Source organism: Toxotes jaculatrix, chromosome 2, assembly GCF_017976425.1.
Source record: "Toxotes jaculatrix isolate fToxJac2 chromosome 2, fToxJac2.pri, whole genome shotgun sequence".
Classification (NCBI taxonomy): Eukaryota; Metazoa; Chordata; class Actinopteri; family Toxotidae; genus Toxotes; species Toxotes jaculatrix.
The window spans coordinates 15,453,116-15,575,011 of NC_054395.1; the positions used below are offsets into that span (position 1 = coordinate 15,453,116).

Sequence of the window (121,896 nt, forward strand, 5' to 3'; positions counted from 1 at the left end):
CTCTGTGAGCTGTTGATGTCTTTCAGTTCAGTTACAGTAAACAGCATTTATGAGTTGAGTGCTGTGTGTCTTGCTCTTCCAGAAACTCTCAGACCTGAAGGTGAACCTTTTCAAACACTAGAGGGCAACATAAGATCATGTAAGAATCTGAACTGGAACAGCTGTGTAAGCTGTGTAATAAATTATTTACAATAATTTATTTTTCTCAGAGAATTGTAGTAAAGACCCAAATAATTAGTTCAGCATAATACATGATAATAATATACTTATTCACCGTCATTGCCATGTATTGCGAGGAGATCCTTCTTCAAGAATCATGTATATTTTTCTCCAGCAGATGGCAAAGTTGAGCTATAAAATGTAAAGTGTCCAGCTGTTGAGCACTGCTCAAGAAGTTGTTACAGTGGGCTTGCAGCACAAACACTCAGCTGATTGGATTTTTATGCAGTTTGGGAAAATAGTGCATCTCAGGCTGGGTCGTGAATTTCAAAATATCAGTGATTCACCCTTCGTGATGCATACATGTGCACCATTGGTGAGGGATAACGTGTTTGCTGTTGTCTGTCTCGTGAGTTTTTCATGACCAAATATAATCTTTATATTTCTTTGATTTATTACCGACATGTCTCACTACTTTGCTTAAAAACAACAGATGAGAGAGCATCATTAGACTAAACAGAAAAAAAGTGTTGATATTGCTACTTTTATTTCCAAATATAAATAAACACCACAAACAAAAATGGAAAAAAAGTGAAGCCACACAGACATCATTACTCTGCTGTAATGATAGTAACATTAGCACCTTGGAGGCAGTCAATTAAATCCACATCTATTTGCCTTGACCATGTAGCACAATAAAATTATACATGTACAACATTTACAAAAATATACATCCTTTACTATAACAAGCCCTGATGGAATGCTTTTTATAGCTTTAACTAGAAACAAAAAGAAAAGTATAACAATAATTAAACTGGACACCATGTTAGAAAATAGTTTATATATTAAAAAAACTGGAGGTTCTTGCACTACTTGTGAAACATTTTGTGCAATTATGAAATACATATAAAATAAAAAATAATGTTAAAGCTACACAGTATGTACACTGTGCTGATCTCTCTCTCTCTCTCTCTCTCTCGAATGCTACATATCAGACACTTATCACTTTCATAATGTTTGGATTTAGCCCACTGCTCTTCATACTTGGACTTATCATGCTGCAGCTTGACTAACCAGCATCTAACAATGCAGTTCGTGGGATCTGTTTGTTCACACTGTACGCAGCAGCAGTAACACAGGCTGTGCTAGTTAGCTTTTAGTATCCCTCTGATAGAGATCTGTTGTTTGCACACGTCCAGACGAGCGGCCGGGCTATTGTTTTGTTTTATGACCATCTCTGCTGGGTTGCCATGGCACCAAGGCCTCTGGCCCCAAAGTCTAATCCTGTCCAGTGTGTCGAAATTCCAGACGTTGGCTGAATCATTCCAGTGTCACAGTCATACTCCCAAATGTTGTCATAGTCCATTTCCTGGTCATCTGGTTCTGTGGGTTCGAGGTACGAGTGGTGATCTATAGGAGCGAGAGAAGATTCCCAGGCTTTTAGGTCTGAACAATGAAAGACAAAACTTCGCCCTGACTCAATAAACGTGGACATAGTCCAAAAGTATTTCTGGTGCGATTGGTTTTGTCCCAACATGTAATCTTACCAGTAATCAAACCAGTAGCGTAACATGCCACTACTACACCACTTTCATGTCTTCATTCTTTCTAATAGTGCAGAAACATTCGTTCTGTCAGATAAAATCACTTGGTCATAGCACGTTAAAGAATTAATCTATAATCACCAGGTAGATTCTACTTTTGTTTTCATATGTGATAAAAAAGACTGTGGATATGTTATAGCCCAGTTGTGTGCTGTCAATCACAGTGCAGGAGTAAATCCTGTCTGTGGAACAGTGTTCTCTTACACCGGGCTTCCCCCACATGGGACATGTGCACACATGGCATTTAGAGCTGCACTAAGCTCCATTTCATTGGCACATTTGTGCATTTCCTGCGCTTTCAACTCTGTAGCCTTTAACCTTCTGTCTACCTGCTGACAGAACCTAAGAGTTCAATCAATCCAAAGCGCCCGCAGTGTTTAATTTAAGGTATAATGGAGTGTGAGCAATGCTCTGTGTCCTTGGTGGCACTTAGGAAGGCAGCAGACAGTGTTGACTTTCATAACTCGCACTTGTAAGGAAATATGATGCTACAGTGTTTGCTGTGATTTGAATGAGCGCCCATTGTTTCTCAATACAAGTGTACATTTTATTAAGCCATGCTTCTATATATATTTTTTTCATCAGGGATGGAAGCATATAGTGATTTATTATAGACACTTGACCATGCTTGACCTCTGAGACCAGTCAACACGCTCGCACACTAAACACATACATAAACCGCAGTATGTTTCATCAGGTTTATGACTGCATGCCTTCAGTGCTTACCTGGTGAGTAACCGTAAGGCATCTGAGATGTGCTGCTCGCAGAGCTCAGTGGGAGAAGTATCTGTCAAAAGATGTGAAAACAAAAGAAAGTTACTTCCCGTGATCAACTATAACAAACATTCTCATGTTTCCCATTATATCAAAGACTGACTAAAGACATCTGTGGCACCTGCTCAAATATCACCTGCAGAACAAGTATGTACACAGGCTTTGCTACCATACAGCGCACCATCTTTGCACTTTGTACCACAGCATTCCAGAAACAGGAGTGTCCTGGGAGATGAGTATCTCTTTTTTCTCACCTGCTCTTGCACTTGGCCGGGCGCAGGCAGCAGCTTTAGCCTAGAAACAGCCTCGGCTCTCTGCTCTGCTTGGCTTTGAGGACTTTCCATCTCCAGGCCAAAAGCCTGTCCCTGGGAGTTGGTCCGAACCAGGCTTCTCCTGCAGCGCCTGCCCATGGGAGGGGTACGGAGCTGGAAGGAGGAGGGTAGGAGCTGGGGGGCCTGCTCGTGGTGGTGGTGGTGGTGGTGCTGGTGCTGAATTGGCTCTTGCCAGTTCTGCTGCTTTACACAAGAATAGTGAAACAAGTCATTTTCACTTTCTTATTTTTTCACTGAGCATGTGCGTACGTGTGTAAGTGTGCGTGTGTGTTAGCACAGCTTGATATCAGACAGGCTGTGCAGGTGTAAATTGAACCTATGGATCCAGTATCATTGACCCACTTACCAGCGACCCGGCCTCATCGAGGGAGTAGATTTCGGGGCTGCAGGGCTCATCGTACAGGGGTGACAAGGGTTGTCGTGTGGTGCACATGTCTGAGTGGCGTTGGGGGGCGTTCAGGGAGTAGTTCAGGGATGTCTGAGGTGTGCTCCAGCTGTTAGACTGATCACAAAAGATTGAGATCCAGGAGTTAGTTTAAAACACCAGAGGGTGAGAGGAAAATGAATCACCAGTTTTCCCTTTGCCTCTCTGTCTTTATCGCTCCATCTTACTTATTTTCTCACGCTCTTAAGATTGACACAAGGCAATCACATAAGCCACACTTGGTTTTTCGGATTTAGGATCAGATTACCAAGCAGAGATTTTGGACTAATGCCAGTCATGATCTGTAGTCATGACCTCAGTGCTGGTGTGACAACAATCTGTTGTCTCACAAATCAGCACTCAGCTGTCAGCGGTGTGTTTAAAACTGCAACTTTAAATGCCATAGTAATGTAGTGATGCCCCTTAAGTATAGTAAATGTTTCCTGATTGGAGGCTGTAGTTTTCTTTATGAATGGTAATAGAGATTTCATTCTGCTTACCATCATGTAGATTGATCTTTCAACCACAGTTCTGCACAAATGCCACTGTTACCCTATTTGTTAACAGCAAATACATCATGACCCCTCTCAGCCTACTGCTCGGTGTGTCTATTTTAGTTACTGCGCACATGACATGTAAAATAAGTCAACAGTCTCGAAGGGAATATTTGGTTATCGAGTTAGACGCCAGACTGAATTACCTTGACAAGCGGGGCTTTCTCCAGCCACTGTGGGCTGGCGCGATGCAGGGCAGAGTAGGGGGTGCTGTAGACCTGAGACAGCGCCGAGCTCTCGGCTGGCTGGAGGTAGGAGCTGCGCTGGGGTGAGGAGTAGCGCAGCGACAAAGGTCGTAGGTCGCGCTCTGGCCTGGTGTGGGAAGACACGCTATTGGTCCTGCTGCCCAGGCGGGCAGTCTCAATAGAGGAGGGACGGCTTGAGCTGTACTGTAGGGACAATAAACACACAGAGTTGCAGTTGGCATCAGATTTTAACCACTGAGGCCTAGTAGAGCAAATTTTATAAACAGTTTCTCCTCTCTACAGCACTAGGTTTCAGCATCATTTTGTGTTTTTTTTCTTCATCAATTTAATTGGGAGAGTGGTGTTTCAGGTCAGAGGCTGAACAACAGCATGTCTTCTGGGCACTGAGCCTTCTCCACTTTAAGCTAATTGGATGGGCATTCAGCCTACGTAGCCCCTCTCCTGGGGGAGTTTGGTCAAAAGTCCTGATAATGCAGAGTGGTGGAGTACTTTTTAAACAGTATGAAGTTAACAAGCCAACTTTTTTTCTGCTGAATCAGCCTATATGGGTCTCTTATTTCCCAAAAAGTTGTTTTGGTAAAAATGACTGACTTTATTATGATTTTTTTTTTCTTTACTGGAAGGCCTGAGGATTATTGCTGAAGTCTTTGTGGCTGTAACAGGAGCGTTTTGGTCTCTAAACCTTACTTAATAATTAACTTTGTAAAAGAAAGGTGCTGCGCAGCTCCACCAAAACAAACCCAAGCAGTTTTTTTAGCTATGTACAACTAACTCCTACCACATTTGTGTCTGTGCAAATATTGTACTGTTCGTGTGTTTGGCTCAGTTTATTAGTCCAAGAATATTTGAACTTGAGAAGCAGCACAAAGCCGACTTACACAGAGGGGCTCAGAGTATCCTGGGGAGAGAGGGTTGTCTTCGTGAATGGGTAACTGAAGGTTGTAGGACCCACGTCCACTCTGTGACTGGCTGAACTTTAGGGACTCACTTCGTCCTTGGCTGTGTCCACTCCACCTGTCAAACTGTGGAGCCTAGAGATTACAGAACACAAAAATTATGATATAAATGAAAATATCTGACCAAGAACAAATGAGCAAAACTGCCACACTTTTGTCTTTTTTAGATTTCTGTTGGACTGATTTAGTAGTAGTAGTAGTAGTAGATGTAGTAATTGTAAATCATTTCATAGTAGTGCTGAATGTTCATTGACAAAAGAGGCAGGGCCATTCTGTTTGTGACCTTTATCTTTTACTCCAACTGGAATTCACCCCACCCACAGGTTTGCAAGCCAAGTGGAGATAGCTTACTCGATAGTTACGGATCATCGGCAGTTGTGAACAGTGTAATTGTTTTTGGCCTGTAAAAGGAAGGAGGGCGGGCCTCACCTCTCTTTGCGTCGGGGTGTAGATGATGTCATATACAGGGGGCGGGGGGCTGAGAACGGGCACGTCAGCAGCTTTGAAATGCTGGATCCAGTCGCAGAACGCGGTCCTATCCAGACACGACACCACTATGGGGTTGATCAGCTTCCCTGGGAAGAGAGGAGAGGGAGGACAAAGCCTGTCATTCGGTCCAGTCGCTCACTGGAATGTGCTATAGTCAGATTGTCATTCACTGGGGATAAAACCAGCTCATTCATGGAGGGTTACACTCTGTGACGCTGGTGGATTCATGGAAAAGGCCACTTAACATAAAGCATGCATAAAAATGTACACTCATTAAAATCCTTTTAACGTGTCTGTTTGAATGCCAGCGTGTGGCGGAGCAGCTCCAGTGTATTTACCTTCAATCATAAAGGTGTTTGGCTTGACGTCTTGGCAGGGTGTGGTCACAGTAATCATGTTGAGTGGCAGCTTCCCCTGTAATCACAATGACTCTTAAACCCAACTCTCTGGCAGAAACAGTGGAAACAGTGCATGTACACAGTTCAGGGTATGAGTAAGTAAGTAAGAGTAAAAGGTCAGTGGTACCTTATAGAAGAGCCCGTCGTTCTCCTCTGACAGGATGATCAGTGTCGCTGGGTACATCACCAGTAGTCTGTCATTCTGTTCCTGTGGACACAAGATTATAGTTGCTAGTGAGCTTTGTGTGTGTATACTAGTTACTAGAATACTTGTTTCCCTATCCTAAATACAAAGGCAGTGATACATCATAACATTTCTAAATCATCTTGAGGGATTATTCCGTAGTGGAGATGTCTGTTCCTACCTTCAACTGCAAGGTGAAAGGAAAATTTTTGAGTGTGGCACGTTAAAGTGAAATAGAAATTTGGAGCAAATCTAATTAAAGCTTAATTTTCAACTGTCATGTATGCATCTCTGGAAACTTTTCAAGTTTTAATATTGCACAGGAAAGAATGGCACCAAATACTTTTCTTTTCTGTAGGTAAGAAAATAAGCCCCTGGTTACTCCAGTGAATCTGCCTGTGTGAAGATGAGACTATGAATAATACAAAGCACAGAGGCAACCGTGAGACCTGGTTCAAACGTTACCAAAAAAAAAAAAAAAACACCACTGTTATCCTTTAATACTCTGTTGAGAGGCATGGTTTAAATCCCAGGGAGACCTTAAGTCAAACCAGTTAAGGGGCATTTAAAGGTGCGGCAGACTGAGAGTTTATGTTTCCTCTCCCTCTCGGAGGGTGTGTCTGGGTAGACAGCTGACATTCCAGCTGTGAGGTGAGTTGAGTCACTGCGTGAGCCGGGCAAATGCCTCTCACACACCCTGGTCCTAAATCTCACACACTTCAATTGGACTGCCGCTATTTCCCACAGAGAAATAACTACAGATATCCGTGCAAGCTGTGTCATGCCTACTGTTTTCATTGGCTGCTACGTGAAGCTGTATCAGCATTATTTATTTGTGCTCATGTCTGATCTGGTTAGCAAGGAGTCATATATTCTTCATCAGTTGGTTGCAGGTGTCTGCCACTGTGTTACACCATGACAGGAAAATAAAGATAATAGAGTTATATCTGCAGGAGAGGTACTATTCCCCAAAATATAGACTCCACCCATCTCACTCCTTACATTGTGTTGAGGTAATGTGTGTATTGCGCAGTTTAAGAACTATGTGAGTCACCTGGATTTAGAGCTGATGTTATGCAGCTTTTATTCATCATGTGAAAAATTCCCACAGTTTGAAAACATGTATGTATCACGAGTTACAGTCTGCTGAACTGTACATTTCCTTAAATAGGAAAGAGCACAGACTATGTGCTTTCCCACAGAGTGACCAGAAACAGTGATTCACTCTTGATAAGCAGCAGTGATGACGTACCTGACAGGGCAGGTGCTGCAGTCGGACTTTAGTGACATAGGTGATGGGGCCCAGGCTGTCTCGCTGAGAGCCCTCCCACTCATAGATGGGCTCTCTGTTGATGGAGTTCCTCAGCTCCTCTCTGCCCTCGGGAGCCTCATCCTGGTTTAGCTACAGGAGGTACACAGGGAATAACAGAAGTCAGACAGAATCATCAGCCATGTAAATATGAACAGGGCTCTGCTCTTAAACAAATACAAACATGTTGGTTTTGGCTTTTTTTTCCTGGGAATGTCATTCATGTTTGTTCACAGAAAAGGCCTCTAAGCTGAGGCTTATCAAAGCATCATCTATTAAGTTATTTTGTTCTGTTATGACACATTTAGGTTCATATGTTTCATCAGCCGTTTCCCCCACCTGTGGGCGTGGAGTCAGCACTTTAACCCTGTGCAGATGTGAGGGTTAGTTTGATACTGGCTGTGATGTGGTCAACGCCACTCCCTAGTATCCAGGCCTCAGGGAGAGCCAGCGGTGACCTACTTGACTCACTCAAATCTACACGCTCACACACATCCTGTTTTATCAGAAGCGGTTGAAGCCAAAGCCTTTTCTTGGCTAATCCACCATGTGGATTAAAAGATGACCACACTCAAGTGCTTGTTTGAATTTGGAAAAAAAAAGAATGTTGCTGTATTCTTGTTACAGCACAAGAGCCAGTTTTTATGCAGCCTAATATAATGTAACATGAACTATGTGTGGTAGCTAAGGTGGTATCAAAAAAGTGTAATTGAACTTACTTTCACTCTGGTGTAGTTTTCGGGTGCAGTTGCGGTGCCTCCATTTGCTTCAATGTTTTCTTTGAGCAGGCCAAACCACAGGTCCATCTCTTCTTGGTTGGCACAGTAGACGATGATGGGGTTAAGGCTGACACCTGCAGGGTGCAAAGGTCACAAGGTCAAAAAAGGAAAGCTCTCTGCCATGGTGGTGAATCATTAATGGAGCTGACACTCTGCTTCCTGTTAAGACCAAGTTATGCAATACGTACAATAAATGTTAACATATGTTCGAGGCAGTAAACCACATGTAAGTCCTACTGCGGAAGATCCCCCCCTTGACCTGCTTCGTCTGGCATTTCAAAATCATAGCAGACTCTCCCTCCCTCACATTGTTTACCCAGAAGGAATGAACAGGGCCTGGGATGAAAAGAGCTGGAATCTCCCTCTATCTATCAGTCCCACACATACCACAGATAACCAGCACAGATAGTCTATTTCATTCCAGCCCCATGGCTTTGTACTGTAATTGTCTGGAACCATGCCCCACTGACTGCTCCTTAAGCAGTTACTCTGGACTCATCTATTCAACTTTCTCTTCATTCCAGCTCTTAATTGTAGACCTTTACCACAGCACTCCTTTGAAAAGTGATGTTTTTCCACATTTCAGGCAAGACGAGTGAAGGCCTCTTGGGCCTGGAAGCACATTGCCTCATTCTAACTTTCATTCAGTTTACAGAGGTCATTAAATGTTGTTAAAAGTAATTAACTGTCATTATCTATCTTTCATGGCAACATTAATTGTAACCATGAAAAAGTTTTAAGGGTTTTTTGGTTACAGAAACTCGTGATGCGTTTGCTTCGTCACCCACTGAAGTTAGTGGGTTACTGTACATTAAAGCTGATTCATACTTCCAGCTCAGCGAGAGCAGGACGTGGGTCTCACGGAGGAAATAACTACTCGTGATCTCCCACTTGACTCAGAATTTCGTCATGCTTCCTCCGCATGTTTTCTGGCAGTGATGCATCCCAGAAAGTAAATAAAAGTCCACACTGAACAATGAAAGCAACTGAAATACAAGACCACAAAATAACAAGCTTGATCCAGGAAATTGCAAAGTCAGATTTGAGAAAGCATCACCAAAGAGTGTCAATATTGTGACAGCAGAGATGTTTCAGATTTCAGTAAGATAGTTGTGATAAAGAAATATAAACACAGAGGCCTCACACTTTTCGTGACTTTTTAAGAAAGTCTACATTAATCCCTGACTTGAGTGATTTTATTCTTTCCCAGTCAAGGACTAAAGCCCTCTAGTCCCTACAGTGTCTTATTTTTACTTAATGAAAGGATTCAGATCGTTTTGTTCATTCAGAGTTCAAAAACTAAGTGGCATTTCTACCAGACATTAACCTGAGCAGTTTTTGGAATGAACCATAGATTATATGCAGTGACAAGGCTAAGAGCGGTAGCTGGGCTTTTCTGCACGACAGCTGGGCCGACTGAAGTGCACCTGTTGTCTAACAAGCAGGGTCTTTAGGACCGGTTTGGCCCCCTGACCAAGGGTGAAGGGGGCCCAGCTCTAGTTAGTCTTGGGGTTGAGTGGAGGTGAAGAGGGTCGCAGCACCTCTGAATCACTGGAATGTGACAACATAGGAAATGCTGCAGCTTGAAAATAGCGTGCGGTTTCTTGCTGTTTTTTAACTGAGGAGAATTTTCACTTTGATCCATATCTGACAACATAGCTGACCACCAGCAGAAAAAAAACTGTGCCAGATTATGACCATTAAACTGAGATAAATAATGAGCCAGAGACTAAGACTCTCGGTCCAGCTCTAGTTCATCCACTTTCTTTCTTTTTTGAGGCTTGAAGTCAGTCGCTGACTTATAAACATCCTGCTGGATTAGCCGGTTCCAGTCTGAGTGATTGATTAGCTAAATACAGCTCGTCCAATAAAACACAAAACAGACGATTATGACATTCCAAGGCTCGGTGCCAACAACCACTTGCGTCCTTTCTACTGAAGTCGAACTTACCGTTTATTTGAAAGGCGAATTCCTGGGGTTGACTGTGGTTGCAGTTCTGTTGCAGGTTACAGATGGTGAGTTCTTTCAAAGGCAGAGTTCCCTGAACACAACACCACAAAAAGTTCAATCATGCTTCTTTAGACAAAGACATTCTTTCATTTGCATACTAAAAGCTTTCTCCGCAACACTCCTCTTGCTGTTATGCTCTATTTGAGCCAACTGTTCAGCTCTGAATTATAACCCCCCCCCCAAAAAAAAATTAATCACCATCACACTGAGGTAAGCCTTTGACCCGATGATGTATCGACGTCTGCCTTGCATTTGGCATCATCTATATTCAAACTAATACAGTATACAAGTGCCTTGCTGCCTCTGAGGTAAGATGATGATTAATGGCTGCTCCCAATTTATGAGTGGTGAAGTAACAAAATCATACTTTCTGTTTACCAACACACAGCTGGTTGACAGGGTACGCGTGTCAAAAGGTATGATAAAACTCTGCCCCCCAGGGATATCAGAACTATAAAAATAAATCCTGAGAATAGCTAATACTAAGGACCCATGGATTTGAAGGAAAAGATGTACCTGTGTTTAATGTTGAGTTAAAAAAAAAAACTTACCTGGTATGTCAGTCCAGTTGTGTTGTTGGAGACAAAATGAAGGTGTGTCTGGAAGAGATCCAGGTAGCAATCATGTACGTCCTGCAGAGATAATAAGTGAAATGATAAAATGCTAAAAGTGCTATCAAAATTCACATACGCTGTTTGCAGGTTTTAGAACAGAAACAGCAGCTGATTTCACAGATTGTCACTCAAATTAGAAAACTAACAGATAAAATCAGCTGGTTTAGTGTTGATGAAATGAAGCCTTGCACATAGGCACATGTCTGGAGGCGCATGCTGTACTTTGATGTTTTCTCTGATGTTGGTTTCAGATGAGTAAAGAGTCACATTTCACAGCCTATTAGGCCTTGTCACCACAATCTCAAGATTAATTGTTCTTTAAGGTTGATGTCTGATTCTTTATTTCATATTGAAACATCTTGTTCTTGTGTTACGTGATGATTCATAGACCACCTACAGGAAATGTTCAGATTTATTAGGCCGGACAAGGATTCTCTGAAAGGAATTTCCGCAGTAACCACAAAATGTGATTTTAAAGTCACTTCTTTTTGCAATCCTCTCTTTCTGCAATGATTCATATATAGTTTTCTTTGTCAACACTTAGGCAATACATGTTTCCTTTACAGTAATGTTTTATGTTCTATACAGTATGTTCTTTTGGCGTTGTGACATCAGTCCTTCAGTCTGTCTTTTCTGTCCACAGTTTGACAGAACTAATGTGTCACAGCTTTGATAAATTGCTGTTCCCACAGTGAGGAGCCGGCATGTCCTCTATCAGTCCCTGGGATCAGAGGAACTCTCTCTACCCTGAGGTTTTCTCTCAGAGATGTTTCACAACCGCAGCAGAAGTGAGCATGTCCAAACACAAGCTGCGGTCCGCTTTGTGGAAAACTGATTGGATTATTCACAGCCAGCCACCACGTCAATGCCAGCAGCGAGTTTCAATGTGTCTGGTGGCCGCAGAGCAACATCCTGTTTCTCTCCACCTGTTTGTTTTTTTCTTTCGGTTTTTGACACTCATGGGGCTCACACAGATGACTGGCATGATGTGTCATTGTAGGCTTGGTCATTGTTTGAGACCTCGTGAACCACAACGAGGATTGTGCAGCATTGGTTTTGTTTTCTTTTATAGTGGCTTTCCTGATGTTTCGACATAGAGTCATTAAAAAGTTATTTTGCACCACTCACCTGGCAGTGGAGGAAGCGAAAACGAACTTTGGAGCTGTGAATCATCCGTCCGTAATTCTTCACATTGATGCTGCTTTTCTTCCAGCCACTGGCCGGGTCATAAGGAAACGGAGGATCCCATTTTATGTTCTCTATTGTCTGCAGATCTTTAGGAGACATTTCCTGTAACCAGTCATAATGTTAGTGAAGACATACATGAACCAGTTAGACGTCTTGTCAGAGATGGCAATAAAAATCAAATCACACACAAGTTGACATTTATAGCAGAGCAGTTTTGTTTGGTATGCAGATGATTGAGTTTCAAGTTATTGCCCTCTCTTATGAGCTGATGGAGGTTCTTACCTTCCTGGGGGTGACAGTGCACAGGATATTGATGATGCTGTTGGACTTCTCCTGTCCCTCCTGGGGATTTTTTTTGCGAAACAGGCGGCTGCTGCATGAGAGAAAGGATAACCATGTGTTACTACTCACTCGCAAGTGTTTACCATCTATTCCATGTTTGCTGTTCAGTTAACTTCCCAACTGCAGTGTAAACAAGGAACATTTCCTGTTTATGGGAGTTCACTGTCATCCTCTGTTGTCAGATGGACAGTTGACCTAAATACATTAGTGTTTGCTCTACTGTTTTGCATTTCAAATTTATGTTCAGTGACTTATTTCTCTTGTTTTTCCCACGTTTCCATAGTAATCAGGTCGCACTGACTCCTGAACTTCTGATAGAGTAGTTCAACAGCAGATTAATGACTTTAAATTATGGGTTTTGTCTCGTGTCATATAAATTAACAAGAGATCCTTTTCTTTGTCTTGAGTCCATCAGTGCCAGCCATTTAAATGATAGGAACAATCAGGGCTTGTGTTTCTGATAGCGAGGATATGCATAGGAAAATCAGTATTCAATGTCCTTCTTTGTTTTGCATGACCCTCATCTGTTACCATTAGTGTCACATCTTTATGAGGAAGCTCCCTCACTGCAATGATAAGACCTGGGGACTGCTTTTACAATCTCAGCTTGTAGTTTATCTGCTCATCTGCATGTATGTGTGCCAGTGTCCTCAGTGCAACAACGCAGGCTTTTGTTTTCATGGTGGGAATCAAGGTCTGTCTAATCAGGAAGTCCGTGTCCAGCATCAATCATTGATTAGTGTCAAGTGAATGAAACTATTCCACTACATCCCTGTTTATTTTACTAGAAATATTAGAAATGTATGTACAACTATCATACTGATGCAGTCTGCAGTTGCAAAGTGAAAGAGGAATGTAGATAATAGACAGGTAGTAGATTTGCACACCCAACATTCTCTAAGTCACTGCTGTGGTATTCAATGCCACTCACTCCTCTTCTCTGAGGGGAATACCTGAGCCTGGCCTTATTCACCAGCACAAAGAGTTAGGAGGGTGCACAGGAAACAAGAACACTGAATGTATTGTTCATGCTGAACCATCGATCTAACTTGGAAGGTATATTGTTGTTCAAGCCTGAGCCACTGGATTTCAAAAATCTGTCTTTTTTTTTCTTTTCTTTTTTTTTGGGGGGGGGGGGGGGGGGGGGGGCTTGCTGTAGCTTTTTTTTTTTTTTTTTTTAAATCAAAAGCTACATGGCACAGTTGACAAGACCAGACCCTGAATCATCACACAGCACAGGGCAGAAGACTGGAGCAGAGGCTAATTAGAATCAGATGTGGTGGGCCAGCAGAGCAGGCTGTACCAAGTGTGACATGCCCAGGCAAATAATCCTAAAGGATTAAATAAAACCAGAATTAAAACCCAGTATATCCCATAATGTCACAGTCATTTCCTGCATTCATGTTCAGTGCCTTTAGGTCTGATCACTATAAGCGCTTAATTTATATATCAGGTGTCATAAACCAGATCTTATGATTTAATAGCTATAATTGCCCACATGCGATTGTGATAATGAATGGGGGTCAGGTCCTGATTTTGGAGGGAAACCAGAATCACTGACAGCTGGCAGATCATCTTCAGAGAGATGCAAAGAGGAGGCAAATGGTAACTGGATCATTGACACCGTTGGCCAGACGGGCACCACTCAGGCACGACTCTTGGACTATCCTGCATTACCATATGATCCTGACCCTGGCCTCACAAAATTCACAACCTCTGTTTAACCCCACTACTCAAACCCTGAGAAATACCAAGAATTCCTTCCAGCTGAAACACATAGTCTGAAATAACAAATGGCAGTCAAGGGCAGGACATGTGCTCTGTGTAGAGTGAACACACTGACACAAGTACAGTAAGAATACCTGGATAAGTTTGATTGTTCTTACCTGTTTCTGCGTATGAAACTTTTGCTGGAGAACCTGAAGTTGTGCTGGGGGACACATGACATGCTGCTCCCCATGCTGCTGTGGTCTGTGGGGCTTTGCGCCGCTCTGTAGACAAATTATTCCTTCTGTGATGGATGAGGGTAATCCAATAGTGCAGTGCGATCCCTGCTGAAGTCAGACTTGTACTGAGGGAAAAGTGGGCAGGGTGAGGGCTGTATAGTCTGAGTGTATCTGCGTAAAAGGGGTGGAGTTTGGGGCTGTGTCAAAGGCTGTGTCTGTGTGTGTGTGTTGTGAATAACCAGTAGGACTCACACCTTCTGTGAGTTGCCTCTGTCTGTTAAATCAATCCCAACAACAAAGACAGGGGGGTTCAGGGAGAAGTGTGCCATTTCACACCTTCCAGGAGCCAAATGGGGCTCATTGTTGGGTCACCACTGCACTGAGTGGTCACTAAACACACTGGATGGTGTGTGTCAATCAAGGGGGAAGATGGGAGCTTCCACTGGCATGCCCAGACATGAAAAATGCCTGCAGACCTTCAGTAGTATTTATTATTGGCTCACACACTTTAAACTGAAGTATCGAGGAAGTTTTTCTATTGCATACATATGTTTGTAAGTCATTTTTTGCTCTGGTAATTTGAAAGGAAAATACAGTGCAGATGTTTAAAATAGGCAAAACATCACTTTGATATTTAAACTGAGGAAGTTAATGTGTCATGTATCACACTGATCAGACTGTGAATATGAGATTTTCTGGGTCTTGGTCTATCTTTGCTTTATGGAATATTTTTTCTTTAGCCTTTCATCACTTTTTGTGCAGTTTTCTGTCACTGGGATGGGAAGGGAGGTTTAAAGGAAGGGAGATAGTTTAAACAGAACACTTGCGTATTCATAAGCTCTAATTTTCATAAGGCAAGAGGTGTATGCAAACATGTCTTGTTTGCATATAAGGAGTTTTCCCGTAAATGGTAACAGAGTAGTTGGGGAACGAGCCTAGTTGGTAAATTCAGCTTTTCTTCCTGCCTGTGTAAAGTTAATTGTGAGGTTAATTCTACTCAGTAAAATAATTAGCCTTTTTGTTTGTTTCCCATTTAGAGCTTTTAGGAATTAAGTAAAAAAAAAAAATACGTTTTTAGGTTACAGCAATCATGACTCACAGTGGAGGTGTGGTTGGTCTCTTTAAATGGACAGTGACAAGTGGTGTTATCAATCAGACAGAGGAGTAAAACACTCATGATCGTCCTGTGTTTGCTCATTAATTAGGTCATTGTCTGTGGTGTGCTGCTGTACCCTTAGTCATAAAATGAGACGTGTGCTGCTCGCTGTCAGGTAATCCTAACCTGTTCAACCAGATTGTTAAAACGGATGCACCTGAGGCAGCAACAGACATTCACCTCTTGAAAATCAACTGTTGTCACTTCAAGCCTCCGAGACAGATTATTACTGTTCTTTAAAATCCTGTTTGATTAATCTCAGAGCTCATTACAAGGTCCAGTAATTTAATCAATGAGGAGTACTGATTGAACTGCATGTGGTGCAACTGAATATAAAACAACTTGTTAAGCTCATCAGAGAAATTGCTTTAAATCACATCAGTGGATGAAGTAAACACAGATGAAACACCTGTACTATTGGGGATTAATTTTGATTAATTGATAATCGAAAAATAACATGTAAAAAAAAAAAAAAAAAAAAGGCATAGTAGGGTTAGTAGGGAGGTCAGTGTAAGGTCATCTCAGTCAGAACAGACAGCACTCAAAACATGGTAGCTGCAGTGAGACTCACATGTTACAGACAACCATCACTGTTTGCCTTGCCAACAGCGGATGGTGGCTGAAGTGTCGGCAGATAGTGGGGCATTTTAAACACAGCCCTGCCAATATGGAGGAATTACACCAGCAGCAAACAGAATTGGGGCAACAGAGAGAACTTCTGTAGCTTCTGTGCCTCTATAAAGCAGAGCCCAGCACCAAGATTGTGATAGTCAACTCATGCAGGGGCCCACATACAGCCGTTTGCCCTGGCTCGCAAATATCTGGCCACCCCTGCTACTTCTATCCCTTGTGGGAGACTCGTCTGCCTTGAAGGCAACATAGTTGTAAAGAAGAGGGCAATGTCAGGGACTGGCAGAAGGAGAAGGAAGTAAGCGGTATCTTAAGGATGTTAGGCTCTTGTTTGAGACCTTAAATGTTTGAGGACTATGTTTGTATTGTATTCGATTTGGATCTATAAAAAGCAATCTGATTATTTTGCTGAGTAACCCAACTGATAACACTGTGATCCCTGTAATTCAGCCAATGATATCATCATTTGAAAGTACCTTTCTAGTCTGGTTGTGGATCATCATGGAAAAGCAGTAAAATAAACATGATAAAACATGCAGCCAGAATGGTGACTCATCTCTCTGTGACAGTATTCCTTCAGTATAAGGAAGGCAGCCAGCACCAAAAAAAAAGAAAAAAAAAAAAAGGGATTTTTCACTGTGAGGTAAATCCAGTTTCAGTGAGATGTTTCAGGTGAAGCGCATCATCCAGTCTTGGCCAAGAATAATTATCTTGGTTCAAACTATTTCCCAGGAATTTCACCATTCATTGCACAAGGAAGCTACAGTGTAGCAATTGCAAAACCCAGAGTGGGTAAATTTGTCCCAAAAATACAATAAAATATTAGGTACTAGCTTAAACCTCATGATATAATTTTCTAGATTTCTAAACAGTGAAAGGCAGAAATCACAAAATCCAAACAGTTTTTAAAAACTGGAATATGTAAATGTCCACTTTCATTGTCACTTATATTATTCTCACAACATAAAGAAATTTGGCACCAAGCTTATTGTGTACTTGATTACCCAGGTTGAAGATGCAGCCACATACATGAAGTCCTAGACTTTTTGCCCCACTAGTGGTAAAGCCAGTTTGTATCTCCATTTTTCAACCATCCATCAGTTTTAGTTCTGGTTCTGTTTTTGTGTGTAAAATGTGTGTAAAATCTTTAAAGGCCTTTAAACACTTGTTAGATGTGCTTTGACAACCTTGGTTCGCTTGTTAGCCATGTACATTGCTAAACTAGCTTGCTTCAAGCAACCTTTACAGGACACCAGTGTGTCCGTAGACTTTGGTTTTGATAGTAGGCGCTTTGCCTGTTGTTGTTTGACTTTGTGGGTAAGTTTAGATTACTACAGTAGACCTCACTCCTACGGCCCCATTCTTTGTTTCCCACACCATTTCATATGGCTGGGCTCACAGTTCCTGAATGAGCATGAGCAGTTTCCTAACAGCAATCCACATAGTTAAAAATAATGACTTTATTTTTTGGTATATTTCAGTGATTCAGTCTGTGCTCACCTAAATAACATACATCTCACTGATCCCCTTTCTGCTTACATCAGACCACATGCAACTCTACCAATGTGAATTATACTTAATCTGTGTTTTCCTTAAAGCTTAAACATATTATATCTGAATATCAAAGAAGAAACCTATGTTCCATTTTCATAATGTCATTCCCTCCTTGTGTGGTGGGTTGAACTTTGGCTCTTCTCGAGAAATCATTGACTTGTGTTTATCCAGACTCAGTGGGTGTTAGCAGCGGTGCTAAAGTCGCACCTCAGGCCACTAAAACGGAGTCTGGATATGAGGCCCCCAACATCAGGTGTCCAACAGAGAATCTGACGTGCCAAAGTTCTCACACAAGACGACCATAAAGAATTCTTAATTGGACCCTGGCCCTCCTTTGAAGACAAGATCAGTCAAAGTCAGATTAACTATTTCAGTTTACAAATTCTGTAGATGCCTGTTTTTGTCACAGACTACAAGTTTATGTTCTTATAGCAAACTAGTGAAATGACCAGAAATACTCTTGAAATACACTTGATCAGAATACAATTGATCTTCTTCTTTGTTTATCATTTACATTTTTCCCCCTAAAGACATAGTTCTTACATAGAAAACAACAGACGTTGGACAGGGTTTATCTGGAACAGCACTCCCTTAAAAAAAAAAAAAAGCTGCATTATCAGTGTAGAATAGGTCCATATAAAAACACCAAACATCTTCTGCAGATATTGAGCTGACCTCTTTATATACTTTTCATTTTTTTATGTTAATTGTTTTAATCATTATAATACTGATAGTAACACTGTTTAATTGACAGCTTTCCTGTGACTCCAGTGGGCAATTACTGACTTATGAAACTGACAAAACGTAGTAAAAGATTTATGCTTTTCCTTTACCATCTATCAGCAGACTAACTGAATTGAAATGAATTCATTTTACTGTTCTTTCTTTTATTTTTCTGCTCCTTAGTTTTCCTGTCTAATCATTTATCTGTGTTACTCTCTGGCATCTTTATCCTTCCATAACTTGCCAAATATTACTTTGAAAATCTTGGATTTGCAAGGAATGTGAAAGTTAATCTGCTGTGATTAATATGACTCACTTGTGTGGCTGCTATTGAACGTGCGTCTTCTCTTGCACTTGGTTGAGACTTCCATGTTATTTCCACTATGAACACATTGCCATGATCTGTACAGTCATAAATAGTTTCGATTTGGATGGCAGATTTTCCATCACAGGCCTGCTCTTATCTAAAATAGCAGTCAAAAAGTGTATGGCCTCTCGCAGTAGGTGCAGTCGGCCTGTTGACACTTCAGTCCCTCCCGAGACAGTGACAGCATCTCTATGGCCTGATAAGGGGCTGTGTAGTGGCTGACACCAGGGGACAGAGGAGAGGCTCTAGTGGCAGGAATGCTGGGAAGACGGAGGGAAGGAACTGACCGTCCCCCTTCCTGGATCAGCTGCAGCAGCTCTTCCACAGTAGGCACATTCGTACAGACAGGTTGTAAACTCATTAGCATCTTCATAGCAGCAGAGGTGACTCACAACAAACACCGAAGTCCAGGCTGCGATTAAATTCCTAACACGCGTACTTGTGCACACATTTAAGCGATACTCCAGCCAAAATCATTTTAGTTTCAAATACTCAGTTCTTCGGGCGTGAAATGTGTTCCACCAACATATGGTTAAATGGCTAAACACACTGCTTCCTTGTTGTGTTATCAGACATCCTGGAAATGCCATAACTCTGCATGAAGTTGGACATTTAGCTGCCAAAAAACATGTGAGAACAGCTTGTCAATGGTAACCAACATGAAGGATTTGATAGTCAAAAGATTTTCACTGGAACACTAAAAGTGTTCCATGCTGAATCACGAAAACTAAAAACATCATATTCTTGTTACTCAGAGACACGTGCACAGATGTGTCTCCATGTTGTTGTCCTCAGAGTATACTGTTAAGCAGTGCGTGCACTTGTAGCTGTATATTTTTCCTCATTCAAAGCTGTAGGTATTTTGCTTTGAGTGTATATGGCCTGTGTTTGTATGTGCTTTTCGAGAGAGTGGGGACTTCATAGGTTTGAGTGTGTGCAGAGGCAGCCACAGGTGTGAATGCCATGTGACTGAGGTCAAGAAGGGTAAAGTGAGAGTGTTCAGCTGTCTGCTTAGATCACTGTGAAAGAGGAGTATGTTGGGAAGGTACTAAGCAACAGTGCATAGTGAGCCTAGCAACAAACACTGTTAGCAACACAACCTTTAGGGTGTTTGTATGTATGTGTTTTCATGGGTTATTTAGTGACATATAGTGAGTACAGTGAGACGCTGATGCTTTTCAGTTAAAGGACATGTTTTCAAATGTTGTACCGACCAGTATGTACATGTTGGTGTGTGTGTTCATAGTCGTCAGAACGGTTATCACATCTGAAAACAACTTTATTTCTGTTTTTTCGTTTTTTTCTTTTACAATGTCTTGTATTGCTCCATTTCACAATAGTGCAAAATTCAATATTTTAAAGTTTCTCATAAATAACAGACATAAATAAACAGTTATCACCACATTAAACACAAACTAAAAAAAAGTTACAGTCACATTGAAATTGCACAAATGGATTTAAGATACTTTAGAACTTCATCTTTCTATTTACAGTTCGATCAGCAGAATGGAGGCCAAAGTCTTATGTGGTTATGTGCGCCTTTCTCTTTAAGTCGGTCCCTGACTGGCATCGGCTTTACAGATTAACAGCATCTCCATAAGACCATCACAGCCCCTATTCTACTGTGTCCGCTAACTCAGAAATGAAAAGTAAGGTAGTTTTTGATAAACAGAACCAGATAAACAAAATCCTTCAAAATAAGGAGAAAAAAAAAGGCAACTTCTCAGAAGTCTGGAATGGTTTCACTGCGCTACACATGAACTGAACTGAACCCAGGTAGTGACTGTTAGCTGACTCGAGACTCAAAGTGATCCGTTTATTTTGAATGATGCAAGTTCAGTGGTGACTTTCCCAAATCACCCACCACAGGTTCTAAAGCCAGTATATTTGTGGTTAACTGTACAGCTGCTCCTAGTTAAACTTTGTTGCACCAGAGTTGGATTCATTTCAATAATGAGGTAATATAACAAGACACTATACTTTCGTGTAGAAGGAAATATGACAGCACCAAGTGTCAACCACATTACTTATTAGTGTCAAGTGTTGGTATACTGAAGGTAGAATAGTACTTGCGGCTTTAATGCCATTTTAAGCTTTCACATGTCTAAGGATTATATCCACCTCCATGTCTTTTTAAAAACAATTGAGAAGTGGGATTAAACAAAATATGAAGGCCTTTCACTGACTGGTCAGTAGGTTTGCAAGCAACTGAAGCCTTTTGCACAAATGTAGCAGACGTAAGGTACAGTGTCAGGTGAGATCGTGTTTGTGGCAGTGAAGAAACCTTAAGAAATGTAAATGAAAGGCTGCATATCGAAATACGATATCAACAATCAGTCCTCTCTCTCACACATTGACATTCTCCATTGATGATATGCATGTCACACACCTCAATAAATATATTTTGAAAACTCTTAAATAGGCATAGGTCTGATCTGTTTCCTTCTCTAAGCATCTTTAAAACAGAATATATTAGAATTTATACATTTTTATAAATACATATAGTTCAACTTAGTTATCTGCTTTTGTAAAAAAAAAAAAAAGATCCAAAATCATTTACAGATCTGAGGGCCTAGCCTTGCTTTCCTATGTATGTCCATGCTCTCTTGCAGTGTGGAAAGGGTTTATAACATTGCTTGTTACTGCCACCTAGTGTGGCATAGCAGCACTACAACATTTTATCCTCCTGTTGGGAGTCATTGCAAGTACAAAAGCATGCATGGTATAACCAGTCAAACGCTACATTCCAAAAGTAACTTCATTCAGTTTCTCTTTTATACATTATTGCAAAAAAAAAAAAAAAAAAATCAAATCCTGACGTCAAAATAAAAACCTTGCAGAAGACCAAAAACATTTACTTCACACATGACAGAGTTAAGTGTCCACCACATTTCACGATAAGTGTGTCAAACACTGGAGTGGTGGGGAAAAAAAGAGTGGGGGCTTGAGGAAAGGCCGGTCAGTGTTCAAACATCTTTACCCAGGAACATCATTGTTCTCTTGAAGAGAGTGGGAGCTGGTATCTGTACAGTGGAGTTTCAGGCATCCAGATAGTGCAGTCCAGAATTATTGGCAAAATTGGTAAAAAGCAGCCAGGTTGGGTTGACCATTAAATTATATTTTAAAAAATTAAATAAAAAAAAATCAAATCAAAATCAAAAGTCATCTGGTTTCCCTTAACTATCCATTAAAAATGAATTGTTACTTACTATGTAAAACCAAAACTAATAGTTTTAGATTATGACCTAAATTTTAAATTAAAATTCATGATTTATGTTGCACATTTTTTTTAAACCATGGCTGGCAAATCTTTACCAAGAGTGCCACTAATTATTGAGGATACTGTACATTAACCAAACCAGGAGTCTCATTCCCACCATTCCTCTTTCTCTTCTCCCACTTCCATTCATTTACCTGTCCTCTTCTGCCGTCTTCCTCTTCCCCGTCTCAAACAGAGCAGTTGCGTCTCTTCCCAGAGCCAGTCTGGGCTGTAGCAGCAGAGGCTGAGCTCAGCCAAGCGGTGACCCCGTGTCAAAGGCTAGTGGAGGAAACTGAGAGGGTGGGCGAGGAGGGCGGTGGGAAGTTCAGCAGCTCAAGCACAGCCACGCCCACACTGCTGCGCCGCGTGAACATGCAAGAGGCCGCCACCCATTTGTTGCTCCTCGGGTTGTACTTTTCGATGGAGTTGAGACTGGAACTGCCATCATTGCCTCCCACTGCGTATAACCAGCCGTCCATAGACACCAGGTCATGGGTGCTCCTGGGAAGAGAGTAAAAAAAATCTGATTAAAAATATCTAAATTCTACATGTATTGTACAGTCACATGTTTTTTATGTGCCAGATTATTACCACATTTTTTGTGGCTATTATCTGGAATGAAAAATAATCAATGTATTCTGTTTCTATTTCAGTAACTAATACTTCCTGTGCTCCCGTAGTGCTCCCGTAGTGTTTGAGGACACCAGGAACTATCAATAGTGCTTTGCTTAATTATTGATCATAGCAGAAGAGCAGTGGAGAAGTTAATGGTTTGTTGGGAGAGACAACAGATTTTTTCAACATCAACAAGGCTTTAGTCAAAAAAATGTTTTAATGTTGATTTTCAAAGGTCTAAGTCATTATCAAGATATGCAGTAGCAAGATTATTTTGACCCGGACAGTCTTTCCAGAATATTTTCACATCAGCGGTTTTAGAGGAGTGACAGATGAGTGGTCAACACAGTGTGATGTTTTGGACTGTGTAAATGGAGCCTCTCAGCAACTGGATAAGAAAAGCACTCAAGGCCACACAGCTGATTAACGCATGAGTTATTCATGAGCCTACACAATCAGCTGCTGTCAGCACACAGTAGGAGCAGGGAAACCTGACTCACAGACATTAGCCTCTTTTTTTAAAGCCAGTTCAAGGCGGGAATGTTGCGCCTTTATTCTGCCTCGCCAATCTGTCTGAAAGGTATGAACATGGAATGGGAGGGGATTGTTGTCGTCCAGCATTAAGCCCGTGGCGAAGGTTGTCATAGAGCCGGATCAATGTCTGGGCAAAAGGGAGAGTCAACATGGCGGGACAGACTAAGATAGCATGCTATCTAAAAATCACACACTGAGGCAGCATTGTACCGACTTTTGTTTGGTTCAGAGTTAACAAGCAAATCCGGCACAATGAGGGGTCTTCTTAAGGGCACTACGGCGGGATCTCTGTTTAAAAGGGGCCATCGTGTGTTTGAGTGTGTGCCTGAGGTCTGTGTACGTCTGGGGCCAGGGGAATAAGTGAAACTGCTGATGTGTCTACAAATCATAGACTGCTACATCTCTAAATCTCCCTCCCTGGTGCTGATCTCGTATCAGTACAAGGCTGTGAGGGTGTGAATGCAGGCCTGCTTTGATAATCACCCACGGGACAGGTTTCATGTTGTAAAAAAATAAAAGAGAGAGAGATGACTTGTGGAAAATATGTCCTTTGATGATTATGATATAGGATGGTTTAAGCAGTAAGGAAGACATGCAAATGCCCCAAATCCCAAACCTTGAAGAGCAAAGATTTTCCACAGAGCAAAAATAATACCAGCAGGGGTTTCCCTTTGACAAGCTCCATACAGAAAGCACTTCAGTGCTCTTTCAAAAGGAGATTTTATCCTCTACCTAAGGATAATAGGGTTTGGAAACATCCACCTTTCCTCATCAAGGTGCCAAATGTTTGTTACGAAGGACAAAAGAGGGATGAAAAGCTGGACAGGCAGGGCAGACAAAACCGTTGAGTGCATGGCCAAAGCATCTCAGTATATCATTACTATGAGCTGAATCTGTGCACTGGGAACAGTATAACCGGGTTGTCCTGATCGCTCAGTTGGCTAAGGTGTGTCTTATTTAATTAAATTCCCTGGACCCATCCCAGGTCCTTTGTCGTATGTGATCTCTGCTGGCATTTTTTTCCTCTGTCCAAAAAAAAAAACAACCAAAAAAACCTTTTTTTTCCTTAAAAATATACTTTGCCCTCTAAGTCTTTTTAGAAGGAAAGTATTTTTTCTAAGTCTTTTTACTGGCAAAAAGAAAAGCAAAGGCTTGAAATGAGTAATGTAACTGTGTAACTTTGTCATAAATGGGACTGATGGGACTGAAATGGGGCCTGCTCAGTTTCTTAAGCTGTTAAACTTAGTAAATGGCATCTCTACCTTTGTAATATAACAAGGACGAATATATTTGGTTGCCAGCCTCTTTCTCACCCGCTGTGGTGGGGGCCAGTCTTCCAGGCCATACATTTATCTCTGCAGAGCTCATCTCTCTTGTGCAGTTTTACTCTCCCATATTTAAAGAGTTGTAGCAGTTACAAATTTTGTATTTGCTGCATTGTTCACAGTAGGCAGAGTTAATTTCACTTGGTTTCTTATGTTTTTAACAGCTTTGAAATACATAAATATTTTTTTTCATTATAACGGAAACTTGCCTGTTCTGTTTGTATTAAAATGAATTCTGGCTCCAGACCAACCTGCGTATGTTCATGGGGGCCACTCCCTCCCAGGTGTTAGTCTTGGGGTTGAACCGCTCCACTGAGTTCAGGCAGCTGGTGCCGTCATTGCCTCCTGCGACGTACAGCATGCCGTCCAGCACAGCCACCCCGGCGCTGCTGCGCCGACTGAGCATGTTGGCGATGGCTGTCCACGTGTTGCTCTGTTCATCAAATCAAGAGACGGCGCATCGGTCGCATGTTCATAGATTCATCCATTACGTTGTGGGTTTTTTTCCTTCCACATTAAGCTGATATAAACCTGGCAATGGGCAACTTACTTTGATGATATATTTAACAGCATACAATTTACCTGGGGGTCATATTTCTCCACTGTTGCGAGATGTGAGGAGCTGTCATAACCTCCCACTGCATACAAGCTGCCATCTGGAGGGGGGAAAGGGAGTAAACACTCAGAATGTAAATATTAGCAGTGGAATACCGCAGTGGCAACTCCCTCGAGTTCAGATATTAAAATGTAGACAGTGAATCATAAACACGCAGCAGAACAGTATGTTCGTGGTATTAGTTCCTACCCAGAGTTGCTACTCGGACGTATCTTCTACGGGTGCTCATGGCAGCAATTGAGGTCCATGTACTGGTCAAAGGGTCATAACGCTCTGCACTGTTAGAGGAGAAAAACACTTACTTGTATTAAATATAATGACACTGTAAGGCTGTCCTATCTAGATGAACTGTCAGCAACAAGAAAAAAAAGCTACAACAGGCTGTAACGCTGTACTAAATCAAGGCGTAACAGTAAGAAGGTGTTTAGCAGTCATCAGCAAAATGTCAGTCTGTGTGTACCTGTTGAGACAGGAAGCTCCATCGTAACCTCCAGCAGCGTACAACAGGCCATGCAGGACAGCGACACCCAAACAGCTCCGCCGTGTTCCCATGGAAACCTCGGGTTGCCAGGAGTTAGTGATGGGGTCGTAGGACTCCACGGTTGCGAGGTCTGAGGTGCCATCATACCTGAGGAGTTGTGGATGTAAGTGAATCAGAAAAGGCTTTTCGATGATTTGATAATGTTTGAGTAAGAGATGAGATGGCGTGTTGACTAGTTTTGGGTCCAATGTCAATATCATGGTTTTTGTCACTCACCCGCCGACAGCATAGAGTCTGTTTCCAATGGCTGCCACGCCCACCCGTGCCCGCCGAGTGGACATGGATGCCACCATGTGCCAGCGGTCTGTCCTGGTGTCGTACGCCTCACAGTCTCCATGGATGGCAAACAGGCTGCCACCACCTGGGACACACAACGTGGTGAAAAAAATGCTTTAACATCAAGAAGAAAGGTAAACACGAAAATATAATATTGTAAGCATAGCGATTTTGGCCAATGTGTGCCATCATTTCAGAGGAGTTGTTCCAGTTTGTGGGGTGATTTTGGCTGTGGCCCACGTGGAATCCTGGCTCAGAGCAGGATCAAGTTCCCATCTTATTTGTTGTTAGGGAATGGCTTTACTTGGATATTGACATTTTGATCTACTGTATAAACAGGTATGTTGTAATTGTAAATGAAGGTTTTTAGGCTTAAGACCAAATGATGAACTTTAATCGAATTTAAATGTTTTAATTGTGAGTGAATTGTGAAGCTATGCAAGGCTACTGCAACAAAGCACCACTCACTAAATTAGACCGACTGATCTTTTCTCATACAACTTGAACAAAAAAAGACGAATGATATGATCTCTGAGTAAAAAGAAAGAAAGTCACTACTCATCTAGATATGATTGTAAAGCAGGAAGTGACATTCAATGTTTCATTCAGTCACATTGGTTCAAACAAATGTTTCACTTTACTACAATGCAAACATTAAAAACAATCATTTCAACTATGTGACAATACAACAAAACTCCCTGACAATATGTCATCTTGTACAATTATATCACTATTTTTATCTGCCATCTGTAAACAGTACTAATGCCTGTACAGTTTATGAGTGACATGAGGTGTGTGGCCTAAGTGTACCCTGATGGGTACCTTCAAGGGCACACTGACCAACGGCGAAGAGCACAGGGCTGGCACCCTCACAGCGTCGTGGGCGTGTTCGGCTGTTGCTGAGGACTCCCCTCTGCTCAGGCATCAGGTGGTACTTCAGAGCCTCGATCAGCAGGTCCTTGCACTCCGAGTGATGACGCACCAGCAGCTCCGTATCCACATTGCTCATCAGAAAGTCTCGCCTCAGCAGTGGCAGCCGTACACACTTCATCAGCTGACAGGGGACAGAGGATAGTGAGCAGTGAGTTAGGATCAGAATGGGGAAATTGAGCTAACGTGATGGGGGGGCTTTTATGTATATTATAGTCAAATTCCCAAAAAAAAAAAAAAAAATTCTGTGCTGAGAATGTCCAGTGAAATGGGGCAAGTCTTACCCAAGGTACATGTTGCCTGCGTCCATCTATATCATGTTTGACCCAGCTCAACACAGCCCGGTACACTTCCTCTTCAGATGGCACGTTCAGATTGTCACTGGAGATCAGGTCAAGGACCTGGATGGAGAGGACAAAGCAGATGGAGACAGTCTTTATAATGATTTACAAGAACAACTTTCTCAGAGCCTTTAATTCATCTAACAGTGACAGGGCAAAGCTTCCTGATATAATGTGTTACCACACAGGAAGTAAGTTGCATTCGCCACAGACAGTGTTAGTTCCTGCATGTTGTACCTGATTTTGTCTGCTGAGCTGTTGTCTTAGGCACATAAATGCTTCTGTGTCATATTATGGCCTCTATATGTATGTGGTGGTACTGTGACTATATTTAAGTTACCACGATGTGAGTGTGTGTCTGTGGCACAACGAGTGCTGCAGTCTGAGTGTCTGTCTGGCACTGTTCCCAGATCAACCCAAAGCTGGCACAGCTGGGTGGGGCCAGAGCAGCCAGCTTTTGCTGCTGCTGCTGCTGTCTTCACTGGCCAGATCAGGGCAACAGTTAACAGCCTCCCAGGAAAGGCCTCCACTAATCCACAGTCATACAGAGAAATATTGCCACTGCTGCTGCCGCACCCTGCAGTCCCGCTTACCTCTGCATACACATACTGCATCATGTTAACCCAAACGAAAGTGTGTGTGTGTGTGTGTGTGTGTGTGTGTATAAGGAGGAGATGTAAAGAAAATTGCCTTGGTGTACGAGTCTATTAACTGTCCTTATAATGGCGGCAGGAATGAGGGATGTGTGAATGAAAAAGGGTTTCGGTTACGTCGAGATGCTTGAGATGTCTTTATGTACACAGTAATTAGGACGCATCCATCCTCCGTTGTCTTCACGACGACACACGAGCAACGCTACATCGGTGAAGCATTACCAAAGCAGGCTAGTCAAAATCCAGGCATTGCTTGCCACTTCCTTCACAGAACAACGAAAGAAATGTGGGGCACATTTCACAGCTCCGTGAGCTCAGAGTCCTTTAGAGCAGCGAGTACATAAATCCAGATCTGGTGCAGATTTATGACAGACACAGAACAGCTGCAGACAGAATGGGCGGCATGCCAAAGGAAAGAGTGAGACAGAAGAACAGAGATGAAGAAAAGAAAATGGTCCGTTTTTAATCTGCCTTTATGTCGCTTAACTTATACTGTTTTAATGGACTGTGCCCACATATTCACATTGCAGATCCAGTCTCAAGGCTTTGAAAGCCGCAGACAGAGAGACTGAGGCTTTGTGTTTTACCCTCATGGAGCACAGTCTCTTCAGTGTGGTGAGGATCGTTCCTTTGAGAGATGAGAAGATAATGGGAAAGCGATGCTGGCAGCCGTTTGTTACTTCTTTTCATCGCCACTTTAATTTTATTGTCACCTGACATGGCTCAACAGGCATTTGTTTGAAACAGATGTCATTTCATATTTCTATAAGAGGAGATCCAGTTTCCTCCTTAGCATGCTGGGCTTTTAGATTCAATATGACATTTTGAAGCGACTTTTAATAAAAGCAAAACATGTAAATGACAAAAGATTAAAAATGAAAAACGTTGAAAGAGTACCTCATATTTTATGACCATTCAGGAATACTCTCATAATTTAAGATTTAAAGGTATAGTTGAAAAAAATAGTGCAGTGATGTTATGATGCTCGTGTTTGAAATCATATGCCTGTTTAACTCCTGCAACGACTCCCTTAACATTAGACAGCAGGTCCCAAACCGGGGTGTTGGTTTTGGGTGGTGGGGCTATTCTTTTGTTTATATTTCGATCACAGACCTTCATTGTTTCTTTAACCTTTATTTAACCGGGGCAGTTTCTCTGAAAACAATGCTTTCTTTTTTTAGGAATGCCCTACACAGTATATACTCGCACTAAGAGCCGGCTGGAGCCTGATGTGCAGGCAGCTGAGAAGCTCCGGTGAGTAGCTGTTGTTATGTGTCTTGCTCAAGGCCATTTCAGCGGTTTATCCCACTAGTCTGGGAATCCAGCTGCTCCACTTGATAGCTAATACTGAATTAGCTTGCCTAAGTCTAAGCTAAATTTTCATCAAAACCTTAGCGGAATAAATAACAGTAAATTAGTGGAACCAAAAGAAAAACCCCTTATTGAGAAGTAAGCAATGCTGTTAGCTCAGTAAACAGTACAGCAGCTGTGAAAATGTCACTGGCTTTGCCTAATTACCACTTCCAGGACAGGAACCACAGCGTTGCCACTGCTGAGCCCAGCTGATGAATAAAAGAGATAGTTTGGCCAAGTTGATGGGCCAGATAAAGCAGTCCATGGCTGCACAGTGGGATGAAAAAAACCACAAGAGACAGTGATTGATGCAGCAGGCTGAGGAAGAAGAGAGGCTTTCTAATGGCCACATCCCTTAAGGGAGTCTGTGTGGTGGTGAAAAACTGCTTTGGATAAAGGCAACTGTATAAATATTATTAAGAATATGCAGGAACAAAATGAAATGGTTCTTAGTGTTACTTTATGTTCATCGTTATGTTTCATTTGGCATATTTATAAGCAACTAGGTGGATTAATCGAGCTGAACCACTGAAGTGTAGTAAGCAGCAAGTTGTTAACCCCAAAAGTCAATTACTGTCTGTCGTGAATTCATGATGAATTATAGTAATAGTAAACTGCCACCAGCTGTCCCAAAGTAAAATGAGACTAGGCCATATCAGGAAATGTTTTGTCTACTAGGCAGTAGTTTTCTTGTGTTGACAGAATACAACAACACTGCTAAATGTCACGGTGAGCAACTCATCAGTATGACAGACAAATAGAGGAAGCAATTTTCCAGAAGACAGATTTACCAACAGTTTATTTCCCATCATGAATATTCCACAGTTAAAACTGCTTTCTTTTTAAGTCCAAGTTTGCAGAAGACACAGCGAGAGACAGAAAAAGCTTCACCCCTACCTGTTTCAGCGGCAGCAGCATGAACTCTTCTGTCTTGGACACCTCCACAAAGTGCTGCAGGACATACTTGTGTGCCGACTTGAGCAGGTCACTGCAGGAGTGTGTGTCAGCGAAGCCTCGGATGCCCAGGCAGTTGGAGGGGTCAAGCTGGCTGAGGAGGAACTTACAGCAGGCGTCCCGCACCCCGTTGAGCTGCAGCAGGCTCGCTGCCGGGAGCAACGTCTAGCAATTACAGGTGGAGGTACACTGTGAGTCTGTTTTGTCTTGTTGCGCTTTATAATGAATAAGGGATCAAATCAAAAGTCTAATTTAACACTTTTTGTCTAATCTTCTACGTTACCTGCACATTTCCTTCCCCGACCACAATCTCGGCTGTGTAGGCATACTGGACTAGCTGCTCCAAAGCCTGAGGGTCAATGTCATGAAGGGTCACATGGGTCTGCCGACTTTCCGACATCTCGTCTGCATGAGAACAGAATGAGAGTTGTTAAATTTATACTTAAAGTTAAAACCAGTAAAAGTATGGCTGATATAACTGTTTGATCACACTGATTCATGGCGGCTCCTAGTGTATACAGCAGAGCTGCCAAATATCAGCGCAGCCCAATTTTTTCTGTCCATTTAATCCGTTGTTTTAACTGTAGAGGTTTTTGGGGTTCCTGAATCTATACACTCTTTTGCAACGTGGGTGTTCCAGCAGAACACAGTGTCAGGAGGTTTCACATCAGTAGTCGAATGTTTCATGTCCCATAGTCTGAAGAAATGGCAAAACACAGTGTCTGCAGGGGAGCTGCGATTTTTCTGTTTAGATGATCATGAAAGATCAGCAGATTCCGTTTAAAAGGGCCAATTAGTGACTGGGCCAGGCGGGAAGAAGCCTAACAGCTGAGTCTCAAAGCCAGACAACCAGACAACTAAGTGTCTGGAGACATTGTTCTTTGTCTAGTATTGGGAGGAAATCTGAGACAAACACACACCTCATCTGACCACCTGTGCCCCAGACAGGATGAGGGGGAAGGAAGCAGTGATGCTGAAAGGATGAGGTGGCATTCACTGCACAGATCTGGGTTGTTGTGTCATCAAACTATGAGCAACAGAGCAAAATGATGCGCAGTTTGATGTCAGGAGCTTAAAATGTCTGAGGCATGCAGCATGCTGGGCTTCATGGATTTCAGAGATGAAGTGGAAACAGGCGACGTTTACAGGAGTAAATCAGACAAGTTGGACATTATGGACTGAACTTACTGGTAAACATAGCGTGGAAGTAGGGGCTGCAAGATGCCAGCACCACTTTGTGCGCCTTGATTTCTTTGTTGGAGACATGGAGCACAATGTCACACAGCAGGCCGCGCTGTCGCATCCTGTTCATGGACACGAAGGAGTCGTGGTAGTGGCGCTTTGAGTTGTGCGAGATGCTGTGGCCATCGCGATTGAGCAGCTGCATGCCCCCCTCCATCATGGTGCCTGATGTGGCGGTCGCTGGCTCTTGCGTGGGCCGCACTCTGGGCAACTGAAACCCCCAGAAAACCGATTTAATGCCAGCTAATACCAACATCATTAACCTATATAAAACGTCTTCTGTCATCAGAAAAGTCTTTCACCTGCAAGAGCTTAGTTTATCTGCAGGAATACCGGTGTTATGACAGGTGTCCCGAGAAATCAGTGTACCCACTGTTATTGCTGTAGCACCCATCTTGACAGCTAAGACAGGAATCCTACCACCATGACAGAAATATCACTACCATGACATGAAGTGTAGTAGGTTGGCTGACCTGATTATCTGACATCCAGTGTCAAGACTGATTAAATCTCATTATGACAATAGAGAAATAGAAAGTGTCAAAAGATTGGCATTATTACTTAAAGTGGAATCAAATCAATGCAGGCGTCTTCTCCACTGGACTGCCTTGGTTTATTTAATTGTAAAGAACTCGTGACTAGCAAGTTTAATTGCACCAGAATTAGCTGCGACCCTCCACCCCCCTCCACCCCCTCCACCTCCACCTCACTCCAGCTGCAGCCTCGGGTAGGCAGGGTGGGAGGAGAGAAGGATGTAGCCTGAGTTAGCCTTTTCCTTTGTACTCTCAGCTACCCTGTTCTAGGATGGAGAACACACTTCAGAACATTGCATAACCATCATCACGCGGCATCTTTTAAGTTGTTGTCTGACGAATATTTAGGATGCCCTACGGCAAACCCACCTATAACTAAATTAAAAACATCACTGGCCTGATACAGAATTCAGGAAGAAAATGTTTCTACTCAAATACACTGAATTTGATGCAGTCACACCTTACAAGGGTAGAAAAATAGGCATATGAGAAGAAGCTGACTGGTTTGAAGCGAAAGCAAGGTACTCCAAACTCCTGGGATGGAGAGCTTCCACAAGATAATGTGTTTTTCTAAATATCCTTACCTGTGTAAATAAATGTAATTACTCTTTCATACCACATAGCCTGACATTTGAGTGAGTGTATCTCACAGTGGGATGTGGATAAATCTTTCCCTTTAGTGGTGCTTTATTTTCATTTCAAATCCATTTTAAATATTGATCAGTCTAAAGTCCAAGAAATGTTCAAGGTTGAAACACAGCAACATATTATTGATTCTGATAAAGTTATGTTTCACGTCTCTCTGGTCAAATACACAATTCACTGAGGATCAGTGCATCACAATAATGTTGTCATCTGTTCAGATCTTTCAACTACATACTCTCCACTGTCTCACTGACAACCATCTCAAATGTCACCACAGCTGCCTGGCGACTAGCTCTGGGTCCCATTTTCCAAAACACAATAGACAACAAAAAACACACCACCCGTGTTCCTCTATGAGGGAACAATCTGCTCTCATACCCAAGGAAATAACACGGGACAATGGTGCAAATTGAGACACGGATACACAGGATGTTGGGGAAGACGTGACAACACAATTGCCACAGTTAAAACTAGGAGTGTAAAGCAACTGTCCTGTTCATCCCAGCCTCGTCTCTCAAAACCTTGGCTGACATCCACACAAAGCTGGAGTGGCTCCTTGACAAACATGCACAGTCTTGCTGAATACATAATACATGTTGCACTGTTATCTCTTTCGGACAGAAGGATGTTTTCTATTCGTATATCAGCCTCCTTATGTGATCTGAAGAAACCCCAACCCCCACTCCATCTATTTTGAATAACAGCAGCTATCAGCTGCAGTAGCAGCGACAGAGAGAATGAATGTGTCATTTCTTTACCGGTGGTTGTGTTGCGGTTATCCTTGAACACAGTGTCTTCCTCGAAGTGATAGCTGATAAATCAGCAGGTGTCGCAGTCAGATTGGTTTAAAATTGGTACCAGTCTCTGCCTATCTGTCCATATTCTGACTCAAGCATACGAAATATGAAGAAAGCCTCTGTTTTGTGCTGTATGCGGTTGACGTCAATGCAAAAAAACTGCATGAAAGCTGACATCGGTTTGTTAAGGTGGAGCTCCAACTGCCGGAGGTGAAAGTAGCACCGCCGCTCAATGCTGTTGAAAAACGATAGCGTGGGAAGGCAGAGGCACACGTAAAATACGCAGGAAGTTATTTCTTTAACACAAACGCCAGCTGTTTACAAAGGATGTATGTTTGTTACTTGACGGGACAGAAGCGACCTTAAACGCCCCTTTGTGTCTGGTCAGAATCCGGAAGTGCGTTCGATGAATACACCTCTACTACCTCGAAAGGCGGGGTTTTTGCTTAGAAGCGTCATGATTGGTCAGAACCTGAACCATCTCCCTCTTCGGTTAGCCCGGACACAAAATCAAACATACATAAACCAACTCATAAACTCAGTGTTCAATAACATATCGATTCTAATATTATTTTTCAATTTTGAAGGCTCTCTTTAAGTGGAAACTATGTATTTAGCATTTTTCTATTTAAATAAAATAAAAACCGTGGCTGTTTAAGTCACAATTTATTGTTTTTTTGTCTTTTTATGAGCTAACCAGATTAGCTAACGTTAGCTAAAGCTCTGCCCGACGGATTAAAAGCAGTGCTCACCACCAGCCGTCGTCGGTGTCGATGTGACAGCAGTGATTTCTTCCTGTTTGTAAGCTTGCCCAGCTTTGTAGTTGTGCAACGTAACCAACATAAACACAAAAGGGAAAAGTTCTCCTCTGCGGGTCTCCGCCGTAGCTGATCATTTAATTTAAACCTCACGTGTAGCATCAAAACACTGTTTGTTCTTGTACACACAGCTTTAACAGTGAAAATTTGAGGTTGGTGTGCTCGCCGACTTTTTTTTTTTTTTAAGTGTGATTTGATTACTTGTTAATTAATTCGGTGCTTTCACTGATTATCAAAGGCCAAAAGATGCATGCAGTGCAGCATAAAAAGAATTAGGAGTCTTTTATTAAGTTTGTAAACGCAAGTGGTTTACAGCGACCACGACCTATGAACCATAAAACCAATTTCTTCGTTTTGCACCGGGGCATTGTGGGTATTGGTGTTTGGTGGTGTCACGTTTTGGATCCAGCATGGCAGGGAAACAGAAAAGGTGTGTGGACATTTTCTTTACTAAATGCTCTATATTACGAGTTTAACAGCAAATTCGTGTTATTTTGTAAGTGTAACCATTGTCAATCCAGCGGGCGAATTTGTTTGGTTAGATAGCCTCGTTTTAGTTAGCTAACATGGTGCAGTACCACAGTGTCGTAACTAACCATGCTGTAAACGCTAGCATAGTATAGGGGGTTCTTGTAAGCAGTTAGCTCGAATCAGTGTTCAGTTTGTTGTATCTTCGCTGAAAATGGACCATGCTCGAATAAAACCTGGACATATTTAGCCGGTTAATTGATGGCTAAAGCGTTAATGTTAACACTGGAAACAGTATAAACCATGCACCACATTAAGTTTCCCCCACATGTAGGCTAGCTTATTACAGTTGTTGAACTTTTGTCTTTCTCATAGAAAACTAGAAGACCTCAGTGTGGATGAGTTCCTACTGTCAGGTTTTGACTCGGCGGGTGAAAATGAATCAGAAGAAGAGACCCCCAAACAGAATGGACTCAAGAAAAAGAACAAGAAGAAAGATCTTAGCTCCGTGGCTCCCAAGACGTAAGTCACATGTATTGTGTCACTGTTGTGATTGTCCTAACAACACCATATTCTCTCAAGGACAGACCAGCATCTCGTGTTTGTTGTGGTTATTTTTCTCTGTAGAGATGAAAAGAAGAAAGAGAAAGGTAAAGCCTCTGAGCACAAGGAGCAGCTGTCCAGGTTAAAGAATAAAGATCCAGAGTTCTACAAGTTTCTCCAAGAGAACGATCAAACGCTCCTAAACTTTGAGGACACAGACAGCTCTGATGATGAGGATGAGCAAAAGTACCACAGATTGCCATCCACACTGGAGGTAGGCCAGCTACCTGTGTGTGTGTGTGAATGTTTATTTTGAGCTCTGTTGGACAAGATCTTCATACTTAAATGTTTCACATGTAGGAGGCCAGCTCTGGTGAGGACGATGGAGATGATGAAGAGGGTCAGAAAGGCTCGAAGAAATCCAAGAAATCAGTGGAAACCATCAAAGTCACAGACAAAATGATTGAAGACTGGAAAGCTGCTATAAAGAAGGAACCTACACCTCGTCTCTTCAGGGAAGTCACCCAGGCCTTTAAGGCTGCTGTAGCCACAACTAAGGGTGAAGGAGGGGGTCAGTGTCGATACAAAGTGGCTGACAGTTCAGGTAGGACTCCACGTTTTCCTGTAAGCGCTGACATTCGTATTCAGGCTGTACCATTTTGATGACAGCATTACATTACTCTTGCGGAGTGCTGCGGTCAAAAATTTAAATTGAATTATATTTAAGCACAGTTTGTCAGTGTTTTTCGATGTGTTCTTGTAATGTGGCCAGTAGCATTTCAGAAAGCAGCTAGGGTACAAAGTTACCATAATCTTAATTATAATTCTTTTCATTTATGGTGGTGTTCGATAACATTGACGTTTATACACATATCTAGTTATCAGCAAAGTTGATATTACACATATGTTCTGATAACAGATTTCAAGCACAGTGGATTGTTTATGTCATGTTACTGAATCACAAGCCTTGTTATGTAGTATGTGACATATTTAGTAAGATAGAATGTAAATATGAATAAATAATCCCTTTTTCTGTTTGGTCTGCAGTGTTCAATGCCTTGGTCCTGTTCTGTATCAGAGATATTTATGCGGCCATGCAGAAGATGCTCAACCTAAAGCCAGATAAAGACCAGAAGAAGTATGAAGGGGATGTTACACCTGCTGATCTCACCTCTTTTTGACAGTTAATGTTGCGGTGGAAAGCTTGATCACGTCTCATTCTGTTTTTCCTCTGTTTTGTTCTCAGGCTAGTGCTCCCATCGTCTAGTCCACGGTGGCAGAAGAATCAGATCGACATCAAGATGTATCTCAGTGGAGTAGTTCAGGTTTGTTTTGCTGCTCACTGTAGGTGTCTCTGTTGAGATGTTTTATTAGTTGTTTTTGATGCAATACAGTTCATTTATAACAAAGAACTGTACTGTACATTTGTAATAAAAGCTTTTTCCTCTTCTTAATTTAAGTCCTGTAAACATCCCTGTGTTATTCTCCTTTTTTTGTCTCTGTTCTCTCCCTCTCCACCTGTAGCTGTTATCCTGTCTAACAGAGTCTTCAGTCATCAGCGCTGTCCTGCGGCACGCCAACCAGCTTGTACCTTATTACCTTTGTTTACCCAAACAGTGTCGGCACCTGGTTAAGGTAGGACATAAGTCACCTCAAAAAGGCCTGGAATGTGACTCTTTGGGATATGGTCTTTTAATGTATCTTTACATTTCCCTCACATCTTTTTATCCAGCAACTGATGAAGCAGTGGAGCACAGGGGAGGAAACAAGTCGGGTTCTCGCCTTCCTGGCCCTCAACAAAATCTGCAGGCACAAGCAGGAAACATATCTTAACCCTATTCTCAAGGTGAGCTAAATGCAGAGTAGCACAGCAATTGTAGGGTACACAGCAAACCCAGGTGCAAAATAGACTAGAACAGGGAATTGACTGAAGATCATTGACACAAAGGCAGACTTAAACTTCTATTTGTATTCATTTTCATTTGGTGTTCATTACAAACACTTAAAGCCACATCAAGCCTATATAACCAGTGCCAAGGTGTGTTCCCTTCTGTATTTTGATCGCTTCTGCTTGCTGTGTGTTTTTCTTTCTCTTTGCAGCAAATGTACATCTCCTACGTACAAAACTGCAAGTTCACATCTCCCAATGCACTGCCCATGATCAACTTCATGCAGCGAACTCTAACAGAGATGTACTCCCTGGACACACAGGCCACTTACCAGCAAGCCTTCATCTACATCAGACAGCTGGCCATCCACCTCAGAAACGCCATGACCATGAAGAAAAAGGTTGGATCCTTATAAAGCTGCATGCAAAGATATATTAGAAATGCTCTCCTAGATGGAACGTATACAAATGTAGGAAGACTGTTTTGCTGTTATATGCTATGTGGTTTTAAGGATTTTTCTCATATTATTCTTCTTTGATTAAAATTGATCTAAACATCTACTGTATTGACTTAGCCACAAAAGGTAAAAACAGTGCGGTATGTATCTTCGGCACACCAGCCTGTCGTTTTTGACTGTTTTGCTTGTTATTGTTCTCATAAGCACAGCACACTGCAAAAAAGAAAATCACATAATTGATTAAACATTCCGACTTCAGTTTTCGCTTTCTTGTAAGTGCCAATTTTAACCATCTGTAATTTGGTACTCACTCTGCTTGTGTGTGTTTTGTAGGAAACGTATCAGTCTGTGTACAACTGGCAGTATATCCACTGTCTGTATCTCTGGTGTCGCGTCCTCAGCACCCTGCATCCCAGTGATGTTCTCCAACCTCTCATCTATCCACTCTGCCAGGTCATAATTGGCACCATCAAGTGAGTTCATGTGCATTTTTATTATTTAAACCTGTTAAATTTTATGTGCATGTGTTAGACAACATGCCATAAGAATGTAAGAAAGTCCCGATCCTCAGAGTTAATGCTAGTACTACTGTAAATGAATAATCTGTCACAGGGTGTTAAATGTTAAGCCTGTCTGGTGAAGGGTTCTGTATTATGTATAACAGGTCTAAATTTTCAGAGTCTTTGTTATAAAGACATTTCAGTTTCCATTAAATTCCAGTAGAGCTGCGGCTAATAATTATTTCCATTATTGATGATTTTTTTCTCAATTAATCAGTTTAATTGTGTGACTTAGAAAATGTAAGAAAATAGTAAAAAAAAAAAAATCTTCATATTGCCTCCTTTGTAAAACAAAACAAAACAAAAAAAAAAAAAACAGCAGCAGTTCAAAACCTGAACATGTTTGGTTTAGTAGAACCTACAGGAAAGAAAAATCCTCACATTTGAAAAACTGGAACAATCATACTTTGAGCATCTTTGCTTGAAAAATTACCAAAGCAATCAATTGATTGTTAAAATAATTTCAATTTTTTTATTTATTTATTTTTTTTGTCAGTCGTGTCGTCTCAGCTCTAAACAAAATCTTAGCATCTGCCAAATTATAAAATGAATCTTTTTCAGTCATAAGTTGTTTTTTTTTCTAAATTAATTTAATTCTGGCAACATTTTCCAAAAAAGTCTGTGTAATGTTTTTGCGTCTGATAAACCTTAAACTCATGGATCTGTTAGTTAAATGAGCCTTCCTCGACTCTACTTTATTACCTCATCAGTACCCAATCCCAATCTGTGTTTTTTAATGCAGGGCCTTTGGGTTTGAACACCCTGCTGTAACTTTTACACATCAGCATAACCTCACTGCAGCAAGTGAACAGAGCAGAACTGAGAACGAAGGGTCTCCTGCTGTGACAGTACTGTTTGAGTGACAGAATGACTGCTGGCAAAAAGTGATAAATAAGGCAAGATTATGCACAGAAAAGTGCAGCGGTGCTGAAAATTGGAGGGTGGGAGCGAATAAATGATAAAATTGAACAGATAAATCAGTACTGAGGAATACATAATTTATCACAAAGATGCATTATGAATTGTACATAAAGCTGTAAAAAGAATTAATTTATCTGCTGGGAATGATTTTTTTATTTTATTGTCCAACTGTGAAATGTCCAGCTTCTAGTATCTTTGTTACTACCACACTATGACAACTAAAAGGCTAAAAATGTGTGTTTGTATGCTCTCAGTATATTTTTAAATGGTTAATATTGGGCAATCTTGTACAGTCACCTGAATTTTTGGATTCACAAACACCGGTGGTGGTGTCATCCTCAAAAGATCTAATGTTAGTCATTTGTTGATACGGGCTGTTTTTTACGGCCTATAATTACAGCAGTTAAACTTCAGGCTGCTGCCTGGCGTTCATTTTATATAACACAGTATCAGTTATTTGTGTGCACCTACCATGTCCTGTACATTCTACCAACAGCAGGTGGAGACATTGACCACTGTTTTCTCTTTCTGAGCAGATTGGTGCCCACGTCAAGATATTACCCTCTGAGGATGCACTGTTGCAGAGCCCTCACCCTGCTGTCGAGCAGCACCAACACATTTGTACCTGTGCTGCCTTTCCTCTTGGAGGTAAGACTTCACACGTAGTCATCTCCAGTAAGAGCCATGTGGGTCTGACAGGATCAGTACAGCTTGAGAAGAGTAGTCGGCCAAGTTTCCAGCAGTCTGATCTGAAGTCTTTCATACACTACACTATACATGCTTGACCTCAAATAGTTTGAAATTATTCAGAATGAACAGCAGTCAGTTGGGCGTCTTTGTCAGAAATGGAAACACTGAAAAGGTAGATGTGATGAAATGTTCCGTCAGTGGTTTGCTGTGGAAAAACATCAGTGGCTTATGAAATGCATTTTGGTCTCAACGGCCACAACTGAAGGAGCTCAGGAGGAAGCACATCGAAGGGTAGAACTGTGTGTTTGTGTGTGTGCGAGACACCTTTGTTATCAGACTAATCGCGGGTCACCAACTGACAACATTTTGTCTGGGTCAGGTGTTGAACACGTGACTGCATGGTGTCTATGTGTCGTTTCTGTGTGAATGCGTAAGTGTGTGTGGGGCGGCGTGTTAGCGACAGCGACTAACTCGGCCCGCTGGGAGTGGCCGGGGTGTTTGTTTGTAAGTGTGTGTGTGTGTGTATGTATGTGTACGTGCAGCAGTTTGACCGACCCCATAAAGGCACAGTTGTGGTTTACACTCTGGTCCTAACACGCTGTGCAGACCACATCCTCTCTGCCTATGGCCCACTCCCTACCTCTTTTTTTTTTTCCCTGCACACACACTCAGAGCCCCCAACCCCCAGCAGCAAGTCGTGTTTATTTGTGACGCACGATATTTCCTGTGTTTTTTCTCCTTTACTGTTCCCCTTGTTAAAGGCAGGCTGAGGTACGCTGCTACTGTTTTAATTAGAGCAGCAGAAGCAGCCCCTTCCTCCTGTGCCTGTGCCTGTGTGTGTTCTCACATCTCCAAGGGGGGTGTATGATTTGGAGCTTCCTGCTTCAGTAGCTATGTGTGTGCGTGCGTGTGCATGTGCATGCATCAGGATTGGCCCATGCCTTCCCACTTCCCCCTGGCTCCCCCGCAGACCGCCACCACATCCTATGTTTGTACAGACAGCACCGGCCAGGAGCGTTGCTCTGCTTCGCACACTGAGCGCATTAACGACCACACACGCACACACTCATACACACACAATACGCACACACTAACGCACAGAAACACACAGATACAGGGAGTCAGAAATAGCTTGATATACAAATACAAGACAGAAATTCACTTGTGCACTGTGGGCAGATGTGAAAGCTAAAGCTTGTAGACAAAAAGCCCACACGTTGGATTGAATGTACTTTCACAGACTAAGATAGAAATGTGTCATCTCTCTAACACTTCTCTATGTAAAATGTACTGCATAGAATGATTGTCAGGATTAAAGGACTAATGTCGTAGCTGAAGTAGCTAATTACATATATATATATTCTCTAACTGTGGTTTTCTTGGGTTCCTTGTGTTGTTGAACTTACAAAAGAGCGATGTCTCAGGAATAAGGAGAAAGATCTGTGCAGGCCATCTGCTTGACCTTTTTCAGTGAATTCCTTCTGTATGAGGTTTGTCTTGATTGGATAATATGGATAACAGGTGTACGATGAGGAGTGTGAAATTACTCCCTTTAAACATACTAGCTGTAAGAATAATCAATAACATTAATAATGCAGAACAAAAAACAAAAAAAGTTAATAGGTTTTCAGCTCACATGTTTAGTGTATGTTTTGAATTTCCTTTGGGTTCTGGATCAATGTATTATTCCACTCTCTGAAAATGATGTGCTTTGCACTATTGTATCAATCAAACTTAAGCAGTTGCGTCCAAATGCCGGTTTATGTTTTTCTCTTGTAGGTCTTCCAACAAGTGGACTTCAACAAGAAGCCAGGGCGAATGAGCAAGAAGCCCATCAACTTTGCTGTCATCCTGAAGCTTAGCAAAGTCAACCTGATTGAGAAAGCCTACAAGGTAGGTATTACTGTCTTGGGTCCACCAGTAGTAAGGACAGAGTGTGGGACAATTTTTTGTTTTTTTTTAAATAGGGAAAGTGTTTGAATTTGAATGGTGTGGGCAGCAGTTTGTATCTGTGCTTCAGGTCTGTGTTGCTCTGAGAAGGAGCAGCAGCTGATCAGATGAGTGGTTCAGGCCTTAGTTAATGTAATTTTCATGTCGTTCCCTGACACCGCGTTAGCCTGCGTGCGTGCATGAGGGGATTGAGGGCAGCGCTGAAAGCCCCTTGTCAGGGCTCTAAAACTGGCCCGGAGTCACCACGCTCAGCGCTGCCGCCAAGAGGATTGCAGCACGGCCTTCTGGGATTATCCCCCGCACTCCGCTCACTGGGGCTGTTTTCACTTCTTTCACCTGGGCAGCTGCCACGAACCCCTGCCTCGTAGACTCACAACAGACATAACTAAACAAACACTGATCTGCCTGTTATGAAGCACTAATTAAAAAAGTTTTCATTTATTTTCATACAGAGAGGCAAATAAGCCTCTTGTACTGCCGATGATGTGTTTGCCTACTCGAGCCAACTGGGTTTTTAGATTACGTGTGAATCGATCTGTATTAAAGGTTTAATTACACTTGCATCAGGTTGTGAATGTGTATAGGGTCCATCCTTAATTAAAAGGTAACTTCCTGTAGAAGTTTACATGCAGATATATAGAGTTTATATAGAGTTTGTTGATAGTTAATACAACACGGAGAAGGCTGAAAAAAGGCTGAGTTATGCTTAAAATTGCAGTATGCAAGAGCCATTACCCGTTAGTATCACTTGTGGCTGCTAACAAGCAAAGGTTTTTTACAGGCTGGCTTTAAGCTGCTGACTAAATATTTTAGTCAGGGCTGTTTTTCTTTGTCTAGCATGTTGACTTGGCATGTTATTTCCTGGTGTGTGACTTTCAGAGTAATCTGTGAATCCTGAGGTGACAGACTGCATGACAGCCAGGCTAAGCTTAGCCTGATAATCAGACGTTTAGTTTCTCTTCATTTACTCAGTCCTCGCGAGCCGATTTCCGTTTGGAAAGGAGAGTTATTTTGTTTTGCTCTCGCCCCGTGCAATCAGACAGCTAGTTACATATCCGTTCCACCAATGCCCTTTTCTGCTAATATGGACACTGCAGTTGTTTTTTTTTTCACATTCATCAAACAAATATGTTGATTTTTTTAAGAGCTGCTAATTCTGTTCATGGAATTAGATTAACGTGCACATCTGTGTCAGTGTCATCCACACTCGTCACCATTTTTTTGTTGCTATTTTTCCATGAGTGTTGCAAGGTAGCTATGTAGGAAGATGATAGCATGTTCTTAATCCTGCCTACAAACTGCAATTGCTTCTCTAGCCGGCAGAAATAACCATCAGTGAACATAACAACACAGATCTATCTGAAGCGCAAAACAAGTCAGAGATGTGGGCAGAGATTCAGAGGTCTGGAACAAGCCAGGCTAAGCTGTCATCACCGTTCCTTTGTAACAAGTCATTTTTTCACTGGATGTAGCTGCACAGCTAAGAAGACAATGTTGAATTTAAATTTTTACATCTATAGTGATGTGTGAATATTGTTTGCGAATCTTTAGGATGGACTGATTGACCAACTGTATGACCTGATACTGGAATACTTCCACACTCAGGCGTGCACCATTGGCTTCCCAGAGCTCGCCCTGCCCACCGTCATTCAGGTAACACAACCTTTAAACTGAAATGGATTTGAGTTATCCACGTCTGTGAAATGAAATTCCTCATATCCTTAACATTTTGCAGGACACTCTCAAGTGTTATAGAATTACACTTCAGTGTACTAATAAGAGAGTGACACTAAACATCATTCCTAGAGTTTAAATCTTCTCTGAATAGATGATTCAGGATCTGGTTCACGTCTTGCCAGGCGGAATCTGCTCCCCTCAGGGGGAACAGCCACAAACCCTCCTCAGCTGTGCCTGAATACACCGCATGGGCGGACTGGATGATCCTTTACACTGGTTCCTTCTTTCTCATACTCCCCCTCCATGTCTCTGCAGCTGAAAGCGTTCCTGAAGGAATGCAAAGTGGCCAATTACTGCAAGCCGGTGCGCCAACTGCTGGAGAAGGTACAGGAGAACAGCAGCCACATCACAGGACGGCGACAGAAGGCCGCCTTCGGAGTCGCCGATGCCACTGCTGTGGTGAGTGTGTGTGTGTGTGTGTGTGTGTGTGTGTGTGTGTGTGTGAGAGTGTGTGAGTGCGTGAGTGCGTGAGTGCGTGAGTGCAAAAGAGAGATGGAGGAGAAGCCTGTCTTGTCCTGAATTTACAGCCTGCCTTTCCAGAGTTATTTTACCTCTTCCACTCATTTGTATTTCTTGTCAGTTTAACTCCTAATATTGAGTTTTTGTCAATTTTAAAATGGCTTCTGAAAAATTAGATTTTTTTTAGACGTCATGACAAAACAACAAAAAAATTATAACAATAATTATTATAACAAAAAAAGTTGTTATAATTAATAATTAAAATAAATTATAGCCCTGAAAAGTACTAGTTACCAATGTGTTTTACCATTTCCTTGAATGACTGTTGGTTTTACTACTTTTTCTACTTATTGACTGTGACAGTTTCATTACACTGAGATGTCATTTTATTTGTAGTAATAATTATTTACTGTCAGTAGCTTTATTAGTTGTTTGCCCTTTAGCCACATGTATACTGATGAATTTAAAGTTCTCCAGACTCCCTGGCATGTTTAAGCACGCGTTACTGAAGAGGCTGAAGAGGCTGCGTTCCGTTCAGATGGAGGCTCTATATATATAGGCTCTATATATATATATATATATATATACACACACACACACACACACACACACACACACACACACATCAAAAATCAGACCATTGTGAAATGTTGCAGCGGTTAGTTTCATGTTTTGTTTTGATTTTTCGTCTGGTGAGCATCACTCATTTTCTCACTTTGCTATGTTTTCTTTGCCACCCATTGTTTAGTCTTACAGGTCAGAAAAATTTGAAAGGAAAGAAAGATGCACGACAAAACCCAGATGTTAATTTGGAATTAACAAAAGTACAGATTCACTCATTTTATGCACAGGTGAGACTTCAAAACTCAGTAAATTTAAATATATGCAGCACTGATGGACAATAACAAAACTTAGATTGGAAATTCATTTATCTGGGAAGTCTGTCCATTAATCCCTCCTGCTAATACATAAATCAGACCTAATGAGGAGTAGTTAGTTGTCACTTTGCCAGCTTTTGGTGAGATGGTGCCAGCTGCTGTGGTGTGTTTCGTTGGGTGTTCACAATAATTGATGATACTCAACAAGCAGCCAGCTCTATCCACTTGATGTGGAATTTGCTAATAGTTAGTACAAGTTTGAATCAGTGTTTTCCTCTAAATATAACAGTTGTTTCCACAACAACAATAGCATGATGGGTTTTTTTTGGTTTGTTTTTTTTTTCATTTACATTAGTAATGTCTGCCTCACTCTGCACTAATGTGTAGGTGGTGACTGTTTTCAATAAGCATCAAGATAGATTAATTGTTCCAGTTGCAGGCCAAAGACAGACTTTTCCCTGGTTGGCAAACAGTAAGAGTATAAACGTTTCTTTTGGACTTTGGTCCAACTGAGGTAGAGGCTGCTGGCCGACGACCCCTGCAGGCAGCGACTGATAACGGAGGACACTTTCCTGTGTAAACTCTAAGCCTGGTTAAGAACGGCCCTGTGGTTATTGGAAGCTTTTATGGGCTTTTGAGCCAGAGGCGCCTCTGCCTTAATGAGTAGCCATTAGTGTGCGTGCATGCATGTGTGTGCGTGCACTCTTTAGTTATACCTGTCCACACAAACACGTTTTTACGTGGCTTTCCTGCCACTGAGAGTCTTGACGTGTCCTGCTGATTAATATTAAAGAGCTTTTAAGAATGAAGTTAAAGAGGATGGTCCTTGTGTAATTTAGCTGATGAGAAAATGTGTGTGTTCGCACACACACAGAAGCGTGTGCATGTATTAACAAAGTACAACAGACAGACAGCACGGCACTGCGGCAGCGCCAGCCCCTGTCGCCACGACTCTTTGCTCAGTGGAGGCTGTCGCCATGGCATCCATTCTCTAGCATCGTGGCAGCGGTAGAGGTGTCACCGCAGGCGAAGGAGAGGGGACAGCCCTGCTGCTGCTGCTGTGGAAAAGGCCACGGCCCCCCTCTGGCCACCAGCCCCCCACTGACATGTCACCCAAACTGAGAGCTAGCCTAATTAATGATGCCCTGCCTCTATCCAGGTCGCACTGGTGTCTCTTGTCGTTCTCTCTCCAGTGGCAATTTTTTGTGTTGTTTGTCTGCGTCTAGGCTGAATTCAGTAGAAGCTTTTCTATTTTCATTTTCTTATCCTGTCTGTCTTAGCTGCCCCCCCCCCACCCCTTGGTTTTTTTTAGCATACATGTCACCCATCTTAATAGCCACACAGCAAACTGTGGTAAATGTGTTAAGCGAACAGGCGCAGCAGGCCCTGGTCTGTTCGCTCTATTGGATTTGTTGGTCAGATAATGTGATTGGGCCTAATCAATATCATCCACAAATACCTTTAGGGGAAGACTGGAGAAGATCCGCTGGTCTCCCTTTTCAGGCATCTTCAATTTGTCTGTTTTCCACATCTTCTGGCTCTCATCACCGTCTTGTCTGTCCATCTCTTTCGTTTGGTCAATTGACATGAAGTTGCGGTGGAAAGCTACTTGTACTAAGGTCATTTTAGAGCCTGGAAGAATCTGTTAAAAGGCCTCTCTCAGCAGATATTGAAAAAATGATAAATTTATATTTATCAATAGGCTTAGACACCGTTCTGTTTCTTATTTAACACTGGATCCACCCACCCACACCTGTGCATACATTCTTCAACAAAGATTTTAATGTTCTCTGTCAGGCGGCCTGGGAGAAGCAGATCCAGGAGGAGGGGACTCCCCTCACCAGGTACTACAGCCAGTGGAAGAAGCTGAGGGAGAAGGAGATTCAGCTGGAGATCTCTGGCAAAGAAAGGGTAACTATCCAACCAAAAACGACCCACCAGCATTCACCTCATCCTACTGAGGTCGTCGTGAATCACTTCTAGCTTTTTCTTTATGAATGTCAGCGTTACCCACAAGAATTGCTCATTTACATAATCCATGAAACAGTTGTGCTATTTAGTGAAAATTTTTACTGGCATAACAATTATCAGCAGCATCATCAACACAGGCTTGTGTTATAACCCAGCTTTTTTTTTTTGTGTTTGATCAAAGATGGAAGATCTGGACCTCCCTGAAATCAAGCGTAAGAAGATTCAGGAGAAGAAAGAAGAGGACAAGAAGGAGTTCAAGGATCTGTTTCAGTCTGACAGCGAATCAGATGATGATGGAGGGTTCAAAATTAAAGGTTAGCCAATTGTCTTCAGCTGCTTTCACACATGCACTGCAACCCTGAGCTTTTTTAGACATTACACGGAGGAGCTGTATGTGTGAATGCAAATGTCAGAATCAGCTGAATGAGACATTAAACAGACCCTGCCAGCGCCCCAGGACAAAGTCCGTGTAATGTCCAACTGAGCTGATATGTACGTACAGCAAGTAATTGTTCGGAGAATCCACAGCGAGTGGGTGGAGCTTGTTGAAGATGTGTCTATCCTTCCTCCAGCACACCTACCCAGGCGCCAACCCTCGCCCAAACCAAACAAAATATTTCCAGTACATGTGAACGCGTCTGACATGGGCACAGTTTTCATGTGTGAAAACTGTGCGAAACTCCAGACAATGTCCTGAACTGATTCTCTGTACATTGTCCAGAGTTTACATGTGGAAACGGCAATCTGCACGTTTCACTCACACGACACTGTCCTGCAAAGGACCAAGAGGTGCTTTTTACTTGTGGAACAGTAGGTTATGATGTACTGCCCGTCTTGGCCTCTAGGGGGCTGTGTTTCGTTACAGCCTGGTCTTCTACTAAAGGCAAAGTTAAGAGGCGATAACAGTTCAGTCTGATTCCTCTACTGTTGTATTTGTTTTTGGGACAGTCCCCAATCTTAAAGATTTGGGTACATGAAACAGATGACCTGTAAAGCAGGTGCAGTGAGGCCCTGAGTTATTCAAACATCTACAGAGACCATTTTTGAGGAACAGAAAATGAAATCCCAGATCAGACTCATGAGAAAATCTCTTTGCTAATCAGATAATTTGGTTCTTTCTCGGCTAAGAGGAGACGTCAGCTCGTTTATCCTTTAAAACCCTGTGTGTCTCGTCCTCCTGGGGTCGTCCATAGGTCAGAGGCAGCTGCAACCTCGCCTTTACAGCTTTACACTCGGACACACTCCAAGCTTAAAAAGCCCTCCCCAAGGTTACAGAGGAAAGGAGTAGGCGGCAGGGGGATTTTTTTTTTTTTTTTGTTGCATCTGGACTTCATTGTAGGGAGAGTCCCCACAAACGGATGGGCAGCTGCCGGCAAGCGGCGGGCCTCCGCCTCTCACTCTCTGCGCCCCCCCCCCAACCCCCCCCACTCCCTCTTGTTCATCTTTCCTCCACCCCTCCCTCCCCTCGCGCACACACGCACACACACAAACTGAAAGCCCCTGACAGGAAGTACAGGCTTGGATCCCAGCGGGGGTTCCTAATTCAAACCAGCCCAGTGGAACAGCCAGAGGTGGCCGCTCCCACTCCTCTCTCTCTCTCTCTCTTTCTCTCTCTCTCTTTCGCCCTCTCTACCTCTTTCATTCTGCATCTCTCGCTCTCTCTTTCTGGCTCTGTGGGCCTCAACCAGCTGCCCCCGCACGTCCTCACGACATGCACACACACACACATCTCGATGATAGCACACAAATGTACACCCACCACCTTGTCGTCCAGTCTTGAAGAGCCAAACGCTTTTGGGCAGCTCACCAAAGCTCTTTGTGGTCTCTCACACTCCCGGAAAGAGGAGGAGTGTGAGAGCAGGGGGGCTGATGATTTAGATTGGTGTGTATGTGTGTGTGGTTTTTTTTTTTTCTGTGGTCACGGTGTCAGTGTGTGGGGGTAGTAAGTCTTCCAGGTCATCTGGGGGCAACCTCTAAGGTACTGGTTAAGTCTGCTTAGCACCATGAGAGCAACAGACAGTGAGAGAGAGAGAGAGAGAGAGTGAGAGAGAGAGAGAGAGAGAGAGAGAGAGAGAGAGAGAGAGAGAGAGAGAGAGAGAGAGAGAGAGAGAGAGAGAGAGAGAGAGAGAGAGAGAGAGAGAACATGTTTATCACCTTTATATTCAGATAGGAAGAGAAATAGCTGATGTTTTAATAGATGTTGTTTGTCTGTGTGTGTGTGTGTGTGTGTGTGTTAACAGACAATAAGCAGCTCTGTTTTGCTTCTCTCTCCTCCATGCCCCCAGCCTCTCATCACACCTCAACTTCAAAGCCTGTGGACCCCAGTTGTCCCTTTGGCTAGACAACACACACACTCGCACTGTACTCTAAGGATAGCACAACAATTTCAGACAAACTTCTCGCCAGCACACACAAACATACACCAGCACACACACACACACCAACTCTGCCATCATCATTGTAGCTGTGGAACCTGCCTGCTATCTCCATTTGCTATATTTAGGCCGTGAGCATAAGATGTCTGAAATTGCCAGTAGTAAACTGTCATGGGTGTTTGTGCAGCAGCCGCAGCGGCGTCTGTAATCGACTCTCAGCTCCATCTCAGGAGGAAATAGACACTTCCAGCTGCCTCTGATACCTGGCCCACATACAGGTGTCTCCAAAGTCCTCAGACGTCAGCGATGCAACGACGCAAAACTTAAAAAATGTCTGAAGGAAGTAACACTAGGCAAAATTCAATGCACTGTAACGTTTTTCACTGTCTCCCTCAGGTAAAAAGGACAGCCGTGGGTCAGATGATGATGAGGATGATGACGACCTTGAAGACCTATCTGACATGAGCGATGATGAGGGGATGGAGGGAGGAGACTCAGGTTGGTGCAGCATCAGTGTCGAAAAGCAAGAATACTGATAGCACTGACAAATTCTTAGTTTTCAGACATTTCAAGTTGTAATTTGTTGTGTGCTTTGTTGAGTATTCATTCATTTTGTATACCAAAGAGATCGTATCACTCCAGTGCATCTATATGCATACTCATTAATACAGAGGCTGGCAGGTATTAGGGGTAAAACTTCAGACAGTTTTTGTAGCGCTACAGTGAATTGATGATTAATTGACTGATAGTCAACTGACAGAAAATTCATCTATATTGATAACTGATTAATCATTTTAGAAAAATTTCAAACAAATACCGCCTGATTTCAGTCTGTCCATTGTGAGAATTTGCTCATTATTATTATTATTATTGGGAAGTAAATGATTTGAACTTGAATAGTAATTTGAAGCTTTCACTTTGGACTCTGGGAAGCTGTGAGGGTCATTATTCACAATTTTCTGCTATTGCATAGACTGATTGATTAATCAAAAGTGTTGGCAGATTAACCAATAATGAAAATAATCAAGTTGCAGGCCGAATTTTTGCATTAAAAAGTCGTACCCTTAAAATGAATAACCTTTGCACAGAAATTCCTACCACTTATTTATCTAATTCCTAATCCATCTGTTATTCTGTAAAGCACATTTAAGGGATGTCTGATATAACAGTGTTGTTCTTTACTGACCAAAACATGAAATGACATTTTTCACTCATTTATAATTTGGAAGATGAAATAATTGCTATGAAGGGAACTTACTTGGGTGCCCAAACTTTTGCACATCCCATAGTTAGTTTCTTAGTTTTTTCTTTTTTCTTTTTATGTTTGTAAAATAGGAGGGAACAGGGAATTAACATTTGAAGAAAGGCCCACTTTTTAATGACTGTTTGCTGCAGGGGTTTTATTTACTTCTCCTTCCCTCGAAAAAATCAACAAAATATTTAATTTGCCCAAACTTTTGCATGCATAAAACAGCTGCTAGCCTGCCGTTAACTCCCTAGGTGTCCCTACCTGACTGGACTAGCAACAACAACCTGTAACGTGTAGCTTCATACAGCTACAGTAACACTGTTAATTCAAGTAATGTAGTAAATCTATGTCAGGAATTACCAAAATGCAACCTCTAATAGCTGCTGGGCTCCATGAATAAGAAGTGTTTCCTGTCTGTATTCCAGATGATGATGATGATGATGATGATGAGGGCGATGAAAAGGCATCCAAGGCTCCTCAGCCGCTGTCCTCCTCTGCTCTGATAAAGCTGGCAGAGGGAGACGAAGATCTCGTGGAAGACCTGGAGCTGTCTGATGATGACTGAGGTTCATGGAGGGACACACTTCAGCTCACCTGAGAAACATTATATATTCCAACCATCTATACCATTTTTGGACTTTTTGCTATTTTCTTTGCTTTTGAATTTTGTATTACTTGTACAGTACAAACGTGTCCATGATAAAATTTTATTAAGCAATTAAATTGTAAAAAGACAAAAAACATCCAGATTCTCTCCTCCTTTTTTTTCCCTTAGATGCTAATTAATAGAAGCGTGTCCATGCATGTTGATGCACAAGTGCACCTGAAATAAGTCATTTGTGTCCTCTGTACATGTGCACACCTGTAGGCACCCTCAGGCTTTGTGAGGACAGGCTATTTGGAGAGAACTATGAGCCTCGCTGAGCCGGGCCGAGCCAGGCTGGGCCGGCCAAGAGGAGGGGTACAGAGAGGCGGGTGTTGAGCCCCGAGGCAGCAGTGCTGTGCCAGGCTGGCAGGGTGGCGTCTGATGCTGTGCCAAGACTCTCTGCCCAGGTGGTAGAGCAGCAACACAGGCTGGTCTGTTTCTGTGCCAACTCCTAATACACCCCCCCCCCCCCCCCCCCCCCCCCCCACACACCCTCACCCCCACCCGACAACTGTCTTTTCTGTCTGCGAATTCACATGCTCAGACACAGCTAAGTTATCTGCTTCTCTTTCTTGGCTTTACTGCAGCTTTTTTGTGCATTCACCACTAAACTGAAGGTGATACTTCCCTTTGTTAGGTGAACGATAATTGCACACATTCACTGGTGTACAACACGGGGCATAGCAGTTGTTTGATATGGACTTAAACTCCACAAATGAAGATTTGATTTGTGTCGCCACATTTCCTCTGTAGTCGTTTTCAGTGAATACAGAATCTTATGGCGCAGAGGCCCAGCCTAAAGCAAGGGGAAGTCCCAGCAGAGCTTGTAGAGCTCACCACTCCAGTGTAAACTCTTTGAAGGAGGAAGGTAAGTGTGATTGGGGGCTATTCCTGGTTCTGGTCCTGTGTGTGTGTGTGTGGGTGTATGAGCAGGGTCAGGTTTATCCCCACAGGCAGGGAGGCCTTGGCCTGCGGCTGAACCTCACACTCTGACAGCTGGTGTTGACCTGAACTGTGCCCCCCATGGGTCACCTCCCCTTCTCTCTCTCTCTCACACACACACACACACACACACACACCCTCCTGCACATTTTTACAGGAACCACAAACACCTGAGGAGGAAAAGGCATATATACTTTGTCTGACAAAGGCACACAAATATGACAGAAATGAGAAAACAGAGGAATTTCTTTAGGATTTATTTCACCTGTGTGGTGAATAGAAAAATAGGATGAAGACAAAACTTTTGAAGGGAAATCTAGAGACCATTTTAATTCATTGCTTGCGTAGTTTAAAAAAAAAAATCCATAACAAATTCAAAACATGTGCATTAAGAGCTTTGTGCCTTTCTTTTCCCTGCAACCAAGAGAAAACCAAGTAAAAGTATCTTTGGAATCCATCTGAAGGGCTAATTATAATACATATCATAATCTGCTTTATCTACTACATCAGAAGTCCTATAAATATTTTTTTCCTCATTTATATGCTGAAGTAGCATTCAAGATTGGAGAGTCTTTTAATATTACACTTAAAAAAAATGGCAGAACAAAAGTATGAACAAAAGTACCACCAAAGTTCAGCAAGTCACATTTTTCAGTAAAGAAAACCTTATTCGTGCAACTACAGTTAACAAAAAGTAAAAGTACCACGTATGTAACCTTCAGTATATTTTCATCTTAAGCATGATTCTGTACAATTTTGCATGTTTTTCCTACCTCCCACAGTAGTCAACACAAGCATAAAATGACATAAGCTGTATCACACCATAGACGCTTCTCCATTTCGCCAACATTTTTAAGCTTTTGTATGTTAGGAAAGGACAGCTCTACCTGTGTCACCCCAAATAGAGTCCGTCATGTGAGGCACTAGCCTAGCATTCCCCTGTTAGACCAGTCTTTCTCTGAGACTATTAATGCAAAAAGAAGCAGATACATTGTGAAACACGGTTCCAATTCCACACATCCGGTCATCTTTGGTATTGGGACAGTGGAATGCATAGTTGCAGTGATAAAGAGGGAGCTGGTCAGATCTGGTGCTGCTCAGCATACGCCTCAACTCCAGCCTCTAAAACGACAGCCCCACGCTGCTGTTTGGCTTCGGGAAACAAGCGAGCAGAAGGAAGGGAGGGAGAGAAAAGAGGGGAGAGGCGTCTCTTTTTAATTCCTGGGTTCTGCAGGGCTTGTGGTGAGAGCAGTCAGAGATAGAGACAAGAGAAAAAGAAAGTGAGTGAGCAGAGCTTCCTCCAGCCCAGGAAGGAAGGAAGAGTTTCCGCTAGCGTCTGACTGTCTGACTTGCAAGAATGTCGCATTTGTGGCAGGGCTTCGCTCCTTTTTTTGGCAGGCTGTCTGTGACCAGCTGTCTCCTTTTCCTCCTTTTTCTCTTTCTCTGTTCCTCTGTTGCTTCACGTGTCTCCCTTCCAACCCAGTTTCTTTGGATTCTGCTCGACTACAGCCACTGCAGAGGAACTCTGATTGGTTTGCCGGATGTGGTTCATATCGTCCAGTTGTCTTTTATTCCAGTCCAATGTTTTCCCATAAACATACATTTCAGCGTAAAGGTCCGGGGGGGAGGGTGGCTGGTAAATAGAGCCTGGAAGTCAATATCTCTGGTTTAGGTTACCCCCACCTCCCTCAGCTCTTAGGTTAGTTTGAGGCAGGTCTGCCCTCCTCACCCCTTTCCTGTCAGCTCCTATGAAGGAGTTTTGGCCTCGTATCTTCCCGCAACAGTGGAGCCGTTACCATTTTCCTGCTTGGGGGAAGAGCACCCTGGGGTGGGACCACTGTAGGGAGAGGAACTGCTGCTGGTGGAGGTGGGTCTGTGGGGCAGGGACAGAGAGAGGGGCAGGGGGGTGTCAGATGGTGTGGTGAGGGGGTCCCGATCCCGTTCTGGGGGGCGCAGAGCAGCAGAAGGCGGAAACGGGAACGCCAGGGGGAATCCAGTCATGTAGAAAAGCCTGCCAACACGGCGCGCCACCTGAAGAGACGAGAGGAGACCGTATGACTGTCAGTACATCCTGTAGAGTACTATGTAATGGACTAATGCTGTATACTGTATGTTAAAGAGAGAGAGAGAGCAGAAGAAGAGAGGCTGCAGTCTGTGGGGGCAGGCTAGTTTAAGGGAATCAGCTATGCTACACTAGCGGTCTGTCTTGGGCCTACGGACAGAAACACACATTCAGACACACACAGCGCACTTCCAAGTCCACCTGATCGCACACAAACACACACGCAGGTCTGTGGTGTGTGTACCTGTGAGCGGATCTTGAGCGCGGGCCCCAGCTTTAGTCCCATGGTGCTGAGCAGGTGCTCCTCAGTGAGCAGTGGTAATGTCTCTCCATCAATGGCCTGCTCCCGAAACACCTGGCGAAGACACAGCCGCTTCAGCCACAGCCCCAACACACACACACACACACAGAAACACACTAGACACACAAACCTACACATTCACTCACACAACCTACAAAACAGTGGCTCTATTCCAAAATGTTACATGCCCATTTTGAGAGAAAAAAGGCTTAAGATTATTGTTCAACATTTTTACTATATAGAGAATCCAGTTGTAGAGAAAATGTTGATAAAACAGATCTATTGTGTCTTTAAGGATCATTTCTAGTTTTTTTCACTCTTCTCTCAATACAAAGTCACATGCCCATATGTATATTGAAAGAGTTACTGGCCACTAATCATTTCTCCTGTCCACAGTGGCTCCAAAGAAATCTGTTCCTGGCGTGACTCCAGTGTTGAAGATAATAACTTCCACTTTATTACTCCATGAAAAAGATATTCCTAAAACTCATCTGAAGTTAATAAGAAGGTATTTTGTACTAAGAAGATTTTTTTTCTGGGGGGGGGGTATCCACTTGATTTGACTGCTGAACTTTAGAAATTGTTGCATGAAACACGGACTCTGGATTTTTCCTAAACTGGAGTCACACTAGGAGAGTATCTCTTCACGCCAAGGCCAGAATGATTACAGGAACTAATAACTCTTTAAACATACATGTCATCATGTGAGTATTGTATCTCTATAATCTCTACATTTTAGTATTGTCGTTAAATAAAGAAACGATCGATTCACTTTTCTTAAATGCTGGATGTTTCATTTTGGAACAATAAATGGCTATACACACAAGTACACATTTCATTCACACAAGCTACAGGGTGCACACCTCTACATGCACTACTATCACCTTCATTCACACAAAGCCCACAAACATTGCTGCACTTGTGAACATGGCCATTCATGCATCCACACACATTCACAATAAACTTGAAAAAAAAAGTTTGTGCTGCACTGGTTTAGCACTTCTACTCTGAACATAATGAGAAGCCTTTGAAAATGCTACAATAGTGTTGCAGTGTGAATCCTAGCTTGGTCACTCTTCTTCCTCTATAGTTAGTTGTCAGCCTGCCCCTGGCATCACTCCCCTCCTCTCTCTCTCTCTCTCTCTCTCTCCTCCCTTTTCCTGTGTCCTCACCTGTGAGTATTCGGCACATCCGGCCAGGCTGCTTATGAAGCCACACACGTCCTCCACACTCCACTTGCTGATGTCCTCCATAGGGTTTGCTGTGGCCGAGTCCTCCCCATCCATGAAAAGACCTCCCACAGAGCCTGAAAGAGCAGCAGTGGGTGAAAATGATGTGTCAATGTAAACACTGGGTACAAAGCTGCTATTAAGAGACAGGATTTTGCTTCTGTTTTGTTTTTTGTTTTTTTTGTTTATTTTTAGTGATGCAGAACTCGAAAACTGTAAGCTTAGAGACACTTCACGGGCTTGAAAATATTCTGAACTGCTTTTTAGAAAAATGTTGACAGTATTTTATTTATTTATTTATTTATTTATTTATTTATTTATTCATTTATTTGTTTGGTCACGTTCAGCTTTGTCATGATAATGAGTCTGAAAAGGAAAGGTTTGCCTTAACGCTAATAATGAGACGTTCAGGTGAACTTGTCAGTAATCCAGCACTGATGTAAGGATTGTTACTGTCAGTTAATCTATTGAGTATTTTTGTGATTAATTGTTTAATCTATAAAATGTCAAAAAATACCCATCATGATTTTTCAGAAGCCAGAGTGACCCAAAGGTTTTAAATTTACAAGGATATAAAAAAAAAAAATCAGATGGTGAACCCAGGGAAAATTTAGAATTTTTGTTTCATACATCACTTACACTACTAGGGATGGGGCCGATCCGATCCAGTATCTGTATCGGGTTCCGATACCAACACAATTCACGGATCGGAAATTTCCGATCCAACCTGCAGAGATTTCCAATCCATGAACCATTTCTGTGCTTTAATGTTGTCCGCTGAAATGACTCCACAGGTGATTCCCTGCCGGCTGCTCTGCTAACTGGCTGCAAAATGTGGAATGGATTTCCTGAACGGAGGAGTGTCTCAATGTGACACAGAGTAATGAGGCACGTACGCCTCTGTTCAGGAAGTCCATTCCACAGTTTGCAGCCAGTAGTGAAGGGAATTCTGGCTCTTTTTAGAGAACCCGCTCTTTTGGCTCGGCTCACTAAAAAGAGCCGGCTCTTTCAGCTCCCAAGCGGCTCTTCAGATTGTTTTGTTGATTAAATTAAATGACATGACACACTGCAGACGGCTTACTCTTCCCTGGACAGACTGAACGCCACAGTACGGGTCATGTTCTTCGATTTCTCTTCTGCATTCAACACCATCCAGCTGAGACTTTTGAGTGCTAAATTAGAGAAGATGCAGGTGGAGGCTCCCCTCATCTCATGGATTGAGGACTACCTGACAGGTCAACCACAGTTTGTGAGGCTGCAGGGCTGTGAGTCTGACCTCCTGACGAGCAACACCGGGGCTCCTCAAGGAACTGTGCTGTCTCCGTTTCTATTCACCACCTAAATGGCTGACTTCCAGTACTCTTCTGAGTTATGTCACCTCCAGAAGTACTCGGATGGCACAGCCATAGTGGGGTGTGTGGAGAGAGGAGGCGAGGATGAGTACAGGGGCCTTGTGGAGAGTTTTGTCAGGTGGTGGGGGGAGAATCACCTGCAGCTGAACGTGGCCAAGACAAAGGAGATGGTGGTGGACTTTAGTAGGAGTCAGTCCCCGCCCTCACCTGTCTATATTAGTGGGAAAGAAGTAGAAATAGTGACTACTTATAAGTTCCTGGGTGTTCATCTGGACAACAAACTGGAGTGGTCCACAAACACTGATGCTGTCTACAGGAAGGCCATGCGCAGACTTTACTTCCTGAAGAGACTCAGGTCCTTCAGTATTTGCAGCAGGATGCTCCACATGTTCTACCAGTCTGTTATGGCGAGCACCATCTTCTTTGCTGTGGTGTGCTGGGGTGCTGGCATTAAAGCAAAGGATGCCAACAGACTGGACAAACTCATCAAAAAGGCAGGGTCTGTTGTTGGCTTTAAACTTGTCAACCTGGAGGAGGTGGCGAGGGACAGAATGCTGTCAAAGCTGAGGACAATCATGGACAGTCCCTCCCACCCGCTCCATAAAACTGTGAGGAATCTGGGAAGCAGCTTCAGAAACAGACTCCTGCTACCACGCTGCTCTAAGGAACGGTACAGGAAGTCATTCCTGCCGTCCGCCATCAGATACTATAACTCATCTGTATCTGTCAGTGCTGTGCTCACAGACCTGGACTAATGCATCATCTCAGGTGCGCTATAAATCTCAGTTACATTAACTGTATATATAAATAATATATATATTTATGTATGTATGTATGTGCAATTGTCTGCTGCTATGTGTGTATGTATGTGGATAAAAGATCCCTTCCTGTATGTACTGCGTTTATTTTTCCTTTATATAATGTATTGCTCCTTGTGACTGCTGCTACAAATGAATTTCCCCATGGGGATTAATAAAGTATTTCTTAATCTGAATATTAATATTAATCTTATACTATAACGTTTTTTTGTATATTTTGAGGCCATACTAAAGTATGACTTTTTTTGGCCTATTTTGAAGCCTTACTATACTATGACGTTTTTGATAACATTTTGAGGTCAAAAAAAATTTTGACTTTTTTTTGGCCGATTTTGACGCTTTACTATACTATGACGTTTTTTATGACATTTTGAGGTCAAACAATTTTTTGACTTTTTTTGGCCGATTTTGACGCCTTACTATACTATGACGTTTTTTGTGACATTTTGAGGTCAAAAAATTTTTTGACTTTTTTTGGCCGATTTTGACACTTTACTATACTATGACGTTTTTTAATGACATTTTGAGCTCAAAAAAATTTTTGACTTTTTTTGTCCGAAAAAAACGCCATACTATACTATGACGTTTTTTATGACATTTTGAGGTCAAAAATTTTTTTGACTTTTTTTGTCCGATTTTGATGCCTTACTATACTATGACGTTTTTTATGACATTTTGAGGTCAAAAAAAATGTTGACTTTTTTTGTCCGATTTTGACGCCTTACTATGCTATGATGTTTTTTATGACATTTTGAGGTCAAAAAAAATTTTGACTTTTTTTGGCCGATTTTGACGGCTTACTATGCTATGACGTTTTTTATGACATTTTGAGGTCAAAAAAATTTTTTACTTTTTTTGTCCGATTTTGACGCCTTACTATACTATGACGTTTTTTATGAAATTTTGAGGTCAAAAAAAAAGTTGACTTTTTTTGCCCTAAAAAAATGCCATACTATACTATGACATTTTTTATGACATTTTGAGGTCAAAAAAAAATTTGACTTTTTTTGCCCTAAAAAAATGCCATACTATACTATGACGTTTTTTATGACATTTTGAGGTAAAAAAAAATTGTGACTTTTTTTGTCCGATTTTGACACCTTACTATACTATGACGTTTTTTATGACATTTTGAGGTCAAAAAAATTTTTGACTTTTTTTGTCCGATTTTGACGCCTTACTATACTATGACGTTTTTTATGACATTTTGAGGTCAAAAAAAATTTTGACTTTTTTTGGCCGATTTTGACGGCTTACTATACTATGACGTTTTTTTATGACATTTTGAGGTCAAAAAAATTTTTGACTTTTTTTGCCCAAAAAAAAACGCCATACTATACTATGACGTTTTTTATGACATTTTGAGGTCAAAAAAAATGTTGACTTTTTTTGTCCGATTTTGACGGCTTACTATACTATGACGTTTTTTATGACATTTTGAGGTCAAAAAAAATTGTGACTTTTTTTGTCCGATTTTGACACCTTACTATACTATGACGTTTTTTATGACATTTTGAGGTCAAAAAAATGTTTGACTTTTTTTGGCCGATTTTGACGCCTTACTATACTATGACGTTTTTTATGACATTTTGAGGTCAAAAAAAATTTTGACTTTTTTTGGCCGATTTTGACGCTTTACTATACTATGACGTTTTTTATGACATTTTGAGCTCAAAAAATTTTTTGACTTTTTTTGCCCTAAAAACACGCCATACTATACTATGACGTTTTTTATGACATTTTGAGGTCAAAAAAATTTTGACTTTTTTTGCCCTAAAAAAACGCCATACTATACTATGACGTTTTTTATGACATTTTGAGGTCAAAAAAAATTTTGACTTTTTTTGTCCGATTTTGACGCCTTACTATACTATGACGTTTTTTATGACATTTTGAGGTAAAAAAAAATTTTGACTTTTTTTGTCCGATTTTGACGGCTTACTATACTATGACGTTTTTTATGACATTTTGAGGTCAAAAAAAATTGTGACTTTTTTTGTCCGATTTTGACACCTTACTATACTATGACGTTTTTTATGACATTTTGAGGTCAAAAAAATGTTTGACTTTTTTTGGCCGATTTTGACGCCTTACTATACTATGACGTTTTTTATGACATTTTGAGCTCAAAAAAAATTTTGACTTTTTTTGCCCTAAAAACACGCCATACTATACTATGACGTTTTTTATGACATTTTGAGGTCAAAAAAATTTTGACTTTTTTTGCCCTAAAAAAACGCCATACTATACTATGACGTTTGACGCCATACTATACTATGACGTTTTTTATGACATTTTGAGGTCAAAAAAAATTTTGACTTGTTTTGTCCGATTTTGACGCCTTACTATACTATGACGTTTTTTATGACATTTTGAGGTCAAAAAAAATTGTGACTTTTTTTGTCCGATTTTGACACCTTACTATACTATGACGTTTTTTATGACATTTTGAGGTCAAAAAAAATTTTGACTTTTTTTGCCCGAAAAAAATGCCATACTATACTATTACGTTTTTTATGACATTTTGAGGTCAAAAATTTTTTTGACTTTTTTTGACCGATTTTGACCCCTTACTATACTATGACGTTTTTTATGACATTTTGAGGTCAAAAAAAATTTTGACTTTTTTTGGCCGATTTTGACGGCTTACTATACTATGACGTTTTTTATGACATTTTGAGGTCAAAAAAATTTTTGACTTTTTTTGCCCAAAAAAAACGCCATACTATACTATGACGTTTTTTATGACATTTTGAGGTCAAAAAAAATTTTGACTTTTTTTGTCCGATTTTGACGGCTTACTATACTATGACGTTTTTTATGACATTTTGAGGTCAAAAAAAATTTTGACTTTTTTTGTCCGATTTTGACGGCTTACTATACTATGACGTTTTTTATGACATTTTGAGGTCAAAAAAAATTTTGACTTTTTTTGCCCAAAAAAAACGCCATACTATACTATGACGTTTTTTATGACATTTTGAGGTCAAAAAATTTTTGACTTTTTTTGTCCGATTTTGACGGCTTGCTATACTATGACGTTTTTTATGAAATTTTGAGGTCAAAAAAAATTTTGACTTTTTTTGTCCGATTTTGACGGCTTACTATACTATGACGTTTTTTATGACATTTTGAGGTCAAAAAAAATTTTGACTTTTTTTGTCCGATTTTGACGGCTTACTATACTATGACGTTTTTTATGACATTTTGAGGTCAAAAAAAATTTTGACTTTTTTTGCCCGAAAAAAATGCCATACTATACTATTACGTTTTTTATGACATTTTGAGGTCAAAAATTTTTTTGACTTTTTTTGACCGATTTTGACGCCTTACTATACTATGACGTTTTTTATGACATTTTGAGGTCAAAAAAAATTTTGACTTTTTTTGTCCGATTTTGACACCTTACTATACTATGACGTTTTTTATGACATTTTGAGGTCAAAAAAAATTTTGACTTTTTTTGCCCGAAAAAAATGCCATACTATACTATTACGTTTTTTATGACATTTTGAGGTCAAAAATTTTTTTGACTTTTTTTGACCGATTTTGACCCCTTACTATACTATGACGTTTTTTATGACATTTTGAGGTCAAAAAAAATTTTGACTTTTTTTGGCCGATTTTGACGGCTTACTATACTATGACGTTTTTTATGACATTTTGAGGTCAAAAAAATTTTTGACTTTTTTTGCCCAAAAAAAAACGCCATACTATACTATGACGTTTTTTATGACATTTTGAGGTCAAAAAAATTTTGACTTTTTTCGTCCGAAAAAAATGCCATACTATACTATGACGTTTTTTATGACATTTTGAGGTCAAATAAAATTTTGACTTTTTTTGTCCGATTTTGACCCCTTACTATACTATTACGTTTTTTATGACATTTTGAGGTCAAAAAAAATTTTGACTTTTTTTGTCCGATTTTGACCCCTTACTATACTATGACGTTTTTTATGACATTTTGAGGTCAAAAAAAATTGTGACTTTTTTTGTCCGATTTTGACACCTTACTATACTATGACGTTTTTTTATGACATTTTGAGGTCAAAAAAAATTTTGACTTTCTTTGCCCAAAAAAAAACGCCATACTATACTATGACGTTTTTTATGACATTTTGAGGTCAAAAATTTTTTTGACCTTTTTTGACCGATTTTGACGCCTTACTATACTATGACGTTTTTTATGAAATTTTGAGGTAAAAAAAAAAGGTGACTTTTTTTGCCCTAAAAAAATGCCATACTATACTGACGTTTTTTATGACATTTTGAGGTCAAAAAAAAATTTGACTTTTTTTGCCCTAAAAAAATGCCATACTATACTATGACGTTTTTTATGACATTTTGAGGTCAAAAAAATTTTTGACTTTTTTTGCCCAAAAAAACGCCATACTATACTATGACGTTTTTTATGACATTTTGAGGTCAAAAAAAATTTTGACTTTTTTTGGCCGATTTTGACGCTTTAATATACTATGACGTTTTTTATGACATTTTGAGCTCAAAAAAAATTTTGACTTTTTTTGCCCTAAAAAAATGCCATACTATACTATGACGTTTTTTATGACATTTTGAGGTCAAAAAAAATTTTGACTTTTTTTGCCCAAAAAAAAACGCCATACTATACTATGACGTTTTTTATGACATTTTGAGGTCAAAAAAAATTTTGACTTTTTTTGTCCGATTTTGACGGCTTACTATACTATGACGTTTTTTATGACATTTTGAGGTCAAAAAAAATTTTGACTTTTTTTGTCCGATTTTGACGGCTTACTATACTATGACGTTTTTTATGACATTTTGAGGTCAAAAAAATTTTTGCCTTTTTTTGTCCGATTTTGACGGCTTACTATACTATGACGTTTTTTATGACATTTTGAGGTCAAAAAAATTTTTGCCTTTTTTTGTCCGATTTTGACGCCTTAATATACTATGACGTTTTTTATGACATTTTGAGGTAAAAAAAATTTTTGACTTTTTTTGGCCGATTTTGACACTTTACTATACTATGACGTTTTTTATGACATTTTGAGCTCAAAAAAAAATTTGACTTTTTTTGCCCTAAAAAAATGCCTTACTATACTATGACGTTTTTTATGACATTTTGAGGTCAAAAAAAATTGTGACTTTTTTTGTCCGATTTTGACACCTTACTATACTATGACGTTTTTTATGACATTTTGAGGTCAAAAAAAATGTTGACTTTTCTTGTCCGATTTTGACGCTTTAATATACTATGACGTTTTTTATGACATTTTGACGCTTTACTATACTATGACGTTTTTTATGACATTTTGAGGTCAAAAAAAATTTTGACTTTTTTTGTCCGATTTTGACGCCTTACTATACTATGACGTTTTTTATGACATTTTGAGGTCAAAAAAAATTTTGACTTTTTTTGTCCGATTTTGACGGCTTACTATACTATGACGTTTTTTATGGCATTTTGAGGTCAAAAAATTTTTTGACTTTTTTTGTCCGATTTTGACGCCTTACTATACTATGACATTTTTTATGACATTTTGAGGTAAAAAAAAATTTTGACTTTTTTTGGCCGATTTTGACACTTTACTATACTATGACGTTTTTTATGACATTTTGAGGTCAAAAAAAAATTTGCCTTTTTTTGTCCGATTTTGACGCCTTACTATACTATGACGTTTTTTATGACATTTTGAGGTCAAAAAAAATTGTGACTTTTTTTGTCCGATTTTGACGCTTTAATATACTATGACGTTTTTTATGACATTTTAAGCTCAAAAAAATTTTTGACTTTTTTTGCCCTAAAAAAATGCCATACTATACTATGACGTTTTTTATGACATTTTGAGGTCAAAAAAATTTTTGACTTTTTTTGGCCGATTTTGATGGCTTACTATACTATGACGATTTTTATGACATTTTGAGGTCAAAAAAAATTTTGACTTTTTTTGCCCAAAAAAAAACGCCATACTATACTATGACGTTTTTTATGACATTTTGAGGTCAAAAAATTTTTTGACTTTTTTTGTCCGATTTTGACGCCTTACTATACTATGACGTTTTTTATGACATTTTGAGGTCAAAAAAAATTTTGACTTTTTTTGCCCCAAAAAAACGCCTTACTATACTATGACGTTTTTTATGACATTTTGAGGTCAAAAAAATTTTTGACTTTTTTTGGCCCATTTTGACGGCTTACTATACTATGACGTTTTTTATGACATTTTGAGGTCAAAAAAATTTTTTACTTTTTTTGTCCGATTTTGACGCCTTACTATACTATGACGTTTTTTATGACATTTTGAGGTCAAAAAAAATTTTGACTTTTTTTGCCCGAAAAAAATGCCATACTATACTATGACGTTTTTTATGACATTTTGAGGTCAAAAAAAAATTTGACTTTTTTTGGCCGATTTTGACGCTTTACTATACTATGACGTTTTTTATGACATTTTGAGGTCAAAAAAAATTTTGACTTTTTTTGGCCGATTTTGACGCCTTACTATACTATGACGTTTTTTATGACATTTTGAGCTCAAAAAAATTTTTGACTTTTTTTGCCCTAAAAAAACGCCATACTATACTATGACGTTTTTTATGACATTTTGAGGTCAAAAAAATTTTTGACTTTTTTTGTCCGATTTTGACGCCTTACTATACTATGACGTTTTTTTATGACATTTTGAGGTCAAAAAATTTTTTGACTATTTTTATCCGATTTTGACGCCTTACTATACTATGACGTTTTTTTATGACATTTTGAGGTCAAAAAATTTTTTGACTATTTTTATCCGATTTTGACGCCTTACTATACTATGACGTTTTTTATGACATTTTGAGGTCAAAAATTTTTTTGACTTTTTTTGACCGATTTTGACGCCTTACTATACTATGACGTTTTTTATGACATTTTGAGGTCAAAAAAAATTTTGACTTTTTTTGCCCGAAAAAAATGCCATACTATACTATGACCATTTTTATGACATTTTGAGGTCCAAAAATTTTTTGACTTTTTTTGGCCAATTTTGACGACTTACTATACTATGACCATTTTTATGACATTTTGAGGCCAAAAAAAAATTTGACTTTTTTTGGCCGATTTTCACGCCTTACTATACTATGACCATTTTCATGACATTTTGAGGTCAAAAAATTTTTTGACTTTTTTTGGCCGATTTTGATGACTTACTATACTATGACCATTTTTATGACATTTTGAGGCCAAAAAAAAAATTTGACTTTTTTTGGCCGATTTTCACGCCTTACTATACTATGACCATTTTTATGACATTTTGAGGCCAAAAATTTTTTTGACTTTTTTGTCCGATTTTGACGCCTTACTATACTATGACCATTTTTATGACATTTTATGTTCAAAAAAAATTTTGACTTTTTTGGGCCGATTTTCACTCCTTACTATACTATGACCATTTTTATGACATTTTGAGGCCAAAAAAAATTTTGACTTTTTTTGGCCGATTTTCACGCCTTACTATACTATGACCATTTTTATGACATTTTGAGGCCGTTCTAAAGTATGACTTTTTTTGGCCGATTTTGACGCCTTACTACACTATGACCATTTTTATGACATTTTGAGGTCGTTCTGAAAAATGACTTTTTTTGGCTGATTTTGACGCCTTACTATACTATGACCATTTTTATGACATTTTGAGGTCCAAAAATTTTTTGACTTTTTTTGGCCAATTTTGACGACTTACTATACTATGACCATTTTTATGACATTTTGAGGCCAAAAAAAAATTTGACTTTTTTTGGCCGATTTTCACGCCTTACTATACTATGACCATTTTTATGACATTTTGAGGTCAAAAAATTTTTTGACTTTTTTTGGCCGATTTTGATGACTTACTATACTATGACCATTTTTATGACATTTTGAGGCCAAAAAAAAAATTTGACTTTTTTTGGCCGATTTTCACGCCTTACTATACTATGACCATTTTTATGACATTTTGAGGCCAAAAATTTTTTTGACTTTTTTGTCCGATTTTGACGCCTTACTATACTATGACCATTTTTATGACATTTTATGTTCAAAAAAAATTTTGACTTTTTTGGGCCGATTTTCACTCCTTACTATACTATGACCATTTTTATGACATTTTGAGGCCAAAAAAAATTTTGACTTTTTTTGGCCGATTTTCACGCCTTACTATACTATGACCATTTTTATGACATTTTGAGGCCGTTCTAAAGTATGACTTTTTTTGGCCGATTTTGACGCCTTACTACACTATGACCATTTTTATGACATTTTGAGGTCGTTCTGAAAAATGACTTTTTTTGGCTGATTTTGACGCCTTACTATACTATGACCATTTTTATGACATTTTGAGGCCATACTTAAGTATGACTTTTTTTGGCCGATTTTGACGCCTTACTATACTATGACATTTTTTGGCCTATTTTGAGGCCACACTGAAGTACGACTTTTTTTGGCCTATATTTTCTTTCAGACTCTACACTCTGCCTTTGTATTATCAATATAATTGAAATGGTTACAGATTTTGCTTCTTTTCCTAGTGTCACTTATTTTCTTAAGTATACCTTTCTAATTTGTTGATTTTGTCTTTTCTTGTAGCCCCTGGCTCTCTATCTCTCTGCCCCTCCTGCTCTCCTGTTCATGTGCTATTGCTGCTGCAAGTGTAACTACCGCTCCTCCCCCCTTTACTCAGCCCAAACACAGGCCGCAAACACATACTGACCAATCACGTGCGGCTTGAAGAAATAAAGAAAAAATGAAAAAAAAACCCGCTCCCAATCAGGAGTCGGCTCCCGTCGTTCACTTCAAAGAGCCGGCTCTAAGAGCCGTTTCATTCGTGACCGACACATCACTAGCAGCCAGCTAGCAGGCGAGCATTGAGCAGCACCGTGGCAAACCAACTTTTCAGCACAACATGTCCGCTGTGTGGAAATATTTTGCACTAGAAACACCACAAAGCAAGACAGCAACGTTTGCAACGTGCAATGTTTGCAACACCACTGTATCGGGGGGCGGAAGCTCCGTCGTGACCTACAAGTGGTAATAAGTAGTGATTAGCTCAATGCTAACATAATATGGAGAATCCCATTGACGGGCTAGCGCATTAGCATCAGTCGCGCTATTAACTTCTATACACAAACAATAAACCAACGATAAAGCGGGACACCATAACTGGTAAGTCATACAGGTAATTCACACACCAACAATATATTACTCACAGACTTATGTCCCTCCTAGGTACAGCAGGAAGACAATGAACCGTGAGTGAGCTGCCGCCCCTCGTGGATGTCTGCTACAGAGCCAGTATACTTAATTTGTGCTCATCGGACAAGTAGCCCTTTTATTTCTATTTTATTTGGAGAGGGGTAGTGTAAACGAAGGTTACCCTTTACAGGTATCTCTTTAATTTAATAAATATTGACTGTTAACATGGTTTCCTGTTTTTCTGACATGCATACATTTGTACTTATCATACTTGCCTGTAGAGAAGATTTATTACAGCATCATATAAAATCAACAATAATGATAATAGTATTAAAGCAAACAGAGCTCTGGTATCGGAATAGTATCGGTATCGGCAGATATCCAAATTCAGGTATCGGGATCGGATCGGAAGTGAAAAAATGTGGATTGGTGCATCCCTATATACTACTAACTGATAATCAGATTTGTATTAGAATAACTTCATATTGTTATTGATGGATAAATCAACTAACAGGTTCACCCCTGCTGACTAGATTTGTATAATGATAAAATACAGTTTATGGTACTTTTCTTGTTTACAGAAAGTATAGTAAGTATTCTGTTTGCAGTTATTATGTATTGTGTGTGTGTGTGTGTGATATGTATGGGAACAAACACCCCCCACTCCCCCATCTGCCCACGTGGCTGTTCTGCTTGTGGTGTGCATACGGGTCAGGGTAGGGTCAGAAGAAAGGGCCCCTAACAGGGAGAGGTCTCCTCACTAGAGACACGCACACAGAGAGTGACGCTAATGGGTTTCACATGTCGGCCTTCAGCCTTGTCTGCATGTCTGCGTGTGTGTGTGTGTATGAGTGAGAGAGAGAGTCTCTTACCCGTGTGAAAATAAGGGTTGGCGTAGGGGAATCCAAAGGGGAACGACTGGGCATGAAGAGCAGGCAGTGGTGGCATGAACCCAGGTGGCAGGTGATACTTGACATCAGCCTTGCCCAGTCCAGGGGTGAAGAGGTGGCGACTGGGTGACTCTGTACCTGCTGAGCTACAAGGGGCGCTCAGCCTGCCTGAGCTCTCTCCAGTCTCCTTGGCACTGTCACACACTCCCTTGCTGCTGGTCTCTTTGCCCCCATCTCTCTCCCTGTCCCTGGATTTATTAGTACTAGTGGACTTGGCACCAATGCCCTCCTGCCGCTCCGTGCACATCTCTGTTTCACTGTCTGAGTCCTTCATCTCCTCATCCTGCACCTCCCTGTCTACCTCCCTTCCTCTGTCCTCTCTTCCTCCTGTGTGATCCCCAGCACGGAGTTGTATCTGGGGGCCCCTGCGAGGAGCCTTCCTGGATTCGACATCTGGCCCAGCAGTGGAGCTCTGTGCCTGGGTGTCTTTGGGTGTGGAGGACACCCCTGGTTGTTGCTGCTGGTGGTTGAGGGTTAGGAGGGGTGTGGCAGCCCCATGGCGAAGCACCAGCATTGCATTTGAACGGCGAGCCAGCTCCTCACGGAGAGGGTGGCCCTCTGGGATGTCGTGGAGGCTCCGCAGGGCTGGATGGTCAGGGGGCAGGCCAGGAGGTAGAGCTACCAGAGGGTCGGAGCCCAGAAGACGCTGCTGCTGCTGCTGCTGTCGCTGGTGAAGACTTTCCAACTCCTTCTGTCTCAGCAGCTCGGCTGACATCTCAAGTCTGAGGCAGTGAAACACACAAGGATATGAACATCCAGACCAGATGTTTAAAATGTTACAGTATTTCACATGTACAGCGCTGTTTACATGGGTGCATTTTAAAAACATATAACTGTGTTCACAAGTTTGCTTTTACATGACAATAAACCCACATCACAAAACTTTACTTTGTGCTGTCCTTATTTATCATTAAACACTGCTGTCATAATCACTCTATGAGTACATCCTGTAACGTCACAACACTCACACACACCTGGCCAGATTCTGCTTCCTAAACATCTCCTGTTGCCGAGCAAAGATCTCAGCTTGAGCTGGTTGGAGGAAACCATACCCTATGACAGAAACAGAGAGAAAATACACACACACCTGTAAGCAAACATTTAAAAAGCTCCCAAATGTTAAAAATAGTGGGGAAATATCACAAACCTATGAGCAAATGTGAAAAAGTGATTAAGCTACTCTGCAAGAACACAATCGTACATGACTTCTTTCTTTAATGTAATATCCTGTGTTATATGTTACACAGTTTTGGAATTGAATCTTCTGATTTGATACAAAGTTGTGGATCATTTCCACAGATGTCAGTGCAAATGTGAAAATTAGATTTTTTTTTCTTTTTACTCATTGGTACTGGTACTATCCATTTAGCCTTAGCATAACTGATTACTCACCAGGGGCCTGGCAAAGAGCAGAGGGCATGCCCAGGAAAGGAGGCCGCAGGTGAGGTCCTAAGGCGATGTGAGGGGCGGTTGGAGGGGACAGTAGGGGCGGAGGGTGGGACAGTTCTCTGTGGACATAAAAATATAAAGACATTATGCTGAGTTAAGACAAAATGACAAGAGCATTAAGCATGGAGGTATGAGGAATGCACAATGGTTAAACGACTATTTCCAATCATTTTGTGTTTTCTTCCTTTGACTGTTCGTCTCAACTCCGTCTTTGTGAATGTGTGCACACTGCCACACCAATGTATGCGGTGTATTTTTATCGGTGAAGCTCCAGAGGCCCCCGCGTCGCCCCAGTGCCTCATCAGTCTTGTCACGCCGCAACAAGCGCCGCTGGCCATTGCTGTACCCTGGACTGCAGCCTTTCCTTCCCCTGCTGCCTCACACATACACACACACACACACACACACACACACAATATACACAGAAACACACATACACACAACTCTAGAACCACACACATAATGAGGGCTGAATGCACAATGCCAGTGTGTCATGCTCCGACAGCTGGGGCGGCCCCTGTGTCTTGACCGGGGCCACGGGCTGAAGGACCTTCTAATTAACACTCATCCCTCCTCTCTCTTCTCTCCCTTTTTTTACGCCCTTCTCCCTGTTTCCCTCCCTCTCTCCCTCCTGTTCTCTAGGCTGCATTGAAGCCGGTGAAAAGATGGAGCGTCCTGCAACCTCTGCTTCTGAAAAGGCCTCTCCATTATTGGCTTCTTCTTTTGTCCTCCTTGAGGGGGAAAGGCGCCTCTCACCTTTCTCCCTCTCTCTCTTGTTCTGTCTTACCCATCTTTTTTCCCTCTTCACTCCTGTCTCTCCACTTTTCTGTGACCTCTAAAAATCTGTCTTGTTCACCTCTTTCTTTTCCTCCACTTTTATTTCTTCACCTCCCCTCTTCATCACTCCATCTCATCCTGTCTCTTTATACCAGCCTTGTCTTGCCTCTTTGTGTTTTTCTCAGTTTTGCTCCCACTTATTTTTTCCCCACTGTAATCCATTCTCTCATTCTATCACTCTTTCTTTCTTTCTCATAGACATCTTTATGGGTACAAGGGTCTGGAGTGGGTGATGATGCTCTCCGGCCACTCGGTATCTCAAACCACAGATGTTTCCAAGGCCTTTTTCTGAGATTTTTCTCTCCCTCCAGCTTCCTGCCCTCACCTCTCCTCTTCCCTCTGCCTGTCTCTACATTTTTTCTCCTCCTGGGCTGCTGCTATCACACCAATCAGAGCTCAGCTGTGTGTGACTGCCGCCACACAAAAGCATACATGGGAAACAAGCTGAGGAAAACAACAAAATCAAAACCAACACTGGGACGCATGCAACCGCAAATATTGTTTTGCAACCGTGTTCAAATTAGCTAGCGTCTGCATGTCTCCCGCCTCACTAAACGGTGAGGGAAAAGGAGAGAGAGAGAGAGAGAGAGAGAGAGAGAGAGAGAGAGAGAGAGAGAGAGAGAGGAATTGCAAGGAGGGAGGGCAACAGAAGAGTGGGGAGATGAGATTCGAGAGGGGGGCGGCAATTCTGAGAGGAGTGTGTGTGTGTGTGAGGGGGGGATGGGGGGTTGAAAACCATTCATCGATCGCCTCCGCCGCTGAAATGTTAATGCTAATCGTATAACCGCTCTCTCCGGCGGTGCCTCGCACTCCAGTGGCAGCTCCAATTAATCTTGGGTGAGGGCTGCGGCGCGTGACCCCAGAGCCGCGAGCCGGGGCCCTGCTAGCCGCTGCTTATGTAATTACACCGCCCAGTGTGTAATCACCTGGCCTAATCCCTCTGGGCTAGCAATTAGCCTTGCGACGTGCAGTTCCACTAGGCTACGCCGAGGCGCCCGCAAAACTCCCATCCACCCTTGCTATGGCTCCCGCATGCCAAACGCCCATCACCCCCAACTCCCCCCTTCTTTTCTGATATTCCCTCTCTTTCTTCCCTCTCCTTACACCGCCTACCCTTGCATGGCGTTAGCCCGCAGATGAATAACGGTCAATTAAAGCTGCATGACTGGGGCTGCCAGGCGTCTGCGCCACCATAATTAGGCCTAATCACGGGGAGTGAGAGAGACAGAGAGAGAAAGAGTGTGTGTCTGACACTCCCCTTCAACTCCCTTCCTCCATCTCTCCCTCTCTTCCTCCTTTTATAGGAGGCAATTTTGAGGGAGGAGTGGCAGACATTAGTCGTTTTGCTCTGGGGCTGTGTGTGTCTGTGTATGTATGTGTGAGTGTGTGTGTGTGCGGTTTTCTTTTTGCCCTATCTGTACATTTTGTTGGCAAGCCACTAACATGCTATAAAAAAAAAGACGAGGCAAAAACACTCACCTAGTTTTTTTTTGTTTTGTTTTGTTTTTGCATGAGACTGAAAATGGGCAGAGTCACAAATACAAGGTGGACTCATAATCACGCAAAACTGTATCACTGGATGCTCCCTCTCATTCTCTCTCCCTCTGCCTCCCCCCTCTCCGCCGCTCTCTCCCTCTCTGTCTCTCTGCCTGCAGTGAGGCCAGGGGCTCCTGGGGAATTCACTGGTGTGTGACGACCTGTCAGAGTGGCGACAGCGGTCCCGTCCCACAGCAGCCCAGGCTGTGTGTGTGTGTGTGTATACGCGCGCGTGTGTGTGTGCTTAGGAGGCGGGGGAGAGAGTGAGAGAGAGAGAGAGAGAGAAAGAGAGAGAGAGAGAGAGAGAGAGAGTGTGTGTGTGTGTGTGTGTGTGTGTGTGACAGGGCTGCCCTTAATGACGGAAGCGTGGGGGGATTAGGAGCGCCGCGCGGCCGCCTTCGGCTCCTTCTCCGCAGGAACACATTTACACAGGAAGCTCATTAAAATGGATGAGGCTCCCTCCGCGCTCATTCTCTCGCTCTCTCTCCCGCCCTCTATCTCGCTTGCTCTCTCTCCGTCCTCCCCTTATCTCACACTCTCTCGATCTCCTCACTCCCTATTTTGGTTCATCTCTCTCTCTCTCTCCGTCATTTCGTCCTTTCACTCCTCTCTTCGTTCCCGTTTTAAGCTTCCATGTTTTCTACTTTCCCCCTCTCTCTCTCTTTCTCTCCCCCTTTCTCGTTACTTTCCATCCCTCCCCTATTTGCCTTGCAGATGCTTGGTGAGCTTAGTGCCATTTAAGGCCAGACAAATGGAGCGCCAGGCTCTAAGCCCATCGAGCGGCCCTAATGATTTGTTTTTAACAATGGGCCCTAATGGGCCCCAGATAATCAATGATGAGGGGTCGATGGAAAGGTGAGCCATGGAGAGAGTTAGAGAGGGGGGGGGGGGGGGGCTCCCGTCTCTAACTCAGTCCTCAGTCTCAGCTTTTCATTTTTTTTTTTAACTCCCCAATTATCTGGATTTTAAGCTTCTCTTGTCTTTGCACTCATTCCACTCTCATGTCTTTTCCGAAATTTCTCCTCCTCTCTTTTTTTCCCCTCAGGTTCCGTGTACTTTATACGGAGTACACTCTGGCATGTAGACACACACATACATTACATGGCCAAAAGTATGTGGGCATGAGATTGTTGAACGTCTGTGCACAAACCCATGTTGTTATAAGGCACATCCACAAGAGCATTAGTGCAGTTTGGCAATATAGCCCATCATACAGTCTGCCTTAAAGGTGCATCATAAGCCCATCATAAAGGTGTTGGATGGGGTTGGGGCACTATCCCGGCCAGTCCTCAACTGTTGCCAGTGGAAGCACACTGTAGTCTAAAAAATGTTTTATGCAGCAGCTTTAAGATTTCCCTTAATAGGAAGTAAAGGAGCTGAGCCCACAACATTAAAGTAAACCAAAAATGACTCCAGACTAAAAGTACATAAACGTATGTGTCTACATATTTTTGGCTCTATGGACAATGTGCATGACAGTAAATGCAGGTGCAACATTATACAGATTTTGCCTCACTCTTTGTCTGTTTGCCTTTTTCTTCCTATAGCATTCATTCATTCATTCATTCATTCATTTGGACATTAGTCCAAGTGATGGAGAGGGCACTTAAGCATATTTTCCCCATTAACCCCTCTTTTTTACTCACTCCAAAAAACATGTTTAGAGAGAAAGGGTTAAAGAGGAGGAATGGGGGAGGTATAGGGGGACGGAGTGAGGTACAGATAGATAGATGGAGGGAGGGCGAGGGCTAGTTAACTCTCCCCGGTCCTGTGTGGCTAATTACTCTGTGTGCTGTCGGAGAACAGCCGCGGCTCACTGACTACGTTCACACTGCACCACTGGCCACACACACACACATACATACAACACACGCACACACAAATTAGCAGACATATTCACACTAACAAACCCAAATTCAATCCACATAGATGAGCATGCAAGCCGACGGCCAGCTTGAAAAATGGAAAAAACAAACACAAACAAACAATCAGCCCGCCCTTCTCGCCTCAACACACACACACACACGCACACACAAAATATATACACCCCCACAGCCTACCAGAGCTGCACCACACAGCGCCTGGCCGCTCTGCTTCCTGCTTATATCCCCACCCTTACCCCTCACCACCTCCTCCCTGTCTCTCACACTCACACACACACACACACAGACACACACACACATATACACACACACACCCTCCCCCCCTGCTGCCGCACCGCCGGCCCATTATCGATCCCCCGCCTCTCCCCGCGCCACATAAATAATCGACAAGCAATTACCCGCCCACTCCCGCTGCCCCCGGCTTTGTTTGGGAGGCGCAGGGGCCAGCGCTGGGGGGAGAAGAGGGAGGAAGAGCTGGGGATGCAGGCGTGCAGCTCCACAGTGGTAGCCAAGAGGTTATTGGATCCTTAGTTTAGACATGTATGTGGAGATGCACATACATTGACACACACACACAAATGTGCACTGCAGCACACTGAAAAAAAGATCAGATTTTAGGCTAGGAATGGGCGGAAGAGTGGAGAAAAAAAAGTGCAGTGATACAGTGTGGTGCAGTGGTGTTGTGATGAGAACTGGGAATGAATTAATTCCTTAAACTCTTTCTCCAACTTACGAGCATTTTCTGAACATTTTTTCATTGTGATTTCAACATTTACATGTGGTCACATCAACTGCGGCCTCTCATGCAGTGTGTGTGTGTGTGTGTGTGTAGATGTGGGTGTTGGGCTTTATTAATGATTAATAACAATGGTATTCCAAGCAGAGAGTGGTTGCAGTTTCAAAGGCTGGCTATAGCAAGGTTGTCATAGAGATTTGGGTATCAAGCAAGTTTGTGTTTGCATCTGTTTCTTACCTGTCGGTGAAATGTGCGTCCCGGTGCTGAGGCAGACCCTGCTTGCGTCTCTGGCTTGATGAAGAGGAGCTGCCCGCCGAGGGCAGGTGAGCTTCTAAGGCCACTGGATTCCTCACCGCTGCAGCCAGTGCCTCCTGACGAGCACGCAGCAGGTCTGAATAAGGAGCAAAATAACAAAGGGAGGGAGATGGGAAGATAGAGTTGACAAGACAAAGACGAGGAAGGATTAAGAATTGAGGCAAAGAGGAAAGACGAGAAGGAGTCAGAGGGAAAAAAGCAAAGGAAAGGCAAGAGAGAGGGGAGATAAGGGAGGATAAAAAAAACAAATTTAGCATCCAGCTCCTTATGTCTACACTATGATATTGAAAGTAACTCAGCTTTGTGTGGAAACTTTTAGACAGATAATCCAATGTACTATACATTTCACCAGCTTATAGTTGATGGCTTCCGTTAAGTGTGCTGCACATTAGCTGCAAGTGTAAACATGACAGGGTTTTGGGCAAAATAGAAGAAGTGAAGCATACTTTAAAAAGTTATTTCTTGCCTTGTAGTGATGGATGTGGGGTTAAGTATGCAGATAGCACATAAAAACACCAATAAGTCATTTTAAAAGCCCACTCGGCTCGGCTCATTCCACATTAATTCTGAAAATGACTGTGATGCTTTTTCTAATCCCCATGTTACACCGATATATATATATATATATATATATATATATATATATATATATATATATATGTGTGTGTGTACAGACACATGAGCATGTAAACACACACAAACCGAACAAACAGACATTTTGGCAGAGGTGTATGAAATTAGCACATCACACTTTGGAACTGAGCTGCCCAGTTTCAAGCAAATGTAAGGAATAAAGAGGTGGATGCGGAAAAACAAAAAGGTTAGAAAGATGCCATCAAAAATTATGGTGCGTGTGTGATAATGTTTTCAAAACAAACACTGGCAAATGATTAATAACGTTGTGTTTTTGTACCATCGAGCGAGCAAAAAGCAACTTCACACATCAGGTGCAGAGCATTTTTACCCCTCCCCACCTTCACCACCATCATTGCACCTTCTCCCTCAATCTCTGCCTGCCCTCTTCTCTCCACCTCCTGCCCTCTACCACTCGCCTCATTCCAGCTCTTTCTTCGCTCTTCCCCTCTCTCCCAGCCACCCTGGTTCTCTCTCGCCCTCGTAGGAGAAGAGGCCTCATCATTATCAGCCAGGCCAGGCCACACCAGGAGACATGGCTTCTAATGAGAGAAAAATCCATCCTGCTCTCTCTCCCCTCCCTCTTTCTCTCCTCCCTCTCTCTCTCTGCCTCAATCTATCTATCCTCTCTCTCTGCTCTTCTCCGCACCCCCCTCCCCCTCCCCCCACTTTTTTAATTAGACAGATCCCTTGGGAGCTAGGGGCCATTTCCGCCGCCGGTACGGGTGTGATGTGTGTCTGTGTGATTTAGGTGCTTGCGTGTGCGTGCCTGACTGTGTGTTTCCGTGTGTGTTGTGTGTGCTGAAGCAGTTGAGCGGGCGCCGGGGAGGGAGGAGGGGGGGGTGAAGCGACAGATATTAATGCGGCCTAGCTCCGGTGTATCGATCTGTTTGCTGCGCCAGGCCGCAGGGGACTCGGCTGGCGGCAGACAAGGGTGTGTGTGTGAGTGTTTGTGTGTGTGTGTGTATGTGTGTGTGTGTGTGTGTGTGTGTGTGGTGGTGTGGGGGGGGGGGGGGGGGGGGGTAAAGGGGGTTGTGAGAGATAAGGGAAGGATCAGAGGGAACTGGAGCCCAAGAGTGCACACACAAACACATATATATACACACACACACACACACACACACACACACACAGAGTCGCACTGTTGTGCACTTGCATACATGGTGTAGGGGTGATAGGGTGGAAGAGTTGACCTCTAAGACTTTACTGTGGTCACAATCCCACCTCACCAATTAGTTTGTATGACTAGCTCAGTTAAAGGGGCACTCCAGTGATTTAATGTTGCACTACCATAAAGTTTGGAGACTTCCAAAAGACACATTATAAAAAGAATGGTCAATCAATGCAGCAGAGCCTGAGATATCCTGACTATACTGCAGCCAAAACATGACACAAGGAAGAGGACTTAACTTTCAGCTTTAGACCTTAATTAGGAGTTGAGCTCCAAAAACATTGGATATTACACTTCCCATAATGCATCTCAGTAGGGTCTTTGTCTAGACCCTCCCTGCCTGGTAAACGCCACGTCTTTCAAACTCCATGAACCCAGTTTATAACAGAGTTACTTTGGGTTAAAAATTGATGTCACTTGAGTAGTTTAGTCCTTAGGCCTCGTCCAGACATGGTATTAACTTGCTTCTTGGGTGATCTGATCACAAGTGGACAGCTCCAAGTACAGGTGTGAATATACCCAAGATGTACTGCAGACACATTTGAGATTCATTCACTCAGACCACACTTGGAGGTGGTCTATTCTGCATATCTTTTAGTGAGTGTGACTGCAAATGTAACCTGAGCCAAACTGAAGGTGTAAGCATAAGCTGGCTTTGACTATAACGTCTGAAAATTTCAAAAAAGCATATAGAGTTCATCAAACGTCTTGTGATTGGATCATTCAAGATGCATGCTAATGCTAGGTCTGAGCTGGGCCTAAGATATAGCGCCTTTTAAACTGGCTGTCTCTGGATTTTTCCAGAGCCACAGAGGAGTTTAAACAACTGTTTCCACAGGCTGAACTCATAAGTGCAAAGCATAAATCAAATTTTAAATTTCCATTTTAAAAAGGGAAATGCTGTTTAATGTCTTCTTTCCACCGCTTGGTAGGTAACTCTGGTGGAGAATAGTAAATAATGTTTATTTTGTTTAGATTTTTGCCTAAAATTAGTCAAAGATATTTAGTCAAAAAACATATGAGGCTTAAAAACCAAAGCTGTGAGTCTATGGTAGCTACATCCCTGACTTTGATATGTTAAATAGGTGGAGTGCTTCTTTAAACCCAGACAATACAAGCTGTGTAACACTATAGAAATTCTAAATTTGTTTTGATAATTTCTGTTATTTCATCCATTTCTCTTCTTATTCCATTCTCTTTTTATCCAGTGCATGTTTTTTAAAGCTTCACTTCAACACAGGTTCCATATTTTGCTCTCTCTCTCCCCCCTCTCTCTAATTCTCTTTCATCATGTGAACTGAGAGGAGCAGGGTCACCTGGGGCTCTTCCCTGTGTGTGTGTGTGTGTGTGTGTGTGTGTGTGTGTGTGTGTGTGTGTGTGTGTGTGTGTGTGTGTGTGTGTGTGTGTGTGTGTCTGTGTGAGTGTGTGTGTGTGTGCGCAGAGTAGGTACTCAGATTCTGAATTTCCCCCTCTAAAACTCTTCGTGTTGCAGGTGCTGGAACACAAGGGGAGAGTCCCTCTGACTGCAAATTAGAGTCCTAATTGACGACGCACAAGCATACACACAGACACACATCTCTTCCTTTGCAAGAGTTATTTTTGGGAGGTCCCAGTTTACCACTCGGACCCATCCCGCTTATCCCTTCTTTGTGCCATCCCATTTTTCTCCCTGCCATCATTCCTGGAGTTGGGCCTAAATCCCCTCGGTTAAGCTGGGTTTTCCTCGGCGTGAGAATGCAGAGGAGCGCTGCGCTGATACAACTTGGCCGGCCTCGTGATGGATTTGGTGGACTGGCAGGTACACAAAAGCCGACATCCATCTGCTAAAGCGTACCATACACCAGAAAATTAAGTATCTTTTCAGGAAGAGGTATTCGCCCAGTATGATAGGCTTAGCCAGCAGTAAATTTGTGGCGTGTTTGTCACACTGAATACGTCTGACTGTCTATAATTTGACCAATCACATGGTGGAGTTTTCCAGCTCTTTTGGGATGATAATAGAGAGATGTTGTGTACAGCTTCATGTTTCAAATCAGACTAAACTGCAGGAGACAAAACAGAAGAACGCCCCTTCCACCCCACCCCACCCTTCACTTTCATCTGGATCTCTGCCCCCACTTTTCTTTTTCTTTTCTCTCTCCTTTCATCATATGAAGAGGGAGGGAAAGCCCTCCTGGCCATTCCTACAACCCCGCAACCCTTCCACCTCCACCTCCAATTTCAGCCCCTCCTCCCCTTCCCAACTCTTCTTTTGCCCATCAGGTCCAGAGAGAGCCTCTCAAACAACACCTTGCACCTACACTTTCACACACACACACACATATCCACACAGAGTTCCTCCTCACCCCCGCCTCTTTCACGCACACACACTTTCATTTTCTGTGCCCTACACTTCAAACACATGAAAGGATGCTCTGCGGGGACCAAGGCTAAAGGGAGAGTTGGAGGTGGGGGTAAGGAAAGGAGGAGGAGGAGAAGGGGAGGGGGTACAAAAGCAGTGCTTGAGAGGGAGATGTATAGGAGAAATGATGGTGGTGATGGGGGCCCAGTGGGATGGGAGAAGGGGGTCACAGGGGCCCCACTGGAGACCAGGTCAATGTCAAGGGGCTCTCGCTGAAGTGATTCTCATCAGCCTCTCAAGAGACAAAACAGCTGTTCCTCTGTCCCACCTCCTAGACTGTTTGTTGCTAGAGTGTCAGTTTCTGAACAAGCTCCAACTGTTAATTGGAGAATCAGAGGATTTAGAGGCAATGTTATAATAAGTTTTCTACATGTACTTGTCAGTGGGTAGATGGAGGAAGTTACGTGTGGCAGAAAAGGAATATTAGAAGCACCAAAGGCTCGGCTGTCAGGGAGCGTTCACAAAGCCTGTGATGCCCATGGCTCATCATCCGCTTAGAGGATCTGACACGCACAAACACAACAGTGGGTGCAAACGCACATCTCGCTAGAAGGAAATCTTACCATGAAGTTGTGTTTTAAATGGTAGTTGTATTTAAGTGTGTGACCTGAGCATCATTAATATACCGTAAACTTGTATCTATGCCTTCTTTTTTTTTCTTGATTCCTTGCTCTGGAAGAAGTTATTTATTCAGTCTTCCCTCGTCTCTGTTCCTCCCTCATTTCCTTTGACCATTTCTCTCCTCAGATTTTTTTTTTTTTACTCCTATTCCTGGTGTCTCTTTACCTCTGCCTCTTTTTCTTCCTCACATAGAAAGCTTTTAAGTGCAGCTTGGAAGAAGAATGCACAAGTGCAGAATAAAGGACAGTGTGGAAACTATCAAACGATTTGGAATGTGGAAGTGAAGAAAGGGAGCGAGTATGTCTGTATTGCGCCAGAGCGTCTGCCTCATACCAGAAAGCTTCTGGGAAAGGAAGCCAGCGATCAGACTGCACCCTGGGCCATAAAATCCCCACAATGCACTGCATCTTGCCTCTAACTCCTCTAAGACACGGGGAAAAGGCAATTAAAGCGTTTATAGGCTTCGCCCCCTAGATTTGCAGCCAGCAATTAAAAATCATTACTAATCAAATAAAAATAAAAGTAGCTCAAACTACAATTCAGCCAGGGCATCGATTGGATTTATGCTACTGTGAAAAGAGCTCATAAAGAGTGGTAGGACTTTATGTTACATTCTTTACAAAAATATGAGAAAAAGGTTAACATTTAATGGCAGGCAGAGTGAAATGAATGTAAAGCCAACTTATAAAACCCAAACAAGGCAAGTTTTCTCATTTTCTTTTTTCCCTATCAAACTACAATTCTCTCAAGCTAAAACCAGTAAATTTTATGTGTGTGTAGAAATTGAGAAAAACTGGGACACACTGGTGGTTTCCAGAGCACTGGGAGATTTAGAGCCCTGGCAGGCAGCCAATGAGAGCTTCTGGATCAATCGTGGCGTTGATGCATGCGAAGGCTTGTGGGTGTTGTTAACAACGGAGAGCCATGGTGGTCAGAAATCACCCTGAGTGACACTTTGACACTGGGTGGGCAAGCACCACAAATAGAAATGTCAGCCATGGCTGGGGTTTTACAATGGCAGCAGTGTGGCACACCTTAACATGGCACCCTGAGCACAGTGCTACACTCTGAGGTTACAAAGTAGCACGGCATCTCGGTGACTTGGTGACAGGTGATGGAAAAGATGTTTTTTTATAGAAGCTGGTGAAGTGCTTCCAAAGGAAACTCTTTTAGTTTGAAGTAAATCTCAAGTTACTTCAAACTAACTCTCAAGTTACTTCAAAACAAAGAAAAAAAAAACAACTAAAGGAAAAGTACCTCTAGATCTTTCATGAGTCAATGCTTAGTGGTAGAGGAAGAAATAGTATTCGGAATTTTAAAAAAAACCAACTGTGCACTGAGGTATGTATGGTGTAACAAGATGAATCTGAGTGCACTGCAGATATTTGAAAAACAATATAATGACAGTGAGGATGGTGAGGACAATGACACACACACACACAAATACAGAGCCTGTGGACTGACCGTGGCTGGGCAGACCCATGCTGCTTGCCAGCTGGTAGAGGCGTTGCTGCTGCTCCTCATAGGATCCTTGCTCGTTGAGCGCTGACATCATGCGCCTGTATTGCTCCTCAGGGCTCATGTGGCCGTGGCTGCCGCCTGCCTCCACTACTGGACTCTGGGAGTTTTCTGAAGTGAAGAGGGAGACACTTATATTATGCCCAGTCAGTGACCGTCAATACGCATCCAACGCATCAGTAGATAAATGTGAACTTGAAATTCCAGGCTCTGAAACTCTATTAAGCTATTAACTTCATGCTGTACACCAAACTATCTTTTCAGCATATGATTAAATAATTACTTTGTGTATTCATCCGAGTCCACATTCATCCCTAAGTCAGTCATGATTGTGAGGAATTTGCCTCAAGCATATACTCCAATTTACTACGCCGCTTCAAACCACTTGTGTCTCCAAATAGCAGCCAGAGGTCACAGAATCAGAAAATTTGTAGCTCAAAACACAAAAACACAGGACGTCACTAGACTGAACACAGAGCGCTTGTGTTTAGCAAACTGGCAAAGTATACCATCAGTTTACCCCAAAGAAAAGACTGAAATCTAACAGAGTCAAGGTTCAGAACAAAGAATTAGAAATTAATATACACCTTCCAACATGCACATTTTGGATGATCACTGGACTTGCTGATGTATAGCCTTCCTCAAATATCAGCCAGAAGACATGCTTGAACGCATATCACTCATTAAGAAGTCGGCACTGATGGACTGGAAGCCTCTTTGGATGACGGTATACACATGCAGGCATGCATTGTTAATGCTCTGAGCTTGACCCTAGCATGAACTCACTATTTCTCTGACAGAAAGTGCAGCAGTATCCACGCTGACAGTGGGATCGGGTGAAAAGTTATAAGTAGGATTGTTTTGCAATACTGTATTTTGACTGTATCTAATGCAGACAACACAATACCCCCAAAAGAATGTATATATTTGTGTGTGTGTAGTGCTGCTGTGGAGTGTTTAAGGTGTTGTGAAGATGATGTGGTGTATGATATCTATCTAGCTGTCAGTCTCCACACTTAATCTCTCTCTGACCTCCCTCCTCTCTCTCTCTCTCTGTCAATAGTAACATGATCTAAGGTGAGGGTGGTGGGGGATGTGGGGAGGTGGTTAGGGAGTTAGAGGAGGGAGAAAGAGGAGGAGGAGGAGGAGGGGAGGAGGAGGGAGAAGCAGAGGAAAAGCAGGGGTTATTTTTACCACCCTCCATCTTATTGAAACCTGAGCCTGGCCCCGGGCAGGCGAGCAGGAGTGGCGCTGAGGAGCGGAGGTGGGGTGGAGGTGGTGGGGGAGGAAGCGAACACGCAAGCATCTCTGTCTCCACCGCCAAGCTCCAGCTAATCCACCCAAGGTCCTTGAGTGTATGTGTGTGTGTGTTTGCGTGTGCACGCAACTAGTCTGTGCCTGTCTAAAGTTTTTTCGCTCTCTAAACACAGCAGGGGGTGCCGACTTTGCAACTGAAAGAAAAACAGACATCATTTACACAGCGGCATCCAATCTCTTCTGCTCCATCCATACGCTACCCTCTCAGTCTCTCTCTCTCAATCTATTTCTCCACCTGCATTAGTCATTAAGGGATGGTTTCTGTCGCCAAACTTGGAGGCAAGAAGATGTAACACGCATAGGTAACACCCACAGGAACACACATACAGGTGCAGAGTCAGGATTTGGGTGTGGACAGAGCTCAGGGTTAAGACGCAGGATCAGCAGTGTTTTGAAATGGCTTAAATACACTTCTCTGGACAGCAGGTTTGACACACACTTACACACACACACACACACACACACACAAGTCTCTGTCTCCCTTATGCAAATGTGCAGCAAAGGAAGAATATATATAAAGCATACAGAGAGGCTGTTTCCTTTAAAACCCAAGCATCTAAACACAAAGACTCTGAGAGGCACAACAACACAAAGTGAGAATAAAAACACACAAGCCCCATTTGAGTTAAAAGGAAGCCAAGTCTGAGTACACAAACAGACATGCACACAGATAAACACACACTCACACACACACACATACACTCTTGACACAAAAACACATCCACAAAAATCCATGCATCATTCAGAAGCTGGGTTGTGTCTAAGTAAGGCTATAATGGCCAGGAATGAGTGCTTCTCTCCACGGTGAAAGAGGAAGAGGCTGCAGGCTGTCAGTCAAAGGTCACCCAGAGGGCAAAGGTCAACACAGGGTTCATGCTGAGCTCTACATAACTCAATCTGACCTCTAAATGCACTTTTACAAATACACTCACCTATTTTATTTTTTATTTTTTACATGCACCATGATAAAACTATAATTTTACTAATATTTTAAATGATCAGAGATATTTGAGTCATGAATGTGTGTGCTGCTGATGTCCGGCTTACACGTGGCTTTGGAGAGTGTGTGTGTGTCGTGTGTCTATAGAGATGAGTCTAGATGTGCAGTGAGCTGCCCTTGGTTTTGCCTGCTGTATAATGCATCAGTCAGGATGTCTTTCTCAGGAGCCCAGAGGGACAGGCCCGGTGGCCATGCCGGCTCCACACCAGGGCGCCCGGTTTCACACCACACTAGGGAAATATGAATAATAGAGGATGCCGACCGGATTCCAGCACTTCAGAGGGGCATCATCTTGCCAAGGTGTGCCTTGTCAAGTCAGAAAGTGCAGTAGTATCCATGCTAACAGTGGCATGGGGTGAAAGGTTAGAGGTAGGGTTGTTTTGCACTACTTTTGGCAGTTTCTAATGCAGACAGCAAAAAAATCCCAGGCTTGTCAATGTCGATCATGGAGAGCTAATTAAAAGGTAATGCTGAAATGTGAATGCAGCGAATCAACAGCAAGACCGACCATTTCATACCTAAACAGCATATTATCTAATATATTCTATTATTTATATGTTAAATAACAGTATTTGCAGTAGAGGAAAGTAGACATGACAGCCATCCATACTCTGCTTTTCTGTTAAAGGGTGAGTTCACCCAAATCACTGTTTTCATTGGGACTACATCTGAGGTAAAAAAAAAAAAAAAAAAAAGTCCCAATGTAAGCTGTTCAAACAGAGGTCTGTAGAATGACCTTAGTTATCCAGACAGTGTACATGGAAAGAAAAGTTGTAATTTCATAATATTTTGAGCTACACCAATACTTCTTCTGTGGTGCTCAAAACATCCATCTTATTGGGGCCGCAGCAGAACCTCAAGGACAAAACTCAGCATATAAAACTACAACCACCCTCATGATTCCAGACCATTTGTGGTTAGTGAGCAAATATTATGTTTTGGTAATTTGGGTGCTGACTATTTACTGGTTTCCCCTTAGTGTGTGTACGCATATACAACTACAACAGTGTAAGAGAGAGGAATGGGTTAACAGAGAGATGACATGGAAGTGTGTTTTCACATGCTTGAGGAAAGTGACTGTGTGTTGCTGTATGTGTGTGTGTGTCTATATGTGTTTATACTCCTGCCATAACACTAACCCTAACACCCTGATCACCAGCAGGTAAATCAATACTCCCTCATTTCTCCCTCTGCACTTTCACTTTCACTTTAACACTCATGCAGTCACGCTGTCTTCTCTCCGAATATTTTCAGCCATTCGCACTCACAGAATGCATGTCCAAGCACATCTGTAACGTCACACCGCACAAATACACTGCACAGTCTTACCTTTGGGGGATACGCTACGCGACTTCTTGCTGTCAGAGGGACACTCACTGCTGCTGTTGGGAGAGAAGCTTCTTCTCTTGCCTAGAAGGGCATCTGTAAACACACAAAGAGAGAAAGAGCCGTCAGTGAAAAAGACCAAAGTAAAGGTTTGATATTGCCGCTCTGCTCTGTGTCTACCTGTATACATGGCGGCTGCTTTAGAAATGCAGAGTTAGAAGAGAGAGAGAGGGAAAAGGAGCCAAAGAGGGAAAAAAAGTGATAGGTGGAGAGAAACAGAGAAACGGAGCGAGTGAAGCAAGCCGCGGGCGTCTGGAGATGAGCCTGTTGGGGGCCTGCACCGCCGTGGATGACAGATCTGCCCAGCTCATTCACGTGTGTGTGTGTGTGTGTTTGTCTAGTTGAGGGAGGGAGGGAGGGGGTGCTCTGTCTCTCTGCGTCTCCTCCAATGTCTCTTTCCAACAATCTGTCCTCAAGTGTTATCACTGTTCTTCCTCTCTCTCTTTTCTTTTCTCCTTTTCCAGATGTTGGCACAAAACCTTCTGACTGAAAGTGCATTAGAGCCTGTCGGCTGCTTGAGAAATTCCTCTCAGCCTACGTTCTGTCTATATCATGTGTTAATTTTTAGATTTTGTACCCTCACACCAGTGACCCACTCCCAACCTTGTTGCGGTCCTCACCTCACAAACGCACTTCTGAGCTTCTTTTCTGCTTCCTTCTCTCTCCTCTCCTGTGGGCATGAACCTTCCTCCCATCAGGAGTTCACTCTCGCCTCCCATTAACACAATCCCTGCCTTCCACCTCCTCCTCTGCCTTTTCCTCCTTGTTCTCCAGCACCTCCTCCCCTGCCACCAAAGAGGAGCATCTAGTGTACAATTACAGCACCCCTTATTGCCTCCTCCTCCTCCTCCCCCCTCATCCTGCTCTTCCTTCCCGCCCCGTCGCCTCCCGTCCACCCCCCTCAAACACACCTCAAATCAATACAGGCCTAATCAGAGAGGGAGGGGATCCAGAGCACACCGCACGCAGTGCCGGCAGGAAGGAAAAAGCCGTTTGTCATTGCTCTCTCTCTCTGTTTTTCTTTCTTTCTCTATTTCTATCTCATGCACCTCTGCTTTTTCTCTCACTCTTTTTCTTCCTCCACACAGACAGCCAAGCCACAGCAGCAACTGCTTCCCCTCTTTCTCTTTTTTCTCTCTTTCTCTCTCTCACTTCCCTGTGCGTATTTTTAGGGATTGGGGGGGGTGGGTTATTTTCCTCCCTCAAGGAGAATGGTTCCTCTCTCCCTATGTCTCTCTTTTTCAACAAAGCAATTTTTCATCATTTGCACAGCATGTGTAAATAGTATGGAGAAACAATGAACAGGGGGTAAAAAAAAAGAACATAATTTCGTAGCAATACCCAAGCAAACAACATTTGGTGATTTCTGTCATGCGTCTACTCCTGATATTGTGGTTACCGTAGCGACAGGAGGGCAGTCATCAACCGAAGGACTGAGGACTGAAGCTGGAGTGAAGTCTGACCTTTAACCCTTTAACCCCTCACCCAAACTTATGTCCTTTCTTCTCTTATAACAAGACACAGATAGACAGGGAGGGGAAAGAGACAGACAGGGATTCAGACAGGACTCTTGAGGATTTTGTTGGGCTGCCGAAGGAGCCCTGGTGTTGATGAGAGGGTGAGTGAGCAAATGAGAAAGGGAGAGAGGGGGAGAGGGAGGAGGTTCACTAATGATCCAGTGTTTGATGTTGCCTCTCAGGTCCTGAGGAAATCCACTCCCTATACCTCCCTAAAGAGACAGTGGGAGCTGGGGGGGGTGCTAATGGACAAGTGCACACACATACACGGACACGCTGAATGCCTTTCATAATTTCTACTTTTTCTGTTATCTCCTGTATGATCTCTCATTCTGTTTTTCTTCTCATTTGTAAAACATGTTCTTTCATTGGTCAAAGAAAACAAACCAACAAACAACAAAACACCAAAGCTCTCCATCTATCCTATTAGTAGAATATTAACAAAGAGGGAGAGAGAGACAACCCCCATTAGTTAAACCCCTTCTTCTGCCAAGCACACACACACTCACATGCAGTGCACACATGCTTACACCCACACCCAGAGCCTCTTGTGATCAAACACGCACACACTTGAGTCGTCTCTTGAGCCGACCTCACTCAAGACACTCTGTCTCCTGAGCAAGTGCCCGAGGGCCAGAGATTTGAGGGCGGAAAGCTTTTAAAGCCAATTAAATGGGGCTTCTTAGAGCACCGGCGCTCCCTTTTAATGCCAAACCCTGAGCTCTGCTAGCGTCTATGCTAACCCTTTTACTCCCACTAACACCGCTCCAGAGTCAAGCTTGCTACCCTGAGCCCTTCCATATCAACTGCTTGTTAATATTGCTGAGGAATTAGTGGTTATGGAGTCAGGAGTTTTATTTTATCTTCAAGCCTGTGATTTTAACTGTCAAAAGAGTGCAATAATTAAGCACAAATAGCAGTCAGTGCTATGATATAGCCTTCTGTTTTTGCAATTCCTGGTTTACAGACAGTCTAGGCTAACTTTTTAGTAAGAAGCACATCACATTCTAGCCTCTGCCTTAGTTCCTCCTTGCTAGTTAACCTCCTGCTTATCTGCTGTTCCTCCCACCGAGAGAAAAGAGGGATGACAATGGAGGGACAGATAGAAAAAGAGGAAACAGCAGGACCTAAACCACTTCTCTTTCATGTGACACCACCAGGGCGAACCATGAGGCAGGGGAGCATTCCTCTTTCTCTGTAACTCTCTGATTTCCTCTCCTCCCTCAAACTTTAGTCCTCCTCCTCTCCTCTCTCCATCCCATGGAGCATGGTGACAGCTCAGACAGCCAGACTCCTTAATTCCTCTCTTACTCCGTTAATCTGTCATCTTTATCAGGCTGGGGAGGAGGGGGGGCTATGCGAAGAAGGGGGAGGGGTGACAGGCGGGGACGTGGGGTGAGCCGCCAGCCGCAGCCCCCCGATCAATCTCCACATTACAGCTGACAGAATGGTGCTAATAACTTATTGATCACCCCTCCGTGCGCCGGGGCCTCCGCCGGCCCTGAAAGCCCTGCCATTGATTGGCTTACGGGCCGATGCAGCTGGGAGAGGGAGGAGAGGATGGGGGTGGGCGATGGAGATGGGGAAAGAGGCGCTTCTACTCCCACTGAGGGGAGGATGCGCCAACATGTGCAAATGTACACACACAGTAACACTGCTCCCGTTTGTCTTGTCTTCTCAAAAGGAAGAGAGGAATTAAGAGAACAACACTAAAGAACAAGAGAACGTGTAAAGTGAAGTAAAGTGAAATTCTCTGACATTGTCATATAAATGTCCCTTTTGCAATGCAGTATAGTTATGTAACACAATAAAAACTGAACCTACAGGCTGCTCATGCAAGCTTTTGTTTTTGTTGTTCTAAATGCCTTCTGTCGGGTACAGTCAGTCCTTCCTGTAACTAGAATTACCGCCTCGCGGTTGTTTGCTTCCGCCACAGTCAAGTTGCTGTTTACATCTGTGTCTGTCCAGACTCATAAAAAAAAAAAATATATATATATATATATATATATATATATATATATATATATATATATATATATATATACCAAAAACTTTGAAGGAATTTAATTAAAGGTATTAATTGTACATTTTGGTGAAACATAAGTTAACACTATATTGACATGTATAATTCCAGTGAAAAACATGCTTTTTCCATTTTGCCGATTAATTATTTGGATGCCTTTTGCTTGCACTGCTTTTGTTGTTCTTGCTCTGTTGTATGTCTGCTGTATTACTGTGAAAGTTCATTGAGAGAAACAAAAAGCAGAGTCAAATTCTTTGTCTGTGTTCACATGATTGGCCAATAAACCTGATTCTGACATAATACAAAGTTGTAGCTATGAGAGTAACCAATGCTTCAAATACGGATGCTGCTGCAAAGAAGCTACAAATTCTAAAATGTGGCTGCTTCACACACGTCTTCAAGCTGGCAACAAAGAAGATCTGTAAAGTCACCACAGTTTCAAGGTGGGCACCCAAGATTAGTGTCACCAATTCACCAAATGTGAAATACTGTCACAATCTGCTCTTCTGTATGGCGTTGAATAACGGCCCATGTTTTTGCAGAACATTACGATGTCACAGTGAAGCTGACCTTTGACCTTTTGGATATAAAATGTCATCACTTCATCATTTTGTCCTATTAGACATTTGTGTGAAATTTAGTCATAATTAACAAATGAATTCTTGAGGCCAAAAAAAGGATTTGTGAGGCCCTTGACTTTTGACCTTGGCCTTTAACCTTTGACCACCAAATTCTAATCACTTCATCCTTGAATCCAAGTGAACATTTGTTCCCTCCAGACGGTCTTGAGATATAGCATTCACAAAAATGGGACAGACAGACTGATGGACAATCCAAAAACATAATGCCTCCGGCTACAGCTGTCGCCAGTGCACAGGCATAAAAATCGTCTGGTGCACAGGTGGTGATGCAGAGGAAATGATGTTTTCCATCAGCAGTAAGAGTGGTTTGTTTAGAATAAGACCTGGGCTGTGACAGCCACTGTTATGATAGTTACTTGAAGTTGTCAATAACTAATTACTTTGTCTTCATTGTAATGGGATTAAATCATTCTCTGATAAAAAAGGTAACACAACACAATTTTCTTCTGAGTTTGTGTCTAAAATCTTTTACAGGTCTATCAAAACGGGAACCTCGATGGACACAAAATAAACCTCTCAGTGCATTATCAAACAGGTGTCTCTGGCCTGAGCATAACTGAGTACCTCACAGTGACATATTTTTTCTTATAAAATTAATAATAAGAAAATAATAAAAAAAAATATACCTTCTTTTTTAAGGACCTGGTGTCATCTGCTGTTCTTGAATGTAATGTTTTCTTTGTCAGATCTTTCCATGTCTGTCATCCCAACCTTCATCTGTCTTCTTCCGCTTACATTGGCTGTTGCTAAGCAACTGTTCATGCCAGAATGTGCATATTAATATTCTTATCGAAACAATGCTCATGTCACAGGTTATTAAAAGCTATTAAAGTTTTAAAATCATCATCAAAGAATTCAAACTGAAATTTTCTGTATACCCAGTCTACATATACTGTAACACATTTTCACAACATTTTCATCACTTCGCTAAATTACATCAGAACTAGAAATGTAACAGCTCTATGTTATGTTACTGTGATGAGAGGGAAATCTGATTCAGCTTAAGTGTAGCTTAGTGATGAAGTATTCTAAACACCAGGGATGAATTAGTTTCACCAGAAAAAAGAACATATCAAATCAAATGAAAATTTGAGGATGAAAGAGGAAGGAAAAAGTACAGCTGACACTTCTCGATTATTATATTATCAGCTGACACTTTTTTTTTAACTGACCTTTGTGAAATGAAATAAAGAAAAAAACAAAACTGAACCAAAATCAAACAAAACAAAAACACCAAGACTAACACCAAAAACGGTACAGATGTGAAAATCACCCAAAACTTTCTGAATTGAAACTTCTGTTTATTTACCCTGAGAGGCAGGGGGGGAAACCATTTATTTTCTATATTTACACAACTATTTATTGTTTGTCACCTGTGATTTCTTGACAGGAGCGTTTTACGCATATATGTCTTTATGCATTATAATCCTGAGAGGCCATTTTGTTATGGCATTTAATTACATCGGTGTTAACCAGTGTGATGTTTTAAAATATTTACAACCCACATTTCCCTTTATGCTTATGTATGACAGAGCTAATCTCATCAGAAATCCTGGAGTGTTTACCTTTGTTTAGAATTGCCTTTCTATGCTAATCATGTAATAACTGGCTGGTAATACTTTAAAAGCAATCCTCACTCACAGTCGCTTTGAAAAAAATGGTCTTGCACAAACACGCTAGGCTGCAGATTCACACGCAAGCAAACATCTAAAACCAGGCATTTAAAACGACACACGAAAAGGTGCACATGCACAAACACATACATACAAACACACACACACACACACAAATGTGCTCAAGCCCCAAACCACTGCTACAACCCTCAACCACACACACACCGACAGGCTGTAACTGCCTCTGGGAGTCTGAGTGCAGGGAGCAGAGGAGAGAGAGTGTGGCAGTCCAAAAACACCTTATCTGCCTGTTTGAGTCTCCGGTCTGACCGCAGAGCCACGGTTTACAGTCTCCACAGGCAGCCAGACTCTCAGCGTCGGCGCCCCTGCTCTCCCCCTCCCTCTCCCCCTCCATCCCTCCTCCCTCCCCTCCACCTCTCACAGAGCCTCCGTATAGCCAGCGGCTGGAGAGTGAGAGAGCGAATGATGGAGGAAGGGAGGGATGGAGAGGAGAAGGAGGGAGGCAGCCCTCCTGTCTATCCCTCAGATTTAATTAACGGCCCACTCCGGCGCTGAGACGACCCGGCAAGCCTGCTTCCCTTTCCTCCTGACCCACACACACACAAACATACGGAGCCGTCCGCCGCCATAGCTGCCGCCTGCCCTCCCCTGATACCACCACCGCACTCATTCATCTCTCTTTCCTCTGTCTCTCTCTTTCCAAATGTTTCTTCCATCACTGCATCTCGGCTGCAGACTTTTCTTCTCATTCCTCTCTCTGTTCTTTAATTCCTCCCTTTCCTTACTCCATGTCTCTCAGATTCTTTCTTTCTACAGTTCATTGGTAGACATTAAACACTTTTGGAGGATAAGTCAAATAGGAGGGTAGATGGGCAGAACAGAACACAATATAATAGACACCAAGCTGCATTTACCATCTCATCCATCTTCAAGTCAAAAAATCCACTGCCCTAAAACTTCATAGACATTACACCCACCTATGTATTTGGACGCAAATTTGAACGTGTGTTGATTTTGTGTGGGCAAGCATCTGTATAACTATGCGCTACTTGTGTGTAATTGTGTGTTTGTGAATGTGTGTGCGTCTAATTTCACTGGCAGACAGAATTAGAGCCGGTGGCTGATCGGATTGGACTTGTTTACAGACACAGAGCGAGCCGCTTAGGCAGCCTGTTAAATCTCCCTTTAATGCTCAAACGGACAGATTTTAGGGTCCGGGACCCCCTATGGTGTAGGCCACACTGTGTTCAGTCCCTCCACCATCACCACCCCCCGCCTACCGCCATTCCCGCTTGTCTTTCTCCATTAAGACAACTACTCAGGGCTCTGATTTCTCCATTAAGTTTAGCAGCTGATTAGGCTGGTATTTTGGCGGAAATCCGTCCCAAACTAGGGTCTAAGAAACTGGCTGGGGTGCCTGTTGAGCAGTCTAATACCATACACCTTCCACCCACACTGCCTTCTATCACGGGCGCCGTATGGACAATTAATCTGGCAGACAGGAGATGAGCACACAGAGAGAGGGTATGGAGGTGTTGGGTCTGGGCTGATTATGCCACTTGCTGTGCCTCTGGCTAATGGGATAAGAAGGGACAGGGTCGAACCCTGGGCAACAGTGGAGCAAAGGTACGGTCTTCACTGATAAAAAGCCTTTTCAATAAATATGTAAATGTAAATGTATTTGTTTAAAAGTGTGGATTTGATAATCAAGTTGTCAATACAGCTGATTCGTTTTCATAGTCAGCATTTCAGACATACATTTCCCCAATAGGCAAAAGTTAGCCTAGACATTAGAAAAAAAAATATTATTTTAGTTGTTTTTAATGTGCAATAATATGATAAAGTGAAAAGGTTGCTTGGGTGGCTGTGAAGCTTTGCCAGTGTTACAGTAAATCTTACCTTGTTGGGAGGCAATAAACTACACAAACACATGTGTGAATAGGTAAATAGGTACAACTATGCCAGTGTGGCAGGAACATCCAGTGCAGTACAGCTGATTGCCGAATGATGACATCCACAGTGGCTGTTTCACAACCATATGTCTTTGACAGCTGCACAATATCCTTGTACAAGCTACTTGACAAATAGCTGTGATTAAATGTTGTCTATGTTCTGTCTGTAAGCTGTGAGAAAAGCTCTTAGCTTAGCATACGCACACCATGGTTCCTCTGCTCACATGAAAATGGATTAATGGCAAACAAAGCTATTTATTCAGAGGTAATTTAAAACAGGGGGTTTAACAAAAATCCTGGAGAGCGACAGAGAATGTGGGAAGAACATTAAGTAATCAACTTGAGAGCGACCATCAGGAATGAGTAATAAGCTTATGTTAAATTCCTCCAATCACACAAATTAGGGTAAATTAAATGGGTAATGGAACGTTTACATATGTTACAGGAGATGAAAAGGCAGATGTATTCTCAGTTTGGACGCAAAGAAAGAGAGCAAGAGACAGAACGAAAAAAGGAAGGGGAAAGACATCCTACACTTTGCATCCTACACACACACACACACACACACATACTGACAATCCTTTAAACACACACACACAGCATCACTGTGGGTCCTACCTGTGTGTCCAGTACTGGTGTTGTGGTCAGAAGCTGACTGGCTCTCGGGCATGCCGTGCTGTCTGGTGTGGTGCAGATTGGAGATGATTGTAGAGAGGTCACTGTCACGACTGTAACACACACACACACACACACACACACACACACACACACACACACACACACACACACAAAGAGGAAAGAGAGGATAAACTCATTTAAAAGCAGCCCCCAAAAACAAACTTAATTCCACAACGCAATCTAAACCAGTATGTGATAATTTTACACAGTTTCACACGCTACTTACCACAGAAATCCTCCATCCAGACAGACCTGTCCTCTCTGAAATGCATACCTCCACTCAGACTCAGCAAGTGGCTCTCCCGTAAACTGGCTCTTAGCTCTGAGGTGTGTAATGCACTCTGACAGACTACCGCAACCAGCAGTTTTGGGCCTCATCCCTACTCATCTTCCACACTAAGATGTATTAACGAACATATTCACAACTCGTAAGTAGTTTAGCAGCTTAAAACCTGATTATGGCTCTTTTTAAACTGTGGTCGACAACAGCTGTTTTACAGAAATAAGGTAATTGAATAAGGTGAAAAGACAGATGACGAATATTTAAGATAAAATAAAATTAATCGAGCCTTGAACAGGTCTTACTTACTTATTAGGAGTGTAATACTATTAAGACAAGACAATTAATCTGTGGTATATGACATTGTCAGTTGAAAAAAATGGTCCTCGTTTCTATTGTCATGCCTAAACATCAGCACAAGGTCCTTCACAACAAACCGCTCACAAGAGTCTCTCATAGTCCCTGTCCTGCCCTTCAGCATCCAAAGGAGGAGAAGGAGGAGGGTTTACAGATTATGCCTAGATCTGGTTGGAGCCACTCTGTCCTTCCAAATGCCCCACCCGCCGCCTATCTAACCTCCCCACACCAGTGCACCCACACAACTGTGTCATGGAGGTATTTCATTTGCAATCTGATTATCATCCTGATCGCATTAAACAGCATAATGATGGGAAATAGGCGCTTAGCGTTTGAGGGGAGTATAGCAGCCGTGCAGTACAAGTGTAGTCACAGTATAATGGCAAACAGCTTGTGTGGTAGGAGAGATAAAGGGTTGAATTTTTTTTTTTTTAGTCCTACAGTCTACATATCATTTACTGCTAAATGACTGTGACATACATGATACATGGGAGTGTGTTCCAAAGCCCAGAAGAACAGGAAAATTCTTGTAAACTGTCACTTTGTCCACAAAATAAGCCCAAAAACATGCAGCATTTAGGCATGTCAGTTTGACAGTATCAGCATCCTCTAGTGTCAGCAGAAATCTCCTTTATGGGCTTAACTGGCAACTTTATTGAAAGCAGAATCGTCTATGAAGGGGGTCTGGTATGACACGGCAAGCACAGTTTATGGGACAAGAGCGGTGAATGGTTCTTAGCTGCCACCACTATGACGAGGCCACACTGTTTGCGGCTGCTGGATTTGGGTTTTTACAGTCCCATGATTACAGGCTCCCGCTGTAATGTCAGGCTGTCGGTCGCCAAGCTGTTTTCCACACGCTAACAGAAAAGATGAAGGGGAGCGTAGAGGGACTAATGCTGGCCATGCTGGCTTCACCAGTCACCTTTCAGTCACAGGGCACCAATGACTCAGAAAACGGTCTCAGACAAAACAGTCCCTACCGGTTGCTAAGCAAGGAGATGCTTGATTGGACTGTGACTGCAACTTTTTAGACTAATGATAGACTTCTTTTTTAGAGTGTAACTTGCTAAAATTAGTAGCTATCTGTGTCTGAGAGCCCAATGGTTTTCTTCAAAAAGAAAATGAGATGCAGGGAAGGGTGTTTTTTTTTTTTTTGATTGTGCTTAAAGTCATATAATAATGTATCTGCGTCACCCAGTGGCTCCAGCAAAACACACATCACACACACACTGCAGTTACACACTCCACTGTGAGAAACTGCAGCCAAATCCATCAGTCAGCTAGCTGCGTTATAACACCACCCTCTGTCCATCATTTAAAGTGATCATGATAATGCTATCCTGAACTTCTCAGAGAGGTGATGGGGTTATTATCCTGTGGCAAAGTGGCCGCTCTAAGCCATGAATGGCAAGGACATTGTTAGTGGGGTAATTAGTGCACTTTTCCTGAGCTGTCCCGCCTCGGCTTGGGCTAATGAGGGCCTAGTCCTATCCCCACCCACCTCTGCCCTCCCTCAACCCCCTCCCCTCCTCTCTTTCTGTGGGTGGAGGCAAGGTCATACTCAAGCCCTGGAAGATGGAAAGGGGGGTGGGGATGGTGTTTAAAACCCAGTCACCTGAGTCAGCGCTCCCTAAGGAGCTCCTAAGGCCAGTGATAGCTGGGGAGGACGAGGGCCTCGGAGAGGATGGTGTGGGGTTATATTGTGGCTGCTGGGCCTGACAGCTAAGAAGGACATGAGCTGCCTTCTTATCACCCAGGTGCACACCGGAGACAATCATCTCATCCTCAGCTCATCCCCGAACTGGTCAATACTGCCCGTTCATCCCCAGCCACAGGACAGACACATTGACCCAGACAGTGGGATAACTAATATGTGTTAATGCTCAAACTCTGTTATGGATACTACTGGTGTCCAACATTACTACAATGATATCACAATCTCTGTATAAAGTAATTAAATTTCTACTGGGGCTGTCTATCATTTGATCATTTTTTAAATCAGTGCCAGTACAATATCTAAATTGCCAGTTTACCTAAATTGTATTCAATTTAGGTAAACTGTATTTTCTTTTCACTTTCAGGTCAGGAAATATCTGATCCAAGAGTAAGAAAACAAGCCCAAAAAAGTATTCAATGCCAAGTTTTGATACTCTAAACTTTCTGACAATCAAAACTCACATTTCAGGCAACATCCAACCCTAATTTCTACTGCTGTTTTCTTTCAGTGCTTCTTGTCTATGCATTTTAAATACACCTTTCATATCACTGGTCATAGTTCCTGCTATGACTCAATATTACAATATGCTGCAAAGTTTTTTTCCATTCTCACAGTAGCTGGAATCATACATGCCAATAAGAATTTTAATAAAAACACCAGAAAAATTACCAGTATTTGTATAAAAGCTGATTAATCTGCAAGATCACTTGCCAAAGGCTCTTTCTGTTGTTCGGAAAGGCTGTACTCCCCTCCACCATTACTATTCAAAATGGTCCAAACAACATGAAAAGACTCTTCTTCTGGCAAAGGGAGTCAACTCAGTATAAATGCCCAGCAGTGGCCCGCTGCGGCATTGGCACGTGGAGCTGAGGTGGCTGGGCTGGAGGTCACAGTGTGAGCTGGAAGAAGCTGGCAGCTCAGGCACCCTGACGCCGTGTCTCACACCACCACTGGGGAAGTGCTGACAGACAGACAGCAGGGATGTGAAGGTGGAGGATTGCAGGAGGAGAAAGAGCAAGAGAGCAAGAGAGACAGAGGAGAGAGAGAGAGAGAGACAGAGAGACAGGTCGCTGTGTAACATCTGGTGCTCAAAGGTTTACTGCGTATACCCTCCACTGCTCTCAAGACAACAGCCTGGACACACAACCCACTCCAACCTGCACAGGTGGCCACAAAGCAACATTCAAATACTACCAGGCAATATGTAATATTCAGCAACCACAGCGTAATAAGATATAACTTGTTTATTTAGGAAATACCTATACTTTAGGAGAGATAAAGTTTAAAGCAGGAACATAGATCTGTTCCGTTTACATTTTATGTTTTGTCTGACTCCTGTGAGCAGTGGAAATACAATTGTCATGCTGCTCACAGTTGGATCGAAAGGCAACCTGCAACTGGGAACCCTGCAAGCAGAGGGGGTAATGAATAAATACAGAAATAGATACATAAATAAGTAAGAGTAGCCCGGTTTCACTTGGGCTTCTCTTCTCCCTGTTGTTCTTCTGCTGTACAGGCTGACATGAGGTCGATAAGGCAGCCAAGGAAGGAAAGAGAAGCATAATGGAAATAGAATATACGGTAAGTCCGCCATGTTGCATTTAGATTCTCCCGTACTGAGCCATGCACATGTTGCTGGTTTTATTGGTATATTGGTATTTGTACTCTGGCTTACACTTTACAAGCTATTATCTTTCTTGTTTTTCTAAGTCCAAAAGAAAGTCTTCAACATATTTAAGAAACGTTTGGATTGAAAAAGGAAATTATCTGTTGTGTTTACAGTATGTGATGTAATCCCTTTGAGCTTTCTAAGAACACCACTACTGTACTGTGGATACTGTAAAGCTCTTATCTTCAGCTGCATTCAACATACTATAACAAGAAATGATGAACAGTAAGTGTTGTGTTCTTTACACGTGGGAATGATTCACGATTCAAGCCGACAACGAATCTGAGACTAAACTGCTGGAACATTGCTGACCATCTTTTTGTTAAATCCCATGTTTTGACAAGGAGTTACTAGACAAAACACTGCTCTATGTGTAAACTGTGGACATCTTGTTGCTAGCCAACGCCCAATCAAATATTAAATTGCTGCGACTCTGTTGCCATGGTAAACACGCGTAAACAAGGCCAAAAATTTTTGAAGCAGAAAGCTCCTCTAGAAAGCTATAAAACCTCCAAGCTCACTAATTAGTGCTTTAGGGGAGAGCCATTTCCAGTAATTTCACACTGTCCATGACCCCTTACTGGCATAAGGCAATGACACAGTTGTTCAATAAAGCCAGAGGACAAAATGTCAAATGCAATAGACATACAGTAGCTAACGCAATCGCATCAGTGTCTTTCTCTCTCTGTGGTTATTGCACAGATTGAGTAAAGCATCCCCATTAACAAATATGAGCCAATGCTGCTCCACGAAAAGATCTGTTTTCATACAGAGAGAGGGGCTATAAAGGGGAACTGAGAAAACACTGTGATAGTAAGAAATAATTATTTGATTCTTCTAAATGTTTATGAATCTGTTTGCTTCTAATTTCATGAAGCATCCCCTCAGCAACATGAACCTGCTTCAATGTTTCGCAGGAGTAAAAAAATAAAGAAAGAAAGAAAAAACAACTAAATACAACAGTTGAAACTATGACAAGGTCTATCAAAATCACACCCACCGCAACCTCAACTATAACTTTGTTGCTGAAGACAAAAATCCAAAGCCAAATCCAAGGAGATGTTCTGTTGAATTCAATATATTGCTTGTTTCAATCAGCTTTTCTCCCTCCTGAGTGGATGAGCGCAGGACAATAAGGCTCTTAGAAAGAGACCCAGTGACAGCCTCTGACAGTCAGACTACACTAAATGTAAACTTAATAGCCCAGTATGGTTTATGCTTTGTTGGTCTATGGTAAAGGTCTGCAGACCTTAAAACAGCCCCCCATCTCTCTACTTAATCTACTAAGTCTGCAATAATACATACAATAAATATTTCTTCCCTTTTGTAAATGAAAGCATTTGTATACGTAAGTGATCAGGTAGAAAATGGCCGCATGCAGGAATAAAAAAACTGAGACAGTGCCTTTGTTTGTTTTGGTGAAGGTTAATAACGGGTATGGTTGATTTTTTTTTCCCCCTCTACAGGGCACAGGCTGAAAGGCAGACGTCAGCGGGCGGGTGTAACTTATAAAATCCACAGTGGTTGTCGGATAATTACCCAGACTCTCAGTCAGCACTTTTCAATCAAAGCCTTGTTATCTACAGCCAACTGAAACAAACACTAAAGGTAGGCTTTGTTTTGCCCTTGAGTAAGACACTAAAATCCCAAGTTACCGCCATCAAATATTCCTGCCTGAGATGAAATCCATAAATCAGAGTTAACGAATCCAAGTCACATACAAGCAATCTGCAGCGCTGATACCAAGGCAATAGCAAGGTGATAACAAAACTAGATTTTGTTTCCACCTTTCAGTTCCTGTGTGTTTCAACAGGAGCCACACTAGACTTTGGTTTTGATACCTCAAGGAGCTTCCGTACACACCTTATTGTGATAATGATTACGTGGTTGGCTCTGTGGCTTGGCTGCACTTCAGCTCTATGAAGCACCAAGTAAACTAACTGTCTGTAAAGCCGGCAACTATTAAAATTAATCTGGTTAAAACAAGGTGGGCCGGTTTATAATGATCCTGAGAAGACATCCTGAGAGAACAATGAGCTACGGAGACAACACCTGTTCACAGTGACACACAGATCCCCTTAATACACAACAGTTGGCAACCTGAATTAGACAATCGACTCTTTAAAGTCAGGCAAAGTGACAGTATGTATGTTAAACTATGCACTGAAAAACCAGAGTGGAGCAGAAACTCTGATGTGTCTACTGATGTCACTTGAAGTTAATCTGCTGCACGAGGCATTATGTTAGCATAAGAAAATTTAGATAAATAATTCAAACACACTGCTTCAATGTGCCGATGCAGATTAAAGTGAAGTTACAGTGGGCAGGTTGCAGCAACCAAGTGGGTGTGACACGACGGTGCTGCCGCCAGCCCCGATGATGTGTGGATGAGACAGCACAGATACACTCACACATGTATACAGAGGCCTTGTATTTTTCACATCCATTGGCCAAATCCAATTTGTTAAGACCCTTCTACGACTCACTTACGAAGCTGCGGTCAATGGAAATCACATTTCCGTGATTGGACATCCCATTATCCCGTTCGTCCAGACCCGCATTGGGGGATAAAGCAGGGCTGAGATGGATGCCCACGACAGACCGGAGCTGCGGCTCCAGCGAGTCCGCCGCCTTTCAAAGGGTAAAAGCCTGACATATTAGTCATAAGTGTTCTTTAAATTCATTATCATCTTAACACGCCAGCGGCACAAGTGTCAGGGGGAGGGGAAGCCCTCTCAAATGAGGTTAGTGGATCCATTTTAAGCTTCACAAGTTGCTGTGCTGTCCACCGTGTCACACGCAAGTCTCAAGACATGAAAAACATTCCCTTCTATAATGAGGTTGCACAAGCTGCTTATAATGCAGCTGGGGGACTTTCTGAGGTTAATCAATGAACAACTTCTGCATTATATCTGTCCATAGCCTGTCTGATTTCTGAATCATACAAATCTGTTTATGTGCATACCGAGTAATCACAAATCCATGTGATGTTTATTCCACATTAAAAATGTCTTAATTTCTGTAATTTCACATGGATCAAAGTAGGTATTGTAAAGAGAGCAAATTAAAAAAAATATATATAATCCCATTTTATTTAGTTAAAGTTCCTAACAAAGCAGAGTGTATGCCATCAGTGAGAGGCAGTGCTCCTCAGAGCCCATTTAATTCATCTTAATGAAGCGACCTCACTGTGACCCTGCATGTGTGCATTTGCATGGAGAAAGATGAACAAGCTTATTCGTTTGAATCCAAATCAAATCCACATTTTTATGACAAATCCAATCTAATGCGTATACAACTTCTGTGCACTCCTCTGCATCTATTATTGCGGAATATTTCAGTTTTGACAATTAGTCAAACAGCCATTTACATATTCACACTAAAATATGTTTTATTTTAAAACTAAAACAAACAAACAAAAAACACTGACATTTCTTAAAACATTTAAGCTGTATTCTTAACAAATACCCCTTGTGGTATTTTTATTCTGGTTTGATGCCATTTAGTTTCCAAAAATAACAAGGAAATATTGAATCAAAACATTCCTGTCAAGTATTTTGCTGATTCTCTTCTTGATTTGATGTAAATAACAACAAGTGTGAAAGATGAGGAACCAGAGACTGTTTATAGATACATGGACTCTGAGCTTTTACTATCGCTCCTCAGATGTTTTTGAGGAGCATGTGCTGCTTCTTATTATTAATCTTAGGCTGTCTCTCTGAGTCTGTTTGTCTTTTTCACTAATTTCATACCCGCAGCAATATCTTTTAAATTTGTTAATTGAGCGGCAAGATGAACATAGATTCTAAAGCTAGTTATTTATTTGAGCCATTTCAGACATAAACACTTGTAAATTTTTATTCTAAACACTCTACGATCAAACTGCTCAGAATGGGATAAAGCAGACAGTGGTGACTCAGGTGACTCGTCTTTCAAAATCAAGTCAAGACAGATACTCTGAGACTTGGCAGCAGCAAGAAATCGCAAACCAACAAACCAATTTACACTTTCAAAGCTCCGCACACATCTTTCCATTAGACGTCCCAAAGCAAAAGCCATAAGTATATTTTTGAAAGGCGGTTCTTTGTCTGTTCATCTAAAAATGAGCATTTAGCACCTCAAAATTATCCTAAAATCACTTTTGATGAAAATACTACACGCACGTCTCAGGTGCCATTAAAAGAATCAAAAATAAAAACCTTTATCCATCTGCTTTTAGATGGGATTGGAAGAGAAGCAAACAAAACAGTGGACTTATTACTGTTAATTATTTTTTTTAACAAAAGTGACACCTCAGAGGATAGCATGGCTGAGTACAATGTATGCATTTTCAGCCGCACTAAAAGCCCATGCAATTATGACAACATGCATCAATGTCCACTGAACACAAACAGAAAGAGGAAAGAAAATGTGAGAAGTTAAAAAAAAAAGAAGAAAAAAGTAAAAAGTCTGGGATATTAACTGCTATATGGCATAAGAATGACATGAGACCCAAATGACAAACATGGTTGCACCGTCCTTCAGACTACACTGAAGACCATAGAAGTCGTACAATAGGAGCCTCACCTCTTTCTCATGATACTGTAATGCAAGTCGTCCTCTTGCTTGATGTGGGCATGATCCCCACTGGCCCGCTCGCTACCTTCACTGTCGTCACTGCTGAAGATGGAGGCCAGCTCCTTCTTGGGCACGCGGTTGGGGGGAAGGGGGATGGTGCGTTTCTCAGCCAAGCGCCCACGGTTCTGCACAACACGGCACAAAGAAAAGAAGACATTTTAGCAACAGGACTCACTAGTCCCACACACTAAAATACTAAATATGACAGTACAACCCCAGAAACCTCAGCTTTTAATTTTTTTTTGTTTTGTTAACTTGGCCATTTGAACATCTTTTTTAAATTGTGACTTGAGTTGAGCTCCACTGCAAAGGTATTTTGGTTTTCTTGTGCAGACTGACTGACTGGCAAATTTGTGTTGCTTATTAACACCTGCTAAAAGAATACATTAAATCAGTAACTCCCAACCAGGGGTACTCGCACTTCTGCGGTTGCCAGGGGGCACATGGAAGAACTGCAAAGTAGGTCAATTACTTTCAAAACATAAATTGCAATTTGATTAAAGATATATATTTCCACATATTGAGTCAGCTGTAACACCTGAACACCATGAGTTGAGATTAAAAATGTATGGAAACTAGTTAACAAGCAAGAAGAGCAGTCAAACCACTTAGCTAAAAGTAACGGATGAATGATTGAAATAGTCAAAAGCAGCAGTTGGCTAATGGCTGTGAGAAAAATATCCTAACAATATCAATTTTATATAATTAATAGTGTTAAATAATCAAGATTCAAATACACATTTATAACATGGCAGGCGGTGTCACTGCAGAGGTACTAGAGATCATCAGACAGGGCCGTGGGAGGACATCAGACAAAAATGGTTTGGAACCACTTAAGTAAATCATTTAACACAAAATATTGTTTTAAAATATTCTCATCAAAACCTAAAATAGTTCACAAATCTTTCAACAAAAACTGGTTCAACAGCCACGATAGAAATGTCAGTGTCGCTGGCACCCATGTTAGGTTAACTGGGTATTGTCTGCAGTAGTCAAGCAACTTCCTTTTGACACAAGCTGTTTCTAAAAGTCACACCATACGTTTCTAATTGAAAACCAAACTGAAGGAGAAAAAAGTTGCTATGTGCATTGAGTGTTTATTTTTTTCCCCAAAGCTGTCAGGAGTAAGCAGAGAAAAAGAAGAGGATAAGGAGGAAAGCTTGGCCCTGGGGTCGTTAGGAAGTGAAGCTGGGTGACCTTTAATGTGACCTGAAGAGGTCACTGCAGATTAACATGGTCCTCTCACAGAGACGGGAGAAGGGGGAGATAGAGGGTAAGAGAAGCATAGAAATGGGAGGAGTGAGAAAAGAAGAGCAGAGGAGGTAGGAAATTATAGAAGAGCAAGGGAGCGACAGGCTGAGGAGAAAAGTTAACAGGGAAGACAGGGGCAGCGGATGTGGGCTTGTACAGGAGGGAGAAGAGAAAAGGTGAGAGAAAATACAGAAATGAAAGAGAATGTGGTGAGTCAAAAAATGAGAGAGAAAGCTCCACAGAAGAAAGGTCTGTCCGGTGAGGGAGACTGGACTTGGATTTGAAACTATATTCCCTCCTCTCCCTCTCTCTCTGTATGTGCCTACATCACTGCTCTTACTCTCGGACGCCTTCAAGCCCTCCAGCTATCCCTTCCACCACACGCAACCCTGCTCTCCACCACTCCTCCCCGCTCCCTCCTTCCCTTGCTCCTTCTATCCCAGGAGGCGCGGCTGCATGAGTGGCAGACGGGGGCAGGAGGAGGGATTTGGGGGCTCCTAGCCAAGAGGCAAACAGGTGCAGCCCCTCTGGAGTCTCTCAAATGGCAGACATTAAAAAGGAGTTGGAAGGGGGTGGGGGGTAAGACAGAGAAAGATGAAAACATCCCCCAGGATGAGCAGGCCACATAGTTCTGCACATTTCTCTCCTTTCTTTTTTCTTTCCTTGCCAGAAAAGAGGTTTTTCCTCCTTTCTTCTTTCCCGTCAGAGCTTTCTACAAGTTCTGCTGAAGCATTTGAGGACAGTGGATCACCTTCTGATTCTTCTACTACTTCCACACAAAGCCTCACTGTAGGAAGTTCGAGCTCCAACAGGGCGTTTGGGGGTGGGGCATCACATCAGAACAACAGAACAACAACTCGCATACATAGATGAAGCCACAGTTACATCTGTCAAACACACATCTGTTAAATACTAAGACTCCACCCTAAGTTTCTTCATAGCTTTCTTCACACTGTCAGGGAAAACACACAAGTGCACATGCTCGACACCCTCACACACTTACGCATGCACGCTCTCACACACACACACACACACACACACCTGTTCCTGTTCCTTAGAATTCCCCTCCAAAGCAGGGGATTTTACTTTGGAGCATGCCAGCAACATAGTGTATACAAGAATAGTTTGTCTTAGAGCAGTCGTGACTGTAGCTGTGTGTGTGTGTGTGTGCGTGTATGAGCGTGTAGACAACCACCCACATGGCCGTGACATACCCAGGCTGACAGCCCTTGCCCCCCCCCCCCCCCAAACCCTTCTCCCGGAAAGCCCCGATCCTTTCTTTAGTGGCACTGACGCAGAACTGGGGGTGAGCTCCCACTGCTTCCGGCAACACTTCCGCTGCACGGGGGAGGGCTCTCTGAAACAAAACACGAAGCAAAACACACCCCTGGCAGCCCACGTAGGAGCGCTGAAAGGAAGGGCGCCTGAACACTCAGGCTCATATGCGCACACACAAACACACACGCCTGAGCGCAGGCAACCTTACTGTGTGTGGTCAACCTCCTTTCAGCCATGGAAAAAAGTCTCTCATAAAAGTCCCACTAAAAGCACCTCTATGAATATCGCCTCCCACGCTTTCTGTCTGACAGTCAGGCAGCCAAGAAATATATCTGGGCTTCACATTTACACGCAGGCACTTGCAAAGACACACATACATACAGATGCACACGCACTGGGACACACTGACCAACTTATTACACAATCTAGACAGACAATTAAAATGGTCGTATCAGTACATGATATAAGCATTCAGGAACTCTTCCCATAAATAATCAAAAACTCTCACATTCATACAACAGATACAATATGCACTGCAAAGTGAACTTAAAATACTGAATGACAGAGGCAGATTACTGAAAGTTTGATACTGTACATTCAAACACAAAGGGCAAACAGCAATGCAGGTGTTCACTATAGTTACATATTATGAGTCGCATAGCATGAGATGCAAATACTACATATTAAACAGCCATACTGACTGGGTCTTAAATAAACAAGCGTGTCTCAGTTTGCATGTCTCAGTCTACCTCACGCAACCTCATTCACTTCCATTCATGTTAAAGTTTTCAGGAAAAACAGTTGACAGTGCCAAGCTATAGGTAATTGTCAGTGAGCTTTGTAAAATCTTTACAGATATTTCTTTACAAGACATTTATATTGCTGCAGTGATATCAAATCTTAGTTTGTAAGAGATTTGACATTACAGTTTATTGTACCCTTTTCATGCATTACACGTCTCATCAGTCAGCCACAGCTGATGAGGCCAATGGGAACAACATGTTACTTACACATGCTTACAATATACAGTAAAATCATCTTGCCTTTTAAAACTAATTTTCACATTATAACTTTTCTGTTATTGACTAGATACTTCAAATGAATATTTAACTTAAAATAAAGACGGTTTCCTTTTTTTTTCTCAGCTTTTCTCTATTTTTAGCAAGCCGCAACTAGCTTAGCTGGGTGACAAGATTACAATATGTTTTGTTGTAAGCAAGTATGACAATGAAGTCGAATTTAATTGATTCAGAAAGTGAAAGAAATTTGGTGCAAATGTGCAAAGTTAAGAGGTTCTTAGTCAATCAGTACCATAATTTTAGTTTTAGTGAATATCCATGTAATTTTCCACTGCCTAACAATTTTCAAGTCTCCCAAAGACTTCAGTGGCAATGAATGCCATTAAGTATGGTGGGCTATAATGTAATGTGTACTGAATACACTGTATTCATTTGTGATCAATAAATTTAAAAGACATCCTCTGAATACATGGGCATTTAATATATGGATATGGGTAACAAAGCCCTGATATTTCAAATAAAAACAATCTGTGACAGTGTATGGTGACTAACCTGCTTTCATTTACAGCCACATATGTTCCTGTATCTCATTTGGGTGGAGTCCTGAATTTATAAATACATAGCAGGGGTTTGGTTTAAAAGCAACAAAATGTTCTCATAGTGAAAAACAATACAGACTAATATCACAGCTACAGTACGCACTGGCCAGCAAATTCAAGCAGAAATTATAAAGCGATCTAATGTTTTCTCTCTAAATTTATTTCAGACTTTTAAATGAGCTCTTGGTGGAAAAGAGCACTAATAAGAGTGTTTGTTTTTTTTTTCTTTCTCCTTGCGTTATTTCCTGAAAGATGCAGAGACCTGCCGCTGGCTCCAGTCAGCATGAGTGAGCGCGCGCGCACGCACGCACACACAGACAGACACACGAACACACACACACAGCGGTAGCCGCCCGTGACATTCCTGCAGCTGCGGCGCTCTCTCTCCCTCGCACGCGCCCCCCCAGCGATCTCCCTGGGGGACGAATGCCTAATGAGTCACGCGCCTGTCTGCCGTTACCTCGCAGCGTGTGTGTATGTGTGTGAGTCCGTATGTGTGTGTGGAGGCGGGATGGAGGGCCGACTTGGCGCGAGCACTAGGGGAAAGGGGGAAGGGGAATGAGTAGACGACGAAGTGAGGGGAGCGGGGGTGAGGGGCGAAGCGGTCATTACCACGCTCACATCAGAGCTCTGAAACAAGGCCAAAACAAACTATTGGTCCGCTGTATGTGTGTGTGTGTGTGTGTGTGTGTGTGTGTGTGTGTGTGTGTGTGAGAGAGAGCCTGGAGATCCAGTTCATCACTGAGTACAAATTCTTCACTTTGTTTAGTCTCACCTCCTTATCTCCTTCTTCCCCCCTGACTCACCCACACAGACAGCCCTCCTGACATTTTCACAGGTGCACCTATGAAGGGCGCTTAGCTATAAATTTTCAAGCTTTCCTCAAACTGAGATTGTTCAGTGTACCAACATGACTGGTATAACCTGATTACTGAGAACACCCGGATTAAAGTAATAGTCTGATTTAAGCGTTTACATGGTTTGCAGTAAGCAGATTTCCCCCAGTAACCCAATAATAAAGTTTACATGATGTGTCTGATAGTCAGGACAGTGTTTGTCAGGATTTGCAGTCGCAAATAGAAAATGTCTCATTAGCACCACAGAGGAAGAAGAAACTGAAGAGACTGAGTGTTTATTATTTTTGCTTTGATGAATTCACCTTAATACAACCTCTGTTTCATCTAGTGGTAGTTGTGACATGAAAGCTGTTTTGCTGTCACCTCGAAATATTGTTAGTGTTCTGCTTTTTCTTCACCTCTCGCCATGACACTGTTCGGGCACATAGAAACACCCATTTGCATCCACTGTACTCCTTGACCTTTCTGGTGCATGTTCAGAATCAAAACAGTGAAAGAGATCAGACAAAGGCACGCCATACTGTCCAGGCCACAAAAAAAAACTGACAGGCCATCTATTTGCCTAATCTGGTAATAATCAAATTATCAGTGTGCACGTAAACGCACTAACTGCAAGATCTGCAACAACAGCAACGATCAAGACCGGCTGTGAACAAACTGCAGATATGTAATTAGAAACATGCTGAACTCTCATGGCATGAAAATATAATGCTCGTGTAGACACTTTTATTTACAGAAATAGAAGAATAAACACATTCCTCCATCACACATACATACACTAACTAGACAGTAGTACACACGCAGTAAAATATAGTCATTTTTAACCCAGTTTACATTGTTTGTATAATTGTGCAAAAGCACATTCATTTGTACATGTCTGTCAGTGTTCACACCCATCAGCAACTCACTATTGTAATTCGTTTGCGCTTATGCTGACATGTCAGAGTGATAAAGTTAAGTTGCTGCTTGTCTGTCATCCTGTCAGTCTGTCTGTATGTATTCCACATGTTGCTAGGATGTGATAGGAAAGGATCGAGTTTTTACTGCATGCTACCAATAATGATGTCATTATTGGTGATGACAAACAGGAAACACATGAGCCTGTTTGTAAAATATCCTGCGACACCTAATTCACTTAAAAGCTGGAATCTGTCATGTTTTTGCAAGTTAAAACTAAACCGAAGATGATGAGATAAAATAAAATCAGACAGTATCTGCACTGTCAACAGATGCATCTCAACAAATTTTCCTAAGACTATGAAGAGCATCACCAACCATGAGATCAGCCACTGTAAAACTTCTTATAAGTGCAAATGTACTTGGCAAAAATAAATCGGTTCTGATCTTAGATAATTGTGTGTGTGTGTGTGTGTGTGTGTGTGTGTGTGTGTATGTGTGTTTTATGTGCAGGCTATAGGCAACACTTGGTTGTTCAAGGCCGTGTGAGAGAAAGAAAAAAAAGTGAGAAAGCACCGTAGGGTGGACAGGCATGCGACCAAGTCCCCCCCGCCTAGCCATACACACATGTGCGCACACATGCGCGCGCACACACACATACACGCTCACACACAAACGCTCTCCTACACTCTTGGCCCCCACGCGCTGAGCCGAGCGGGCAGTTGCAGCCCAGTGGAGCGGCACAGGGTAAGGAGGGAGGGATGGGGGGGAGCAGGAAGGGGAGGGGGTGAGGTGCACAGAGGGCGAGAGGCGGTGATGGGGGAGGGGGGGGCTGCTAGGGCGGCGCTGGGAGGTCAGTGGCGGTGCAATCAAGCATGCCGGTGCGCCTCTCACTCGCCTCTTTCCCTCTTGTTTCTCTCTCTCCTTCTTCCTCCCATATTCTCTCTGTGTGTCTCTCTCAGTGTTTAGATAGGCCCACCGAGGCCACCACAGGGGAGCTTCACAGACAGGTAACGGCTGGGGCCTTCTCTCCCTTGGCAAACACAAGGGAAGTGGAGGCGAGCAAGTAGTTGTGGTTGGTAAATTACACTCGTGTTTTCTGTGGTTCTAGTCCCCAGAAGGATAAAATTTGATCTGGACAATTATTAGAATCTCATTTAAAGTTTGACACGCTTGACACAGTTCCATTAAATAAACTAGCACAACTGAGTACATACAGTCCTTGGCGAGGTTCAGACGAATCACACACAACTTTACACACAGCTACACTTTATGAAATAAAGGTAGGTAAAGGTAAGATAAACCCAGATGACCCTTGTTAATGCTTAGTTAACAGTTTGGCTGGTTTATCCATCTTTAATGTCCCTCATACTGACTTCTTAGCACTATTAGTATCACACAAAATGAGTTACAAATATAAACGAAAGCGAAAAAATCGATGTTTGTCTTGGCTTCCTTACACAGAATATAATGATCAGCAAACTCATAACTCATCTACTTTCTTGCAACTAAATCACTGATTAAATTTAATAATAATCAAAAACTGAAAATATAACTGCACGACATGAATTTTACATCAAACTATTCCTGCGCTGATACATGATGTGTGTGTGTCTGAGTATATTGATGAGTGTATGAACGCTAATCTATGACTGCACAGTACTGTCTGCAAAGGCCTAATGGGACAGGGTGAGCCTGCAACTATCAGAGGAAATCACATGGCAAAAAAGAAACAGACAAACTCTTCTCACAAACATGCACACACACACACACACACACACACACACACCACACACACACCACACACACACACACACACACACTCACTCACACATACAGATGTTGGGAGGAGGGTTTTTAGAAATATCTCCATTGGCTTTGTTGTGATAAACCACATTTGGCTGATAGACAGATGCTCCAACTTATTTTAGCTGCCTTTTAACAGGGTCCACACCCAAACACACACACACATACACTTATTCAGTGTGCAAATATGTACAACACTTCGAGAAGCTCAAAGGCGGCATGTACATATCTGCAAGTTAAGACAATCGCATTCAGCTCTCTATCAATCTCTGGCATCTAGCTGAAATGCACACTAGTGGAAGCTAATGGCTAATTTGCAAAATTAAACTGTTTATATACAGAAAGACAACAAGAGGCATGAAAGTGTTTTTGCATGTATGCAACTGTTACTGAACTTCTATGTGTCTGACACACATTCTATTTCGTATTGATCTCTATCAGTGAGACTAAGACCCACAGTGAGCGAACAGCTCGTTACAGGCCCACTTGATCTCTAATTTGTCCAATACACAGAGAGATGCACACAAAAGTGCACAAATACGCTCCACATGATCACAGTTCTGCACACTTCTGGGCCAGTGACCGATTCCAGTGTTACCATAGCAACGCAGCCTGAGCAACACGCATGCATGCACGTGCACAAACCCACAACACACACAACAGAAACAGTGTACAGTAGGTAGATGATCTATGAAGCATCCAGTTATATGCTAAAATGTGTATGGCTGTGTTTATGTCTAGATGTTTGTGTGTGTGTGTGTGTGTGTGTGTGTGTGTGTGTGTGTTTAATTTCACTTTGCAAGAGGAGCCCTTGATTGGAGGAGGTCTTTACGAGCCGGAGGAGGGGAGTGTAATTTCCTCCCGGCCTCCGCCAGTTCCGCTGAAATAACAGAGCAGAGGAAGCCCAGCTCTCCCAGGAGGAGACATACACGAACACACACATGCACACACAGCAGGCAGGCAAGTCAGCCAGCCATCACGATGACAAATAATCACAGACACGCACACAGAAAAACAGAAACAAACTAACACGTATGAATGTATGGACAAAAACACAAAACACACCAAGCTTAGAATTAAGTTCAACATACATACATAAACTTCAGTATTATATTGTATTAATACCAAAGATGCAATACATACAGGCCCAGAATAAGTATCAGCTAATAACTTCAAGGTGCAAGTTTAATAATAGTTAAAGCTGCCAAGAGAGAGAAATCATTTAACCACCTGATTATCACATAATAACAGACTTAATAGAAAGACAACACACCTTGACAGCGAGTCATCAACAGTGTATCAATCATGAACTGATTTAATTTCAGTGTGTGGATAAACATCGCTGTGATCACATTTAAATTCTTAACTGTTGAGTGTAACAACGGTTCAGTTTGTGTCGTGTCGTTGTAAACAGCTTGTGCCTGAGCCGACACAGCAAATTAACTTCCACGAGTTCTGAGCAGGCAGGTGAAATGTCATCCCACCAGCTGCTGCACTTTTTTTTTTTTTTTTTTTATGATCGCTTGCCTCATGCCTATAGCGAAACAAGATCACTCAAAGTTCAGCCGTCAAACTTTCAAAATAAATGTCTGCATGAGGTAATTTGTGTCAGTAGGCAGGCATGTAGTGTGTGTATATGTGTGTGAGTGTGAGAGAGAGAGAGAGCTCATCAGTGAGGGAGTGCTGGCTGCCATGCCCTGAGGGGAGTCAGTGGGGAGAGAGGGAGACGCCAGTACAGGCCATACAAGTCCCACTGCCTTCCCTCCTCCGCCTAGCCCTCACCGCCTCGCACAGAACTGCCAACATACTTAGCCTGTGTGTATGTGTATGTGTGTGTATTCGTGTGCACGTGTGTGTGTGTGTGTGTGTGTCATGGTGGTATTCACTTGGTGGGTTAGACTTCAGGCTTCACCACCACACAAGGAAAGGAAGAGAGGGAGAAAAGGCTACAACAACAACCTTAAGGCTCTCATATCCGTGCTTACGTCAATTACAAAGTTTTACTCCGTCACAGCTATAATTGAAGTGGAACTGTACAAGCCCTTGCAAGCCAAAAGCCAATCACTCTGATATCTGTAATGAGCCTAAACAGAAGCAAACACGCTCAGATTCTTAAATCCTGCTGTACCAAAAAATAAGACATGAGAATTTCTACTATCTGTTTTCACTGCCCCCAACCTCCCTCAGGTAATTCATCTTGGCTGAACCGTATGTGTCAGGGTACAGGTCTTCATTCTTGGCTGTGAAAAATGTCACCAGTTTACCTGTATCACTCAAACACCTCCGGCTTATCTAAACCGCCTTTGCCTTGCGTGCCTCGCACACAATAATCAGCAGTAGCCACGCTCAGTAGCTCGCTAAGCCTCTTACACCCTTCCCTCAAGATTAGTGCTTGGGAGCGACGACAGATGCGCTTCGTGGTGATAAAAACACACACACACACACAAACACACTCACAGCCCGCCGCACCTGTGTGAACAGATTTGGCGACGGTGAGCCGGCAGTGTGCTTGCTCAAAGCTGACACAAACACACAGACACAGAGCGGTGATGCCGTAATCGTGACACACCTGCAAGGCCTCGAGGTTTTGGCATCGTGCCCCTGGCCAAGCCCTGAGGGAAGCACAAGGCAAACAAAAGTTCAACAGCCAGGTGAGGAAACCGATTCAATGAGACAGAAGAGCCCGACCAACGACACCTTACCCTAAGTAGCCATACTGAACAGCTCAAAGCCTCTGAAGAAAAGGCTGTTTGATACTCTGCGCTTGTGAAAGGCTGAAAGTGGATTTGGTATTCATGCTGAGAAAAATTACCATCAAAGTTGACATGTGTGCCTGTAGGGTCTTCACCATCAAGGTTACAAAGAGAGACAATGCTCCATACACACACACACACACACACACACCCACTGTTTCATGCACGTAGAGCTGGGTGACAAAAACACAAATATCACAGGGAAATATCAGCGTGACTAGCGCTGCTTTCACACAGCCTAAAATAAATGTAAATTATACAATAGTGATACAATCTATGAGGGAAGAAATAAACAAAAATAGATAATAATATTAGTAACGGGGGTCTGTACAGAATGACCCTTTTGAGACAAATTTATGATTTTGGGCTACATCAATAAAACTGACTTCACTTGATATAACAGCCAAGCAGGTTCAAGCATTCAGCATTAATTTAACTGAGAAAGAGAAAACAATCAAAAAAAACATTTGTATTTCTTGACTATAAAATACAAATTTTAGGCTTTAATTACAATATCACCATATCAAATACTAGTCAGCATCTAGTCTTCTAATACAAATGCTTGTAAAAAATCAATTTATCTCCCAGCTCTGTTTGTATTTGTTATGCTCTTTGATAAGTTACAAACTTCACCAGTGAAAATTCGTGGTCTCCACAGTTAACAATCCAGCCTCTTCTAACCCTACATATCCACTGCAAAGAAGTTGTCCTCAAGTCAAATAAAAGTGATATATAATCACTAGCTCCTCCTAGTTACCTAGTAATCACATTGACACAACAAGCAGAGAAGGGGAAGGAGGGGGGGCTTGCAGCAGTAACACCAATCTGAGAGAAGATGAAATTCTTACCACTGGAGATGAAATTCGACAACCAGGACAATCACAGATTGGAGGGTGCACCTGTAAGATTCCTTTGGACATGAGAGTCTTGAGACTTTTACCTGGAAAACAAACAAGAGACACAAGATACTTTTAGGTAATGTGTACCAAACCATGTTCTCCAGACAGTAAAATCATCTCCTCAATGGCACAACATGTGATAAGGCTTTAACAACATGACTAAGGAACGGGCCTGTTTCTTCAGCCCATTATCTCAGGACTTTTCAAGACAAATCATCTTTTTTTTTTTAAATCCTTCAATAAAGAGTCAGTACGTGCAGACAAAGTTCACTCACCTCTCTACATATTTGCCATAAACTTTAATTCGACCCATAGTCCTGTGTGGTAAGCCTGAGAGACAGCAGCCTACTGTCATCTGTTTATAGGAATCGGTATATTAAAGTATCGTGCTATCATTTTTGACCTGTGGGCGACAACCCCCCACCCCCCAGCAGCTCTGCCTGCATAAACTTGTGCGTGCGCGAAATTGTGTAGGGTGAGGGTGCGCGCACCACGCGTAATTATTGCATAGAAATACCCTCCAATAAATGTCAACATAAGAAACACCGGAACATGATCATTCTGTTAATGATGGCAATGTTGTTGAGCCGAAATATTCAACAAACACGTACTAAATGAGTCCGTAGACTACATCGACTACACGTGTAGTATTAAGTCGAAATTTTGAATTGGATGCAAAATGATCACATTAAACACTGACTTTGGTGTTGAACGGGCAAACAACAAGCTCGTTTTAAAAAAAAATCTCTCTCAAACATACGATGCGTAAAAGTGTCAACACCCATGCACAAGTGCAGCTTCACTGCACGGAACCATTCATCCCGTAACGAGGAAAAAATAAACTATTTTAACTGTCACACATTGAATTATCTACACCATGTCTAAACTTTTCACCTCAGTTCCGGTGCAGTCTACTCCAGATGCCCCGGTTTGTTGAACGATCGCAGCCCAAACTCTGTGTCAAAGCCTCGGAGTGTATGTGGAAGATATGCGCCTTTTCTCGTCTGTCTCCTTACGCACTGACTGCTGTAACCCTTTCACTCCAAACCTCAGCACCGAACCACGAGACCCAAGTTTATGCCCAGAATAAGCGGCGTCTAAAAAAGTGTTGAATTAATGGTGATGTGTCCGCTCTCTATGCCCACGAACCGTGAGAACAGTGAAGGTTGTTCTTACCTTTGTGTCTAATACTCCGTTTCCAATCTTTGGCAGTCTCTCGTCCACTGACAAACTGGAACTCATTGGGGGTGAGCCACTCACCCCTGTATTTAATTGAAGGTCCCTTACTGCCTTGACACAGTTTATTAATATAAAGCAAAGCCTTGTTTTCCCCGCACTCCACCTCGATGCACGGCTCCCCGTTATCGAAGAAGGGCTGAAAGTCGGGGATGGAGGAGAATCTCTCCAGCATTAAGTCGTCCGTGTGATGGTGGAGATGCTGGTGATGCAGCGCCGAGTCGTGGAGCCCCAAGTACGCACGGTGATGGGCGAAAATGTGGTCGTAGGGCGGCGGATGCGGGGTCACCACGGGGATGGCGGTGGCATTTAAAGGGGCCAAGTATTCGGACTGGTTGAAAGCAGTCAATGCCATGTCGTCTCCATCCAGCCTCTCCTTTTTGATGGCAGGCATGTTAGTAGGAGCCGAGCGCCGATAACAAGTGAAAAGCTGCTCGCCCGATCCAACTTGAGCGTCCTCTCCGTCTGTGAGTTGGGCTGACCCAGACTTGGAGACGCGCCGCTTGGTTTTACGCAGAGCCCCCGTGTCGCCGTGAGACAGCGGTCTGTTGAAGTTGCCGGATAGATTCCCATTCAGTAGTTTCCAGCTCGCAGCGGCAGCAGCGCTCTCCGCCAGCCTCACAGATCCTACCTCCCACATTTAATCACACTCGCTCTGTTAATACCTGACATGCTGGGTAGCCCTGAGCCCCGGACATTATGTTACCTACGGTGATCATTGCCGGTCTCAGATATACGTCATGTCTATTATTACTTCGCCTTTGGGGAAATTAGAAGCAAGAGCTTTTTTTTTTCACTCAGTAGCGGTATAATTTTGAATCGTCTAAAAATTAAAAATAAAAACAAAAACAACGCACATCCACTCAGTTAAGGGGAGTTTACACGTGGCCAAGATACAATTTCATAGCCAGTAAATACATTAAAAGAAACTGATAACAGCACATTTCTCCTGTTAGACTAATTAAATCAATGTGGCATTTGGCATTAATAAGAAACATAAGCCGCACACATCAGGCTTGATATCCCTGAGTAGTCTTTGCGCAACATTAATAGAGTTGAAAGTTTGGAAAGAGTTGTTTTTAACCCCTGTGTATGTCGTTGAAGTCACGCTGAAGTTCACAGACCCAGACCAAACAAGATTTGCACTCTCCGCCGCTTCTCAACTTGGCCCATTTAAACAGCGGAGGCTCGGCGAGAGCCACGGAGGGGAGGGGGGACTGCGAGGGACGGCGCTTCAGTGGTAAAAAAGTGGAGGAACCATCATTAGTGAGGAAGTGAACAGTCATTTCCACCCATGCAGCTGAATATAAAACTCATGACTCTTTTTTTTTTTTAAATATTCACAATTTATAAAGACCATACATTGATTTAAGACTATTAAGTGCAGCACTTCCTGAATCTGGCTTTCACTATTTCATAGTTTCCACTTGGTAAAAAATTCCACCTAAAATTGACAACTTGCGATTATTTTAAAGCCAAGTAAACCCAGCCCTAAAGTGGGCTTTCACTTTTCAGGGCAACAGACTACATACATAACATACATACGCCCCACCACAAAAAAATCATGACTTGATCACTTATGATAATTTATAATGAAACAGCTTTAAATCAGACCTTCACCATTAAACATACACAAAAAGCTCTGGATTGGGTTGTACATGTCAAAGGCCACCACTTCTACCCATGACATCAGCCGCAGGTCAGCACGCTGGATGTGTTATGTTCTCCTCGTGGGTCTAAATCCAACCATCTATTTGTTATACTCCACCTACAGTGACACCACCTTGCCCTCTCTCACCCCATGAAACTACTCACCTGCTGCAGCCGCTTTTGTGAGCCACGCTTGAATGTGTGTATGGAGGCGTCAGTGGTTAAACCCCCCATCATAATGTTTTACATTACGTTTAAGTTTAACATCACAAAACTGGAAACAGCTGCTATGTTTTAGGGTTTTGTGAAGGGCATTTTTTAAACAGACTAAGCCTAAAGGCAACCTCCATTAAACCTTATTTATTTTTTAACTTTTACATTAACTAAAACATAACCTTGATCTATGTTCTTTGAATTGCATTTTGATGTAATTATGGGTTACAAGCAAGAGTAGGTATAGAGGATTACAAAAGTATAGATCACATGTGTAACTACTGCTGCAAGCTTTTTGCTTTAGCTGAAATAAAACCTCCTAAGCGTGGAACCACATTTTCTGAAAGCACTTTCTCTCCACACTGTCTGCAGGGCATGTTCCCCTGAGCTCCTGGAGCTCATGTGCAGGACCACATCTGACCCCCATCAGCGGAGAACCACCCAGGTGGATCCACCACCGACACATGGAATAGCCATTCGAGCTGCAGAGGTGGGGTCCAAGGCGATGTGTGTCAGGGGCCTATAAATCAGGCCAAACTGCCTCTGACACACACAGGAAGGAGGCACACCACACCGCAAACGGAAGCGGAGCACGGGAAGGCCAGAGACCACAGCCTGGCCAGAACTGGTATTATGCCTACAGCCAAGACCAGGCAGGCAAACACACACACGGCAGACATTTACAAAAACACATGCCAGCTACGTCACCAAAGATGATGACGGACCGTAGATTGACATTTTTCCTTTTTGGAGCTGAGCAGCTGTGATGTCTGAAGGCAAGGTAATGGAAATTGTGGGTTTGTGGATCAAGAAGAGACAAAAACAGATTTTAGAATCACAACTAAACAAACTAAACTGGAACAAAAAAATAAAAAATAAAGGGTGACCAGACATCACTTATCCAACAGCTACCCGATACCTATAAAGTGAACTGAAAAATGAAATCGAAAGGCAACATTTTTCAACCAAACAATAATGTCACTTCCCACATGTTGGGGAGTACACTGAACAGTAGCACTGACATAAATCATGAGCTGCTGACATTTAGGGCGTATGTTTACAAAGCCGTTTCTAGGAAGTGGAACACTGCATTTCAGATGAGAAGCTCTTTGATTGTCTCTTTATCAAACCAGCCCTCACAACATCGAAATGTCTCAATGGAAACCTTGTTGATACTTGCGTGGGTGCTGGAGGTTGTACCATCGGGAGAGCCCTGATGAAACTAGTCATAAAGGGGACACCCATGCCCACTCTCCAACCCACGCCCTGTCCATGATCGTGACTCATTCTCGGTGGCTCATCGTGAAGGGGTTCCCCAAACTTGAATAGTGACGACACTTCAACTTTCAGATCTTCAAAAATTGGTTCGTGTTAACTGAGTCGATTTTTCCATCAGCCTTTGTGTGTTTTTCATAAAAATATTTGATGCGCGGGGGGGGGGAACCTTGTTTAACCTTTCCACCTCACGTAACCTTTTCTTACTTCTTTTACTACAAGCGTAGAAGAGTCCTGTGTATCTAAAAAAAATATCTGTCAGAGAAAAACCCACACCTGCTCTTACAACCCATGAATTTACAATGAATTAGGAAATCCCGATGTCAGTACATATATTACAGTAAGCAGGAACTTGCTTTGTCAAAAGCCAGTTACTTTTGTTTAGATTGCTTATCTGCTCTCACATGGCACAAAGAGTTTTTAATTCTAGTTTTTTATTCTATCAGTTTGATTCTGATAATCCAGCTGTAGAGTATGTTTAGTATGATGATGATGAATTTTTAATAGAACATGTGTGATTTTATATTTTACACAGCAAAGCTAATGAATCATAAAAGCAAAACTACACCTGATACCCTGATCATCTGAAATGTTAAATGTTTTTTTTTTAATGTAAGGTGCACTGAATTTACTTTTTGTTGTGAACTGCAATCAGTCAGTCAGTGATCTCCTTTGTTTCCCAGGAAGCCTCTGAACATCTTCCACAGAAGTAAACTCACTGCATTCAGCTTTTGGTTTCAAATATGCAAGAGGAGGAGTAACAGAATTAGCAAAATGACTTCTTCCAGTCAAGTGACAATAAGGCAAACCTGTTACTCAAAACGCAACAATACAAGCTGCTCTCAATGGAGACACTGGTGTCTCCTCCTCTTACAGTTTCTCTATTGCTCAATGCTGGGTCAAGTGTGATTAATCTAGTGAGTCTTTAACACAAAACCCTAACTCTTATATTCTCAGCATCTGACGCCAAAAACCATCAACGGTTTAAATTCAAACATTAGCCAACTTCATGACTGGATATCCACAGGAAGAAAACTAATCCACCACCAAAGAACAAAACAGAATTCAAAAGAGTGTCAAGTTTAAGGATGGATTTTTTTTTTCATCTCTTCTTGTGGACATTATAATTCACATTGAGATGCATCATGTTTTCACTGTTTCAGTATGTCATACAGACATGTTACACTGTTGCCAGTATCATGATAGATTTGCTGGAGGAGTTTCTTCCACATATCCAGACTTTTAAACTGTATGGCTCTCATAAGCATAGTGCTGTAAGTGTGTTGGAAAAATCCTGAACAGAATTTCTGCACTGTGGTACACAGCCTGTAAATACTGTCCACATACGCACAAGGTTACTGTCTACAAAACTCACTGAAATGGAAGAAGATTCAAAATGTAGTGAAATAAAAATAATATATGTGATTAAATAATACAAAGCTTGCCCTTTTGGCTATCCATTGTCTTTTGAAGTACAGAGATACTGTATTTAGATACAGCCAAATGCAGATTATGTAATACAGAGATACATATTGAAGACTTCCATGGATGGTTGTATTACGAATGAGCAATATCATGGACAAACTATGGTGATTTAACTACAGTAATTGCAATTTAAGATTAAAGTCAAAAATTCCCATCGTAGCTAGAATCTTGTTTAGATCAAAGACAGTGGATTTGAAAGGCCGGAACCTGGGAATGTTTGGCAGGTTCATTAATGTCTTAAATTATTCATCAAGTATTATAACTGTTGGTAATTAATTTTCTGTTGATCTGCTCCTCAGTTAATTGACTAATTCATTTTAGCACTAATGGTGATAGTATGAGATAACGTGTTACTCTGCGACTTTCAGCCATACAAGGTTTCACTACTTTAAAAACAAAAAAACAAAAAAAACCCTGTTATATAAAACAAACATGAGCTGACACCTGAGTTTAGTGAGATCAGTCCTCAGGCTGCAAACCATAAAGGATGTTTACTGAAAATGTCGGTTATTTTTCCATGTAATGAGGCACAAATTCTGCCCTTCCTCAAAATGCACTTCATGTCCATTCCTTCCTCTCTTCGTACGACGGGAACCCCCCTAACGCGGCCCCCGCCTCTGCGCCGTTGTTGGCAGCAGCCCCGGAGCCGCAGCGCTGCCGGCGGGGGAGAGAGGTAATAAATAACCCGGGGAGAGGAGCGGAGACCGCCGGGCGGTGCACAGTCTGACCTGACAAATACTCACTGGAAAACCATCAGAGAGCGAGAGCCCACCCCTAGCGCTTGGAGCCAGCCTTTCAGACATGAGCTGCAAAATATATAGGCCTGCCCCTACTGGAAAAAAAAGAAGAAAGGAAGACAGACAGAAGCGTCTCCTTCTCCCCCCTTCCCTCCCTCCCCCGTCCACTTCCACCGCCGGAGACACGGCGAGAGTAATTAACTATTTAAAGCAGAGTATGAATGTCTTTATAAGGCGTTCGCACTATGTCTTGTCCAATTTCCCCACAGAAATATAAGAGACTGTAAACAAGCCGGAGGAAGTTTTAAAAAAGCAACTTAAGTTTTGCTTGAGGTGTTCAGACTGGAGACTGAACCCAATTAGAGTCAGTAACCCACGAGGTCTACTTCTGTAGACTTGTGTAAGATATAACTTTTCAGGGGCCTTGAAAACATCCAAACATGTTGTCTGAAGTTGGTGACCTGCTCTGTGATTCTGATTCTCAATTCTAAAATCAAAGCTTAAACCCAAAAGTAGAAAGTAATATATTTTCTCACCGACGTCCAGTGGGATCTGGCAATACAAACAGTTTTGGTTTTACCTGAATTGGCTTTGAGGAGAGTGGGGTATCTGTCTGAGATTTCACCACCAACCCAAAAATAATGGAAGTAAATGGGATTTCATGGATGGAGCCTTGAAAAAGCACACTCAGTGTCCTTGTCACATGATGATTCACAAACCTCGCTGTCAACAGGTTTCACACCTTTCTTTGGTAGTAAGTAGCTGTAGTTCCAAGGTAAAGTCAAAGGTGACATCTGTGGATTACTCTTGATAATCTGTGGATTATCCAGAGTATTGACACTGTTTCTGGAACAACACACTGACACTGAATTTTAAAATAAATATAATTTTGTCACAAAATTCCATTCACTTCTATTGTATTGATGTGGGACCAAACAAGAGTTTGATACCACCTGAGCAAATTATACTAAAACTATAAGCCTGGCCACATAACACAAATGGATTATTACTTATCTATTTAATTATTTTTGTTTTGTTTTTGGGTGAACTAACCCCTTTAAATCCAGACAAGAACATTGATATTGTATGGTTTCTTCAAAATTCTGGATTTCTTTCCATCTGCACATTGCAACTATGGTATGATTGACGTTAGTGATTATGGCAAATAAACTTTGGCTAAAGCTTGGTTAGGGTTAGGCACTTAAAACACATGGTTAAGGTTAGGGAAAGACTGTGGTGACAGTTAAACTATAAGCCAAACATGAATTGCAGGGCTGTGATGGGACAGAAACTCCTGCGTGATATGAACATGCTACACCCTACACACCCCCCCACCCCGCCCCAATCTCTTCACTCTTACTTTAGCCTCACTATGTAAAGGGCACATGACTTCCTATATTGGCAAAATGGATGTAATCCCCAGAGATACTGGGCCATTCAAAGAGATGACTGAACCAATAATGTAGCAAATATCTGGGCCATGATGAAATGTCACATTGCTAACCTGCACATCAAACTGGAAATCACCCTGATTCTAATTCATAGCACTACATTTCATCTTCCTCCGCTTATTTTTTTTTAATACAATTTCTGTGCTATTTGATAGAGCAGAAAAAGCTAGACAACACCTCTTGCTTCGGGTCAACCTTCTGTTGTAGCTGTTAATACTCATTAAGTCTATTTGCTCCTTTGAAACGGTCCTACCTTTGCTGACTCATTCTCATTTTATCTCGACATGAAACCTCTCAAGGGTCCTGGAGGGAGTTTAGCTCCCCTAAGCTGGAATTTGAGGAATTTAATATCGTAAAATGTTTCAGGGGATACAGTCTGTGGGTTTGCAGTTTTTCTATGTTAGCAGACACCGAGAAACATCACACATTAGAGGGGAAATATGTGGATCAGAGTGCTGAATTTCTGACGAGAGTCTTTGGAAAGCACTAATTTTGGCATTTCAATACCCTCCATCTGGTGGTAGTGCTAAACACCACATCATATTTCAAAACTTTTCATTCTCAGTATGTATCTCTAATTGCTCACCAGGTGGTGTTTTTGGCCACTGTGCAGTCTCTGAACACCAGCCCCTTTATTCAATAAGGTCTAAGTTAAATTTCCCCTTCGTTTTAGGTTTCAAAACATTTTTAACAGTGTATGGCCCCTGTACGCACGGAGACACCTCTGTGCTATTTATACGGTATAACCTAGGCCTTAAGCTAAATCTTCATCCAAACACTTGTCCAAAACCACCCCCCCCCCCCCCCCCCCAAAAAAAAAAAACT

General features: G+C 42.2%; 5 protein-coding genes across 17 annotated transcripts in view; 2 read left to right on the forward strand and 3 right to left on the reverse strand.

Moving 5' to 3' along the window:
* perm1 (PPARGC1 and ESRR induced regulator, muscle 1) overlaps positions 1 to 58 on the forward strand; it is a 7,439-nt gene extending 7,381 nt beyond the window's left edge. For all 3 annotated transcript variants that reach the window (XM_041057394.1, XM_041057404.1, XM_041057412.1), the window contains exon 4: positions 1 to 58. This exon is cut by the window's left edge and continues 824 nt beyond it. The gene's annotated coding sequence lies outside the window, so the exon portion shown is untranslated.
* Positions 59 to 684: 626 nt separating this feature from the next.
* plekhn1 (pleckstrin homology domain containing, family N member 1) lies at positions 685 to 14,379 on the reverse strand. 2 transcript variants are annotated; one of them, XM_041057431.1, is made up of 16 exons: positions 14,210 to 14,379; positions 12,264 to 12,354; positions 11,922 to 12,083; positions 10,731 to 10,811; positions 10,120 to 10,210; positions 8,109 to 8,242; positions 7,333 to 7,482; positions 6,024 to 6,104; positions 5,837 to 5,912; positions 5,439 to 5,584; positions 4,932 to 5,084; positions 3,994 to 4,236; positions 3,216 to 3,371; positions 2,792 to 3,049; positions 2,490 to 2,550; positions 685 to 1,569 (listed from the first exon to the last, which is right to left on the reverse strand). In XM_041057431.1, exons 1-16 carry the CDS (start codon positions 14,281 to 14,283, stop codon positions 1,385 to 1,387), a joined length of 2,142 nt encoding a protein of 713 aa, XP_040913365.1. In that variant the 5' UTR covers positions 14,284 to 14,379; the 3' UTR covers positions 685 to 1,384. The 2 variants fall into 2 exon arrangements, with proteins under 2 accessions (XP_040913365.1, XP_040913357.1); XM_041057423.1 differs by having other exon boundaries at positions 2,792 to 3,052.
* Positions 14,380 to 19,963: 5,584 nt separating this feature from the next.
* On the reverse strand, positions 19,964 to 34,247 carry klhl17 (kelch-like family member 17). 6 transcript variants are annotated; one of them, XM_041061256.1, is made up of 12 exons: positions 34,066 to 34,247; positions 31,285 to 31,549; positions 30,380 to 30,501; positions 30,040 to 30,261; positions 27,080 to 27,196; positions 26,706 to 26,919; positions 25,806 to 25,950; positions 25,509 to 25,676; positions 25,238 to 25,326; positions 25,015 to 25,088; positions 24,684 to 24,865; positions 19,964 to 22,459 (listed from the first exon to the last, which is right to left on the reverse strand). In XM_041061256.1, exons 1-12 carry the CDS (start codon positions 34,231 to 34,233, stop codon positions 22,231 to 22,233), a joined length of 1,995 nt encoding a protein of 664 aa, XP_040917190.1. In that variant the 5' UTR covers positions 34,234 to 34,247; the 3' UTR covers positions 19,964 to 22,230. The 6 variants fall into 6 exon arrangements, with proteins under 6 accessions (XP_040917190.1, XP_040917183.1, XP_040917197.1 ...); XM_041061249.1 differs by having other exon boundaries at positions 26,688 to 26,919; XM_041061263.1 differs by lacking the exon at positions 34,066 to 34,247 and adding an exon at positions 33,275 to 33,435 and having other exon boundaries at positions 26,688 to 26,919.
* A 259-nt stretch (positions 34,248 to 34,506) lies between these two features.
* Positions 34,507 to 51,014, forward strand: noc2l (NOC2-like nucleolar associated transcriptional repressor). 2 transcript variants are annotated; one of them, XM_041066046.1, is made up of 18 exons: positions 34,507 to 34,561; positions 34,975 to 35,121; positions 35,227 to 35,416; positions 35,503 to 35,746; positions 36,190 to 36,280; positions 36,389 to 36,467; positions 36,667 to 36,777; positions 36,875 to 36,988; positions 37,243 to 37,431; positions 37,822 to 37,961; positions 39,506 to 39,617; positions 41,439 to 41,552; positions 43,161 to 43,262; positions 43,602 to 43,745; positions 46,481 to 46,594; positions 46,836 to 46,968; positions 49,426 to 49,527; positions 50,704 to 51,014. In XM_041066046.1, the coding sequence occupies exons 1-18, from the start codon at positions 34,542 to 34,544 to the stop codon at positions 50,841 to 50,843; spliced, it is 2,286 nt and encodes a 761-aa protein (XP_040921980.1). In that variant the 5' UTR covers positions 34,507 to 34,541; the 3' UTR covers positions 50,844 to 51,014. The 2 variants fall into 2 exon arrangements, with proteins under 2 accessions (XP_040921980.1, XP_040921991.1); XM_041066057.1 differs by having other exon boundaries at positions 50,707 to 51,014.
* Positions 51,015 to 52,116: 1,102 nt separating this feature from the next.
* Positions 52,117 to 115,348, reverse strand: samd11 (sterile alpha motif domain containing 11). Of its 4 annotated transcripts, none has more exons than XM_041059846.1 (13): positions 114,201 to 115,347; positions 112,974 to 113,065; positions 101,615 to 101,790; positions 92,963 to 93,072; positions 84,521 to 84,613; positions 80,821 to 80,985; positions 74,453 to 74,606; positions 69,167 to 69,282; positions 68,749 to 68,827; positions 67,697 to 68,496; positions 55,402 to 55,535; positions 54,173 to 54,283; positions 52,117 to 53,897 (listed from the first exon to the last, which is right to left on the reverse strand). In XM_041059846.1, the coding sequence occupies exons 1-13, from the start codon at positions 114,898 to 114,900 to the stop codon at positions 53,613 to 53,615; spliced, it is 3,015 nt and encodes a 1,004-aa protein (XP_040915780.1). In that variant the 5' UTR covers positions 114,901 to 115,347; the 3' UTR covers positions 52,117 to 53,612. The 4 variants fall into 4 exon arrangements, with proteins under 4 accessions (XP_040915780.1, XP_040915782.1, XP_040915784.1 ...); XM_041059848.1 differs by lacking the exon at positions 114,201 to 115,347 and adding an exon at positions 113,919 to 114,022; XM_041059850.1 differs by lacking the exon at positions 114,201 to 115,347 and adding an exon at positions 113,300 to 113,392.
* Between the last annotated feature and the right edge of the window lie 6,548 nt (positions 115,349 to 121,896).

Excerpts from the sequence above, each read along its gene's own strand:
- plekhn1 (XM_041057423.1), bottom strand. The coding sequence starts at position 14,283 with ATGGGGAGCAGCATGTCATGTGTCCCCCAGCACAACTTCAGGTTCTCC. Across the intron at positions 5,913-6,023 it reads ACGACGGGCTCTTCTATAAG|GGGAAGCTGCCACTCAACAT; the intron begins GTACCACTGACC and ends TTGTGATTACAG. Across the intron at positions 5,085-5,438 it reads ACACCCCGACGCAAAGAGAG|GCTCCACAGTTTGACAGGTG; the intron begins GTGAGGCCCGCC and ends TGTAATCTCTAG.
- noc2l (XM_041066046.1), top strand. The coding sequence starts at position 34,542 with ATGGCAGGGAAACAGAAAAG. Across the intron at positions 35,122-35,226 it reads AGCTCCGTGGCTCCCAAGAC|AGATGAAAAGAAGAAAGAGA; the intron begins GTAAGTCACATG and ends TTTTCTCTGTAG. Across the intron at positions 49,528-50,703 it reads GATGGAGGGAGGAGACTCAG|ATGATGATGATGATGATGAT; the intron begins GTTGGTGCAGCA and ends TCTGTATTCCAG.
- samd11 (XM_041059846.1), bottom strand. The coding sequence starts at position 114,900 with ATGTGGGAGGTAGGATCTGTGAGGCTGGCGGAGAGCGCTGCTGCCGCT. Across the intron at positions 84,614-92,962 it reads CACCAGTACTGGACACACAG|ATGCCCTTCTAGGCAAGAGA; the intron begins GTAGGACCCACA and ends GTGTGTTTACAG. Across the intron at positions 55,536-67,696 it reads CAACCCTTATTTTCACACGG|GCTCTGTGGGAGGTCTTTTC; the intron begins GTAAGAGACTCT and ends CTGCTCTTTCAG.
- klhl17 (XM_041061249.1), bottom strand. The coding sequence starts at position 34,233 with ATGCTACACGTGAGGTTTAAATTAAATGATCAGCTACGGCGGAGACCC. Across the intron at positions 26,920-27,079 it reads GCAGGCAACATGTACCTTGG|CTGATGAAGTGTGTACGGCT; the intron begins GTAAGACTTGCC and ends GTCCCCTGTCAG. Across the intron at positions 25,677-25,805 it reads AGACTCTATGCTGTCGGCGG|GTATGATGGCACCTCAGACC; the intron begins GTGAGTGACAAA and ends ACAACTCCTCAG.